Source organism: Amblyomma americanum, chromosome 10 (assembly GCF_052857255.1).
Source record: "Amblyomma americanum isolate KBUSLIRL-KWMA chromosome 10, ASM5285725v1, whole genome shotgun sequence".
Lineage (NCBI taxonomy): Eukaryota > Metazoa > Arthropoda > Arachnida > Ixodida > Ixodidae > Amblyomma > Amblyomma americanum.
The window spans coordinates 40,256,309-40,385,176 of NC_135506.1; the positions used below are offsets into that span (position 1 = coordinate 40,256,309).

A 128,868-nucleotide genomic window follows, 5' to 3' on the forward strand; every position below is an offset into this window, starting at 1 on the left:
AGCGGGCAGATTGCTAATAGACCGATAACTGATATGGAAGACATTGTGATCGGAACACGTGGGATTGAGGCGTTTTCGCAGCAACTGAGTTTGGTTTATGGGGGTTTAACGTCTCAAAGCGACTCAGGCTATGAGAGACGCCGTAGTGAACGGCTGCGGAAATTTCGACCACCTGGGGTTCGTTAACGTGCACTGACATCGCATAGTACACGGGCCTCTAGAATTTCGCCTCCATTGAAATTGAACCGCCGCGGCCGGAATCGAACCCGCGTCTTTCGGGCCGGCAGCCGAGCGCCGTAACCACTCAGCCGCCGCGGCGGCTGCAGCAACTGAGTACTTCAAAAAGGGGGGGGGGGGGGGGGGGATGCTGGTGTATTGACATTTAGTTTTCACAAGCAATGCGCGCGTTCGATTGCACGTTCTTAAAGATAATTTTGGATAAATCGCTACGAGAGGCGTCCCTGCCAAGTTAGTGGAGAAGTGCGATTGTTGTGCCAGTGCACAATGCAATTCCCAGAAACCACGTTCCAGTCTGCCGCCTTATATCGCGCTGCTTTGCTGTTGTTGTTAGGAAGAATGAAAAGGAAAGTGCACAGGCCTGCCCACTGTCTCAAGCTGAGCTTTAATCGCTACCACGTGCAGAAAGTATGAGAGTTCAAAGATAGGATAGGAGAGAAAAGATTGAAAGAAAAGACGCAAAAGATGAGAGTGCGCTATAATGTCCCAGGCCAATCCCGGGGGCAGTGCAATACCGGGCCAACCCATGGCGGAGGTGAAGCAAGCTTCAAGCACTCCGCCATATTTCCAAAAATAAGTTTAATATCTTGGGTCCAAATGGGACCCGTATCAGATATTAAATCGATGACATGTGTCGGGTGTAAAATATTAGAGCACATTTTGCACACCAGTGTTGTAGCGCATTTGAATGTGAGCTCAAGTAATACTTAACACTCATTAACATGACTTTCAGAAAGGGTGGTTTGGACCAACAGCTCTCAATAGATTGTATAGTATATTGTCGCCGACAAACATAGCGCGACTCAATAAGTTGGCCTGAGGCTTAGCTAAAGTGTTAAGCCTGGATATCTCGAAGCGAAAAGCTTCGTGGCGATGATCGTGGTTTAGCTCGAGGTTTCATACATAGGGTTACAATATGTCGTAGGTATACAAAGCTTGTACAATCGTTATACAAGGCGTTTCAGCCGCTTGTCTAGCCTTGCACTTTTCATATTTTCGCTGCTTTTGAGCCAACTCCCACGCTACCAGTTCTGGGTCTTCTCCTCCTTCCATGGCAAAAGGTTTGACGATGGAGGCAGCGCGCGGCGGCCACGACGGCTGCGGCAGCAGCGACCACCTGCGCTCCGCGTGATGTCACTCAGTTTCGCGCATGCGCAGCTGGGGCAAATCTGTAGTGTGGCTAACGCGAAGCCCGGTGTTGACGAGCCTAGTGAAGCTTTTCGCTTCAAAAGGGGCGTTTATTTGAACGGCCAAGCAGATCAGCAGAGCGCACACGAGTGGAAGCGTCGTCTTCTTTGCTCCGTCACGAGAAAAGTCCAGCCGCTCGGCCGCTTGACGGCGCCGGCATAATGCGAGCAGTGTGGCATTGCCCCCTCCTTCCAGGAGGCATCGCCTCAATGCCACAGTAGGTGGTGGCTGCAACACTTCCCTGACGACCATACTGCGCTCTGCGTTCCTGCAAGGAACGTTTCATACCCGGGGCTTCTTTGGCGAAGCCAGTCGGCAGCTGTTCTTTGAGTGTCACACCGTGAGGCCAGCGAAGAGCTGCTCCCTGACACTACGCATGAGGTGGCGTACCTTTGTTGCCTCGGGCATGGTAAAGTCAGCCCGATTGAAGAGGGCTCAAAGCTAATGGCGACGCTTTCGTTGAATGCTGTGTTCTGGAGCGAAAGGCGATTTTGGCATTTTATTGTCGTTCATTTGTGCTCAAGGTCGTGAGCCACTCACGGCGAATCTCTTCCCAGTTGGCAAAGGAAGCCTCATGTTTCTCGAGCCATGTCTTGGCCGAGTCTTGGACGCGAAATACACGTCTCGTCGCTTTCGCTCGTCGCCACACTGGTTGACAGTGGCCGCACGGTCAAAGCTGGTCAACCAGTCCTCGGCATCCTCGAAGCTATCCCTATGGAAGGATGGCGGCGAGCGAGGTGTAGGGAGTACAACCAGCGGGACAGTGCCCGATGGCTGACCTCTCTGACTTCCAGTACGCGCCGACGTAATGAGTGGCTGAAACTAAGTTTTCAGGCCTCGCGGACGTCGGATCAGCTTCTGGACGTGTGTTGTTTCCAAGCGTCGGAGATCAGCGTCAAAATCGTCTTCGTGCTGAGCGTGCATGGGGCGATACCCAGCGGCTCGACCGAAATATCGCCGGCAAACGTAGCGCGACTCAAAAAGGGGATTTGATTGAACGGCGAAGCAGACCGGTAGCACACACACGAGCGGAAGCGTCGTCTCCCTCACTCCGTCACGCCGCTCGGCCGCATGGCGGCGCCGGCATATTTTGAGCAATCTGGCAATATCTAGACTTTCAAAAAGCGTTGGACATCTACTTCATAATTTGTTTATTAAAAAATGTAAGCTTAAGATGGTAATCCTCAAGTAGTATGTTAAGTAAGAGAGTACTTGCGATTAAGTACCCAGTTTGCTGTGGTGAACGGCGCGAAATCTCATCCAGCGTCATGCAAGGGTCCCTTTCTGGACCACAACTAATTTTGCTTTATGTTAATGACATCACAGTCGGAATTGAATTCCAGGTGAGGCTGTTTGCAGATGATTGCCTGCTCTATTGGACCATCACATTCGAAATAGACACCTACAAGGTGGAACGGGACCTGGACAAAATATCATCATGGTGTGCCAAATGGCGTATGAAACTTAACCTCAACAAAACAGTATGTATGCTGTACGCAAAAAAAGGAACCCTCAATTTCGAGCTTGCAGCTCAAATAATTCTTTAAGCCCCGTATTTGAGTAGAAGTATCTAGGTGTGTATTTTACCCCAGACCTAGTTTGGAATCGCGATGTCGACTGCACAGTCGCCAAGGGGGGTCGTGCATTGTGCTTTCTTTGTCACAACACACGAAATTTCCTATCAGCCTGTGGGTATCTCCTATATAAGGCCACTGTAAGATCAATCAGAGAAAATGCCTGCATTGTTCGTATCCACAAACTCTACAAGATAAACAAAAATTGGAGTGTATACAGAACATGGGTGCACGCTTTCCCACTGGAAATTATGAACAGCAGTTCAGCGCTACAATAATAAAACAAGAGTTAGATTGGCAGCTGCTTGACCTTAAACGACAAAAATTACGACTTAAGGTATTTCATAGTGTATACCATCAATCGGTAAAGAAAGAAAGAGGCAAATATATTAAGTGCTCTTACTGAACGTGTGGACCATCATTTAAAAGTGCGCGAAATTTTTTGCTGTACAAACTTTTTCAAGACGTCATTTTTCGCCGCAAAATATTAGAGTGGAGACAGTTGCCTTACGAAGTTGTCAGCATTTGAGTATTTCACTACCGTGCGGCACGAGCTCACGTGTCTTTGGTCTGCTGTGTAGCCCTGTATCCCCCCCCCCCCCCCCACTGTAATTCCTGCGGGGCTGTGGGTGCTGAATAAATAAATTAACAAACAAGCATACAAGAATAAATGAGTAAAAAAATAAATAAATAAACATATCTGCAACTGCAATTCGAATCCGCGGCACCAAGAACACATGAGCTACGCTGGCCAATGCGGGACAGCACTAGACTATCAGCGCAGCGGCACACGCCTCATTTTAAACTGCAGTACACTATCATGTTGTGCATTGCACAACGTCATCTTCATCAACTAATACTGTTATCAAACTATTAATCGCGCTTTGAGCTATGTGGCGGTAGTGACAGAGAGATGTGCGCTGCATGCGTTAGCGTCAACAATGTTGTGGCAAAAACACAGTACTAGAGCAGTACACATTGACATTGATAGCATTGCTACACAAACGTGACATTGCAGCATTGGGTACTTGCGTACAATGAGCAAATTGGTATTGATGCTGCAAAAGTTGAAGGTGGGCATAACTGGCATCCCTGGTCAGTGGACACCTTAATCGCACCTTCTGGCACGTGGCGGCGGTGTCCACTTGAAAAACACTGTGCTTTTGCACAACAATTTGTGATTAGCAATGCTTAACTTCCAACCATTTTTACAGGCAGAGTTTCAAAATTCCGGTTTCCGAAAATTAACCCTTTATCGTTCGCGGGTAGAGAAGAGTGAAATCTAATTCGTGCGCTGGGCAGAAAGAGCGGGTGGAGAGGTAGAATCGGATTTCCAGTTTTTGGTGTCAGGCGCCCCAAAGCAAGGAAGCGGTCACCACTGCTATCTGAGCTCAAAGGTTGTGTCTGATGCCCGGCATTATCTATCATTACATGAAATCTGAGTGGCAAGAAAGATTTTACGAAGTGACGATCTATATTTTTGTGCCACTGGCAACGGAATGACGTAATCGCGTGGACTCTTAGTTGTGTGCTTTTGATGTTCGCATAAATTCTAGTAACCTCTGAGAACAATCTCCCGAGATTTTTGAAGTGCTGTGAAGTGAATAATCTGGCAATGCATTACACCCATCGAAGCCTCGATTGGCAGGTGGCAAAGTCGGGAGAGGGAATTCTCTCTTCACTTCACAGTAACACTGGGAAAGCTGGATCAGATTACGAGACTGGAGCCTTGGTAAAGCATGCCACACATTGATTGACAGACTGTATCACGGCACTGGATTGCGTGGTTTCAACCCGTCAGCATCTCGGGCTGCTCCGCTGTGGCTGAAGCACTAATGCTAATGCATACTCTGACGCATAAACTACATTGTTCTGTACAATTTTATTTACTTATTACGCTAGTGTGCCTTGAATTCACTCTTAGGATTTATTTCGTTGCCCGGGAACAAAGTTATTTCTCTACAATTACTAAACGTTAAGCGCGTTATGCACGAGATGGGGAGTGGTCTTTTGCAAAGTAGATGCAGACGCCGTCAAAATTATGTGGATGTGCCGCAGAAAAACCTGGATTATTTTTTTTTTGATGGAATGATATACGAACTTCGCCACTGTATTAATGCACTTGAAAACGACACTAAGTGCCCAAACACAAGTTACGCATGCCTTGTTCGAGCTCTCTGGGATTAAATTAAATTTAGATCGTATGAGGCCAGAATGCTAAATGGGTCTTCGCGGCATCAACTTTCTATAGGGCATGGAAATATTTATGCTGCACTGTGAGACCTCAAAATGTTCAATTTTATATTGCTCCATATGCACCCCTTTTTAACTGCGAGTCTCGCTATCGTGTTCCACATATAATTGATCACCATGCATAAACTTTTTCTTCACTGTAGGGAGGCCAAAACATTCCAGACGTACCATTTCTGTTGAAAGGTAACGGAAGTGTGGATATGGTATGGACATTTGTCTTTTATCGCCGCACCACTGTGTAAGTCGTAAACGTTTAATTTATTCTACAGATGTGATATTTGAGTCTTGTGTGAAGTGGTGAATGCTGTGCTGCATCTTAGGGAATGTAGCGGTCTCTCCCAAAGTCTAAGGACAGTAGCACTTACAGTCATAGACAACATTTTTTAGGCTTGTTCAGCTTTGTAGATAGGCTTTATAAAGCATACAACTACTCTAAATGCAGCTCTTGGTTGTGCTGACAGGTAACTGTTAAATTTAAATTTGGAAATAGAGCTTTATGCTGCACATGGCCCACCTAACTGAAAGGTAACGTAAAGTTTCCATCTTCCTCAGCGTGACAGCACCTATTGCCCGATAAAGGCCATTCCATATCTCTCCAATTAACTCAGTTCTTGCTGCAGCCACCTTACTCTCGCAAACTTCCTAATCTCAGCCGTCCACCTTACACGTTAACTGCTGCCGCCCCTTGCTACCCGTCCTGTCTTCACGTATAGTCCTTTACCCAGAACGACCACAGGTTATATACCCTGTGGGTTAAATGCGCTCTCCGACACTAATTTCGTTAACTCATATTTATTCGCTGGCGCACCCTGCTCTCTTCCTGTCTTTTAACGTTAGACCTATATACTTCGTTTACATAGCTCGCTACATTGACCTCAATTTAGGTTATCTCTTTTCGTTAGCCTTCAAGTTTCTTGCCCATGGGCGAGCACCGGTAAGATACATGTGGTATACGGTTTTCTCTTGGCTACGCACTATGGCGGGTGTGCAGATACCAGCATTTTTTACATTTGACTGTTCTACACACCGGTTCCACAATTCCTGCATCGCTACCAAGGTTTAGACTAAGAAAAATGCTTTCTCGTAATCGACGAAGGAAATGCGTAGGGTAATAAAAATTCGCCCATTATAGGGCGCAAGGAGATAACCAAAGTAATAATACTTGAAAAATAATTCAGTGAACCCAAAGTCACGTGTTTAAAGTATTTGCATTACTCTCCATCATTTTAGGAAAGCTCTAAGTGTGGGGCAGCTGATATCACACTTCAAGCGATAGAGTAAAAATCGAAGTGCGAAAAAATAGCATCCAAGCAAGAATGAGGCGCTATCACGTGGTGACAGGTTATGTGTGAAAATTGCTTATCTGCTTGAAAGAAATGGCGAGAAATGCTGAATACACACTGAAACATTGCGAGCTCCAAACAGCAGCTTCGTGTCGACTTCGCAGCGCTTTGTGGAGAACCACTGGCACCTCCTGCTTGTTCAAGGTTCTTTTAGGAAGCGGTCCTTTCTTTAAAACCTGGCCTCGTCTTGGACACTAGTCTTAAAGACGCCACTGTTTCGTTCATTGTCGGGATGAGAGAGAGAGAGAGAGAGAGATAAAACATTTATTATTTCATTGAAGTGTCTACGAGGCAGGTAGGCGGACTCCTCAGTTCAGGACTCCGGTGGCTTAGGCGGATGCCTGGACCAGTCTGATGATGCGACACTGGTCCTCCAGACCATTGCTGGTCAGGGCTGCCTCCCACTGCTGGTATGATGTCTGTAATGTTTTTAGATGAGGTGGTTTTTGGGTACAATTACAGGAAATGTGAAACAGCATAGGCTTGAAAATCTCCTCGCGAATTTCATCCAGCACCAAAGCATTCCCCCCGGATGAGCTGTCGCCCAGGAATAAAATGTCCTGTGGCCTTCACTATTTGGACCTCCATTCTACCAGAGAGGCACTCAGCTTTTATGCGGAGCCGTCAACAGTGCCCATCGAACAATTGTAGCCTATCCGAGCTCTGAGGCGGCTCGGTTGAAATTTTTTTTTGCCACAAGGCAGCGTTCTTTACAATAAGGTTGCTTCTTGGGGTCCTGATAGTTCGAAATACAGACTTCGGAAACACTTCGGTGCCCGCAAGCTCGCCATCCTCGGTCACGTCTTGTGTAAAGGTGTCGTTCTACCGGACCTTGATAAGCTGCGAGCCGTCTCTTCTTTCAAATAACTGCGCAGCTTTGTGCGCCTCTGGTTCCAATTTCAACGTTTTGTCTGGAATTTCGCTGCAGTCATAGCCCCCTTGAACAGCTCTTGAATGACCCGAGTAACATTTTCTTTCGGACACCGGGCCTGCGACGACGCTTTGCGACGCTACCCCACATTTTGACTTCAGCGCCCTTACTTCTTCATTACGATCCAGGGGCTCCGAGAGAAATTTACCCGCACACTAGCGGTGTCGGCCTCGTTGCGGTCCTCGCCCGGCGCAAGCCTCGCTTTTATGAATTCTTGGTCGCCTATGCCAGCCGTGCTCTTACTAAAGCGGAGTCCAACTATCCCGTTACTGAAAAAAACAGCTTGACACTCTTGTGGGCGTTACCGAAGTTTCATCCTTACTCTTATGGCCACACCTTTGACGTCTTTACAGACCACCATGCATTTGTTGGCTCGCTTCTCTCAAGGATCCCACGGGACGTCTCGGCCGTTGTGACCTCCGGATTCAAGAATATGACATCCGTGGAGTGTACTGCTCAGGCCGCAATAATTCTGACACAGACGCTCTCTCTCGGTCGCCGGTGCCGTCGCCTGCAATTATTGTTGTCGCGCCCGAACCTATACTAACCGCCCTCACCATCATGCCTGTCACGGATCTCTCCGGAGAACACTCGACCGAAAGAATGGACTAGGCGACGGGTGTACCCACACAAACGCTCATTTAATACACCCTACGTGACACACACACTAGAACACAAAACTAACAAAACTAACACACAACACAAAGTCTATAAATACACACTACACGGGCACACTGCTACCAGCGTCTACTTCTAGCGTTCTACTATTAGCGGTCGGCGTTCGTGCTCACGGTTGGTTCGGTGCAGCTGCGGCGTTGTATGGATCCCGTATCCGGCGACGAGGCGGCGTTCGGCGTGCTTGGGCTGGCGTTGCTGGCGGCGTCGCTGGCTGCGTCGTACAAACTCTCGGTCCAAGCGCATGTGGAGGTGATGCCGGTGTTGTTGGCGTCGGGGGCACCACCCGGATGGGTGGCAACAGCGCTGGAGACACCCCTGGCCGTAGCAGGAGGTAGCGTCCTTCGTTGACACCCCGGAACGGGCTCAGGCACGGCAGGGAGTCCACGATGCGATGCCGTAGAACGCGAGCTCACCGGAGCAGTAGCCGGCGTCGCTCTCTTCCCGCCAAAGTGACCCTGGCCCTGACCCGCCGGATCCTCTGCTTCTCTGCTGTGTCCCCCCCCCCCCCCCCCCCGTGCCTCGCTTTCACTCGCCCTTTTATAGCCTTGGTGTTAGTCCACGTAAGCCTTGTCGTCTTCTTCTTCTCTTCTCCACCAATCATTTCTCTCCACCTCAACGAATGCTTCTTCTTCCTCTTCTTTATTCTTCGGTTAATCCATGTCGTCTTCTTCACACCTCTTTCCTTTAAAATTTAATTTAGGCTTCTTAATATATGTGACAAGAGCCCCCTCTCTCAAGAGTTTTTCCATGAAAAACTGCTCACGTCATCCTCATCTTCAAGCCATCCAGCCAACCGGCTATCTTCTGTGGCGATTCTGGACCCATCCCACAACACACCGCAGATGTCCAGCACACACCAAACGCACACCACTAACACAGCACACCAAATTGCGTTTTCAGAACACTAACACACCACTGCCGTTTTTCGTACAGAGTCCTTAATAAACATGTTCGTGTCCACAACACACTCCCTTGTATGATCACATAGCACCAACAATAGCAACAAGATAAATCCCAGAGATGCATTAACACAACAACAACAAGATACATCCCAGAGATACATGGATCTGTTCAGTTAGCTCTATCTGTATACAAGTCTAATTTGCAACATATGACCTCCGTTTTGCCTGGCCCATCCGAAAACGTCTCCTCCTTGATTTGGAGTAGAGGTGTAATCATCTGTATGCATTCAAATTGGGCTTCTTCGGTACCTCATCCCCTCCTGCGTTTTTCTTCCCACAGAACGTGGGCCTCTCGGCAACATCGCCTGTTTCCTCGGCCACTACCGAACAAGCTGCCCTGGGGGCGTACCGTCGTACGGGACCTCGTTCTTCATATTTCTTCAACATATTAACATGGAAAACCCTCTTAGTGCCATCTATCAATACCTCATAATCCATGTCCTTTTTCTTCCGCGTTACAAGGTACGGGCCCTTCCACTGCATCAGTAACTTATTATGATCCGTGGGTAGCAGGATGAGAACCCTGTCGCCCGGATCCAGATTCCTGTGAATGGCTTTCTTTTTATAATATCCCTTATGGCGTTCACGCGCCTTTTCCAGGCCTTGATGTGCAAGCCTGCAAGTTTCTTTCAACCTGTCCTGCAACTCAAGCACGTATGTGTATGATGTCTTGAGATTTGTTATTAAAGAATTAAGTTGGGCTAGTTGGTGCTTTTGATTCACAGACGGCGACATATTACTAGCGTTAATAAACACAAAGGACAGAGAGCAGAAACACACAGGACTAGCGTCTGTCCTGTGTGTTTCTGCTCTCTGTCCTTTGTGTTTATTAACGCTAGTAATATGTCGCCGTCTGTTAATCTTGAGATCTGATGCCATCTCTTTATTAGCCCACAGCTCCTTGAGTATTGCAAGTGGACTTCTAACGGTTCTCCCATACAACATCTCGAAGGGCGAGAAACCAAGACTTGTTTGTGGTACTTCGCAGTAAGCGAACAAAAGAGCTGGGAGATATGTATCCCAATCAGTAGGTCTCTCCTGGCACATTTTCTTGATCATATTTTTGAGAGTGCCGTTGAACCGCTCTACAAGCCCATTACACATGGGATGGTAAGGTGTCGTCAATAACTGCCTTACTGACAAAAGGCGGTTATTCTCCTTCATTAGTTCCGATGTGAAGTTCAAGCCCTGGTCACTCAAAATTTCCCTCAGGAACCCATAACGCGAAAACATTTCCACGAGACCCTCCGCCACTTGGATACTGTCAATAGTTTTAAGGGAATAGCGTCAGGATAACGAGTGGCCACGTCAACCAGAGTAAGCACATATCTATTGCCTTTGGCGGACACTGGAGAGATTGGCCCCACAATGTCAATAGCCACTCGCTGAAATGGTAGGTCGATGACTGGCATCTTGCCCAGAGGTACGGGACCAACTCTCCCCTTCGGAACTGTGCGCTGGCACACGTCACATGAGCGGACAAAGCGCTTAACGCCACTCTGAACACCCGGCCAAAAGAACGCCTCGGTGATCCTAGACACCGTTTTTTCAACACCCTGGTGTCCGGCCATAATGATGTCATGTCCTAAGCGTAGCACGGTCTCTCGCATATCTGTCGGTAACACCAGCTGTTGGACCCGCCTTCCTGAACTAAATATGCATTCCCTGTGCAGAAGACCATTTACCACTTGAGATTCGAAGGACGTGCGACTCTTCTTTTTTTTCACTTTTTCCCCGACTCTTTCGAAGCAGGTCTTCAGGCTCGGGTCTTCTTTTTGGCTAATTGCAATTTCGCCCAGTGCTACGCTCAGGCACATCGTAACAGGAGTACAGAGTGGACGCTGCGTTGCTCGGGCTGTCGCTTGAGCTCTTGTCTCCACTGCCGACGAGAAACTGACTGCACCCGTCTGAGCTGTCGCGGGCCTTTCCTCCCTTGGATGTTCTTCAACGTCGAGCATCCTCCACTGGGGATCAGAGTCTTCGACACTTCTTGCACCCGTAATGTTTGCCAAGATGAGATCGTAGATGGGTTGGTCTACGCATTTTGCCACTACCTGCCCAGTATAATATGGCGTGGACCCTAGAATACTGGCTTCAGGAAGGTACCTTACTGTGCTATCTACAAGAGTGACGACCGACGCTTCCCCTGTAAGATCCTCGTCCTTCACCAGGCTTCTTCGAACCAAGACTGTGATGGCTCTGTTGTCCCTAAGCACCAAACTAGGACGGTCCCCTATTTGCTCAACAACCACTGGCATTGCTGCTTTCGACTTGGGTGTTCCACTCACTACCTTATTTTCCAGCGGCGTTGTTCTCCTTTCAGCTGTGGAACTTCGGGCGGCGTGACAAGTTCTACCCTAGAGTCGACAATGCATGCAGCGCGGTCCTGCGTTCTGTATCGGCACTGATCCAGAGTATAACCCCTCCTCTTACAACCTTGACACACAACCTGTGTTTTTTTGGGCAGCGCTACTAGTTCGACAGTCAGTGCACGGTGTCCCACCTTGCCGCAGAGAAAACACCTTACTTGCACCTTAGATGCACCGCCATATGCTATTGATTTTGCCGCATCTGTCTCTAGGGTCTTTTGGGTTTCCTCCTTTGCCTTACTCAAATTTCTTAACCCTTGAGCCTCGAGGAATTGGTCTGCAGTGTCGGCGAACTCTTCCAACGAACACAACTTTCTTTCTTTCACGAATAGCGCCAGCTTTGAGCTGCAACACGCTAAAAATTGCTCTGTGACCAGCTTATCACGCACACCTTCAAAACTCTTTTCTGTGTTTTACATATCAAGCCACCTATCAAAATAGTTGGTCAGCCCGCAGGAAAACTGCTTAGCGGTTTCCGAATCCTCAGGTTTTGCGGTGCGAAATCTCTCACGAAAACCCTGTGCCGTAAGCTTGAATCTTTGGAGGAGTGCCTTTTTGACTTTCTCCTAGTCCATGGAATCAGCAGCAGGCATTCTTCCAAACACATTCAGCGCCTCTCCGATTAAACACATGCTCAATGCCGTGGCCCATTCACTGCGCTCCCAGCCTTGCCCCAAAGCTATCCGCTCGAATCGTTGCAGATATGAGAGAGAGAGACTCTTTAATGAAGAAACAGAGAATTTAGCCGGCGTTTCAATATCGCTGGCATGCTACTCTGCGTAGGGAGGGGAATATGGGAGATAAAGACTGAAGGAGAGCAGCGTGGAAGAGGTGAAAAAAAACGAAGATAAAATGCAGCCATGAAATGGGTACTAAGGATGCAGTGGCGAGTATTGATGTAACCTATGGAATGATGGAGTGCATAGTCCGACGAATGGGCTGACGAAGTTCACTGCAAGAAGAATGCATGAAGGTAACCTGCAAGTGAATTTAGAGCTTATCGAGATGTCCAATGTCTTTTAAATATGTAAAAAGAAAGTTCATTGAGAGTCTCTGTTGCCTGAAGCAGGCTAAGGGGCCTAAAACTTTGTCCATTGTTAGGGGCACTGGGCAGAGCTTCTGCATGCAATGTTCATAGTACGCACGCTCGTTAGCATACGCAGGGCACTCATGCAGGATATGTTCCACAGTTTCTATCGAAGCACAGTTGTCACAATGCGGACTGTTCATTTGTCCAAAACGGTATCGCAGGCCATTTGTATATGCAGCATTCAGACGAAGTCGGTGATAAAGTGTTTCGAGTTGTCGAGGAATTCTGGGTGAGAGTCTTGATCTAAGATGTGGGTCGATTGAGTGAAGAAATTGGTACTGATGTGTCGGCAAACTCCAAAGCCGATACGTTTCTTCGTACGCAAAACTTTTAGCCATTTGGGACGCATCAGATTTCGTGAGAAAACTTCGAATGTATCTCTGATGTTGATGGCCCTTACGGGCCGCTTCATCTGCTTTTTCATTAGCCGTAATGCCACAGTGAGCAGGTACCCACTGAAATGTTATGCAGTGGCCTGCGGCAATAGCTAAATGATGGATATACCCAATGTCCATGGAAACTGGCTGGTGATTCTTTTTCTTCAGCAGGTTGGCCAGGATCTGCAGAGATGCTTTTGAATCGGTGAAGATAACCCAACGGCCGGCGGTTCGGCGCAGGATGTAAGAAACAGCTTCCTTAATTCCGTGAAGCTCAGCTGTTGTAGAGGAGGTCCTCCGCTGCAGCCGGTAAAATATTGTCCTTATTCACATCAGAAGACACCTTCCGCGAGGGGTCCGCATAACAATTTATGCTGATGATATCTGCATCTGGACCGCGTCACGTTCGCGCTATATTACCCAGCAACGTCTTCAGAGAGCACTATTGCACATTTCGATGTACTTGGCTTCCAGAGGTCTTCGTCTCTCGCCAGAAAAGAGTGTTGCAATGGCGTTTACAAGAAAAACGATGACCCGATATCCGCTGCTCCTAGGCGGACGATCGCTGCCATATGTACGATCTCAGCGATTCTTGGGTGTTGTAATCGACTATAATCTGTCATGGTCACCTCAGATAAAAAAACTCCGCGAGAGGATTACTGCAGCATCGCAAGTGTTCAGGTTCATGGCGGGAACAAGGTGGGGTAGCAACTGCCGATCAATGCTTCTGCTTGAAAAAGCCTACGTTAAGGGAACCTTGCGCTACTGTCTACCAGTGCTTCAAAGATTATCTACATCAAGCATTAAGACTCTCAATGCCGCACAGAACAACTGCCTGCGAATATGTCTTGGCCTCCCAAAGGGTTCCTCTGCATCAGGAACAGTAGCGGAGGCAGGATGTCTCCCACTAGAGGTAGTTGCAGATATGCATCCAAATCATCTATCTTGTCATCAAAAAGAGCTATCAGCTTTCTTGGACAAACTCTGGCCGGTATAGGAGTTTCTGTACCCGCTAAGGAACGCTGATCATTGTCCGTGATCTCCTCATATCCTCCCGCGACATGCGCCTGTTTCCACAAAATAAACTCCTCCCGTTCTATCCTTCTTTTCTCCTGTTCTTCTGCCTCGCAAGCTCTTTTCTCTTCTCGCTCTTCCGGCTCGCGAGCTCTTCTCTCTGCTTCACGAGCTCTTTTCTCTTCTCGCTCTTCTGCCTCGCGAGCTCTTTTCCCCTCGCGTTCTTCTGCTTCACGAGCGTCAGCGCGTGCTTGCGCCCTTTCCTCTCTCTGCCTATCTGCCTCCTCTTTCTGCCTCTTTCCCTCCTCGTCATATAGACGCATCGCCTCTTCTTTGCTTAACCCCAGCTTGAGCACCAGTTATAACGTTTTTGCCCAATCCATTCTGCCGTCGAGAGATCGGAAAAATCCGAGACAAAGCAAAAAAGAAAAAGGAAATGTATCCTGGCACAGGCTCGCCACTTATCCGGAGAACACTCGGACCGAAAGAATGGACTAGGCGACGGGTGTACCCACACAAACGCACATTTAATACACCCTACGTGACACACACACTAGAACAAAAAACTAACACACAACACAAAGGCTATAAATACACACGACCTGGGCACACTGCTACCAGCGTCTACTTCTAGCGTTCTACTACTAGCGTTTGGCGTTCGTGCTCACGTTTGGTTCGGTGTGGCTGCGGCTTTGTATGGATCCAGTAGGCGGCGTCGAGGCGGCGTTCGACGCGCTTGGGCTGGCGTCGCTGGCGGCGTTCGACGTGCTTGGGCTGGCGTCGCTGGCTGCGTCGTAGAAGCTCCCGGTCCAACCGCCCGTGGGGGTGATGCCGGTGTTGTTGGCGTCGGGGGCACCACCTGGATGGGTGGCAACAACGCTGGAGACACCCCTGGCCGTAGCAGGTGGTAGCGTCCTCCGTTGACACCCCGGAACGTGTTCAGGCACGGCAGTAAGTCCATGATGCGATGCTGTAGAACGCGAGCTCACCGGAGCAGTAGCCGGCGTCGCTCTTTTCCCGCCAAAGTGACCCTGACCCACCGGAGCCTCCGCTTCTCCCCTGTTCCCCTCCGTGCCTCGCTTTCACTCGCCCTTTTATACTCTCGGTGTTAGTCCACGTAAGCCTTGTCGTCGTCTTCTTCTCTTCTCCACCAATAATCTCTCTCCACCTAACCGAATGCTTCTTCTTCCTCTTCTTCATTCTTCGGTTAATCCACGTCGTCTTCTTCACACCTCTTTCCTTTAAAATTTAATTTAGGCTTCTTAATATATGTGACAATGCCCTCCAAGCAGCGATGCGATCCTTGTTTTTCTTCCCTGATCAGTATCCTGTGCACCATAAGCAGGCTCCACAATCTTAGAAGTCACATACTGAACGAGATTGGCGGCAGGGGTCAGATTAATTTTGTCATACTCAGCGCAGTCCAGAGTTTAAAGCCGCGACAATGTTTTTTTTCCCGGTGTCAAGACTTATGGCGGTGAAAGCGAATAACTAGAGCTGGTTGAGCAAATGTGGAGGCGGTTAGAGTCCATTCTTCGCGTGGTCCCCTCCGCTGTAAATAATAATAATAATAATAATAATAATAATAATAATAATAATAATAATAATAATAATAATAATAATAATAATAATAATAATAATAATAATAATAATAATAATAATAATAATAATAATAATAATAATCAGCCTTACTACACCCACTGCAGGGCAAAGACCTCTCCCATGTCTCTCCAATTAACCCTGTCCTTTGCCAGCTGCATCCACCCTTTGCCTGCAAACTTCTTAATCTCATCCGCCCACCTAAACTTCTGCCGCTCCCTGCTACGCTTACTTTCTCTTGGAATCCACTCTGTTACCCTTAAGGACCAGCGGTTATCTTGCCTTCGCATTACATGCCCTGCCCAAGCCCATTTCTTTCTCTTGATTTCGACTAGGATGTCATTAACCCGTCTTTGTTCCCTCACCCACTCTACCCGCTTCCGGTCTCTTAACGTTATACCTATCATTTTTCTTTCCATGGCTCGCTGCGTTGTCCTTAACTTAAGCTGAACTCTTTTCGTTAGCCTCCACGTTTCTGCACCGTAGGTGAGTACCGGTAAGATGAAGCTGTTGTACACTTTCCTCTTGAGGGAAATTGGTAAACTGCCACTCATGATCTGCGAGAATTTGCCATATGCGCTCCACTCCATTCTTATCCTTCTAGTTATCTCCCTCTCATGATCCGGATCAGCTGTCACTACTTGCCCTAAGTAGACGTATTCTGTCACAACTTCTAGACTCTCGCTACCAACTGTGAACTGTTGTTCCCTTGCTAGGCTGTTGAACATTACCTTGGTTTTCTGGATGTTAATTTTTAGACCCATCGACCTGCTCTGCCTGTCTAACTCATTGATCATGATTTGCAGTTCACCTCCTGAGTGACTCAGCAAGGCAATGTCATCAGCGAATCGCAGATTATTTAGGTATTCTACATTTATTCTTATTCCCAACTGTTCCCGATTCAGGTCTCACAATACCTCCTGTAAACATGCGGTGAACAGCATTGGCGAGATCGTGTCTCCTTGCCTGACGCCCTTCCTTATTGGAATTTTATTGCTGACTTTATGGAGGACTATAGTTGCTGTGCAGTTGCTATATATATCTTCCAGTATTTTGACATAAGGCTCTTCTACCCCCTGATTACGCAATGCCTGCATGACTGCTTATGTTTTCACTGAGTCGAATGCTTTCTCTTAATCAATGAAAGCTATATATAGAGAGGTTGGTTATATTCCGCGCATTTCTCTATCACCTGTCTGATAGTGTGAATATGATCTATTGTGGAATATCCTTCACGAAAGCCTGCCTGATCATTTGGTTGATTAAAGTCTAACGTTGCCCTGACTCTATTAGCGATTACCTTAGTAAATACTTTGTAGGCATCGGAAAGTAAGCTGATCAGCCTGTAATTTTTCAAGTCCTTGGCGTCTCTCTTCTTATGAATTAAGATAATGTTTGTATTCTTCCAAGCTCCTGGTACAGTCGAGGTCATAAGGCATTGCGTATACAGGTTGGCTAGTTTTTCCAACACGATGCCCTCTCCATCCTTCAACAGATCTGCTGTTACCTGATTCTCCCCAGCTGCTTTTCCCCTTTTCATTGCTTTTAAGGCTTTCTTTACTTGATATTTCGTTACTGGCAGGATGACGCATTGCTGTGCATTGCTGTCATTCTCATTAACGCTCTGATTACATTGCCTACCGTACAGGTCTGTGTAGAACTCTTCGGCTAAGTTAACTATCTTATCCATATTGCTAATGACATCGCCCTGCTTGTCTCTTAATGCATACACCTTGTTTTTACCTAAGCCTAGTTTCCTCTTCACTGCTTTTAGGCTACCTCCGTTCTTTAGAGCATGCTCGATTCTCTCCATATTAGACTTCCTTATGTCGGCTACCCTTGCGCTTATTTATTAACTTTGATAGCTCTGCTAGTTCTTTTCTGTCGGTAGGGTTAGACGCCCTCATGCTTTGGCGCTTCTTCATCAGATTTTTCGTCCCCTGAGATAGCTTCCCGGTATCCTGTCGAACGGTCCTACCACCTACTTCTACTGCGCACTCCGTAATTATTGATGTCAGATTATCGTGCATTGAATGAACATCAAGATCGTCTTCCTCAGTTAAAGCCGAATATCATGTTTGGCAGCGCGATCTAAACTCCTGTGGTTTCCCTTTTACGGCTAACTCGTTAATGGTCTTCTTCTTCACTAGCTTCTTCCGTTCCCTCTTCAAGTCTAAGCTAATTCTAGACCTTACCATTCTGTGGTCGCTACAACGCACCTTTCCGAGGACGGCCACATCCTGAACGATGCCAGGTTGAGCGCATATTATGTAGTTGATTTCATTTTTAGTCTCACCATTGGGGCCCTTCCAGGTCCACTTCCTGTTTTATCGTTTGCGGAAGAAGGTATTCATGATCCGTAACTTATTTCTATCCGCGAATTCGACTAATAACTCTCCCCTGCTATTTCTAGAGCCTATCTCATATTCACCTACCGCGTGGTCGTCAGCCTGCTTTTTGCCCACCTTCGCATTGAAGTCGCCCATCAGTACAGTGTACCGCGATTTTACTTTATTCATTGCTGAGTCTACGTCCTCATAGAAACTTTCAACGGTCTGGTCATCATGGCTGGATGTGGGTGCGTAGGCCTGCTCCACGTTCAGCTTGTACCTCCTATTGAGCCTAATTACAATAGCTGCTACCCTCTCGTTAATACTCTAGAGCTCCTCTACGTTGCCAGCTATATCCTTATTAATGAGGAATCCCACACCTAGTTTTCGTCTACCCTCTAATCCACGATAGCACAGTATGTGTCCGTCCTTTAGTACTGTATACGCCTCACCTGTCCTCCTAACTTCGCTAAGCCCTATCACATCCCATTTAATTCCTGCTAGTTCCTCGAACAGCACTGCTAGGCTAGCCTCACTAGATAAAGTACGTTACCAGGTACAGATTCCAATGGCGGCCTGTCCCCTGTAAATGCCAAGCAGTGAAGTTCTGCCTTATAAGACCAGCAGACCTCATACGCTTGTAGCGCACAGTGACGCTGGAAAGCGGAGGCGATAATTTCGGCATTTCTAGCCTGCGAAAAAAAGAAAGAATGGTGCGTGCTCGGTGCAAGCTGTGGGGTGCTAAAAGCCTGCTACGCTGGCCCTCTTGCTCTGGCGCTCCGCTGTGACCCCGCAAATTCCTTACAGTGGTAACTCCGGCTTCAGAGTTGACCGACCCTAGCACCCTCCCACCCTCAGGCAACCTTCCTCCTGACTCCACCTTACTCCCATGGCACGTCGCAAATATTCAGCTCCACCTGCCGACATTCTGGCCCAAGCATCCGCATATCTGGTTCGCCCAGGTAGAAGCCACCTAGATGGAAGCCACCTTACATCAGCTTCACGTCAGCTCGGAGGCCCCCCCCCCCCCCCCTCCCAAAACCCATCTCTAATTCATCAGTTACTTTCAAACCTGCCTCCTGAGGTGGCTCAAGAGGTGGCGGACGTCATCGCTGTACTCTTGGGTGATGCCTCGCTCAGCGACTTCAGCAGTGGTTTCTGGACCACACCGCGGCGTCCGAGAGTGCGCGCCTCCGGCAGCTGCTCAATTGCGAAGACCTTTGAGACCACCGCCACCCCTAGCTGCTCACTACCATGCGGCAATTCCTTGGTGAAAGCAACACCGACTCGAACGGCGCAATGTTGAGGGAGCTCATCCTGCAGCGCTTGCCGCAGTTAACCCGCCTTGTCTTGGCTGCTGCAGGGCACTTGACCTTTGACCGCCTTGTCCAGCTAGCTGATCGAGTCCACGGCGCGACTTCTTCCGTCGCCGCCCTATCTTCTTCATCAGATTCCTCCGTCATTTCACGGCCTTGTTCGACCAGCTCGCTGCTTCTCTCGATGTCCTTCAGACATCGTCTCATGGCCAGCACGGCTTCTCCTCTAGTCTTCGACACCATTCGCCTTCGCTGAGCGATCCGCGCTCGTCCAGTCGTAGCAGTCAGCGTATTTGCTGGTGTCCCCGAACTTTCCAGCACCACGCCCGTCACTGGTATCCACCATGCGACTGGTCGGGAAACGCGCTGCGAGATCACTGATGGCGGCATGTGACCTCGCCTTTCACCCTGGCCGCCTTTTCTTAGTCATGGACCTTATTTACGGCCTGCGCTTCCTCGTCGACACTGGTGCCGAAGTCACCGTACTGCCATCCTCCGAGTGTGAGCGTACTTCGAATATTTCCAAGTCACCTGGATCTACTTTCAGTGCGGCCAACTCAGCCTCCATCACCACGTAGAGCCTCCGGTCTCTCACTCTCGACCTTGGACTGCGGCGCACGTTTCGATGGGTCTTCATTGTCGCCGACGTCCATCAACCCATCCTCGGATCCGACTTCCTGAAGCATTTTGATCTGGACGTCAGCATGCGTCGCCATCGTCTCATCAACAGCAAGAAGCGCCTTTCCATCACTGGCGTTATATCGGCTGTCGCTGCTTCCACTGGCATCTGCACGCTGATCCCGTCCTTCTCGTAGGCCCAAGTCCTCACATACTTTCCAAAGTCCGTCAAAGTGACCCGACTTACAAAGACTCCACCCCAGTCTTTCCTGCCACCTGGTTGTCACTTTGGCCACGTTCATATTGACTTGGTTGGACCGCTGCCTCCCTCTCATAGCTGCCGGTACATTCTGATGATAATCGACCGCTTCACCCGTTGGCCCGAAGCAGTGCCTGCTCCGGACATTACTTCGGAAACAGTTGCCAAAGCCTTCGTTTCAGCACGGGTTTCCTGCTTCGGCTGCCCCGGCATGGTTACCGCTGATCACGGCCGCCAGTTCGAATGCACCGTCTTCACTTCCCTCACCCGTCTGCATGGCACTAAAAACTGCCGAACCACAGCACACCATCCCTGAGCGAACGGCTTGGTCGAGCGGCTTCATCGCCAGCTCAAATCTTCCCTCACTGCGCTCCGGAATTACGGGTCGACCACAAAAACATGCACCACGTTCCTATGGTGCCTCTTGGCCTACGCGCCGTCCTTCGTCATAACTTTGGCTGTTCGGTGGCCGAACTTGTCTGCGGTGCACCACTGCGCCTTCCCGGAGACGATCGTTCTTTCGGCTCCCTCGTCCCAGCCCATGCAGTACCTCCAACGCCTACAGGACTTCATCACCTGCGCCCATTCCCGCCTCTATCATCTGACCATCATGTTTTTGTGCACCCTGACCTTGCGTCCTAGACACATGTTATTCTAAGGCGAGACGCTGTAAAGGCGCCTCTTAACGCGTCATACGACAGCGCACCCCGCGTCCTCAACAGGACGACAAAGTCAGCAACTATCCTGCTGAATTATCCGATCACCTCAAAGCCGCGTACTTAGACACACCTCCCCAGGAGGTCCCCTCGGCGGTTGCCGGCTGGTCTGCCGACCTGCCTTCCGCCAAGGCAGCCCCATCTCTGCCCGTCGGCGAGTACATTTCACCGTTTCATCTGGGCGGGGGGCCCTGTAGCACATAGTGACGCTGCAAAGCTGAGTCACTTAGATCGGCGTTCCCAGACGGCCAAAGAAGAAAATAAAGATGAACTGTGCATGCTCGGTGCGCACGCACGGCACGGGCTGTTCGGTGCTAAAAGCGTGCTACGCTGGTCCTTGTTCCTCTGGAGCTCCGCTGTGACCCCAGAAATTTCTTACACGCAAACCAACGCGGCCGCTGGGAGCCACCTTGACCCGACACCTATCGGAGCGATAGTTCAGAGCGCCGAAAATTGGTGTTCTTGCATGTATGCAAATTTTTCATGGTGGAACCGAATAACAGGGTCGGAATAAAACAGAGCGGAGGGAAAATTCAGAATAAATTCTTTGGTTGGTCATTCCCCTGAGAAGTTGAGTGAAGTTCTTGCTTGTAGCTGCAGCAGGCAAAACAACCTAAGTGTCATGGCTGGCGGGGCTAAGTATTGTTGCGTCACGTGCAAGACCTCACTCGATATTTGACAGCGGCGAGAATGGCTATTTGCTGCATGTGTGCAAATTTCTGGCGCTAAAACCGAATAACATAGCCAGGATAAACATATGCGGAGCGTTTTTTTGAGGAAAAGAAATGGTGGAGTAACTGTCTCACTTTTCAGTGGATACCTGAACCGAGCCTTGAGATGAGGAAGAAAGGTGGGATTGAATGAAGGAGACGCAAAGGTACTGTAGTGGTTGGCTCAGGAATATTTTCGACCACTTTGGGATGTTTACTCCACTTTGACGTTGCAGAGCACACGGGCACGTTTTACAATTCGCCTCTATCGAAGCGCGGCCGCCGCGGTGGGGTTCGAACCCAGGTGCTGCAGCTCAGTAGCCGTGTATGCGAACTATTGAGCAGCCGCGGTGGTGTTGAAAATTTAGTTCTTTACAAGGTCCTCTCCCCTGATAATGTGGTGTGGTAAAGTTCTTCCTTATTGCTGTAGCAGCTCTTACACCCCAACGGATATGTCTGGTAAGGGTTTTCTGAGTGCTCGCGTGTCACCTTCACGGGAACAGGCGGTTGGGGATAGCAGCGACAATGGGTCTGCGCTGCAGGCGTTCAAATATGTAGCGAAAAAATCAAACCAGGTGGACAGGTCAAACAAATGTGGAGGCATGTTCAGCGTCAAATACTTGCAGGGCCCTTCTCCCATGATAATGCGACGGAAGTGGATATCTGTAGCAGAATGACACATTAATCGATATGACTAACAGGGATTAGCTCAGTATTGTCGTGCCACATTCAAGGACGGTTACGATAGTTGATTGCAGTGGAAATGGCTATTGCTCTATCTTTGCGAATTCTTAGCTGTAAAGGCGAATAACGGCTTTAATAGACAAGAGTGGAGACCTGTAAGGGTCAATTTCTTGCCGGGCCCCTGTACCGGGGGGATGCGAATCCGGCGAAGTTTTTCTCTTCAGCCGCAGCACAAATCCCACCGTAACCGCCGTGGCCACCACCACGACAGCTTATTCTGGACTGGTGATGTTCACTAGTGGCGGCGATAGTTTACAGCATCCTCAAAGTGATAAACCGCTTGTGTCCAGCATGATGCAGGTGAAACCGAAGAAAAGCACCTGCTTTTTCGTTTTACAGTCACCGAAATGAACTATCACCTCCACCATCGAACGTAAGGCACGAAAAGGTCTCAGCTGATCCTTGCCGGCGTTAGAGTGTGAGGTCTGCTGCAGCATTAACGAAAGACATCACTCTTCACCTTTACAGGGGACAAGGTTCACAGCCAAATATTTGTACGCATGCAGCAAAAACCCATTATCGCCGCTATGAACTATCGCCTCCACACTTGAGAAACACGCGGAATGACATCTACAGCTGACCCATGCCGGCCATGGAGTGATGTCTGCAGCGGTTAAGAGTAACAGGAACAACTTCACCCCTCCGCATTCTCTGGCGACAGTGGACCGGTTAAGAATCAACAGTGAACATATCTCCACCCTCCTTCACTGAGACGGAGTTAAACGGTTTCACCAACGCAAATTTTTACTCATATGTAGCAAAACCATTGGCGCCATTATATACCTCCGCGTGTGAGCGCCTCCGCGTACGTCAAGCGCCAAGACCTCAGCTGACTCCAGCCAGGCAAGTAGTTTATGGGTGTGTTCTCTGCAGCACTTCAAAGGGAAAAAAATTATCGACTTCGTATTACCAGAGGAGTGGTCCGCACAAGGAATTGAGCCCGAACTTTATTCAATCTTCTTTATCCATGGCCTGTGCTTATATTTCACAGGGATAAATTTGCACGCCTGCAGCAAAGTACCCATTGTGACTCTAATGAGCATTGCCTCCGCCATAGAACGTGAGGCACCAAGACTCACCTGACGCTTGGGGATCATGAGGTTTAGGGAGTGAGGCCTACTGGAGCAAAAGGGCAGAGCTTGAGCGGCCTTATTTCTTCGCCGACAGGGGAACGCGCAAGAAAATACCTTAATGATGTCTCCAGTTTTTATATCGAGGGTCTCCTTACCGCTTCACTCTCCAAAATTGGCACACATGCAGGAAATGCCCATTGTCGCCGTTATAAATTATCTCCAGCACTCGTGAATGTCATGCGCGAGGACTCTGCAGACCTCCGCCCGACATGTAGGTTAACGTGTGAGGTCAGCTGCAGTTACAGGGAAGAACGTCACTGCTACGCATTATCACGGCCTAAGGTATCGCTGAAGGGGTTAAACCTGAAAATCGCTCGAGTTTTCTAAATACAGGTGAAATTATTCGGTTTCACCGCAATGAATTCTGCACACGTGCTGCAAGTCAATTTCGCCGCCATTAGGAGTCGTCTATGCACTGAAAGTGGCGTGCCAACACTCAGCTAACCCGTGGCGGCCATATGAGTTACTCTCAGGTCTGCCGGAGCTATAAGGAACAACCTCACCGCTTCGCATTCTCTCGGGACCGTCTACCTCGTTAGCAATTGGTCCTGAGCGTGCCTCTACTCTTCTTTATTCAGGCCGTACTTTCGGTTTGCACAAGCAGCAAACACCGACTATGGCAGCTACGATCTAGAGCCTCCACCCCTGTAGGCGACGCGCCTAGACTCAGCTGACCCCTGTATGTCACGTCAATTATGGTGCTAGGTCTGACATGATATATGTTCTGTCGTGGCCGAGGAAAGACACAAACGCAGACAGCAAGAGCAGGAACGAAAGTAGGCTTTATTCACAGACGCCTCCGCTTATATAGCGCTTATCAAGACTACTCTACGTATTGGTCATGCGCCTGAACTGATATGAGATGTCACATTCTCCCCTTCGCAGTGAAACAAAAGTCATTCTAGTTCCTACTTTTGTTCTTCCTGTACTTTTCTGCAGTGTACCTTTCGGGAGAGTTTCGCACACGGGTGCTTCGTCGTTGTAATGAGACTGAATACTGGTTGCCTGCAGGGTTAGGCTCCTAATGGTCTGCGAGGCTGGAACTGGCCTTGTTAAGCTCACGATTTTCTCTACCTGCAACTGTCTGTGGGTCTTGCGGCGGTCTTGATGATAGGGCCTTTGATGTCTGCTCCTCATCGGATGTCCTTGGCCTTGGTGAGGTTACCCGAGATAGATCTCTTCTTGGAGAAGGTTGGCTTTCCACCTCGGGAATCTAGAAAAGAGAAATCTTGAAATAGGCCTTTTGGAATTTCTGAGCTTTCTAGACCCATCGCTGCTGTCGTCTTTGAATCCTAATGATGTATGTGACTGGGCTAACAACTTGTTCGACAGTACCTTCTTGCCATGACACAGGATCACCTCGTGCAGTCTTCACGTAGACTACCGCATACGGAAAAGCATTCTGCGGATCCGTTTGTTCATTACGTTGGTCCGTGTCTCGTCTCAGACGTTCCGCATTGTCCCCTGAAAAAATTGGTTTCAGAAGGGTCATTGGAATGCGAGGCAAACGATTGAGGAAAACTTCAGCAGGTGTCCTGGAAGTTATCGAGTGCGGGGTGTTTCTATAGAAAGAAAGAAATTTGTTCGAACTTTCTTGTATTGTACTCTTCAGTTCAGCATTTTCATCGCTGAGATCCTGTTTTTAGGAGAGCTTCCTTGGTCAATCTTGAAAGTTTTTCTGCGGCACCATTTGAAGCAACATGGTACAGAGTTGTTCTTGTGTGTTTGACATTTGACACCCCTGTTCCTCAGAACCCTCCAAAGTAAATTGTGGGTCATTGTCGGTAACAATTTCTTCGGGGAAGCCGTAGGCTGCGATTAATGTGTCCAGCTTTTTCAGAGTTATGGCGGTTGCCATTGATCTTATAGCGAACGCTTCTGTCCACTTAGAGTACGCGTCTACAAAAACTAGTAGGCTACACCATCTTTTACAGCATAGCCGGCGTGAACCCTTTACAAACTTTTGTTGGTTACCTCCAGGAGTGAAGGGCCGGGTTACCTCCAGGGCTGCAGAGGCTCGGCCGACTTCACTGGACGGGTACTTTGGCAAACTTCACAGTTCCGAAAAGGTTTCTCTAGGTCTTCGTCACGGGAAGTCCATCAGACCTAAGCCCTTGCCGGCATTTTCATACGAGTCATGCCTGGGTCCGCTTCATGCAGCAACGAGAGTACATGTGCTTGGAAGGTTCGCGGTACGATCACCCTATAGCTCCACGTTGAGCATTCTTGCTCTGCAGACAGTTTATCTCTGCGTAGAGAAAAAAACTGTTGCAATTCTTCAGGGCAATGCTCTGGCTATCCCGAAATAACGTAGCTGAAAACGCCTGTTAAAAGAGAGTCGCGTTTCGTTCCCCGAGCAACTTCTTTAGCTGTTAACTTGGTTGCGTCAAAAACAGCCAAACACTCCAGTTCATCGTTGCTTGAAGCTGTTGACAGCGGCAGTAGGGATAGTGCGTCAGCAACTTCCATTTTCTTGCCGTTCCGAAACTTGAGATCGTACTGATACGCTGTTAACGACAGCGCCCATCTCTGCATCCGTGGAGATGCTAAAGGTGGGAGTGGCTTATCACGTCCAAGAACACCGATAGGCGGTTGACGGTCGCTGTACAGGCTAAACTTGTGCCCATACAAGTAATGATGAAACTGTCGCGCTTCGAAAATCAGCGCAAGCGCTTTTTTTCGCCTTGAGCATAGTTTCGCTTGCTGCTTGCTAAAGTGAGTGAAGCAAATGCGACAGGCCCCTCAGTTACGTTGGTAATTTCATGAAAAATGACAGCTTCCAAGTCATAAGCGGAAGAATCGCAACTAACCCGAATTGGTTTTGTGACTTTCTTAGTTGCTTCGAAAGCCTTCCTGCACTGTTGCGTCAATTTCCGCTGGCCGTCTTTTTGAAGTTTCACAAAGAGGGTCGACTACGGTTGCCAAATTCCGCAATAAACATTCCATAAAAATTTAGAAGACACAAGGCAGCCCTCAGTTCTGTCATGTTACTAGGCTCCGGGGCATCCCGTACGGCTTTTATTTTTTCAGCGGTGGGCTAAATTTCCTCCTTCGAAACCTTGTGCCCTAGGTAGACAACTGAAGCACTGAAAAAACTTGCCCTTTTTTTCTTTTAGCGTTATGTTGTGATCGCCGAGTCGCTTGAGAAGTTTAATGCTAGTGCTGTAGCAGTCTTCTGTGCTGCTGCCTGTGATGATGACGTCGTCTAGTACCACCCGTCGTTAGCAATGCCTTCCAAAACTTCGTCCATCGTGGCCTGAAATAAAGCCGGTGCGCTCGCAATTCCAAATGGAAGCTTTTGAAAATCATACAAGCCTTGTGCATTTATCGTGAGAAGTGGCTTAGATTCTTCAGCGAGAGAAACTTATTGGTACGCCGAGGATAAGTCCAGCGCAGAAAATACCTTCCCATCGTCTAGCATTGAGTATAAATCCTGAGGAAGCGGTAGCGAGTAACAATGGGTCCTGAGTATTTGATTAATTGATAACTTATATGCTCCGAAAATCCCGATTCCACCCCCGCGCTTCGGAACAGGTACGATGGGCGTATGCTACTTGCTCGTTGCCACCTTCCTGAAAATGCCTTCACTTTCCAGCTCCAGGTTTCGAAGTTCTTCGCTTACTGCGTCTTTACTAGAAAAAGCTATTGATCTGGCTTTGCACAATATAGGCGTGCAGTTAGGATCTATGACTATTTTGGCTTCGAAATTGCGAACCACTGCCGGTGTTGCACGAAGAACGTCCAGAAATGTTTCTCGCAGAGAGTTTACGTCAGCGTTTTCCGTGACAATACTGACGATTTTTCCAGAGACAAGCCACAGTTTTTCAAGCCAATACTGGCCTAGAAGGATACGCACAGATTTTATCTCGGCCTCTACTATATGCAGTGGAAGCTCAATTCTGCAGCCGTTATGTTCCACTTTCACGGTCGCCTTTTTTCTCAGCTTTACAGGCTCTACTGTGTGTGCTTTCAAAACTGTTATAGTCGGCTTGTATTTAATCTGCAAAAATGATGGCTTGAACGAACTTTCCGGCATTAATGTGACAGCTGCACCTGTATCCGAAAGGATAGAGATGGGTTTACCTTCAATCTGCACAGAAACATTGTAGCCACGCTTTCCGGACCCCGTGGACAGCACGACTTAATAGATGTGCGAATCATGAGATTCTTCGTCTGTCGCTTCCGTGTTGTTCACCGGACGGGATTTTTTCCCTAGCACATCGATTGTAAATGCCCAGTCGTTGCACATGGGTGGCACTTTTCATTGCGATACCAACACATGCCTGCATCGTGCCCTTTTCCAAAGAGATAACAAGTGGTTTTCTTGTGCGCTTTTTTCTTCCAGTGGTGTGCGCTTTGTTGAACTTGCAACGCTTAGCGATTACTGAATACTCAGGACTGAAGTGCTGTTCTAGTGCCTTCTGTATGTCTGGAAAGGTTTTTTCAGTAGGACTGTCAGGAAATAAAATTTTCTTGAGCTCCTCGTACACTGTACTGCCTACTACCTTCAAGAAAAACCTCCAGTTCTTTGTCTCCGGGATCTCGTTAAAGGTGCGCTAAACTGGAATCTGAACTCGTCTTTTCACCGCGGGAACTCAATTTACACGTTCTGGGCATTCTTAGAAACTTCGAATTATTGTTCTGTGTGGCCGATTTCCCTAGTTAAAACGGATTAAACGACCCGGCTCCCCCCCCCCCCCCCCCCCCCCCCCCCCCTCTTTTTTTTTTTTGAACTCAGCGCGGTAGGTAGGAGGAGTGAACCAACTCGTGGGCAAGTCCCGTGGCGGCTTGCTGCTCTACCATCGGCGGAGTGATACGAAAATCAAAGAGTCCACGCGTATTTCTATTTCCGTGGGCCTAATTTTTTGCAGCTATGTTGTCTGCGACTGAAACCATTTATTCACAACCTCCCTCCCCCCCCCCCCCCCCCGAAAAAAACAAGATAAAAGCAAAAGCGAAAACACTGGACTGACTGAAAGGCATTCCACGCGTTGGTTGACTCCGCCTACCTACCGCGTTGAGTTCAAAAAAAGGCGGGAGCCGGGACGTTTATTCCGGTTTAATTAGGGAAAACGGCCGCACAGGAAAATAATCCGCAGCTTCTAAGAATGTCTGGAACGTGTAGATAGAGTTTCCGTGGTTAAACGACGGGTTCAGATTCCTCTTTAGTGCACCTTTAAGTGTCACAAAATTCTTAAACCTCACGAAGTACGGCTTAAAATTTTCACTCCATGCGTTTAACTGCAGCATGCTTCCGAAACCTTTCGAAGCTCATAGTATTTCCATACTGAAATGCTTGCCTTGTGCTCGTGTTCCGATCGTCCGTCCCGCTTCGGTTGCTGTGCCGGTCCTGGCTTCGGAATCGTAGCATAATCCCGTGCTCGTCGTCACTTGTTCTATCGTGGCCGAGGAAAGACACGAACTCAAGTAGCCAGGCGAGGAACGAAAGTGGGCTTTAACCACACACGCCTCTGCTTATATAACACATATGAAGACTGCTCTACGTCGTGGTCATGCGCCTGAACTGATACAGTTATCACAATACAAGAAATAATCTAATCTCACCACTTCGCATAAACAGAGGATAGTCGACCACATACAAGTCTGCATCTTTTTTTTTTATCCAGTCGCAGGCATTTGGTATCACGTGAATCCATAAATTTTCACACCTAGAGCAAAGTCTATTCTCATAACTATGCCCTATCGCCACCGCAAATGAATGTCACGCGGGAAGACTTAACTGTCCCCTCCTGGCCGTGTCGGTTATGGTGGGAGATGTGCTGTAGCTATATGGAGAATTTTGTAAACATATCATTTTGATGGGAGGGGGACCCCGCAAGGATTTCACCTTGAGCGCACCACAACTTTTGTTTACTTGCGCCAGTTATTCAGTTTCGCTACCATTAATTTGCAAACAAGATACAAAAATTCATAGTCTCACTATGAACTATCATTTCTGCATGTAAACGTAACGCGCCAAGGCACTGCTTACCTATTCTAGCCGCCACGGTGACGGAGTGGTTATGGCGCTTGGCTGCTGGCCTGAAAGACGCGGGTTCGATCCCGGCCGCTGCGGTGGAATTTCGATGAAGGCGAAATTCTAGAGGCCCATGTACTGTGCGATGTCAGTGCATGTTAAAGAACCCCAGGTGGTCGATATTTCCGGAGCCCTTCACTACGGCGTCTCTCACAGCCTGAGTCGCTTTGGGCCGTTAAACCCCCATAAACTAAACTAAACTAAACTTACTTATTCTTTCCAAGTCGATTAGGCTGTGCGGTCTGCTGGAGCCGCAAGTAAAATTTCGTCGCTTATAGCATTATCGCGCTTGGGGGACTGCGCAAGGAATTGACTATGAACATGGATGCGCTCTCTTTTATCGAGACCATTTTTTTTCAATTTCTCATTCTTAAATCTTCACACCTGCAGCAAAGCACCCATTGTCGCCGCAATGAACTATCGCCTGCTGCTTTGAACGTGACGCACCAAGACTAAGATGACGCTCACCGGTCGCTCAGGGTGGAAGGCCGGCCGCAGCTATCAGGAAGAACTTCACTGATTCACATTTCCATGGCACAGGGCACCACGCGCGGAATTGACTCTGTACATACCTCTACTCTTGCTTATGCAGCAGCTGTTATTCGGTTTCACCTTGAAAAAGTCGCATATTCAGGAAACGCATTGTCGCCGCAATGATCTGTAGCGCCCACAACTGCACTTCTCCACTTCGCATTATCCAGGAACAGTGGTACGCGCGGAAAGTGTTGGATGACCATTGCCGGCTATCTCTGCCATGGTATGATGCCCGCAGCAGTATTGAGGAAGACCTTCAAAACGTCGCATTCTCATGGAACAGTGGACCACGTACGAAATTAAGCCCGGACATGCATCCACTGTTGTCTATGCAGGCGCTATTATTTGGTTTCACTGCCACAATTAACCACACATGCAGCATACACCCACTGTCGCAGCAACGAAATTTAACCTACAAGCCTTAACGTGACGTGCGAAGACGCAGCTGGCCCCTCCAAGCCTTGTCGATTAGGATGTGAGGCATGCTGGAGCAATAATAACTTCACCACTTCGTATTATCCAGGAACAGTGGTACGCAAAAGGTATTGACAGTGGAGATACCTATTTTCTTGTTTATCCATGTCTGCTGATTTGGTTTCAACAAAGTAAACTTTCGCACACGCAGAAAATACCTGTTGTCAACGTTATATATTATCGTCTCCTCACGTCTGAGGGTCTGGGGTCTGCTGCAGCTATAAATAATTTCACTGCTTCCCATTTTCAGAGACCAGCTGTTCGCGCAAACGAATAACCGTGAACATGCGTGCACTCTATATACTGTATATCGCGGTTGTTATTCGATTACACCACCATAAATCTGCACACGCTCAGCAAAAACCCATTGTCCCCGCTATGAACTCTAGCGAGATTTTCATTTGAGCTAGTTGATTGTAGCATGACAAGGTTTACCGCAAAAACCGTACTGGCGCTAAAAGATGGAGACAACATACACACAGCACAGGATTAGGGTAAAACTTAGCCTTTCGCCCCGATCGTCGCGAAGCACGACTCAGGAATATTTAACTGCCTTATTAAACCATCAGCTATTCGTTTTTGCATGCCTTATTGTCTCAGTTTAAGAACAGCGCTTTATTTACTACTTTCTTACTTTTTATTGAAGTAAAATAGCCGGCATACTGCGAAATTGTGCCCTATGGCTAACATTCGGTGACCCTTTCTAACGTTTTAGCGTGTTATTGAGATATTGATATTACCACGACTGAAATTGTTACAGAAGTTAATTCCATGCCAACGAAGCCCAGGGCTCGACATGATGACTTTTCCTGTAGTACGAAAGGAATGTATTGATAATTTGGCTTCTGGGATGAATAGTATCTAATCAGTAGTTTTATCAAGAACGCATTGTGTCGCCTTTTAATTAGTTAAAGCACTTCATATTATAAAAATGTTGATTACAATCTTCTTGAAAACTACTGTCTCCGTTTATTTTCTTAGGTGCATTAGTACACAGTTTCAAGAGGTTGTAGCGATCGACGGATTGCTTTTGTGGAACGTGAGACTAGACTGCCTACAATAATATCATGGCTTAATCAACTATTACTAGCACTCATTCTAATAAATCAGCCAATAAACAAGAACGAATTTATATTGGGAGATTTCATAGCGATTAAAAAGGCACATATTTGGTAGAGAAACACAACGGAGTGCCCAAATTATGATGTCATGGTTTTCGCTCAACGACACACAAATTTTTCGAATATATTTAAGCAGCAGCAAATAGTGTGTTGCACTGCTACATGCCGAATCAGAACACAGAGTAATTGGTGCTAGCGTGCCCAGTCCTTGTGCATATTCGATTTCTTGTAACGGTAAGTACTTCCATGCAAAAAACAGAACCGCGTAATTAGGGAGTGCCACCGACAAGGCCTTTTTCTGTGCTCATAAATCATACGAAATCGTTAACTTTTCTTATCTGAGATTACCATCTGTGTTATCGCTTAGTAATAAGCTTAATTGGCTGCAATTTCTCTAAGACGAGATATATTTATGCAGCTGACCCTAACAAATTACCTCTCTTGACTTCCTTTGACCTGTTATGGTTTCCTTTCAAAGTCACTAATGTAACTTTATTGAATCCTCGGGCCATCAGCATTGAAGTTATTTAGAATGAATAGGGATGTCTAAAAAGAGTAACTATGTGTACCTCATCTGTTAGTTGCAGCCGCTTCCCCTAAACCTCATCTGACTTTGTTTCTTCGCAATACAAGTTATGAACTATAGCAAGAATCTAGCTAACGAGTCTAATTTGAGAAAAACTTTACAGCTACAGAATAAATCAGTGTGTTAGAACTCTAATTCGGCAAAAAGTCCTAATTCATTCAAGCGAAATACCAAAATATCTGTACTATTAAATAATAGAAATTTCAATCTTTGTGTTACATTTCTTGCAACGTTAAACTGTCACATGATCGCTCAGTCTCCATACTACAACACCTCACCAATATAAGCGCAGATCCCACGTGCGATGTGAGCTAACGATCTATATACTTGGTTTAGTTTGCTTTAAGGGGGTTTAACGTCCCAAAGCGACTCAGGATATGAGGCGCCGTAGTAAAGGGCTCCGAAACTTTCGACCACCTAGAGTTCTTTAATGTGCACTGACATCGCACAGTACACGGGCCTCTAGAATTTCGCCTCCATCGAAATTCGACCGCCGCGGCCGGGATCTAACCCGCGTTTTCGGGCCAGTATCCGAGAGCCATAAGCACTCAGGCACAGCGGCGGCTAAGATCCATATACATGTAAAAGTGGTGCTTAATGATCATTTTGGCTTTGTCTGTGTAAATAAAATAAAAATTAATTCTGCACAAATAAGAGCAAAGGCAAGAAAATTGCTTCTTCTTTTTTGGTGCCTTCGTATGCCGAGTACTGCAAGATATCTTCCAGCTCGTCCCGAAAACTGCCCTCAAAAGGTCGCAGCTCCCCACGCTGTATTCAGACTGCCCGCAATCTGTGTTTTAACAACAGAGCAGGCAGAGAAGTAGCTAAGGTGACTGTTGCGCGACGTCAGCACCATCGGTCACATGTGCCAGTTTCTCGGTGGTGCGACAGGGACGTAGACCGGGCTTGTGGCTCAAGAGGACTGCTAAAACTGTGGTGAAAAGCTAGAGTCCCTTACCGGGGGCACAAAGGCGAATGAACCGTCGAGGGGATTGGGTCTGTTAAGCGTTGTTAAGTTCTGATAAGCTAATATCTTTCTGATAGGCGACTTTAATCACCCCAAACATTGACTGGTATAACGTCACCTCTAGCTCTCGCTGTTTCAAAGAATTCATCGACTTAACATTGGATTTTCGCTTGCGCAGTTAATAAACCAACCTACACGTGGAAGTAATATTCATGACGTCGTTTTAACGTAATTCCCCGAGAACTCAAGAGCCATTTCTACTAGTGAGGAATTCAGTAACCACCAGATTCTTACTTTTACAGTTAACATCCCATCACATATACCGCTGTTCACGTCTAAGCTCATCTTCAATTATAAAGAAGCGGACTGCAATGCCATTAACACTGGTCTGCAGGAGGTTTCTGACGTGCCATCCATAAAACGAAGCATAAATTTATTCCCATGAGCTTCAATCTATTATGCACAGCAACACGAAAAAATTCTGGCGTATTATCTCCCCAGCTAACACGCGGGCCGACATTGCTCTACAGGACGATGCCGGAAATTTCGTTACTGCCTAAAAAATTGCGACCACCTTTAACAATTTTTTCACATCAGTGTTCCCACGAGAAGATCATTCTAACATTCCCGCCACCACGGAAGTACAATACAGATATATGACCCCGATAGAAGTGACCGTCGACGGCGTCAAGTCATTAATCAAAAACCTTAAAATGTCCACTAGCTCTGGTGCAGGTGGAATTAACGCCAAGATCCTTGAACTACACTAATTTTAGTCAAGTATGAATCCTGTATCACAGTTTTCAGCAGTCTCTATCTACAGGCGAACCTCCATTTGGTTGGAAAATTGTCAATGTCATCCCTGTGTTCAAATCCGGTGACAAAAGTTATATCAGTATCTACCAATTCATATCTTTAACAAGTATTGCATGTAAGCTACAAGAACATATCACTGCTTCAAACGTTGCGCACATTTTTGAACAAAACAACTTTTTTACCCTCATCAACATCGTTTTAGAAAAGCACTATCGTGCGATTCACAACTAATTGAATTCAGTCACGATGTTCTGTCTAGCATAAACAATAACCAACAGACTGTTTGTATATTCATTGATTTTCTAAGGGGTTCGATCGTGCAGCACATTGTCGTTTAATTGCCAAACTCTCCGGGTTAAGTACCGAGTCATTAACACTATCATAGATTGCAATTTTTCTCTCATTTCGCAAAGAATTCATTTGTATAAATAATTGCTCATCCTTCCTCTCTGGAGTATGGCCCGGTGTGCCCCAGGGCAGCGTTGTCGGTCGTTACTACTTCTAATATGGCCACCGCAGTGACTCAGTGGTCATGGCGCTCGGCTGCTGACCCGAAAGACGCGGGCTTAATCCTGGCCTCGGAGGTAGATTTTCCATGGAAGAGAAATACTAGAGTCCCAAGTACTGTGTGATATCAGCGCACGTTAAAGAACCTCAGGTGGTCGAAATCTTTGGAGTCGATCACTACGGCGTCGCTCATAGCCTCAGTCGCTTTTGGACGTTAAACGCCCATAAACCATCTAAAGCATCGAGACTATTTCTAATATATTGTTACATGAAGGCAAGGCGATGAATGAGATGAGATGAGAGATTGCTACAGAATGATTTTAATGGCGGACGGCCTGGCGCGAGCACTCCTGCATGCCCGATCCATTGCACAGTTCGTCTTCTACTTCGTCACACTGCCCGGGGCAGCCGGGGGATCTTCCCGATCGCGAACGAGAAGACCGCCAGTGAAGATGAAAGGCTGTAGATGGGGATGGCTTGAAAATTGTTGAGTACAGAAGAAGGAGGTGAATGGCTTGCCGCCAAGGTGGATGAGACGATCGGCGGTTGAGTGCCGGTCCACGCAGCATGCGGGCCGCAGGTTGCCAGGATCCGACGGCTGAGGTCCTTGGAAGCACCGAACGGCAGGGGCAAGCGGGCGGTGTCCTCACGTGTGGGCAGCGTCTTGGGTCGGTCAGGTCATTCTGGTCGCGGCGACGTCATCGATTCGTCGTGTCTTGTAGTCCGGCAGGGGGACGGTGCTGGGGTGAGCGGCGAGGTGGTTCAGATCTGGCGGGCTGGGACAGAGCCGGACGATGCCCGCGGCCGAGGACCACGGAAGGCGCAGGATGCCTAAGCTCCGGGACAAGGATGGCGATGAAGGGTCCCCAGCACCTCCACCAAATATTACGTGACGGAAAGCCGATCAATGAGATGACATGTGAGATGGCTATAGAATTATTTTATAGGCGGACGGCCTGGCGCGACCAATCCTGCCCGCACCACTGCGCAGTTAGTCTTTTTTACTTTCTCAGAGTGTTAACGACCTACCAACCGACATTACCTCTAGCATCGGTCTTTTTGCCGACGACAGTATTATATACAGCAAAATTTGTAATCCAGCCGATCATTTTGCTGTACTCAACGGTCTAGGCTGTATAACAAAATTGTGCTCTCAGTGGCTAATGCCGGTTAACACTTTTAAGTGGAAAATAATGAGTTTCAGCAGTAAACAATTAAATTCCTTCTTCACCTACTCGATCGACAGACATGAAGTCAAGAAAGAGTCTTCATACAATAACTCGGCATTCACCTTCCTACAAGCCTTTCCTGGTCTACACACATCAATAAAATCACAGCTAAGGCTTCACAAACTATCAGATACTTAAAATGCAATCTTTATGGTGCACCATCTGACACTCGAAGACTAGCTTACCACACATTTGTTCGTCCGCAACATGAATTTGCACCGCCCATCTGGTCACCTCACCAAGTACATCCAACACGTAGCCTCGAATCCATACAGAACCGTGCCGCACGCTTCATCGCTCGCGATTTTAACCATAGTTCCAGCGTAACTAGCATCAAGTTATCGTTATCACCTGAGTCTTTAGAATCACGTTGTACTCCTTTGCTTATTTCATGAAATGGTTTTCAGTCTTCACAGTCACAGTATGCCTTTGTTACGGCCATGTCGCACATCACATCGCCTCCACAATCAAAACAGTCTTAGGCGTATTTTTGGTCGTACTAAAGCGTTTAACATGTCTGCCCCACCACATGTATTAAGCATTTAGAACAGCCTTCCTGAAGAAGTTACTAACACCCGAAATCCTGCCATGTTTCAAGAGGTGATAACCACCAAAATCGCCTTAAATCCTGCTTTTATGTTCTTCTACCGAAAACAATTTTACTCCTGCATAATATGAATGATATTGTGCTTTTGCTGAGTTCAGTGAAAACTCATGATCCACTTCCATCTTGCCACATTTTGAAACTTGTATAACGCTTCTTGTAATTTCACTTGTATTCTGATGAATATCTCTTGCTAAATATTGCATAACGTTTCTATTAAATTGTTGTTTTGATCTGATGCTTTCCGAATTCATATGTATGCTGCTCCACTCATATAATGCAGTTAAATGAGCCTGTGAGTAACTTGAATAAATAAATGAATAAACACGTCAATGATCGCGTGTAAGAGCTGTAAATGTCGCCAACTAGTACGAAATCTCGAAATGCCAATGGCTCTGCACTTTGAGCAAGCCGGCGAGACTGAAATAAAGTACGAGGCTGCAGAGTCTCGCACTTGCAGGAGGAGATGTGTTTTGTTAAATGTGCTCGTAATCTTTGCGGGGACGTAAACCGACTTCGCAGATGTTGAAGTGCGCTATCGCGTTGATACTAGTGATGTTGATGGTAAGGATGCAACAGCCAAGATGCTGGTGGTTCAAAATCTAAACTGAGAGTGCCTGTTAAAGAACTGAAGTGCCCATATTGAATAGAATAGTATAGAACTTTATTTACATCACTATACATGATGCATTGTATGTCATCTTGCTGCGTGTTTTCAGACCATTGATCCAAGATCCTTATTTTCAGCATAGTGAACGTGACCTACTGCGATTATAGCAAATAAATGCGCAAAATTTGCTTGGTTTTCAGTGCGTCAAACGTCCCGCATATATTATTAACGACAGATGGCGAGTTTAAGGTACTCCTGACAGCAAGTAAAAGATAAACAATTTTGCACTCGACTTAGACTTTACCAACCTAATCTTCTTCACACACACGCTTGATAACAATGCTGAAGATTGTGCAAGTTTCTTCAGTCATTTCAGCTTGTCAAGCATTATGTTGTTTACGTTTTTTTACAACTAAGGTAGCCTAAGCGCTTCAATTTATCCACAAACTACTCCGCGTTGAACGCGCATCTTTGCGGACTTGGAATATAACCGCTGCGCCTGGCAGATCGAAGATAATATCGACTCAATTTGCTTATGCTAAAAATACTTCATCCGTACTTCCACTTCATCGCAGAAAGCACCAGAAAACTTTCTGTTCTCAGGCTTATCGCCCAGGCGTTGGCTGGTTAGGGGAGTTCCCGACCTGCGTTGTAGCTGAGACTTTCTTGGCACGTTATGTCACTCGGTTCGAGTGGTACAGCGGCCAAGAGCGTGATGTGCCAATGGGTTGGGCGACCATAATGATTACCCCGCACTTCACACATTTGAGATGGCAGCGAAAATGAATTGTTTAATATTTATTTAAACACTGTTGCTAGCCTGAATGGGAGGATGTAAGATGGAGTAGGAGGTAATAAATACAGACACAAGTAATGTACGCGAAAAACAAACCTAGCCACAACAAGACTGCCTCCACAAATCGGCACAAAAAATCGAGGAAATGCGCGTTCAGATTTACACGGTGAAAGGGACCTTTCAGGAGCGAAATGAACAGTGGGCGTCTTCCTAAATTTAGCTAAGTACTCACGTGCTCTGACTTTTCTCTTCTTCCAGCAAAGGGCGGCGCACTAAAATCATACGCCATTCCCATCATCCTCAGTCGTCTCCTGGCATACCTGGCTGAATTCTTCTTGTGAGGAGGGCCAGCTCGACCTGATGTGTCGACTGAACCCTATTTTCGAGCCGCCGCGGTGGCTGAGTGGTTATGGCGCTCGGCTGCTGACCCGAAAGATGCGGGTTCGATCCCGGCCGCTGCGGTCGAATTTCGATGGAGGCGAAATTCTAGAGGCCCGTGTACTGTACGATGTGAGTGCACGTTAATGAACCCCAGGTGGTCGAGAATTCCGGAGCCCTTCACTACGGCGTCTCTCATAGCCTGAGTCGCTTTGGGACGTTAAACCCCCATAAACAAAACCAAACCAACCCTATTTTCAGCCCATTTATTCATTATTGTGAAGTGAACTGTTGCGCCACTGTTACTACCACTGCTCCTAAGCTGGAAATGCTTGACACAAATTTGTAACAGCTGTTCGCCGCTTGGCTTAATGTCAACTACTCCAGTGTCGCTTCTGTTTTCGTTGCTTTGAAATAATTATGCTCGCGTGACGTGTACCGCATTCAGACCTTATAGGAAAGTTTATGAAGAAATTTTGACGCGAGAGACGTTCTGTCAAGCGTCTTGATTATTCTAAAATGCGCGATGCCTTTCTGATTCCCTGTGGTTACTGTCATTGAATGTTATTGTTTTCTCTTTCTGTAGGCCCTTTCACTTTTGCCATCGGTGCGCATGAGTCAAGTAATAATATCATAGAAGTTGAGTTCGGACCGGTCATAAAGCACAAAGGTTCCGGATTTAATTTTGGTGATAGCCGCGAAATAAAGGGCGGGATCTAAGAATATTGTACTGGAGTACGATCTCACCAATGGATATCCAAAGGTACGAAAAATGACGACTTGTGTTTACACACGATAAGTATTCATACATTAAGTACAGTGACCTTCAGTTTTGCTGTGCGTTAGCGTCCAAAATATTTCTTAATTGAGATATATGCTGACGAGATTTTAAAATGCGTGGTGCTGGCTTACAGGTTGCGCATCACGAATATTACGGTTTCGCCTGCGAAGCTGCCTCAGAAACTGTCGCAGAGATTAATCAGCAATCCCCACTTCAAGCTTGAATACGAAGCAACAATTTGGAGTTTTGTATACTAATACAGACCTGTATCAGAAAAAAAAAATCCATGAAATATTTGTATCATGCACCTACGGGTCCTTTCACAGATCTATCGTTAAGCTAGCTTGGAGTTTTACACGACCTATTTGCACCTCGGATACGCTTGGAAGGAGCAATAAGTTGATCATTTCCTCAAGCGGGCCTACTTTGCCCAAGTATGGCAGCTTAGAGCTATTTTACCTTGTCTTTATTGATCATTCAATTTGGGGAAATTACTTCGAGGATGTGACATATTCAAAAACGAAGGATTCTGACCAAATTGCTGCACCGCCAACTTCTTCAGTAAGGGTACATGCTCCACTGATGCTCATGAACTCTTCTTCGCGCGGAAAGGAGTCCTTGCAGCATACTTGAGAGATGTTCTTCCACAATGCGAGATTATTCTCTCCAAGTGCGTGTGCTCTCTGCGCGCTGCCTCCTCCTCGGATTTCAGATGGTCGAGAACGACAGTTCTGAAACTAGGTTTAAAATTTACATTGACAATTAAGTACGAATTTGTGATTCTCCGAAACACAGCATGCCGTTTATCGTCTTCAAAGCAACACTGCGCAGTATTGAAGCGGAGAGGCAGAAAGGCAACTTCAAATGTGTTTTTCACGCCTTTCAGGATCTTCACTTGAAGTCTGAGTCATGTGAGCGCACTGCTGAACACCTTTTTTTGCTTCTAATGGTATGCGGTTACCTCATTTAGTCTGAGTGCGTGTCCGGGGCATTCTGCATACCTTCTTATGCATTAAAGATAGAGATCGCTCTACAGGCCTGAACCGACTGAACGGAAGATTCCAAATAGTGTATGAAACATCAAGCTTATGCAGTCCCAACGTGCGCCCTGCCCACAAGGAGCCTTGCCCGGCTCTGCTTCCATAAAATATCAGGTACTTCCTTTGGGTACCACAGATAAGGTAAACATATCATCTAAATTCCCGACCTTATTGCGTTCGAACATGCTTCACTAGCACATGTTGAGAAAATCTAATTGGTCCGGCTGGGAGACGCCGTGAGCAGGGAACGCTTCGACTCCCAATGCTACGCATAAGCAAGCCCCCTGTCAACGGTGCAATGGCTTAAGGATAGGAACAACACACTTGTGTCCAACCACAGAATCCTGCGGGCAGGCTGCTTACCACACGTTGCCGAAGGGTGGGCGTCGCTAATGCGAGCTGCTCGCGTAGTGCTTCTTAAGATTAATGGCGAATGAATGAGGGCAAACAGGAAACTTGCCTGCGTCTGCGCCACATTGGCTCCGTGCAGTTCAGGGCTTACAGTGGCAAAATGTGGGTTGCACAAGGTCAGCCACTTCAGCGATGCTAGTGTCCATCCTAAGATCACAAGGACACGGCTAAAGGGTTTCGTTGCTAAATGCAGCCCGCCTCTATTCAGGTTTGTACGTACACAAGCGGACGCAGCTGCGTGTTTCGCAACTGCAAGCGTGCTGTTTCAATTGCCAGTGCAAGACCGTCCGAGGTCCTACATCGTTATTATTGGGCCAAACGCTGCAGTTACTACGCCCGACAGACTGGTCCAAACGAGGAACTGGACTGAATTCCTGGAATTCCATTGTGAGGCAAAAGAATAGGGGTGCACGATTTTGGCTGGCCCAGTGTCACCTTCCCGCGCACTCAACGTGCACTCCCAGACACCTTTATAGCATGCGAGATAGTGGTCTCGGTCTCAAAGGAGATGCCCTCGACTAAGCGTGGCAATTTCAGCCAGAAACCAGGTACCAAGTGACAAGGGGAGTGGTCGTTTGGTGCCCAGCTTTCGCAGGCCGCAAGCCAGAGAATGGGTTGGAGCCACAGGTTCACAAACAAAACAAACTTTGTGCAGCAAGAGACGATACAGATGATTTCAGAATCACTCGTACGAGAACATGCAAAATGTTTTACATTACAGTGCAACTCGCTCAAAGTATAACTCGAGAGAGAGAGAGAGTACAATACAACAAAAGTTTTATACTACAGAGCACTAACACAGGAGAGAGACAAACAAAACACAATTTGTTCACCGGGCACTGCGACAGTCCGATGACCTGAGGAACACAACGGAGTCGTCCCGCAGGCTGGCGCACGGCGCCTCGCTGGTCCGTGTCTGTGCGAGTGGTGTCCCGGTGGTGGAGCGGGCGCGCTTCTCTGAAGCTTGAACGGCCGCTCGGGCTGACTGATAGCGGTCAACGCCCTTCATGTATAGACGCGCTCCGCGCCTGTTCGTTCTTCGCGCCAAGGCAGGCGCGCACATACACACAGTATGAACTGTACAATTTCCTTCGCCTTCTCGCGCCGGGGGCGCGTTCCTATTGGTCAGGCGCGGAGACACATTTCGAGAACTTCCGCTCTCGGCGTGCAAGCGAATGGGAGAGGGTCTCACTCAGCGCGCTCAAGGCTACACCCTCTCCATCGACAATGAGTAGATTTTACTGGCACTTCTCGAATTATCGACGGCGAGCGCCGAGATGTTTCCTTTTCCGCTGCGCCGGCGAGCAAAGTGGAAAGGGTAGCATCACAAACAAGGTTAGGCGCTCTCTGGTGGTTTCTTTCTCCACTGTTCTAGATTTTTCTACGGCGCGTGCTAGCGAGATTGCTTCCGCGCTGCGCCGGTTTTCGGAATAAGCGCAGAGTTTTGTGACACTCAGCATAACATTTTCCTGCCTACATCGCGCTTCAATCTGTGCTCTAATATGCGAAGAAAGACAAAGTGAGCAGCCACAATTAGCAGCTTAGCACAGCATAAAACTTCTCTATCATTTTGGAAGAGAGTGGCTTTGACAGATTTGGTTAATAGACAATTCCAATATAACATTTCCGCGCGTACGTTTTCCTTCACCGGCCAGTCAGGCGGCAGGTGCGAGTACGCGGCAGTTAATGTAATCGATTTCTATTGTGCAGAGTTGGCCCATGAAAGGGAAGGCTTCCGCGAGGAGTACACATAATGATGACACTCAAATCCAAAGCGACGAAAAATCGCGACATTCGTAGGGCGCCGGTCTCTTCGCATCCCTCGCCGGAGAACAGGCTTTTCTTGGTAAATTTCAGGCTTACTGCCAGCACTCCAAGCTTAACGCGATAATGTTAAGGAGCTCGCGTGGCAGAAAACCTGGCGTCATCGTCGTCGGCGTCTTTGACTGTGAGCAGAAACCTATAATATTCCCCAGACAAGCAACCTACGAGGCAGGTGAGCCACCAAGGTGACGTAATCTTAGGCTTTCATCAGAACCTGCACAGCGGATTGTGAGCGATCTGCGCACTGCTGAATGTGGCAGCTGAAAACAAAGTTCCTCTCAAAACAAGCACCAGCGCAGGGCCATTGTGCAGAAGGAAAGACTTGACCTTAATCTCTCTTCCTGGTCCTGTTCGTCATGACTTAATTGTTGACGAGATAAGAATAGAGCTGATAAGACAGACTTATTCGCTCTGCTTGGCGCTTAGAATAGCGTGGTGTAGTGCTTGAACACAGGTGAGCACATTGTAGCTGTGTGCCCTCAATACCCATGCACGCAGAAACTTGCTAATTGCTCCAAGGCGCGAGTGTTACATCGGTGAAAATTCTCACGCGCAGATCCAACAAGACGCTTGCGCCGTGACGTTCATTAGCGCAAGGCATGCTCATTCGCATCCGAGTCTGTGTGGACTGCGCAAGTCGAAAATATTGCAAACGCCGTATATTGCCGCGTTTAAGTCCAGGGCAAATACAAGCCTTCTTCCAAATAATAGCCCTCGCTCTATAAAGGTAGTTATTTCTATATAGAGGCCAACGCGTGCATCACGTTCCACCGCAGTCTTCCAAACCTCTGTGCGGTGGTATCGTATTGCGCGCAGCTTAATGCAAAAAGTGTGTAACGATGCTGTCACGAGGCCAAAATTTGCAGGCTAGTGAAGCTCAAAGATGATTAACTGGTGCTCGTTCCTGACGACTGCTATCATTGCCTTCGATCGGCTGACTACCTGCAAACCGAACTGCCAAGGGTTCGAGTGTTTAGGATTTTCTCTGGCGGGCGCACTCTTACTTTTGACAATGTTACAGCATTTGATGATGCGCGTGCTCTCGATGAGTCGTCAGGCGAAACTCCCACCACACTGAGCGAGCCGGTAGAGACATACGGTCAAAAACTGCATAGCAGAGCGCCTTTTTTTTTCATATGGAGTTCCATGCATTTTGCTGAGAACGGGCACCTTAACGAGGCGCGGTCTAAGCACGGCTCGAGCGATCCTCCTTATATCCGGAGAATATAGGACGACTCGGTGTGTTGGTCAAGCACGCAATATCGCAAGGCCACACTTGGAAGAAATGCCGACTTACACTTACATACACAGCAGCGCACAAAAGACGGGGACAGAGTAGACAGACAAGGACGAGCGCTGAAACGCCACTCGCCTTGGAACACAACTCGAGACACAACTGGAAAAAGAACTTGCCTATTTTCGCACGCGTATACGGGGACCACGGCTCTATCGGCGTGCATATAAGTGTATCAATGATAGCAATAAACAATTGTTGGTCAACGCTCGTCCTGTCTGTCTACCTGTACCCGTCTTTTGTGCGATGTTGTGCCTGTAATTATGTACCAACACGCCCAGTTCGCCCCATTAACCGACTTATATGGCCGGTAAACGGTACAAGTGTGCAGTGCACTACGCAAATTTCTTCTTTCTGGGTGAAATAATAGCAGCTAGCGTATCGTTCTATGCAGACCCACTGAGAAAAAGAAGGCGCAGGAGAAAAAGTTGCACAGTAGCAGCTTGACCAGGCTCCGGCCACCTGGGCAACTCTGAGAGCATTGTAAGGGTTCCAAGTTGCATTTTACTTACTCAAGGCACAGTGAAATCATATGTATGCGTTGCTTCGTGAAATGAATAGAAGAGCTGGGGAGCGTGTAATCAGCGCGATGGCGACCACAGCTGGTACGTGTGACTGGAGTTTGCGATGGTATTGATGGCGATAAATGTAGTCATACCCTTGTCTGCAATGATTGTAGACGTACTCTGGCAGATTAGCGAGTGAATAGAATGAATCTAGCTTTCACTGTATCATCCCAGTGTAACTGGATGGAAATTTCACGAAATACCGACCGCTTTGTAGATTCGGAAACACTTTTTGAATCTAAGCAGCGAAACAGGGTCATTCCATTAGCGCGCCTGTACACTTCGTTGAAAATGGAATAAGCGCTCTCACGCAACCATATATGAACAAAAAATTAAGGGGCGCTTAAGTTTCGTTTAGAGAGCAATGTGACAGCGGTGTTTTCTGTGTCCATTAAATACAGAGGCTGGAGTTCCTCGATGCGCATTCATACTCAGCAATGGCCAGCAGCCAAGCAACGCGTTGACTACAGCGCTTTCATTTCCCGTTCGGTGTCATGACGCCTAAAGCTTCCGCGGGTACAAATTTGGGCTTGCTGGTTCCGCTTTTGCAGTCGCTTGGTTTGTACTGACTTCGGTGCGGAAGGAAGTTAGTGAAGACGACGACATCCAATACACAACGCGAAAGACTGGCAGGTAAACAAGCGGGGATGCTCAGCCTCAGCGGTGACACGCTGTCTAATCCTCCTCCCCACTCACGCAGAAAAACATGGACACATCGCCGCGAAGGTCTTCGCGTAAACGGGGCACCGAATTATGTGGTCCGAGCTCTCACAAACAAAGCGGATGCCAATATAAACCCTACCAAACTTCGAGGAACGTAAGGGGACAAATTCGAACACCTTAGGCTAGAAAGAAGAAATTTTTCACCACCGCACAAACAACTATACGCCTCGGATGCCTTGTACTGGAGGAGAAAGCAAAGCTAAGACATCTCCTAATCGACTCAATTAAAAAAAAAATTGGCGCCACAGGACACACAGGTTACTGTGCTTAGGAGGAGCAATCCCCACGCATCGTCATACTACTTGGAAATGCAGAGAGAAACAAGAGAATACCTTAAGAGTGTCATACCCGACACACGAGCAGTAGGAGTGTCGAGAAATGGTAACGCGTCCCCGACTACCGAAGGAAAACGCTATCGCGTGTAGGTTCGAACAAGACAATAAACAGATCAGACAAAACAAAACGAAGCCGTATTTACAACTCAACGAGAGAGAGAGAAGACAACAAACAGATCAGACAAAACATAACGAAGCCGTATTTATCAGTTAAAAAGAGAGAGCCAACAAGAAACGAAAACACCAAGAAAAACACACGCTCGACACGCGTACAACACTACAGATTAAAGGAAAGCGTTCATCAGATACTGAGCGTCCCAGGTGAAGCGGGGATGCCTTGCAGCCACGTGGTATTAGGAGCAGAGAGGGAAACAGGTAGACGCCGAGGGACCCCGTCAGCCGCCCCATGAACTTGGCAGAAACAGGAGAAGCGTTGCTAGGACACGTCGTAGGCGCCCCGAAATGCTGCAAGCTATCCAAGGGAACCTCTCGGCAGCACACACCCTCAATCCATGGGCTTCCACCTTCAAACTTCGAAGGAACGCAGTAGGCGTGCGTCGGTGATCCAAGGGAGGTCACGGCAGCACGGTCCCAACGTCCGACGGCTGCCACCTCCACGCTTGAATAACACGACCTCCGCTGCGCTATCTGCCTACACACCTCGTTTTTCCACAACGTACTCATCTCTCGCACACTTGCTCCCACGCTCTTCCGTCGTGCACAAGTCGCAACGCCGGGCTGGCACGCGCAGCGCGCCCTGCTGTCGACGAACCGCTGTCGACGCACGCAGCCTGCATCATCTCAAGATCTCCACGAATTTGGTATGCACCAGCTCTGACGATCGGCAAACTGCACTACAAAGTCTGGATCACTGAGCTAGTCCGCAAGTCAACTGCCGTCAGCGGAGCCCTGGACTTGAGGCACCGAACTCGCAGATCTTGCAAATTCTCCTTTTCTCTACATATTATTTTTCGCTCCACCTCTCTTGCTGGGGTCTCCTCTGTTTTCGTAAGTGCAAGAAGATTCCGGCCCCTTTCATATTTATCAGGATGTCTTGTTGCAAGCTGTTGGAAACGACATGATGCGTTTTTGGGGGCGATTTTCTTCTTCAAGACGGAGCTATTTTGCAAATAGGTAAAACACAAACAACGCTCGAACGTTGCTGGCTACTGAGGGCAACAAAGCTTAACCTTCGAGATACTGGACGAGGTGCCGTAGGTTGAAGTCTGAGCTGTGGGGCTGCGACAAGTCGCAGGTGCTTATCGGTCCCCAAAAAAGCGTCCTCATCCCCTCCTTCTGGCAGTTTGTCAACAAGGGCTAGAGATAGGTAGTCCGCATCGGTGTTCTTGGATCCAGATTTGTAGAGGAGAGAGAGTCGAACCCCAGGAGCTGCAGGCTCTATCTGGAGAGGCGGCCGTAGGGGTGGTTCAAACTGGAAAACCTGTACAGCACGTGTTAATCTCTGAAAACCTTGAATGATCGTCCTTACAGGCAGCGGAGGAATTTCGACGCCACCCATATGCTGGCGAGGCGCTCCTTCAAGGCCGTAGTAGTGTATGAAATCATAATTCCCAGTCTGTAGTTTTTGAATGGGGACGACGCTGAGGCCTTTGCTGCTTGCGCCGGTATTACTTTCATTCTCGGTGTTTACATCGAAGTCTCCGATAGCCGGAAGGAACTGTTAACGATGCTGAAGCTGCTGAAAGGCTCTTGCATGCGGTGCTTCCCAATTAGACGAAACGTCAGGCTTTCTCAGTTGGGTCGTTGGTTGGGGTATGAAAGAAAATTCTTCACAAATCGCTGGTAATACGCCGCCCAGTTGGAGAAATTTGACACAGCTTTCTTTTAAACCGTCGGCAGCAACATTGCGATAACAGCTGCTCTCTTCTGGAATGGGCATACTCCATCCTTGCTTGCGGTGTGGCCTTTAAAAAGCAACTGCTGATAGGTGAAGTGGCACTTCTTCACTTTGAAGATGAGCCCATCCTTTTCAGGTCGTCATGCATAAGATTTAGTGTGACTTTATAAATAACAAAAAAATATGCGGGCTTTGAAAACGAAAGCACAACACGTGAGGGAAGCCTCTATGAGGATTTCTCTCCACACGCAGAGGTTAACCTCCATGGTCGTATCGATATGAGTACCACCAGAGTTGGGTAAAATCTGTACTTAAAAATCCCCTGTGACATTACCGAAACTTCAGCAAAAAGATTTCAAAGGAAGGGGACTGGGCGACAGAAAAGCAAGAACTTTTTTACATTTTAGTTTGATATCAAGAACGATACGCCGCAAAAAAACAAGGAGTATTTGAAAATAGGTATATATGGCAGGAATACTGCTTCACAAAATTAACGGAACCGCCACGAATTGGCGCGATAGGTATTTATTCGGCCAACTTTTTAAAATATTTGTTTGCTTTGAGCTGATATGTACTCCAGAGTTAATATAATTGATGGACGGAAAGTTGTAAAATATGCAGTTGGGAGGACTTCTAATTGTTGTTAAGTACCTGTATAGATAGATAGATAAAGAGGAGGAGGAAAAGGCAGGGATGTTAAACAGAAAGGTGCTCCGGTTGGCTACCCTGCACTGGGGAAGAGGGATTAGGGTACTAAAAGAAGGAAGAGAGAAGAAAAAAAAGGCATAACACACACACCCGCACAACGCTGTCACAATTTGTCACTCAATCCAGTCGCTCTCAAGTAGGCAAAGAGTGCCTTGTATGCCTTGAGGGCACTCCACTGCTGTGGCCGCGGACCGATGATCTTTTGCTCTGTTAATGGGCGAGGAGTACGTGTATAACACGTACTTGGGGCCTATGGTCTGAATGCTGAGAAGGAGGGCGCAAAACTGTAGAGTGTCATATTATCTTGTATCGAATTATGAATACTGTCAGCTCAGTAGTGAGTGTAAACATGATTCCACTCATTTTACTAATATTTTCATTTAGGCTTTAATAGACGGGCAGCTTTTATTCCAATCTTCAACGTTTGGTACACAACTCCAAACATTTTTTTGCTCACAATCTAATGTACCGACGGGTTCAGCCACTCTTTGGGAAGTACACCTGAGGGAGCTGAATAATAATACGAGCGCTCAGGTAAAACCCTAAAATAAAACGCACAACACCTGTGACCAGCCTCGTTTCACACGGTCTTGGAAATTGAACGGGATATTCTACCTGAGCCTCATTCCTTGATACGTTTGTTAAAAAAAAAATACACCATGCGCTACTCTTAATCTCGGTTGCATATATACTGCCGTTGTTCCACTTAGGCTCCGGTTAAAGGCTCTGCACCATTTATTTTATCTGGAACGAGGCTCGTTTCGGCTTTTTCTAAGTGCGACACACTTTTGTAGCCCCTTTTTCTCCTTTATAATTGAAAGTTATGTGGAACGCGTTCACATTAGTGGAACAGCAAGCTCACCGTTTCCCAGTTGCTTCAATCGGTTCCAGTTACTTCATGACGCGTTCCAGATAGAACTAGGTCACTGCTCACGAGATACAAAGGTCGCGAGTTCCGCGATGGCAGACTTCTTTTTTGTTCCGCCGCTGGGCACGTGACCGGAAGGCACGTGATAAGTGGGAGCCAATGGCCTGAAAGTTCCCGCAAAGAGCGGGGCTGCCGCTCTCTTCGCCTCAGCTGGCGGCGGCGGCCCTGCGTACATTCGCTCTGTATATTCGCAATTCGTTCTCCATGGTTCTCATAAAGGGCTGTTTCCTAGCATAGCAACACGCATACTGCCTTCAACTTGGAGTTTATAGCTGTTCTGCAGATAGATACCCCAGAGCTGTTAGCCGCAAGCATGGTTTCGACAGCGGTTTTCATCACGGCCTCGCCAGCTTCCCCGCTGACCAGTGGCCATCATGATATTCCTCTTTACGCCGCCGCTTCTTCGGAGGCCCGCAGAAAACCTTTCGCCACCCGTGCGTTTGTCCCTTCGTGCGGCGCGGCCACTTCTACTTCTTCGACTCGCTCTGCTGTGCCATTTGTCGACCCGCTCTCAGTCAGTTCGACATTTAAACATTACAGGCATAGCATACTATTATGCACATTAAGCCATTGTCCCGTCCTCGATCTCCAAGTTAACAGGATCCCTGTCCTTCCGTCTTCCAATCTATCAGGCTACATCCTATTACCACTCCTTTTCCCGTCAAAACTTTCCTGTATCCAGCAGTTAACCGCCTGTGTCTTGGCCACTCCTCCGTAGTGGGTGTGTGCCAGCAACGCCTGAGGCCTTCCTTGTCCACCCTCAACTTAACCAGGGTGGGCCTAGAAGGGCACTTCCCTTCGTCGAACCGGTTCGCTGTGCCGCAGTGAACACAAGTGGAGACTGGATTGAAACGAATGCATTGCCCCCTCCAAGTGACGACGGTACGACGGTAGTGTGCGAAGATGTAGTTTTGGTAGCCTTTTCTTCTCTGTCGACCACCAGTGCTACATGTTCTGAGCCTTCGATCAACTACAGGAGCGTATGGAATGTCATTGCGTTAAATACGGTTTCTGCATGGTAATCGCTTTCTCTGTAACGAATCGCTGCATGGTTCCGATAAATGTGCATCGTTTGTGTGACTGTCAGGTAAAAAAACCACGTTTTTTCTAGTGCAGAAGCAGTTATAGTGCATTTTCGGCGAAAGCCGTGGGATGAGTGAGGCCTCGTGGCGGTTCACGTGATTCAATAGGCAGCGGTTGTTAAAACCATCAATTTTTTTCAGAGCAAAGGAAATGGCGCAGTAATTGTCTGACATCACGCGGGAAACCCTAACGGTGCCGTAAGGAAAAAGGACGAAGGTGGGAGTGAAAGAAGTACGAGGTGTCGCAGTGGAGGACTCCGGAATAACTTCGACAACCTGGGGATCTTTAACGTGCACTGACATCGCATAGCACAGGACGCTTACGCGCTTCGCCTCCATCGAAACGCGGCCGCCGCGGCCGGATTCGAACCAAGGCCTAGCGCCATAACCACTGAGCCACTGCGGTGGGTCTGTAAAAACAGCTGTGAAGAGATTTGTCAACGGCCCTGAAGGTTGGGTTTGGGATTACGGCATAGCCTGACATGGGTCGTGCTAAAATATCGCATGGACTACTCGAAGCTTGACCTTGAAGTCACCTCGGCCAAAAGCGACAAACATTGATGGGTGGTTTTCTGACAGGCAGTAGCCACGCCCCCAATGTGGCCTATGCCCAAATATGGCACGTACGATCGAAATTAGACCCTGCAGTGAATGAATTAAATAGGCGAAAATGGATTGATAGGTTGCTAAGATATAGCATGGCGCGACCTCAACGTGGCCCATGGCGAAATAGGCATGCGCCAACCAAAATTTTTTTCTTGGAACGACCTTGGCCGAATTTTCCAGCCGGTGAATGTGGTTGTGCTCTGATGAAAGAAAGGCTTGACCTAATCTCAAAATAGAATTACCCTACCTCCAAAAATAGTTTTGGTCCATCCGAATATTTGTGTGGCCCACCCCGAAAAATTTGAAATTTGTGTTGACCCACCACTTGGGACACCACCAAAATAGGCTTGCCCTAATACAGAAAATTCAGAAGTTGTGCTTACCCATGCTCGGAACCGACTCTGGACACCCCCCGATTTGGTTTGGCCCACCCCAAAAATTTGCGTGGCCCTAGAAATTTCATCGTGCCTTCGCACAATATTCCGTGCTTGGCAATGCTAAACAGCTAGCTGTTTTTTGATTTCTCTACATGGTAGGCTGCTCATAACTGCATACTATGAAAAACGAAACTATTTTGTCCTGATCTATATCTGAACGCAAAGCGCAGTTGAACTGTACTCCATCTAAAAATGGTCGACTTTCTCTTTGAACGATGCGCTTTGCCACAACGGTTGTTTTTGAGTTTGGTCATTCATTATAGTGAGGTTTTGTTAGGTTCTCAATTGAGAGGCTTCTCTCTAACAAGAAAATTTCCTTCGAGGTCTGACTTCGGTTAATATATTTTTTCGCTACATAGGCAATGCTTTACGGAACAAATAAATGCGAAAATTATCTATGATCCCCCTTTTCTGGAGAATGTTGCTACCGGACAATAATAAACTTGCTCCATATTTGTGTATATATGTTCTGGGCATTCTTGGGATGCAACTCGTAGTGGTTATTTGCTTTCTGTACATGTATGTTTGTCGGAATTTCAAAGTGAAGCATTTGTTGCTCGCAATGTTTTAAACATATTATCGGGCTTTTTTCGCTGTATTGATGCATGGCCTCGTGGAAGCATCTCTTTTCACTGTATAAAAAGAATCACACTTTTCTGTGTAAAACTGCTTGAATCTTCATTCTTAAGGAACACCCTAATTATATCCGGCTGTTGATAAGACGGTTTGATTGCAGTATTCACCGCACATATCTCAGCTCTGTTCTTTACATTCATTTACAATTACTTTTGACCTGAAAAAGTGATATGCCGGCAAAATAAATACTTATGGTCATACTGTACGACGAAAGTTACACAAAATTTTCGAAAATATGTTTCTTTAAGTAGTAAGGCGGCTTTTGCGGCACAATATCTGCGTTGGGGGACATGAGAAAATTGTGAATGATGTTAACTTGTTGGACAGCTAACTATTTCTGATAGTTAACCTTTTTAACTATAACAGGAAGGCACATATTGGCAAGTGGACATTTTAAGGCGGTCTTTAGTAACACCCATTTAATAATAATAATAATTGGTTTTGGGGGAAAGGAAATGGCGCAGTATCTGTCTCATATATCGTTGGACACCTGAACCGCGCCGTAAGGGAAGAGATAAGGGAGGGAGTGAAAGACGAAAGGAAGAAGAGGTGCCGTAGTGAAGGGCTCCGGAATAATTTCGACCACCTGGGGATCTTTAACGTGCACTGACATCGCACAGCACACGGGCGCCTTAGCGTTTTTCCTCCATAAAAACGCAGCCGCCGCGGCCGGGTTAACACCCATTTAAGTTTTTATGATTTACAAAACGCGATTGCTGTCGCCGCTGTGGCCCAACAAATTTTGGGTACATAGTGCCATATACATGCACCTTCGAAAAGCATGCAGGCAAAGCAACCTAGGGACCGGAACTACTAGGGACCGGATACACCTCTCTGATGGCAGGCAGGTGTATAAGTACTACAGATGGAAAGTTAATTGTCACAAATTTCTTAAGCGCCTTACTCGTTAACATAATTCGCCTTTTTTACATCGGCCAACGCACGTACTGTCGTGTCATAGTGGCCGCGGCCTTTACACCTGAAAAAGCCTATTTTTAAAAACGCTGGTTCACGTTTGCTGAAGCACCTGGTAAAATTTAAAATGTTCTATACGCACTTCAACGTTTCCAGTCAGCACTGTAAACCGCGCGAGAAAAAATTAAAATGCAAATTCGGAATGTCCATTGCGAATTTTACTTAGCTGCCTCTTCGCGTTCAACCAAGACTGACGCGTACTCTCACGTCCTGGAGTCTAGATAAAAAAAAAAGAGAATGCGAGTACAGCAGCCCTTCGATGTTTTCGCGAGTGCCGTTTTGATTTTTCTGACGAATTTGTGGCATGCTGATCGAACACATGTTTTCTTCGCTCTATGCTAGAAGACGAGCACCATCACACGTACCAGGTACTGCACTAGATAGTGCCGGAAATTTTACACAGCTGAGTGTTGATAAACGGCGAGTCAGAGGTGCATTTCTGCGAGGAATTGAACCCATATGGCGGACAGAGTTCCTTTGCTTCATGCATTTGTGCACACTTCTCAGACGGAGGATACTATACTCAGTCCAATGCTTCGCTGCCGAGCAATGATGTTAGGCGCGCGGAATTCAGGAAGTGGTGCAGTGTCAGACACGATTTACGTGAATGCAATGCACACACACACAACACACAATCTGACACGCCAATGGTTTCTGTTTCTTCGTGGCCCTTTGCGACTATAAACTATTGCCCGAACAGGTGGCATTTACGTAGAGCATCCGCCTCGCATTCGGGAGGTGCTGGATTCGATCTCCAGTGACGCCACTTACCCACCAGTTTTCGAATGGGCACAAAATTTCCCCAAGCCAGGTGCTTGGCTCTTCCGGGGTGGAATGCTTGCAAAAGGGCGTTTGGTCACCTCGCCCCTCCATCGATTGAAAATCTATCCGCGAGAGACCGTAATCCACCCTGTGGTGCAAAGACTATTGTGGCCATGTTTGGTGACTGCTGCTGATGTTGCTGTGTACGAAGGGTTCAAGGTTTGTCGAGAATTGTGCCGTTCTGTCGAAAGAACTGCAAGCAATGGTGTCAGCTTCTCGCGAGAGGGAGAGGCTTCATCGCTGAGACGCCATGGCACTGAGGGGCCTTGACGCTGCTGTCGCCACCTTCCCTGCAGGTTCGGAAGGGCTGCTTTGTTCTCACGAAGGATTATTATTGATACTATTTGTTAAGTTAAATTTGCCACGTGGAAATAAGGTCCTGCAGTAGGGCTCCGTGAAAATTGTCTATTGCGCACTGGAGGCGTTCGCACCCTAATGGTAAAACGGTAGGTGCAGCGGTGGGACCAGTGGCGATTTCGACGTCTCACTTGTGCGACACAAAGGTGCACAGCCAGCAACTGGTGCTCGCGGAGGAGGAAAGGACGTTCCCCCAGAGCATGCGCGCTCTCAGTGGCAACACACCCAGGCTTTGCTCGCCTTCGAAACGTGTTAGTCGAAGAGTACCCCCTTAAGAAGGCTGCGAGGTCGTTCGAAACTCGGCTTGGCCCAGGAGGGGCTGGAGCCCCTCGCGGGTCAGTGAACGTTTTTTGTGCTCTTTTTTGTTTTCATGGTCAAAAGGTGGAAGTCACTATAGTTTATATTTCATGATGGTCCGAGTGAGCTGTTCCTGAACATGCCACTGAACATTGTGTGCCTTTACTTGGCCAAGAGAAATCGACACTAGTGAGCATGTTGCTGTTGTTGTATGCACTTGAACCTTATAAACGATGTCCATTCACTTACTTGCATTGAAATCACGAAAGGGGCATGATATTAAAGGAAGCTGCATGATGTAGCACAAATAGGCCATGGATGGTAGTGAACGATTATATTTTTTTACATATTATGCGAACACAAACACTTTAGTGCTAAAAACAACCATGTAGGTTGTTTATTCTTATCGCCACCTTTTTGCTTTTGATCCCCCTTTTGCAGCTCATGCGGCTCATGAACATTTTTTGCGATCTTATGTGTGGAGTTGTTTGCATATATTTTGCAGTTAGAATGAAAGAATTTGCACTGTTACGATATAAGAGCTTGCATCTGCTTATATGTCATTCTCATAAGGACATTCCCTTCTGCTCGGCGCGCGATATAAAGCGAGGCGCATGATGCAGCGCAAATAGACCATGAATGGCAGTGAACGACACTCGAAAAAGGCTGGTCATCCAGCCGAAACGTCGTGAATTAAATTCTGTTATGTTTCTTCAATTTTTGGTGATTTTATATTATATTGACCAAATCAGCTGCCAGAAATCACGTTTGGTATATATATATATATATATATATATATATATATATATATATATATATATATATATATATATATATATATATATATATATATGTGTGTGTGTGTGTGTGTGTGTTATGCGAACAGGGTTTAGTGCAAATAAAAAAATCGAAATCACTGCGGTAACCCGCATCCATCATTGGAGTAATGCGAAAGCATTGACGCCTCCTCATCACTCGTCGCCTCTATTTACTCTTCTTTGCTCTATTGCCCCTATTTGCCTGAGAATTGGTGCAATTCGTCAAATTACCACCACGCTTCGTCCCAAACGTTTAAATGGCTCCACCCACACTTCTGGTCATGTGGTACTGATTTTCAGGCGTTTCAAATTTGGCGCCACTCTTGTTCCGGACAAGGCCACTTTTTGCACATTTTTGGCTCAAATTGATTAACTATTCATCCGATCGTGTCAAAATCTTTTGCGCGTATCCTCACATTATCCTCCTTCAGTTATAACCACTTTTTAGACGTTCTTTTTTTTCTGGTTCCCCACAATGACTGCGGACACGTTTTGATGACGTGAAACCGCCGACATAGCCTAGTAAAGCTTTCGCTTGAAAACAACCGTGTGGGAGTTTTTTTGTTGAGGCCACCTGCTTAATTATTAGTATCCCTTCAGCAACCCACGCGCTTATGAACACTTTTGTTATCTGATTTGTGCAGTTTTTGACATAATTGTTGTAATTAGCATGCAAAGAATTCTGCTTTGTTTGTTTCGCTTTTTGACCCTTCACTAGGCGTAATAACTATGGGTGCGAACAGCGGCGTGTGTAATAGTTTTTTTCGAAACAGAAATGCGAAAATTTAAAAGTCATGATGACTGTGAATTTGATTTCGTCCAGAAGTGCCTTTTTGCTTTCCAGCAACCATAAATTTGGGACAAGCAGCCATGTTTTCAGAGAGGTGCTACCTGCAGAATAAATCGATGGAAGCATGCTTTTTTTCAATTTTAGCTCGTGTTTTCTTTATGTGAATTATACAGAACACTGCTAAACAATACAGTGCTAACTGATTCAAAACAGTGATTCACCTAACCCCTGTAGTTGTTCTCTCTTGTGGTTTCCGTGGTGCTTCAGCAGCTGACGGTGAAATTCAGCGCGTCTATTTCCTCCCAACGTAAATTACATCTGACACTTTATGCAAACAAAGCAGATGTACGGTCATGTAAAGACTGCAGCTCCGTGTTATAAAATGGCATCACCTTTGAAAACTGAGGTTGCTCAGAGCATGTATGGCCAGGTAATGCCATTGACGGAAGTGTACGCTTCGTGCAAGGGGTTCTTTTGATTCAGTTCAATTATGCTTCAACATTCCCTTTGTGTAACTGCTCACAGTGTCCAAAACACGAACTGTGACGGTGCTGAACAACCAGTGGAGTAGGACGTCCCAGTCAATTATCGAAGCCGAGCAGTGAAGCCGTCAATTAAGTCGGTACTCGCAAGCTTTCTGTATGTGGATCATGCGTTTCAGATAGATATGAATGTCGGGCATTGTGTTCCACTTAAAACATTCCCTATTTAAGTAGAACGTTTCTCCACTCATTTTTTTAGTTTTCTATCTGGACTGTCGATTCCACTTTAAGTAGAACTTTTTAAAATGTTCCAATTAGGTTCCAGTTACCAGCTGGAATTTATGTGGAGTCAGGTTAAGAGTAGCATCCCAAGGCTCTTGCAAATCATCCACCTTCACCGTTATATTACTTTTCATGTGTCGCTAACGGTAATACAGGACATACTTCGTCTGCCACAATGCACTCTTAATCTGGTTCCATACAAGTTCTAGTTAGTCACTGAACTTAAGTGGAACTTCTTTAAAAAACTTCCACTTAAGTGGAACCGAGGTTCTAGATCAAAAACTAAGGTAATAACTGCAGCAACGTCCCAGCTAAATGGGGAAGGCTTTAAGTGGAACGCAAAGCGCCACATACTTGTATGTGGAACACATGTTCCATATAAAGACAGTTCGCAGGTACCTACTAACTGACGGCTTCTTTGCTCGGTAACGCTGTACGACAGGGACGCCCAACTCCGCTGGATGTTCACTGTCCTCACTTTGCGCGTTTTGGACACTGTGGACACTTACCCGAAGGCACGTTAAACTGGATCAAAAGAAGCGTTTGCCCGAAGCGTACATTTCCGTTAATGAGATTGCTTGGCCATACATATTCTGAATGGTCAAAGATGACACAGGGGTGTGATAACATCACCATACATTTGCTCGCATCTTCATAGAGTGTTATCTGTGATTTATGTTGGGAGGGAATAGTTGTGCAGAATTTTAGTCAGCTGCTAAAGCACAACGAAAACCACAAGATATAACTACAGGGGTTAGATAAATGAACTAATGAAGTAAAGTCGCATTGCTTTATTTAGAAGTGTTATGGAAAATTTAGATCGCAAAAATTGATTTAAAATGGGGAAAAGCATGCTTTAAAGTATTAATTCTTCTGGCAACACCTCTCTAAATATATGGGTGCGTTTGCGAAAATTATGGTGGCTGAAAAGTAAAAATACACTTCTCTGCGAAATCAAATTTCCAGATGTCATGAGTTTTCAATTTTTTCGCATTTTTATTTCAAAAAATCCCTTACACACGCAGCTGTTCGGACCCACAGGTATGTATTTTGAAGCGCCGAAATTCAAAATAAAGAAATCAGAAGCAGCAGACCTTATGAGAATAATATAAACACAGATGCGAGCCCATATATCGCAACAGTGCAAATTATTTGATTGCTAATTGCAACAACTATGCCAACAACTGCACAGACAAGATCGAAAAATTGTTCATGAGCCGCATGAGTTGCAAAAGAACGACTGAAAGCAAACAGGTGGCGTCAAGAATAAACCGCCTGCCTGGTTGTTTTTTGCGCTAAGTTGTTTCTGTTGAAAAAATATGTAAAAAAAATAATTGAATCGTTCATAACCATCCATGCTCTTTTTGTGCTGCATTACGCAGCTTCCTTTTATATCACGTGTCTTTCGTGATGTCAAAGTAAGTATATGAATGGATATCGTTTATGAGGTTCAAGAGCACGCAATAACAGCAGCATGCTCACTAGTGTCGATTTCTCTTGGCCAAGTAAAGGCAAAAAAAAAAGTTCAGCGGCATGTTCAGGAACAGCTCGCTCGGACCACCATCAAGTGTTAGAAATAGTGACCTCCACCTTTCGACCAAGAAAGCAAGAAACCGCGCGAAAACCATTCACTTAAAGTCGCTTCGGAACACGGGCTCAGAAATCATACCGGCAATCTAAAGTGATTCGAAACATCCGATATCTTGCTTAAATTATGAAGTGGCGCGTTTTCTCGCCACTATAATTATGCTCAAGCAATACCAACCGGCGGACATCCATCAGTAAATATGCGTACATGCGTCCCCTACCCTGGCGTACGAGTTTCGAATGCGCATCTCCCATCCGGCCACCTCATAAGGCTTATTTAATTCTCTTGAATTGGTTCAGAATTGGGCCGCGCATTTTTTCCCCAGAAACTACAACGGTCACTCGAGCATAACAAACATCAAATCATCGATCTCACTTTCTACATTGCAATCACGGAGATTAAACGCCCTAATCTGCCTACTTCACACAATAGTCTACAGTGGCTACTCTTTAACGCTGCCTCTTATACAACCAAACCGCACTTCACGTCGTTTAAACAATCCTATAAGCTTCCAACACATTTTTGATAGGCGCTTGCCCTTTCTCAAAAGAGATCGGAGATTGACGTGGCAGAGGATTTCTGCGCAGATTATCCGGCCAACTCACAGCTACCAACATTCCATCGCCTTCGAGCAGCTACCCGCCACCACGTGATTTCCGGTTGGATCTACCATTCTCGATCCACGAACTTAAGGCAGCATTAGCTTTGTGTAGCCGCACATCAGCGCCAGGACCTGACGGCATTTCCTACCGAGCTCTGTGTCACCTGGGGCAGCGAGCGAGAGGAGTTCTTGAGGTGTACAAGGAATCTTGGAGAAATGGCATGCTACCAACAACCTGGAAGACAAGTCGCCTTGTTCCACTGCTGAAGCCTGTCAAGTCACTGTTGGAGCTCTCATCATATCGCCCGATCGCTTTGGCGAGCTGTGTGGGCAAAGTAATAGAGAGGATGGTCCTAGGACGCCTGGAGTGGTACTTGGAGTACCACAACACCTACCCAGATGCCATGGCGGGCTTCCGACGCGGTCGATCATCGATCGATAACGTCGTCGACCTGGTGACCTACATTCAACATGAGAAATGCCGTAAGCGTCTCTGCGCATCCTTATTCCTCGACGTTAAAGGGGCGTATGACAACGTTACGCATGAAGCCATCCTCTCTGCTCTCGCAGAGTTAGGAGTGGGTGGTCGGATGTTTCAATGGATACGGAGCTATCTATCGATGCGATCTTTCTTTGTAAGCACTGAGGAAGGCCATACTTCTGTTCACTATAGCTACCGCGGCGTCCCCCAGGGCGGTGTACTTAGCCCCGTGTTATTTAATCTAACACTAATTGCTCTCCTTGAGCACGAGCCAACCACAGTCAGGCTATCAATGTACGCGGATGACATCTGCATATGGACATCTGCAGTAACACGCCTACAGTTGCAAGCGAGAATTAAGAGAGCCGCCACACAAACTGTTATCTACCTCCGTAATCGAGGCCTGAAAATTTCCTCCGCGAAATGCGCACTAGTGCCATTTACGCGCAAACCCATGGTAAACTACAGTGTAATGATAAATGGCCAAATAATACGACGGGTTCGATCGTACAAGTTTCTAGGTGTCATAATCGACAGGGTCTTGTCATGGAGGCCACACATATCATACGTGAAAAACGGTTGACAGGCATCTGCCACCTGTTCAAGTTTCTCGCTGGCAAGACCTGGGGAATGTCGCCTAGTTCCATGTTACAACTGTACAGGGTGCTTTTTCTAGGATTTCTGCGATACAGCTTGCCAGCAATAAACAACACAGGCAAAACGAATCTACGCACAATACAAAGTCTCCAGGGTCAAGTGCTCCGGATCTGTCTAGGCCTGCCTCAGAGTGCTTCAACAGTGGCTACGATAGCAATCGCTAGAGACCACCTTGTCAAGACCCACATTGAAATTGAAGTACTCAGGACCCATATAAGGCATCTAGCCAGGAATCCTCGTCACCATTTAGCCTCTCTACCAGCGGACAGGCCACACACATCTTTCAGCCAAACGATAACTGCATATGATGAATCATTACCAGCTTGTTTCACTCCGGCTGCGAGACTTTCGATCCCTCCATGGTGCCTCGCTCAGCCAAAAATCAACCTCGCAATACCTGGTATCTCGAAAAAAGCTGATCTGTCATCACCAGCCCTTAGACAGCTCACGCTACTACATTTGTACGAGAACTACCGTGACTCAACGCATATTAACACTGATGGATCTGTCCTTCCAAGCAGCTCCGCGGCGGCAATCGTCATTCCAGCGAAAGCTACAACAATAAAATTTAAGACGACCCACGCGACAACATCGACGGCAGCAGAACTCGCAGCGCTATTAACTGCCCTTCATAACATTGGTGATGAACCGCCACACAAATGGACAATATTCTGCGATTCGAAGGCCCCACTGCAGTCTCTACTGTCGCCTCTACGACGCGGCCCGCACGAGCAACTAATCTTCCATATTACAGAGACGTTACACCATATAAGTGATGCCGGCCATGAAATAACGTTCCAGTGGCTTCCAAGTCACTGCGGGATTATCGGCAATGAACGGGCGGATCACGCTGCCCGCTCAGCCCATACTGAGGAGCGCCACGTCCCATTTCCTCTTTCTAGAACTGACGCGGCACGGAAGCTCCGCCTACTTGCTCGGCAGTGCACAGAGTCGCAATGGAATGAGCCACATTTAAGAAATACGCGACTGTACTCACTTGATCCAACATTAAGTCTTCGAGCGCCATCACAGCTTCGCCGTAAAGACGCCACGTTTTTATATCGACTTTGGTTGGGTGTTGCCTTTACTAAAGCCTATGCCTTCCGCATAGGGATGGCCGACACCCCAACCTGTGACCACTGCGGCCATGAAGAATCAATTGGCCATATATTGTGCTCCTGCCCGCAGTACAGTCCACAGAGGGCATGCCTTAGCCACGAACTTGACCAACTGGACGACCAACCGCTATCCGAAAAAAGAATTCTACAACATCGAAAGGACCTACCGTCGCAGAAGAAGGCCGTGAAAGCGCTTTTGCGCTTCTTACAATCTACCGGCCTGTGTGAAAGACTAACTGGAACGCCTTGTGTGTGTGTGTCTCCATGTGTGCACGTTCCTTTTTTTTTTCGTTTTCCTCTCTGTCATCTTTCTAACCTCTATCCCCCATCCCCAGTGTAGGGTAGCAAACCGGAGACTCACATCTGGTTAACCTCCCTGCGTTTCCTTTTCATTCTCTCTCTCTTTGATAGAACCTTCGCCGTAGAGACGCCACGCTTTTATATCGACTTTGGTTGGGTGTTGCCTTTACTAAAGCCTATGCCTTCCGCATAGGGATGGCCGACACCCCAACCAGTGACCACTGCGGCCATGAAGAATCAATTGGCCATATATTGTGGTCCTGCCCGCAGTACAGTCCACAGAGGGCATGCCTTAGCCACGAACTTGACCAACTGGACGACCAACCGCTATTCGAAAAAAGAATTCTACAACATCGAACGGACCTACCGTCGCAGAAGAAGGCCGTGCAAGCGCTTTTGCGCTTCTTACAATCTACCGGCCTGTGTGAAAGACTTTAACTGGAACGCCTTGTGTGTGTGTGTCTCCATGTGTGCACGTTCGTTTTTTTTTGCGTTTTCCTCTCTGTCATCTTTCTAACCCCTATCCCCCATCCCCAGTGTAGGGTAGAAAACAGGAGACTCACATCTGGTTAACCTCCCTGCGTTTCCTTTTCATTCTCTCTTTCTCTTGATAGAACCGTTGCATTTAATTCATCTGCCCTGCCGCAGGCTCTCATTCACTGGAATGGTATTCCGGAACACGACATGAATATTCATGACCTAGCTCGTTTTAGGGCCGAAATAATGGCGAATTTTCTAAGTTACTAACGTTCTTACATTACAGTGACCGGTACAAACAGTCAGTAAGTTTGGGATAAACGTGTTGCTCATGCTCCTGTCATTAACCCTATCTATTTAATCCCCCCTCACAGAATACTCCATTCTTGGAGCCTGTGAGGTGATATGAATAATTAATTGCCACCTGTAGTAGTTTGAAAAGTTGACTGTCAGAAATTAGTTAGCTGGACAACTAGTTAACAATATTCACTTTTTTGATGTCCCCCAGCGGAGTTAATAATATGCCCCAAAAGCCGGCTTCATACATAAAAAACTATTTAAAAAAATTTTTGATAACTTTCGATGAGCACCCGGTATATCCAGTCGCACAGCTTGACCGTAATTTTTTTGCCGGCAAGCCGCTTTTTCAGGACAAAACTATTTGCAAATGAAAGTGAAGAACACAAACGAGTTATGAGCGGTGAATATTGCAATCAAACTGTCTGATGGGTAGCCTGATATAATTAGAGTGTTCCTTAAAAAAAAACGATTTGCCGAGCAATTTACACAGAAAAGCGATATTATTTTTAGACAGCGAAAAAGGGCGCTTCGACAAAGACATGCGTCCCTGCCGCGAAAAAAGCCCGGTTATATTGTTGGGGGAAAGAATATATTTTCAGTTATTTACACAAGCGAAGGAATAGGTGCGAGCGGCACTGAGAACTTCTTCTTCTTCTTCTTCTTCTTCTCCTCAAGTAATATGGCACTGAGAACACGGCCAGAACTTCGTTGTCGTATTCGTCTCCGTCCACTCGTTCCATCGCTCAGTGTCGTCGTCGTCTACCCGCTTCAGGATCCCCGGCTTATGAAACGCCGTCTCGGCGTTAGGGCGGCGACGTATGAGCGTCGTGATAAGGTTTAAGGTGGTATACGTGGACAACGTCGGTGGTGGGGCCAGAGGACGATTGCGAGGACGCAAGGGGAGCAATTTCATAGTTCACGTCGGTGACACAGCGTACCACACGATAAGGGTCACGGTAGTGAGAAAGGAGACCGACGCGGCGTGACGGCGTCCGGAGGACGAGTGATCTGCGGTTATATTCGACGGCCCTGTGACGGCGGTCGTAGGCGGACTTCTGGGAAGCTTGAGAGGCACGGAGCCGACTACGGGCTATTTGGCGCGCCAGAGCGGCCTGGGGGATGGTGTCCCGAGCGTAAGCAGTGGTGGGGACTGAAGAAGGTGGCATGAGTGTATCCAAAGGCAAAGTTGGGTGCCTACGAAACAAAAAAGGTAGAACGGGGAAAAGTCTGTTGTGTCACGCCGTGAAGAGTTAAACGCAAACGTCACATAAGCCAAGGCTGCGTCCCAATCTCGGTGGTCTGGTGAGACGTACATTGCTAACATGTCGATGAGCATGCAGTTGAACCGTTCCGTAAGCCAGTTGGTTTGTGGATGGTAAGCTGTCGCGAGCTAATGCTGAGTGGCACACGAACGAAGAATGTCATTAACCACACGGGACAGAAAATAACGACGGCAATGAGTGAGCAGCCGACGAGGGGCGCCATGGTGAAGAATGACGCCTTGGAGAAGAAAATGGGCGACATAGGTAGCGCAGCTGGTAGGCAAAGCACGCGTGATGGCGTACCGAGTCGTATAATCAGTTGCGACAGCGATCCACTTGTTGCCGGAGGGGGACATGGGAAAAGGGCTAAGAAGGTCCAGGCCAACACGGTAAAAAGGTTCCAGAGGTACGTCGATGGGTTGTAGAAGACAAGCAGGCAAAGTGAAGGGCCTTTTCCGACGTTGACACATGTCGCAAGCGGCAATATAACGCTTGACGGAACGATACAGACCAGGCCAAAAGAAGCGGTGCCGCACTTCAGCGTACGTGCGGCACACGCCAATGTGGCCGGTTGCTGGCAGATCGTGCAATTCTTGAAGGACAGAAGAGCGTAAATGTTGGGGTATGACGAGCAGCAGCGGAGGACCACCGGAGCGTAGGTTGCGGCGATACAAGATGCTATTCTGGAGCACAAAGTTTCAGAGAGGGTGATCGGTTTGCAGAGCAGAGATCATCAAAGATAGGTCGTAAAGATGAATCGTGGCGCTGTTCGTTGGCGACATCGGTGAGATTAGTGATAGCTAAGAGGCAGGCAAGGGTTTCAGCGTCTTCTAGGTCAGGTGGCTCAACATGATATCGGGCTAAACAGTCAGCGTCCTGGTGGTAACGACCTGACTTGTACACGACAGAGTATGAATATTCTTGGAGGCGCAAAGCCAAGCGACCAAGGCGACCGGTGAGATCTTTTAGCGAAGACAGCCAACCGAGAGCATGGCGATTAGTGACAACAGCGAATGAGTGGCGAGAACACGTAGGGTCGGAATTTAGCTAGAGCCCAGATAAGGGCGAGACACTCGCGCTCAGTAATGGAGTAATTTTGCTCTGTAGCGGAGTGTAGGCGGCTGGCGTAAGCGATGACGCCATCTTGATCTTGATCGTGTTGACGTTGGACAGGCACGGCGCCGATCACATATCCGGAGGCGTCGGGGCGAACCTCTGTGAGAGACGACGGGTCAAATTAGGCTAAGATCGATGGAGACGTCAGCACATGAACGAGGGAAGAAATTGAGTTATCTTGAGCAGGGCATCAGATAAAGGGGGTGTCGTTCTTCAGAAGGTCAGTGAGAGGGCGAGCGATGCCGGCGAAATCTTATATAAAGCGACTAAATACGAGCACAAGCCGACAAGATGCGCACATCGTTCGACGGACTAGGAAGAGGAATGTCCTGCACGGCTTGAATTTTGACTGGATATGGGCGGGCACCAGAAGTGTCAACAAGGTGTCCGAAAATAGTGAGTTGGCGGTGACCCAATTTGCATTTCGAAGAGTTCAGCTGGAGTCCGGCGTTAAGGAACACTGTCAGAATACTGGAGAGGCATTCGAGGTGCGTGGCAAAAGTAGGCGAGAAAACCACAACATCGTCTAGGTAGCAGAGGCTTGTAGACTACTTAAAGCCGCGAAGAAGAGAGTCCGCCATTCGTTCAAAAGTAGCCGGCGCGTTACAGAGTCCGAACGGCATGACATTAAATTTGTATAAGCCATCAGGTGTAACGAAGGCGGTCTTTTCGCGGTCCTTTTCGTCAACGGCACTTTGCCAGTACCCCGATCGAAGATCAATTGAAGAGAAATATTTGGCGCCGTGGAGGTAATCTAATGCATCATCGATCCCCGGGAGAGCATATACGTCCTTTTTTGCGATGTAGTTTAGGTACCGTTAATCAACGCAGAAGCGCCAACTGTCGTCCTTCTTTTTTACCAGGACAACTGGTGAAACCCAAGGGCTTGATGAGGGCTCGATGATGTCTTTTGCGAGCATCTTGTCCACTTCTTGATTTATGGTGGTGCGTTCTGCGCTGGACACGCGGTAAGGACGTCTGTGTGGAGGAGCGGGATCACGGGTGTTTATGCGATGCGTCACCACAGAGGTACGAGCCAAACCACGGGCATCAAAGTAGAAGATGTCGCGAAAAGATGATAAGAGGCACCTAAGATCGTGAGCTTGCATCGGCGCTAGGTCAGAAGAGATCATGTCCGCGTAGTTGTCCGTTGGTTTCTCTGTTAATGTGGCCGCAGGCAACAGGCATTGATGAGTGGAAGGTAAGCAGCAGTCCGCCACTGATATGACACATTCGGTAGCAGGGCACAGCGTGGCGAGTGAGATGCCTTGCGGGAGCGGTTGGATATACGAGCGAAAGTTCAGAACCGGAAGGTACGCTCGGTTGGCCGACATTGTACAGACAGTGTGCGCAAGCGCAATAATTGGCGAGAGGGCGACGTCAAGGTCCGGAGTGACTACGTAGGGACCATCAGGGACAGGGGTTAACGAGAACAGAAAACTGGGCGAGTTGAAATGTATTCATTTTTAAGCAACGCGAAATGCAGGACAAGAGGAAGAAACACGAGACGACACGAGCGCTATTCTAACAACTGAGTTTTTAGAATAGCGCTCGTGTCGTCTCGTGTTTCTTCCTCTTGTCCTGTGTTTCGCGCTGCTTAAAGATGAGGGACAGGGGAACAGATGAGAAAGAAATGGAAGTTGAGGCTTGAGGCGGTAGACGGACAAAGTCGACAGCGCAAAGACGAGGTACAGCTGGGGACGGCGACACAGCAGAAAGGGGAAGGCCAAGCTGGACAACACTGGTGGCGCAGTTGATGAGGGATGAATGCCCAGATAGGAAGTCGAGGCCAAGAATGACGTCACGAGGGCACTGGTCCAGAGCAGAGAATAGAACGGATGCATGGCGGCTGGATATGGTCACGCGGGCTGTGCTTAGTCTAGCCACAGGAGGCGTTCCGCCGTCGGCAACGCGGAGAACTGTGGTGGGTGCAGGGGTCAGTACTTCTCTGAGACGGCGTCGTATAGGGTTGAACTCATGACGAGCACGTGCGCGCCCGTATCGATAAGGACTCTCACTGGGACTCCATCGACATGAATAGCGAGGAAATTCTGGTGTGAACGGAGGGCTAAGCGAGATTTTGGGACTGCGGCTGTACAGCAGCATCACCTCCAGACACTGCAGCGTAAAGTTTTCCGCTTGCGAGAATCTGCAGGGGCCAGGAGAGGAGCGACGGCGTAGGGGCGAAAGAGACTGCCGACGCAAAGGGGACGGGGAGCAGCGGGAGCGAGAAATCTGGCCGTCGTCGACAGTATCACTGTGCTGGGCTGGAGGGGACGTGAAGTGCCTGGGCTGTTCGTCGTTGCGGTGAGAGCTTAGAGGACTGTATGTGCGACGACGGGACAAATAATTGCGACAGTGACGGTAGCTGTAGCCAATGCGGTGGCAGAGGAAACAAATAGGCCTGTCGTACGGTGTTCGCCAGTCGTTAGGGTGACGTCAACGTGGAGCGAAGTGCGCAGGGCGTTCAGGAGAAATCGCAGTGATTTCGGCTGGTGATGAAGGACGTACGGGGCTGACGGGCTGGATACCAAGGTTCGCAAGCTCTTGACGGACTACGGCTTGTACCATAGAGATGGTGGACAATTGGTTGTCGCAATCATGTAGATGCAGGGAGGCATGGGACATAGCTTGGAGTTCGGGTCGAATGATGCGGGTAACATTTTCTGAAGGCGCTGAAGTTTGTCGGTGCAGCAGGTCTTCAATGAGCAAGTCGCCGCTGTGTTGGGAGGTGTGTGTACAGCTAGCTTATATGCCTGATTTTATCTTCCTCGAAGCGGCGACATTCCTTTATAATGCCGTCGACTGTAGTGCAATTCTTGTAGAGGAGAAAGTTGAAGGCATCGTCGGCGATCCCCTTCCACAAGTGACCCACTTTGTCAGATTCGGGCTTGGTATTGTTAACTTTGTGGCAGAGGGCCAACACGTCCTGAATGTAGGAAACATGGGATTCCGTAGAAGTTTGAGCTCGGGATGCAAAGTCCCTCTTAGCGGCGAGTGTTTGGCCGAGCGGCCGTCCAAACAGGTCGCGCAGTTTTTGCTTGCAGACGTCCCAGCTGGTCAAGTCATCTTCGTGAGTTTCGTACCAGACTCGGGCGGTGTCTTTTAAATAGAAGATGACAGTTGCAGCGATTGTATGTACTCACGCGTTCGTACATGTAGATCTAGTCCTCGACGTCAACGTTGTCGGTGCCAGAAAATGTCCCAGGGTCACGAGGGGAAGAAAGAACGAGCGATGTCATGGCCGGTGGTGATGTTTGCTGAGAGGCGTCTTGGGTCATGATTAGTGAAGACAGCTGGCGGCCGCTGCGGAGCCCTGCTGTTTTTAGGCGTAGGGGAAAGACGCACCTCCACCAAGTGTGTTGCGGGAAAGAATATATTTACAGCTATTTACACAAGCGAAGGAACTGCTGTGAGCGTCACTGAGGACACAGCCAGAATTAATCCCACCAGTATCATACAACAACCAAACTCAACTAACAGCCAGAACTTGTTGTTGTTGCCTTCGTGACATGGCACATACCCATGACGGGGGATAGGCCAGGGTTCAGTGGGGAGACCCCATAGAATAGGGTAAACTGGTGTCAAGCTAATGATTGCCTTGGGTGAAATTTCAGAGTAAGTTAAAAGAAAATGAAGAAACAAAATACCGGGAGAGAATATCTGAGAATTAAATAATTAAATATATGAAAATACCCAAACGCTCTTCTGAATGCGGAAATTTTGGAAACAATTAGCAAGGGAATCTGCCGGTAGCTGTTATATAATTGTGGAGGTACTCGGTGTTGCAAGGCAAAACCCCTGGAGCTCGCGCCGAAAGAGAGGAGGAGGGGAACCGACAAAGTGAGTCCCAACTTTGTAATGGAAATTTATAGGTGTGCTCTCCTCTATGTGCAAACCTTCGGCAAGAGAGTATGAAATGCTCCAATGTTTCGAATTCGCCACAAGCCGCACAAATGTTTATGGGACGGAAGCCGGATCTACTTAAGTAACGATATAAACGGAGAATCCTGCACCGCATGAGTGTCATCACTACCTCACGCTGCTGGGTTTTACATGCACGAACCGTCCATGGGTACATGAGATGTTGGTAGCTAACAGTACACAGTAAGGGATCGTTGTACATGGCGGTTATAAACTGAAAACACTGAAATCGAGTCATTCCGAACAGAACAAGATTAGGGACGCTACAGGCAACAGGTGCATTTAGAGCTGATTTTGCCAAAAAGTCTGCTGCATCATTTTGTAAAATACTGCAGAATTTTGTTGTCGCCTTCGTCTCCGTCACTCCTTCACTCGCACAATGTCGTCGTCGTCTACCCGCTTCAATATGTTTCAAACATTGCGCGCAACAAATGCTTCTCTTTGAAATCCTGACAAACAGACGTTTACAGAAAGCGAATAACCACTACGAGTTGCATCCCAAGAATGGCAAGAACTTATATACACAAATATGGAGCTAGTTTATTGTTGTCCGTTAGCAACATTCTCCAGAAAATGGTGATCGTAGATAATTTCCGAATTTATTTGTTTCGTAAGGTATTGCCTATGTAGCGAAAATATATTGACCGAGGTCGGACCTCGAAGGAAATTTTCGTGTTAGACAGACGCCTCTCAATTCAGAACCATTTAAAACGTTACAATGATGAATGATCCAACTCGAAAACAACATAAAACGGAACCGGTGTGGCAAAGCACGTCATTCAAAGCGAATGTCGATCATATTTCGATGCAGTACAGTCCAGCTGCGCTGAGCGTTCAGAATACGCTCGTAGATCGTGACAAAAATACCCTTGTTTTTCAAAGTATGCAGTTATGAACAGCCTCCGATGTAGAGAAATAAAAAAATGACTAACGGTTTAGCATTGCCAAGCACGAAATATTGTGCGACGGCACGATGAGACACCCAAATTTTGGGGGTCACGCAAATTTTTGGAGTGGCCCAGACCAATTCTGGAGGTGTCCCGACGGTACCGATCGTGGGTGAACTGAATTTTAAAATATTCTGGTGGGGGCCAAGCCTATCTTTCTGGTGTCCTAAGTCGGTTCTGAATGTGGGACAACACAATTTTCGAATTTTTCTGGGTGGGCCACACAAATTTAGGGGAACGGCGAAAACCATATTAGGAGGCAGGCCAATCCTATTTTGAGATTAGGTCAGGCTTGTATTTCACCCAAGAACCCCCACATTCACCGGGTCGCAAACGCGGCCAAGGTCATTCGAAGAAAAAACATTCCATTTGCGCCTGCCTATTTCGCCATGGGCTACGTAGAGGTCGCGCCATGCTTTATCTTAGCAACCCAACATTCAATTTTCGCCGATTTAATCCAGTCACTGCAACGTCAAATTTCGGTGCTCCGTGCCATATTTGGGCGCAGGCCACATTGCGGACGTGCCTACTACCTGTCAGGAAACAACTGTTTAACTTTCGTCAATTTTGGCTAAAGTGATATCAAGGTCAAGCTTCGAGTAGTCCATCACATATTTGAGCATGGAATACCCATAGTCACAACTCCAACCTTCAGGGCCATTGCAAAATCTCTTCGCAGCTGTCTTTGCAGACCCGCCACGATTGCTCAGAGGTCAGGGCGCTACTAGGCTACTAAGCCTGAACTGCTTGGTTCGAACCTGGCCAGAGCGGCCGCGTTTCGATGGAAGCGAAGCGCATAGGCGCCCGTGTGCTGTGCGATGTCAGTGCACGTTAAAGATCCCCAGGCTGTCGAAATTATTCCGGAGCCCTCCACTATGGCACCACTTTCTTCGTTCACTTCCACATTCCTCCCTTACCTTACGGAGTGGTTAGGGTTCCCCCCTGGTGTCAGACAAATACTGCGCCATTTCCTTTCCTCAAAAACCGAAACCAATGGTTTTAACAGCTGCTGCAAATTGAGTAACCTGACCCGCCACGAGGCTTGACTCATTAGGACTGATGCTTGGGCGAGTTGGTATGCCATGTTCAAGAAGAACAGCGCGAAAAGACAAGGACCACAGGAAGATACGCGCTTGTCTTTGTGTATCTTCCTGTGGTCCTTGTCTTTTCGCGCTAGACTCACTCCACGTATTTCGCCGAGAATGCAACTAGAACTACTTCCGCACCTAAAAAAATGTGCTTGCTTGCCTGACAGTCACACAAAAGATGCATATTTATCGAAACCAGCTATTCTTTCCAGAGACAGATCTAAGATAAGCTCTACGAAGCGCTTACCATGCCGAAACAGTATTCCAACGCAACGACACTCCATACGCTAGTGTAGTTGATCGATGGCTCAGAACATGTAGCACTGGTGGTCGACAGAGAAGAAAAGGCTACTAAACCTGCATCTACGCACACTACCGTCGTCACTTGGAGGGGGCAATGCTTTCGTTTCAATCCAGTCTCCACTTGTGTTCACTGCGGCACAGCGAACCGGTTCGACGAAGGGAAGTGCCCTTCTAGGCCCACCCTGGTTAAGTTGAGGGTGGACAAGGAAGGCCTCAGGCGTTGCTGGCACACACCCACTACGGAGGAGTGGCCAAGACACAGGCGGTTAACTGCTGGATACAGGAAAGTTTTGACGGGAAAAGGAGTGGTAATAGGATGTAGCCTGATAGATTGGAAGACGGAAGGACAGGGATCCTGTTAACTTGGAGATCGAGGACGGGACAATGGCTTAATGTGCATAATAGTATACTATGCCTGTAATGTTTAAATGTCGAACTGACAGAGAGCGGGTCGACAAATGGCACAGCAGAGCGAGTCGAAGAAGTAGAAGTGGCCGCGCCGCACGAAGGGACAAACGCACGGGTGGCGAAAGGTTTTCTGCGGGCCTCCGAAGAAGCGGCGGCGTAAAGAGGAATATTATGATGGCCACTGGTCAGCGGGGAAGCTGGCGAGGCCGTGATGAAAACCGCTGTCGAAACCATGCTTGCGGCTAACAGCTCTGGGGTATCGATCTGCAGAACAGCTATAAACTCCAAGTTGAAGGCAGTATGCGTGTTGCTATGCTAGGAAACAGCCCTTTATGAGAACTATGGAGAACGAATTGCGAAAATACAGAGCGAACGTACGCAGGGCCGCCGCCGCCAGGTGAGGCGAAGAGAGCGGCAGCCCCGCTCCTGGCGGGAACTTTCAGGCCATTGGCTCCCACTTATCACGTGCCTTCCGGTCACGTGCCCAGCGGCGAAAGAAAAAAGAAGTCTGCCTTCGTGGCGCTCGCCACCTTTTTATCTCGTTAGCAGTGGCCTAGTTCTATCTGGAACGCGCCATTAAGTAACTAGAACCTATGTTCCGCATAGCCGTTTCGAGAAAAAACGACGATCTGGCTGTTCCACTATTAACACCGTGTTCCACATAAGTTCCACTTATAAATTTTTATTTTCGTTCGCGCTCTGGCTCCACGAAATTTGAATTTTTCGACTGGTTACGTGCAGTGGAGGGGTTGCATTGCCTGCATGCTTTGGAAAGCGCACGTATTTTCGCACCATGTAGCCAAATTTTGTCGAGCCATAGCGTGAAGGGTAATCGCGTTTTCGAAAGTCTGAAAACTGTTTTGCGTGTTACTAACGACCGGCTACAAATCTCTATGTGGAACGAGGCACATAACTCCTAATAATTAAAAAGTTATCTAATAATATTCGGTTAACGAGCTTAGTAGGTAAGACTATTCGCCGGTTTTCTGGTGTTCGCGAACTCTGGTAATGCTAAGGCGCAAAAGCAATAATTTTAACGCAGAAAGCCTATTTTGGAAAATTTTTAAAAGTGTTCGCTGAAACAGCCTGTATATATATATATATATATATATATATATATATATATATATATATATATATATATATATATATATATATATATATATATATATATATATATATATATGTATGTATGTATGTATGTAGCATAGAAAGATAAACGTATTTGGTTGCTAGAGGTAAAATGCGAGGTTGAGAATCTTCATTTTGAGTGGATGTTTCAGACGTATCCAATGCTTTCTCCGGAAAGGACACGCTCTGCGCGACACGTCGACTTAAAATAACTCTCTACTTAAAGAAAGGGCTTGTCAACCCGTCCGCCCCCCCCCCCCCCCCCCCCACGCACGCACGCACGCACGCACCATTTTACCAGCTATTGCTGCTATTGCTGGTGAAATCATCACATTATCACATTTTATACAGTGGCTGTGTTCACTTCTGTTCAGTTGCTGCAACCTGGAGAATGGGAGGGACTCAGCTGCATAATTGAAGGCGCATATAATGATTGCATTTCGAAGTCAGCGCTGCTCAAGTGGTAATTTTCGTGCTTGCTGGCTGTGTAGGCCCATTAAGAGTAGATTAAGAACGATCATCCAACCCACCTTAGTACAAAAGCTGAAAACGAAAATAAAGGAGACCGCCCTGCACTTTACTCGCCCGGTCAGCGTGTAGTGCTATGCTTTACGATGGCGACGAGCTGTAGGCTCCCTTATAAGGCACAGTTACAGTAAACATAGTAGCCGATTGAAGAGAACAGCAGCATCTTTTGCCGGTACCACAACGACTTGGCCCGCGCTGCGATGTCACCCAAATCCCGCCGCCCTCGTAGTGTTAGTGCCACAGGTGTCACGGATAAGCAACGTAACGTGCGCAGCTCCCTTCGAAGAGTACGGCGACACCGGCACCTGTAGTGTTTGTTTTACGGTAGCACTAGGCGAGGTATTTGAAGCGGCGCACTGAGCGTCATAATGAGTTGCCAATTGGCGAATTCAGCGGGTGCGATACAGCGGTGTCCGCAGGATCTCTCTGTACTATCTGCAGAAGCGAGCCTTTGTGGAGATAAATTTATTCGTACTAGCCGCGGGGACCGCAGCCTTGCGCTTTCAGCAAAATAATCATAGAGTATAACTTTTCCGGCATTTCTTTATGCACAACTAGGAATTTACACCAGGAGATTTACTGCGGGTGACTAACTAATATGTACTTTTCATTCTTTTTAACGACCAAAGGGTATACTTTGGGATGATGAACGAAAATTCCTGTCTCCAGGGTCCATTTTGCACTTTCAAGGATTTACTACGGCAAATGGCACGTAAGTATAACATCAAATTGGGAAAAAATAGAACCTTTAAAAGAGCTATTTGAGAAATATGAAACTAATGATAGAAGATAAATCGAAGCAGTTAGTCTGATACCGGGTTAGCCTTCGGCAAGGTGCATCTAATAAATAAGAATGTTTAATGGGGAGCTTTGCCAGATTCAATCGTAAGAGATCATTTAGGGGGGACCGTTTCGTAAAAATAAAAAAAAATATTGCCGAAAAAGTACATTTTTATGAATTTCTGTTTGTGCTTCTCTACGTTTTTTTTTTTACGGTGCTCCTAAGTTTTATCACTCAAGTCGACCGCGAAGTGCTCTAAAAATTGTTTCCTGAACCGCGCTGGCTATGCATAGCGGAGTAACACACGAAACAGTCGAAGAATGGGAGTTTTTCGTAATATTTATTTTCTGAATAGCGCCTCAAACACCGACAGAAGGAAGATTTAGATAAGAGAGGCGCCGACTGCAATTGAATCTCATTGCAGGAAAGGAAGAACATATATGGCGCCAATCTTGCAAAAAAACACGAAATCTGGCAAACAAGGCGCAATCTAGCTGCGCACGTGTGCAACAACAAATTAAACGCTCTAGGTTGAGGAAGATAACCATGGACGCATTCTTATTTGTGCTGTTAACCGAGATATGCACTGATTAAGAAATCTAGTTCATTCTGTGGAACCATGCTTGATGGGCGACTAACGCAAGTATCCCCAGAAAGGTGCACGTAAAATGCATCGATTATTTCTGTTGCCAATTGGTTCTCATACCATACAAGGATGGCTGCATTCGAAAAAAATCGGGATGTAACCACACGAGCGACTGTGTAGGGCAAGATCAACGGATGATTTTGATGAGTTATTTTTATAGTAACTGTAGTGCTCCTGCAGTCTTTTAATAACAATCTGGACCTCTGTTGGCTCATTATTATATATCACATTTATTAGCAGCGTGGCTGGCAGTCTGGTGCACGAACCGTGAAAGCTTTACGAGGTTATAATTAAGGCCACTGCAAGGTAGTAAAAGATGGTTTTGTGCTTTCTTTTATTCTTTCAGCCGTTTACAAGTCCTGTGCCCACCTGAAAAATGACAGCTTGTCAGTGCGAAAGGCTAGGATAAAAAATTTCTGATCCGGATCATCCTCTAACCAGATGGTGCGCGAAAGTAATGAATTTTGCGAAAAGGGGCCCATACAGCAACACATTCCCAAGATCAAATGGCGGTGGCTGCTGTGGCGTCTGTCTGCAGGTTTTCTCAAGGGTTAAAGAAAAAAAATGGGTAAATGCGTAGAAGGTTATTTTTTCGCCACCTAGAAAGTTTAGTGACATTTTTTCGCAACAGCCGATGAGATCCGCCATAAGCTTCTGTAGTAAGATTAGTGCCTATCAGGACGTGCACCGCCCCAAGTTAATTCCTTTTGTTCAGTGTTGGATTTGTTCCAATTCTTGCGGTAATTAGTCTTCAGAATCATTCATTGATCTTGCCTTTCACCGGTGGAGCTAGTGCATCGTGCCAGCGGCGTTCTGTTGAGTGGTGATGCTGAGACGAATCCAGGCCTAGAAAGAACGCTCGAACCAACTCGGTTATAGGTACACGATCCGGGTCTTCCTCTGCCGACGACAGATGGCCAGTTGCGGCTACTAGCTTGCACAATGCCGACCACTCTAAACGCAATGACATGTTTGCTGATCTCGTTGTTGACCAGAACCGAATTACGCACGATATTGGCGATCCTAAGACGTCTGTTGACTTCCGATTTGAGGCGTTTGAAACCCATCTAGCTTCTCTAGAATCTTCACTTCTCTTCTCTAGCTCTTTGTCTGACGAAGTACAAAATGAAATAAAAGCATTAACAGCCACTGCTAACAAGCTTGTCACGCGAAATGGTGAATTGGATGGTTCTACCAGTCACTATAAATTGAAGCCTGGATGACACAGAAAAACGCGTAATCGCAGTAGATAACGCCCCTGTAGTGACCAACGCGTGCTACAAACTATACGCAGAGCTGACATCACTTTCGACAAATGTGACGCGGCTCCTTTCAAAGAATGACGAAATAGCAAACAGGCCCCGTCGAAACAGTAAATGTTTGCACAGTTTTCATGAACCGTCTAGCAAAACTAAAGCGAAGACATTAGCTAATGTTTCGCGGCTTTTTCCTTAGAAACTGATGATGCATTACCCGACAATCGACCGTTGTCACAGGCTTGGTCGACATCGGAGAACGCCACCTGCGCTGTCATAATGAAGATTTAATTTTTTTATGATTTCCTTGCCACTCGTTGGGCTTACTACACCAATATTCAATAAACATTTTCTGACAAGTGCTGTCAAAGTGCTGTCACCGATTGTGGCGGGGAATTCTTGGAACGCAGGTTATTTGTTGGTAAAGTCATCGAGGCTTCAGTGGACGCGTTTTTTGGGACGCTTGTCTCTTGAGAATCTCCCCTATCTACACGTGGCAGTGATTATGGCGCAGCCGGAACCAAAAGAAAGCACCGTGCACGTTTTTCTGTCTTCTTTCAGTTGCGGCAAAAACTTCTTTAGAAAGAGGGCGAGAAAGATGAACGGAAAGGGTAGTGTGCTTAATTAGGTGACGCCCAGTATGCTACTCTATATGTGAAAAGGGGAACGGGGGGATAGACAGAAGGGGAGAGGGGAAAGAGGAATCGCTCATCCACGTGTCTAACGCGGTACGCAGGGCATTCACACGGAAAGTTTCCAACCTGGAACTCATTCGTTAGTTCTTCAGGAACTTGAGAAGCGCCTTCACAGCTGACCCCTGCGATGAAGGTTTAGTCCAAGGGCCCAGAATCGTGGTTTCATTAAGGGGCCGCGGATCGAAGCGGCGGAGCGTTGCAGCCAGGAAGCTCTCACGTTCAAACCAGGGCACTCACGAAGCTGGTGCTCAATTGTGTCGTAGCATCTGTAGTTCTCACTTGCAGCAGAGTCTGCCATTGCGATTAAATGGGATTAGGCATTTGTAAACACCACTCCCAGCCACAGGCGACACAACAAAGTAGCATAGCAGCGGGCGAGGCTGGAAGCAGGATCGAGTTGAAGTAAAGGATCGAGGCGGTGCAAACGGCATGCCATGACGCTAAAATGTCATTTCGTCCAAGCACTCGCTATGTCTCGCCGGTCGACTCTTTTCAGTGGTACCTGGAAAATATTGGTACTGCCGTGGGCCAATCGCGCTCCGGCGTCAGCTGGGTAGTTTTCGACGATGCCACTGTGTCCTGGTAGCCACTGGAAGATGATGTCATAACCCTCTTTCAGCGCCTGGTTTTCAAGATGTCTTATCTCCGCAGTGATCTCCTCATGATTGCCATGGCGTAAAGCAGAATTGATACATTGTAGGGCAAATTTTGAATCACACAACACAGCCTATTTGTGAAAATTTCATTAGTATGCAAAATACAAACATGGCCTGTTCGCGCTGTGCCTTGCGCGTGTCATCATTAAAATAATCGTTTTTTAGCCAACGTTACCGAGGCAATCAATATATATGGGCTCTAAGACGCAAAATCCGTAATGTGATTCTTGATTTAAGAACACTCACTTATAAAACCCTCGCAAAACCTGCAATTGAATATGGCAAAATTGTTTGGGATCCGTATACCGCGTCTAACAAAATAAAAATTGAGAAAGTTCAGAAACTCGCTTTTCGTTTATTTTCAATAAATATCGCGAACTGATTCAGCAACCGAATTATGTAAATTAGCAAACCTTAAAACTCTCGAATACTACACAGAGGTTTATAGGCTGAAGTTAATTTACCTCTTAATTCATGGCCACTTTAATATCACCACTTCACCTTATTTTGCAATACAGCCTAATGAGACATCATGGCATCGCCATAGCATGTACATTAATGTGACGCGTTCTTATAATGATTGTTTTAAGTATAGCTTTTTTCCTCGTGTTATTAATGAATGGAACATGCTGCCTGATTCCATTGTAAATATTAATTCTCTCGATGTCTTTCTAGAATGCCTGAAATCATACCTTGACAGTAATGAAACAATATAATTTTTCTGCCTCAGCACATGCGTCTTCTTATCTACTGTTTCATTTTTCCTTTACGTCTTTTATGTCTATGTCGTAGTTGTGAAATTAACCTTGTTTTGAATGTGTATTTACTATATTTTCCACTCCTGTAATAGCCTGAGAAGGGCTGGCAGTATCAATAAATAAAGGAATGAATGAATGAATGAGTGAATGAACGAATAAATGAATGAATGAATGAATGAATGAATGAATGAATGAATGAATGAATGAATGAATGAATGAATGAATGAATGAGTACCAATGTCAGCCCCCCATATGGAGTATGTGGGTAAGCCCAATGTTGGTTTGCCCTTGCAGAACCTGCTTCGGTCCCATTCGGTGATGTGAGCGGATTGTGAGCAGCCGCACAGGACATACGAATAGGTCTGAAGTGGGGCACACCGGATGATTTTCGAGCAGCCCATAAGGACCCATGTAGTTCGAAGACGCAGAACATGAGCTGCCCACAGGGGCCCCAGTTCCGACCCGCATAGGCCTCCACCTCATAGCGACTTTGTGCTACACGGGCAATTTCAATTTTGCTAGCAGGGCCCATTTCCTTGGCCCTACCCGTCACATTCTTCCCACCATCTAACAGGGGTACGTCCATGAATTTCACATTTTAGAGCGCTCATATCGCGGCGGGATAGCACATTTTCACCAATAATTTTATTTCTTATCTCGCACTCTTTCTTTTCAATGCCGACAAAGCGTATCTCTATTAAACATCAAAGTAAAAAGCTTTGATTTACACATGTTTTGGGGCGGTGTACAATTTCGGATTTAACTTTTACCTGAAATGCATAGACAAGATATGGTGTTTTGAATTAATTTATTTATTTATTTGAAACAAAATACAAAAATGTTTTGACATGCCTTGCAATGGTAAACAACGCAGTTGAAGTTGCCTCTATTTGTTGTGCCTTGATACATGTTGAATCATTGCCTAACTTTACGTGGAGCATGTGGTGTATGAAAGGAGACTATACTATACAATCTTTATTCTAATCGCAAGATCATTGTGTAAGTTTCAAATACGTATTAGAAGATAAATATTGTAGGTAGTGCACGATAAGCTCCAGGATGACTCCAGTCATTGAGTAAAGGCTATGAAGAGGTAAATGTTATTGGTATCGCGCAACATGCGCCTAAATGTAGGCGATGAAAAGGTTCTTAAAGCTTTGGAAGGTTGTCTGAGCTGCCATAGAGGCTGTAAACTACTTGACAGAATATCGATGGAGAACTTTAACATTTAATTAAGTAAGCAGCAATCATCAGAACAAGGCGAAGAAAATTGTGGGACTTGTTTAAGAAATTTCACGCTAAAGTGCCAAAAAAGAAAACAGCAGAGATCAAAGGAGCTTGAGTAACGCGATCGTAGCTCCCCCTTTCGTGACTTCGATGAGTTCTGAAAAGGCAGCGAAGTCGGCAGGTTAGCGCTAGAGAGCACGTAGCATTCTGCGTGTTAGGCGATTCCTTATCCACATCGCCCGGCAGTCGCAGCGTCAGGCCAGCATTAAAATGGTTCGTAAGTTCTCAAAAACATTTTCTCTCACTTTCTGTTTGGAATATTTTGCTTGTTTGTGCGCAGCCCTTTGGCTGTTGCAAAAGAATAGCTGCAGTGTTATTTATTTGTTCTCAAAGAACCACAAGGGACATTACGTGAGGGGTGGGCTGCAAAGACAATTATCATGAATACAGATTATCTTCGCTGGCGGTTTTGAATTTGCTGAAGTCGATGATGGTTGCCACTTCACATGGAAGGTCATTACAGTCTCGGGCTGTTTTCAGGAAAAAAAGAGTGTTGATATGTTTCGGTGCGGGCTTTCACAGGGTAGACGGTGTTAGGGTGATAATTACGGAAAATAGGAGGAGCGCGAGCGATAGGAATAACTTCTTGATTAAAAGTATGAAAAATTTATAATATAAGGAAAGGCGGGCGATCTTGCGACGACACGCCAATGTGGGCAGCTTAAGCTGAAACTTTAGTGCGGAAACGCTAGTGTGGCATGAAAAATTAGCACGAATTAATCTTGAAGCGCGATTCTAGACGGGTTAGAGCTTGTCAATGAGGTCAGCATAGTTAGGATCATAGGCGACGCATTTAAACTCCAATTTCGACCGTACAAGTGTTAAGTAAGCAAGGACGCAATTTTATGGAACGCGGTGCTAAGACAAGGTTACGGCGCACGCACCCTAAAACTTGATTAGCTGAATTAGTTACATAGTGCACGTGTTGCGACCAGGTTAGATTTTTACTTAATAGAATGCCGAGATAATAATAGGAATATACTGAATTAATGGGAAGGTTGTTATTAGTATAAATTGCATCCTGGTGATTGCGCCGGCGGTTGAATGAAATAAAGGAAGTTTTAGCAGAATTTAATGACATTAGCCAAGTTTTACACCACCCTTGGACGCGTAGCAGGTTTTCTTGGAGGATGGTAATGTCGGACTGGTTGACTACTGGGCGACAGATGACACAATTGTCAACAAATAGCCGTATGTTAGAAGTGATGTTAGAGGGCAAATCATTCATATAAATAAGAAATAGAAGGGGGCGTAAGACGATCTTTGCGGAACGCCAGACAGAACAGGGAAAAGTGATGACGAATGAGAATTAGCATGAACGAATTGATAACGGTCCATTAAGAAAACACGGATTCGATCCGGAACCAAAGGTTGAAGGTTTAGGCGTCAAAGTTTAAAAATGAGGCGTGCATGAGGGACTTTATCAAACGATTTTTCAAAATCTATGAATATGGCATCCGTAGGAACGTTATGATCTAGAGATACATGTATGTCATTAAGGAAGAGAGCAAGTTGTGTATCACAGGAACGACCTTTGCGGAAGCCATGTTGATTAGGATGAAAAAAATTATGCGATGATAGAAACTTGGCAGTATGGGAATATATTACATGTTCCATGATTTTACACAAACACTTGTTAATGAGATTGGTCTGTAATTTACTGGTGATGATCTGTAACCTTTTTTGTAGACTGAAATGACCTTCCCTAAACGCCAATCGCGTGGTAGTGAGGACGTATAAAGCGACTGCTGAAAAATTAGAGATAATAAGGCACTACAGAGAACTTTAGTACATTTGAGGATTTTCGGGTTGATGCCGTGATCATTGGCAGATGATGAACTTGGTAACGATTCTATGATTTTTAATATTCCACTCGGCTCACAGATAACGTTTTTCATGGGAGAATCATTAGGACAATGGACTTCAGGGAGGTTATCGAGAGTTTCATCAGTGAATACAGAGCATAACTGATCATTTAGGACCATTTTGTACAGAAAACATAATCTACGCAAACGCAGTGGATGGTGGCAGACCCCGGTCGCGGCCAAGAATATCAGCGGTGACCCTGTCTTCTGCGCCCAATGTTCCACATTTAGTGGTGTTGTAACATTGTCTAAATTTAAGGACTCCATTTGATAGCTAACGTTGCGCACGCGGGAGCATGTCGGAGAGCATTAAGAGCTTCTCCGAAACGGAAAGCTACCTTCTTGATTGAGCGGCTGGAGGTTGTGGGTGAACTGTTATGCATGAAAACACGCATCCGCAGTGGCGCGTTATAAAGGTATCAGCGTTGAAATATCCTTTCATTTTATTGCTGCCCAGATGATAATGCCTCTTGTCTGGCTTGAATGACATCAGTAGTCCAGCAGATCCCGGACTACGCATCAATAAGGGAAATGTATAGAAGTATGCCGATCGCTTCTGTGAATCATGACGTTATCACAAACACGATTAAAAAACACTTTAGATTGGCTGTGAAAACCACATAGCATAATCTGCTAAGAATCACGTTGTTATGAATAACTTGACCAATCAAACACTTCAGGTTAGCTGTTAAAACTCAGAACCTGTCATCCACGTGACCTCTCCTGTGCCACAAATTGGTCACGAGCGTTTGTGGCGTAATCACCAAGGAAATCCAAGGCGTTCGCCAGCAAATTTAACTTCTTTCATGTAGTGAAGCCTGAACTTGTAATAAGTATACCCACGCACAGTTTCAATAACTCCACTTTGACGATATGGGACCACAGTGCGAGAACACAATCGTTCATTTGAGAGACCGCCAGATGGCATTCGTCCCTACGAAGATTAGTCAAAAAGAAGAGGTACTTTAAACGCTGAAAAACAGCATGACAAAATAAAAAAAAAATTTGAAGGTGAAAGTACGTGTAATATCTGCGCAAAACAAATTTTCCACATTATTTCCATCAAAAAGCCATACTGAACCACTCGAAGCAATCAGCAACAGCAGTTTCGGGGCAACAAGCCAAGCGTGAGTATTACTGTCGTCCTGTGAATAACCGCTACCATTCATTGCTTTAAAATCACTTGGCCTATCATAAAGAGTAGCCGTCCCTATACAGAAACTTTCTCATAGGCACATATAGGCACATTTCTGAGGCGCATGCTCTTCCGAAGTGCTTTTTTTTGTTTTTTTCAAGCCGCAGTTTTACGCACAGCACCAACCATAGCGTTCGTTCGTCAGCCCTGAACTAAAGCACTTCGTCGCCCCTTGTGCTCTAAATATGTATTAGTTATGCTGGAGCCTTTTCCTTCCTTTCTTGCACGTTTCAGTATAGATATGTGCGCTATGGGCTCCACTAAGTGCATTAGAAGCGTAATTGCTTATTTGCTTTTTTCTCATAAAGATGCATTCCAAAAAATGCATTCCAATCACAGTATTGTTTGTAATTTTCAAAAATATATTCTAGAAAGTACAGAGCTTTCCGTCGCGAAAGACGCCTTCATAAGCGCGCGGCAAGATAATAAAGAATGTTTATCTTGCATTTACACGTTCCGGACAGCCGTACTTCCAGGAATTAAGCCGCATTCATTGGAAGCAGTGGCGCCACAACTTCCTTATGCCACCGATGGGTACTGACCTAAAAATAACAACGCTTAGGACTACTTTTCCGAGGCGTATAAACACTGTTTTGAAGAAAGCGTTGCAGCACGACTACCAGTTCATGCCCACTGTACCCCAGAGTGGCGAAGTGGGAATGGACGCGAGGTGTAATTTGACAGGAGAATCACGTCAGCATCCACGGATCGAAAGACTGCCTTTGTACCCAGTGAGGCATTCGTGTTTTTTTTTCGTAGCTATCTTTTGATAATGCTTCGTTGCCGCAACTTTTTGTATATTGTAGTATCTGTTACCTGCAATTCTGAAAGTGCACTTACCTGCTATCTGTCACCTTTATGTTCGCCATACGTTAGCTGCTCCTTGAACCGATCGCTCTGATTTCCTCGCTTACTTTCTAGCCCGTGAAAGCTGATAACGAACAACGACCAACTTCACTTTACAACTTAGTACGACTGTCCTGGCTGAGTTGGTCTCACCAGAAGGAGGACACCTTGCGCGTTATAGCATAACAGATGTCTTAAAGCACACTTTAAGGATGTGCGGGCTCACTAGGACGTGCTAGTTATGTTTGCACCTAAATGCCAAACGTCGGTTAACTATCAACTTGCTTCGCAGATTAAAAGAAAGATATTTGACTTCGGATAACTCGAATGGTTCGAAAAAAAGAAATACGGCTCCTTTTGCGCACCGAAAATGAACGTTTGAGTTCAGGATTAAGGATAGATAGAAATAGGAAGGTGTAAAAATCACGCAACAGGGAGGTTAGCAGTGAGGAGAAAGGTGTAGGGATTAAAAATCTCCTTCAAACAAATGTTCCTATTACACAAGGGCGTGAGAGCTGCACCGAAGCAATGATAACATGAGCCATAATATCATGCAGTGTGCAGTTCATTTAAACATTGGTGTAACATCGCCGCGGTAATAGAAATGAATACCGCCTACTGAACTGAGCAAGCACCATTGTACAAATAAACTCAGAAAGATACGAATAGAATGTTATGATTGGGAGGGATCCAGATATTGCCGAAAAGAGTAAAAAGTTGTTATTACTCTTGGGGAGATGAGTAAAAGGCCTGAAGGCTTCTCAAACTTCGAATGAATGTAACAAAATATTGGGGTGAATGTTGAAGACGAAATTCTGGACTTAAGAAAATGCAGTTTTAGGTATTGTGAAAATTCTTGCTAAAGAGAGAGAGCGAGAGGAAAGGGGTGCAAAGGCGGTGAAGCTGAGATGGCAATGCTTGGTTACGTAACGTACACGTGGCGAAAGGTGTCGAGAGATCGCAAGAAAGAGACAGCAGAATGGCAGAGAAAAACAGCGTGGGGTGCATTTCTCCGCGAGAACGCAGGAAGCATAAAGAGCGTGTACAGTTTCTGACACCAACCTGTGCCCTTTATTGTTTAAACAGTGCTGTAATGGCTTTGACTAGCTCGTATTAAAGCTAAGGCCAAAGTCCCGGGATTTTGGCCATAGGGCTGGATAACGAGTACGCGTTCACGATAAAACCAAGGGCAGTAAATGTCTAGGTGCACGATTCTCCCATCATCGCCAAAATGCTCAAGTGGTGGAGGCTCTCTATTCCAGCTGGGTGGAAGTAAGCATTCGTAAACGCTACTGCGGACCACAGGCGACAAAGCAGCCTAGCGTGACCGCGCAAGAGGTCATATGGCAGATTCAGGTGCAGTAAAACATACGGCTACGAGCCTCCGAGGACATTCCTTGCAGCGTTAGTCATGTTGCACGCAAGCACTACAAATGTGGTGCATCGCCTCTGGCGCGTAGACTTGGAAATTATGTGAGGGCCTTCATAGGCATGGGGAGAGGAAATTATGCGAGGCTGGGATCAATTACTCCGGCAAGGTTGCTTGAGTACCTATGCCAACTGTTTGCGAACGGGTCTCCATTTTGCAGAAAAGTTCCTGGGAATCGTGGCTTATGAATTAGCGGCTCGAAGAAAAATTGGGTCGAATAGGTCTCGTAGGGGCTGTAAACATTCTGAAAATGTAGAACAAGATGTCTCCGAGTGCTGTTAAGGGGAACATGGAAGAATTTCTTTTGTAAGGAAAGTACCACATTAGCTATCATTGATGCTTTAAGTTTCATCGCGTTGAAAGGTTTAGTTCCCGTTTGGAAAAGAGTGCGAAGCGCTGCATGCAGAGCGGGATGCTGCATGTTCACCTTCGTAGCCAGACCATGCTTCCTTCCGAGTAGGGGAACGCAAGCGGCACACTTTTCTTCACGAACTGCGCTTACGGTGGGCTTTAGTGCCTAGGTGGCGCTGCTGTTTTATTCTTCCTGAACACGTGAAAATTTTTTCCCTCTCTGAATGTGTGCAGACTGATTAACTGGCGACACAGCAGCAAGGAACATCACACATAAGTTGTCTGCTGATACGCTCCAAATTACGTGCAAGCCTTTTGTAACTCTAGTGGCGACGTGTAGCGTTGACTACGTTTGTAAAACGTTAGATCATTGCTTTCAAAAAGCGGTTCTGTAGGCGCGTGGGCTAAACTTTGGGCATACTAAAATCGGTAGAGAGTTTCTTAAACTACTCGAAATATTGCTGTTATGAGGTGACACCTCTAGAATGTGAAAAAAAAGAACACCTTTCTTTCCATTCATAATGTTGCGGAACCGCACAAACTGTATCAAAATTCGTCCTGTCTTGTATGCAAGCACTGCATTTTAAGTCATAAAATGGCTTAAATTTGACTTTTCGCTCTACAGAGAGCAACACAATGTGAACTGAAATTCTACTGTCCTCGCTAGGGTCTCGAGGAAATGCACTTAATTCAATTCATCAAGCAAAACAATTCAAAGTTGTTTAATTATTAGTCTCGTGGATGTACACGGGTGAAGAAAATGTAGTACGAAAGTGTGTAGTAAGCTTCGGTAAAGAACTGGACAACTGAAGTTCATTTCTGGTTTCAGTGGGACCATAAAAATCCAGAACACTGAAATGGCAAAATTTTCGAAAGATTCGCCTACAGATTTTACTGCGAGATTTATGTTACAGCGCCTTGCGCTTGTCGATAACACAAAAAAGACAACAACTTATCACGCCCTTGTAAACGTAGCAGTAAATGAACTGACTTGCCCCGATATAATGATCAATATTTCTGATCTCACAATGGTAATTATTGGTTGGCTTCATTTTCTTTGTACTCTTAATATTCGGACTGCGGTTCTGAATACGTGGTTCTGAATACAGTTGCAACATTTCACCACTTCACACAATAAGAAAGAAAAAAATGACAACCTGTAATGCCTATGTATCTATTATAGCGTAAGGGAAACACGGCAACGTACGCCGATCTGCTACTTCAACGAATGCATGCTATTTTAATCATGTTTCGATTTATTGTGTCGCGTTTGTGTATCACAAGTGTCACACGACATTTTTCAGCTCCGAATACAGCGCGGTATATGCGAGCAGGCGGTATCGCGGGACACGCAACGATATACCTTACAGGTCGTTAAATAAACGACGCTGCCATCCTATGACGTGGTATTGTATTACGGTGGCCTTCAAATCTAAAAGCACAGTCCTATATTATATAGGACTGTGACCGTGAAACAAATAGGTGCCCTTTTGAGCTGTAAAGAAATTTTACTTGCATCTTGCTCCATTACTACGCATTCTTGAAGATACAAAACTTTCGGAGGTGCGTCGCGCAGGCTACGATAGGCTGGCTAAAAGCGTTACCTCTCGCGCCGCACGCGCGACGCTCCTCCAAGCATACCCGAGCTCAGCCACGTTACAACCTGAGCCTCGTGTAAGCTGTGCTCTTAGGCAACGGCACAATGTCGTACGTAGGTACGTACTTGTGCCGTGATCGTACGTATGATGGCAAGATTGTTGATCGGCGAGCGCATAGTGTTTTTGCAGTGAAATAACATTTTTCTCTGCTTTTTTCATATTAGTTCTGAGCAGCGCCAAGCAACACGAAGACGGTTCTCATGTGCCTGACTACGCCCACTGCGATGCAAAGGCCTCTCCAATCATCCCTATCCTGTGTCAGCTGCGCTCAAGAAGACAGTACTCGACGGGAAATGAGGGCTGGCCGAAAACTCCTCTTCGTCGCTAGGGGACATAATGATTGATGGAAAATGTCTCCATGATCGCCTTCAGGGTGACTGGTCGCGTCCTTAGTCCAGGAATCCGCTGTATCCAGATTCCGTCCTCGTCCTGCACACCAGACGTATCTGGACCCCAGAGCTGGAGCTGACAGCACCGCCTGCCAGTATAGTTCTTTTATAGTTCTCGAGTTTTTTGGCAGGACCATATACTATGGTAAAGGGAAGCCGCCCTTCAGCTGAACACATGGCTTGGGTTTAAGACTAGCGTTGATAAAGTGGAACCTAGTTGGGCTCAGGTATATGTTTGATTGTCGGCGCCCTAACGTTTTAAGCCTTGCACTACGAGGCAGTACTTCAAGAAGAAAAATTACCATTTAGAATTAACATCTGCTTTCTGAACTAAACGTTAAAAAAATTGGAGGGTACATTTAATCTCATTTGTTCTTAGAAATTCAGATCGCAGTTCCTGCGCGTATACAGGGGCTGGCATTCTTGTACGCGTTTGACGTTGTTTTGGGTCATTTGTATGTGCCAACATCCGAGTGCGGGCCTGTCTTGGTAATTTGTTTCAATTCTGAGCTAGTGGTTTCGTCGAAGTCGATTCGGCGGTCTGAGTCTTCCGAACGTTCGGGTACAGGATTGTGCTGTCTTGCGAAGTTGAAGACGTCTTTTTGTGTTGCCGAATTTTTCCTTTTAGATTTTTGTTTCTGGAAATGTAGCTTGCATAGCAAGTAATTTTGTAGACCATGCCTTGGGCTCTTTCTCTCTATGTCCGATCTCTGGAAATAGGTTGGAAACGCACAGAAGTTCGCATGAGGAGCCCTTCCCAATATTATCCTATTAATTTCCTCTCTTCCACCTCGCCCAGAGCAAAACACCGAGCATCACCCAGTCAGAGATGCCCGCTCCGCATCCCTCTTTCCCCAATCGTCACAAAGAACGTCATACTCTTCTCTGGACCTTGCGGCTTTTCACGCCGTTTCAAGCTGTATCTCACGGCTTGCCGCGCCCCCGCTGCGACCTCTACTTCGGACGTGGTTTTTCTCTTCTGCAGTAAATATTTTTTATAGGTATCGCCAAGCATTTAAGGCCATCCGCTGGGTACGTGAGTGTATATTTTGTAGATTTATTTTTATTTTTGTGGTAATTGCTTCGCACGTACATATAACTGGCTACCTACAATCTGCAGAATTCATGCCTTTATAAGTTTGCCTTTGTCGGTACTTAATTTCAGTGCGGCAAGGTCCGCCAGATTATGTCGAACGATACGAATGAAGTAGACGCGCAGCGGTAATTAAAAATGTGTTATACAGGGTGCTCCACGTAACACGTTCAGAAATTTTCAACATAGGCTTTTGGATCACAAGAGCGCTTATTCGGCATAGCACTGTAATTGATGTAGTACATCAGAACACAGCTAAGATGTGCTAGCTAGGAGGCTAGTTAACAAATATCGATAACTTCATCGAAGCATCGAAACATGCAGTATTTGCTTCCTGCTAAATGCATACTTTCCAGCATGGTTGGTCTAGCGTGGCTTTGTGAACCCTGCTCTTGCCTATTATGCGATTCATTGTAGCTCAAATTAAGTGTGGCAATAGAGGTAACTCATTTGAAGTTTTTATTGGTCCACTTGTGCTAAAATATTAGCATCACAGGAAATATAAGGATATTATAACGTGCATGGTTCCCAGTAGTGCACAGGCTTGGGCCTTACACTTATTTAAGAATGTATTTGCATTTTAATACATGTAAAAGAGGAATTCAATGAACTGGGTAAAACCGAGCAGTGGATTTCAGTTCAGATTGATAGCTGCATATACATGCTTTTTGTGTCATTACCATTGCTATCAACTTCCAAGCTGAGAATGCATGAAGCAATTTTAGTAGCTTTCTAATAATGAATTCATTGTGCCCATTATGAGGTCTGATACTGACTGTGGCAACTAAATTTCAATGAAGACAAAATGCCGACACGTCCGTGTGCTGTGGAATTTCATTAGTACTAAAAAATCTCAGGTCGTCTAAATTAATCTAGAGCTCCCTCCCCCATAGTGTCAGTCATAGTCCAAGTGTTGCTTTGGGACATTATACTCCCCAAACCATACCACACGCTTGAACCATTAATAAAACAAAGGCAAGCCGCTGGCACTGCTGCGTTGCTTGTGTCATGTGAAAATCGGCAGTGATGGCAACAGAATGGCAGAAAATTGCAAAATATACGGCGTGGAAATCTTAACAGCAAGTCGAAAGTTTGTTTCTCAAAACGATTCGCTAAGCAGTCAGAACGCTTGAAGGGGTAGTAAAATGGGAGACTGAATCAAGCCGCATTGAAAGGTTATCGGCACATCATTAAGGAACATCGGTTCTCTAATTTCAGCCTGACTAATGTGCTTGAACCTTGAGGTAGGAGCCTGCGCGCAGAAAGGCAGCACAGGCCCTTTGAAGATTTGTTTGGGGCGTAGGGTTTATTGTGCACACTTTGTCAAAAATATGCAGGGTTGGCGTCGTAGCCATGTAGTAAAGCTCCGTAATAAAGACGTCCTAAGTTAATTAGGGACGAGAAAGAGAGCTCGTCTCACCTTTGAGACGTTAAGAACAATGAGGCTACAGAATAGTTCCTACAGTAAGACTAGGAAATGAGCACGTTGGACATGATATTTATGACAAAGACTGTACATATGAAATATGCACCCTATAAAAACTCTGTACACTTGTCCGTGCGCCCTGTGCGTGCTTTTTCGTTCTTACGCGGATTAGCCTGCCAGGTAAAGAGCCAGGCCAACATTTTGTTTTCCAATGCCTCCTTCACAAAGAGTGCACCTCAGGAGGGCCCGGTATAGCCTTTGTGCTCTGAGACCTCCTGTATATTCATTGACGTACAGATTATATCATTGAAATATATGTCTGAATTCGGATGATGATGATGAATCAACATTTATTAAGTCGAAATAAATCGGTGGTCCACGCAGGCACCAGACGGGGTGGTTTCCTATTTACGGGACCCATATGCTTCCAGAAGCTCCTGGCTCCTGTCCGTCAGTGCGAGCTGGATCGGTAGGGCGGGGCTGGATAACAAGGTCTCCCATCGCTCAACGGGTTGGCAAGCAAAAGCTGCTAAATGCAGGTAAAGATATTATGAACGGTTTAATTACAGACCTGCTACACTTCATTGAGTGTAATTTGCACTTGAAATTGAATGATTTTAACCTGACTTTGTTCTAGACACGTGCGAGAGAGCCAGGCCAAAGCACAGGACACAGATGACCTGGCAACATCATCTAATCAAGGTATCACTGTATAGCTTTTTCAGTGAAGTTAGTATATATGCATAGCGTGTCAGCTGCAACAATATGCTGTCTACTGACTTATGTCTTCTTTTAGCCTTGTAGAGAGGAAGTACAACACGTTTGTTCTGTGAAGAAAGAATGCAGAACAAATCTGTGTCAGTTTATCAGTTTAATGCTGTGTCATTACTGGCAGAAGTTGCCTTTCTGTGCAAGACTGCACCAAGTAAAGAGCTGATGATTGGAGCCTGTTTAGGCTGTATGCTCCATTCTTTAACTGTGGTCATCAATTTTGTTTCATCAAAATTTTAGTATTATTTTTGACTTATAGTTGATGAAGTTAAGGCCAGCTGTGTGCTTCAGTCACAAAAAAGAACAGACGGAAGGAAGTGCCATTAACAGTGCACTTTGAATTCTTTAGTTCCCTCATTTATAACGCTTTGATGCATGAGGGTGCTGACTTGGATACTAAAAGTGGACTAGCATAAATTGAGCTCAGCGACCACAATAAAAGTTAGTGAGGCGTATGCATTGTGCTATTGAGAAATATTGTGTTCTTCACGTAAATAAATCACCAAGGTTGTGCATTGTGAAACTACGAACATTTTGGCTCTTAGACAAAGTTAATGGGAAGCGGAAGAGTCGGGTCCTTGGCTGCAGTTCATCAGGCTGGGACTAAAGGCGGAATCAAGGATTTGCCATAAACACCCTTTGACCAACAAAGGTAAGCAGTGCCTTGTTATAATAGCAACAATAAAGTACCAGTTCTGTGAAAGTAATATACTAGAAATTTTGATGTTTTTTGGTGATGCGGTTAGTTACAATTGGGAGAACAAAAATCCACTGTACTGATGGGAATATTAGTTGGCAATAAAATGGCAGTGGATGCGTTACATTGCTCACTGTTTCTGAAATATCTGACGCGCTCAGAAATTGGTATGAACAAGACCCGATTCTCTAAATGAAGGATGCTGAATTTGCCTGTAGTTGACTCGCCAGTTTGAAATGTGCGAAATTTTAAATAGAATTGCCTTAAATTTCAAAGAATGGGGCAAGTTTTCTGTCTAATAATGAAACTTAATTTTGGTGCTTTAAGTATTGTATTCGGTCAGGACGAAGTGGTAGGCCAGTTGGTTACATGTCGATTGGGTCATAGTGTCCAGAAGTGACACCAGAATGACACCGCGAAACACTGTTCTTCATAGTGTTATTTACCCTCTCGTTACTTCTGTGCCCTGTTATGAAATTAGACATGTTTTGCATTCAGATTGGTAATACGAAAAAAATGTTTGGGTGACAGTAATCAAAACTTTTCATTCGTTTCATGAGACCCCTTCTGGCCCTGGTCAAGGAACGCGGTGCTGTAGTCGCCACTCAGTCTTCAAGTCATTAAGGTCATTCAGCTTAGAATTTGAGTTGCTTGCTTGCATGCTCTTAACGAGTGGTTAAAGTTTTGTGTCTTCACCAGGTAAATGAAAACTATTTCAAGTGCCTGGCAGAACACAAGGTGAAAGGACAAAGCCCAGACAGGAGGGTAGCTTGCTTTTACAGGTTAAATTTTAAGGAGGCATAATATACCAGATTAACCAAGACATCAGCTTTGTCAAAAAAGTGCAGTGCAGCTTTCTTCCAGGATTTTTGACAAAGAAATATCAGACTGCAAAAAACACACCCAAAACAATGCTCTGCAGCTTATAGCAGGTTTATAAATAAAAGCTAAATGTAATGTAGAGCATCAGAATCACAAAGGTAAAAAGTCTGAGCGCTACCACATGCTGCCTACCACTGGCAAACATCAACATCAGAAGGCGTTCATCAGTTTTCTTTGCGTAAGAAACTTTTTGAGAACGTTTCTGACTAAATACAGATTTTTGTTTGTTGTAAATATTAGTTTCTGTGCAGTCTCCTGTGGAGTCACCTCCTGACAGTGGCCAAGATGTTTCAGTGCCTTGCTCGGCATAAAGTATGTATAACAATGTAACAAAGCTACTATCAAATTTACTTTTATGGTCTTGCATTACTATGCTTTTATCGGTTCGCGTGCCAAGGGTGAATCGGCAGGGGCATTTCGTAGACTAACATATGAGCTCTCTAATTTCCTAGCTTCATTGAAGACCAATGGCTTTCAAGAGGTGTTAGTAGCTACAAGTGACCTCGATTTGTAACCTTTCTGCATAAGATCGAGGCGGAAAACAGCATGCAGATGCGTAGCCTGTCAACGAATGGGCAGCATCAATTACTAGCAGCTGGCTGCGTATTAAAACAGTCTTCGGTTTGCAGTTACAGTATTATTAATATTCTTCAAAACAAGAGAATAAAAACTAGAATGGGAGACACGTACGCATTCAGGCGGTCCAGAGCATCTAAAAGTTAACGAACTTGAAATAGAGAATCCCGTAAGCGAGGACAGTTGGTTTGTGGAGGTGGTCTTGTGCGCCCATTTTTAGTACTTCACTTTTGCCTTCCCAGAACCAATCAGTTTCTCCTGCGAGAGTTGTGTATTTTGAAGACGGAAGTGAGGGCAATAAAAAATGTTTTCTCTGAATTAAGTGCATCAAGGCTGCTCACACGACATCATTGCCATGGTGCCACTGAGGACTGAAGAGGGTATCGCCGAGATTGAAAAAAAGCTCGAGTGAAGTCAGGCACTGTGCACTCACATGGTAAGATTATATTCAGTTGCTTGAACATTTTTTTGCTTGCAGGCAACATCACTTAATTGAGCTGAGCAGGAGTTTAATTTATTATTTATAGTTCAAAATGTGCGCATAGTATTAAACCTCATATAGCAAATTGTGTGCGGTGGAGTGGAAACGAGCTCGAGGTAGCAGATTTCTTAAGAGGGTCTTGATTTGGCTGGTGAGCAGATGAAAAAGAATGCTTGTGAAAGCTGCCACCTCCTGCTTTTGCCTTATAGTTTGCTGCAGTTTGAGCCGAATATAATTGAGTTGTAATGTGTGGCAGTAAGAACCATACCTAACTTCATTTACATATAAATGTGAAATTAATACTTCGTGCTTCGTTGAAAATAATGCAAGCAGTGCGGTCCTGTTTAATAATTCATTTTTTCATCTGTTTTTTGTTGTTGTTCAGGCATCAGCCAGCCAATCAGCTAGCCAGTACTGGACGAGACAACCGACATTCGGCGAAAGCACACATATTGGCGCGGCTTCTGTGAGATGAGCTTGGACAAAAATTCAGCCTCTACAGTCAAAAGGGGAAAACGCATTTGCTGACCTGCACCTTTTCATTGTCCTTCAAAGTGAGTCCTTAGCCTTTTTCTTCAGTGAAATGAAAATACTAAGCTGTATTTTTAGTATATCATATGGCAAACAAGGTAACATGACACTCTTCTAAAGTGATCCTTAAGAGGGATGAATTGTTCTGTAAATTGGCATCTTCTAGGTTTGATTTTTTTTTCAACACTGGCGATGGCTGTGTTGGGTTGATGATGACCGGTATGCGATTAATTCTCAACTGAATGAAATGTTTTAATTGATTTTTTATTGCAAAATAAATTGATTCAGGGTTATGGTGGACAAATTTGACAGTGCTAGTTGTTAAAGAATCAGAATACTCAAATTAGAAAAATTAACTCGAATCTATTGTCAGTAATGGTGGATATCAAAACTGAAGTCAGCCATTTCGACTAGTAAGTTTATGAACTAAAATATAATAGCTTTTAAACTAGCGCATACAGTCACCACAGTCTAGGAGAAGTTAGTACAGTTGTTCACACATGTCTCGAGCACTTGAGCGCCCACTCAAGAGTGCAGTGCTGTCAGTTAGAAGTGGTGTTGAGACCATAATTTTTTTACAACGATAGTAACTAGCTTCTCCGTCTCTCAAAAAATAGTAAACTAAGATAGCGATGAATAATGCTCTATAGTTCTGGTGATTCAGCACTCTAGACATGTAAATGGGTGACTAAACTTTGGTGTATCTAATTTTTTATGTAATAGGTGTATTTGATTCTTGGGTTTCCAAGACTACCTTGTCAACATTGCAGCACAGTAAACGTGGGCTCCCCAGGCAGAAATATAGCATCTCAAGAGAATGCATGTCATTCAGCAGCATACTGATACACTCCCACGCTGCTTACCACAGTACTGGTTGTGTGGTGGGACTGCAGCAGAGCCGTTCCATGGTCATTAGTAGAGATGAGCTTCAGAACAGGCTGCGTGATATGCTCCCATGTGACGTGGCTGTGCCTTTGTGCGTCCATGTTTCTGTGCTTAAGAGTGGCACACGTGCAGAGCCAGATTTCGTTTCTTGCAACGATACAAATAGTATTAGAATTGATTAAATTCCATGGAGCTGTATAGCCAGCCATGGCTGTATTAAGGTTCGGAACCATTGAACAAAAGTAATGAAAAATTGTTTAACTATACATTTATTACCGTGAAAGTACGTGGAGGGACCTGTAATATGAACTGTAGTTTAATAACAAGGTTTTCTTAATTGAGCATAATTTGATTTTCAGTACACATCTAGTTCAAAATATTGAATCGATTGCAGTTTTACTCATTGATGCAGGTATTTGCTGACAAGTCGGGAGAAATGATTATTAAACCAAGATTTAACTTGACAAAAGCCTCGTTTACCAGAAGTAGGCAATACAATGCACAAAGTGCTTGAGAGGAGCGTGGGGCCTTGTGTCTATTTCACTGTACTTTTCTCCTTATTTGGAGCAAATTAGTTTCGCGCTTTCTTTTTAGGTACGAGATGTACTGTGCATTTATTGGTTACAAATGTCTACCATTTATATTTATCTCCAGGAGGAGTAACCCAGATGCAAGCCATAACCCAAGCAACCTTAAAAGAAATACAATATGGTGTCATGTCGTGGCTGAAAAATTGTTCAACCCGTATCAAGAATGCAACCAAAAGGTACGAAAACTCTCTACTTTTGAATTAATATTTTCTGGTGTATCTGTTTTTCATGTTGTCGCTTAAAGCTGCTCTTTTTTATTGCGTATACCCTTCCTGCTTTTGTTCAGGCCTCCAGTATTCACTGGAGAAATAAGAAATTCAGCAGCTTCCCTAACAAACTTCGATCAATTCCACAGGGAACATACTATGCTGTCTTGCCAGTGTTCATAATGGGTATTAAGAGAAGGCCTCTAATGTTTCCTGCTCGTGTCCGTCCGTCCGTTCATTATGCTCTTCAACTCGATAAGGAAGAAATCTTTGTGAACGATGGGATTCAAACCAACTTTGTTTCATTCCGCAGCCGAGCATGCTGACTACTACGCTACTTCCTGCCAACGCATATGTAGTTCTCTTTGTTTAGGACGCTGGAGAGTGTTTGCAGAAAGGCGGCGAATCTGACGGATGCCTCCCAAACGCCTTCCAGTGTCTCTAGCATTAATGAATCACAAACAATTGATTACTTAATTAGGATCTTAACCACACATCAGTGACACAAGGAGTAACACCGCGCTAAAGGCTTTCACCTCACCGCACTAAAAGTCAACAAAGTGCCCCCTGAATTTTTTTCTCGCCTCCCCTGCTTGGAAAATTATCGAAGTGCCACCCCCCCCCCCCCCCCCCCGAAAAAAACATCATTTCTGGCTACATGCTTTAGAAAGGACGGATGCGGTGGAAGTATTTTCTGCGCCCATAACTTTTATGCCCATTTAGGTGCCACTGTTTTTCTTCAGTGGCAGGAGGTGGCAAGTCAGCACAGAATATTGTGCTCAGTCATACGAAAATGTGGCCCAGTGCTTGCTACAGTGTTCAGAAATATTCTTGTCCTTGATCTCAGTGACTTTAGTTATGCAGATCATGAATTGCATTATCAATGGTCGGAACACGAATGTAGCACTGCAATTCTCAACACCCTTATAGGACTACATCTTCAGGAGGTTCCTCCCCTATATATAGCCCCTGCTCTGGATGCGGCACGTGTGGACTCATCTCCTGAAAGCTGAAGATTCTGTTTAGTATGTGGCATGGGGGAATGGCTTCCTGACCACATATGTGATGCTGATGTCGAACAGGTCTAGGCATAGCTGTATTTTTGTTTGATTTTAGGAAGCCTGATCAGCAGGTGCCTCATCTGCATCGAGCCCCTATCCTTACAGGGGCCGTTTTTTTCCAAACTGTTCTAGTGGTGCTCAGCGTAAAAAAAATGCTCTTTCGCTTCCTGTTTATGGCTGGTGTCCTCAGTGCCGGAATGGCTTCCTGGCCACATATGTTATACTGATGTAAAACAGCTCTAGACGTAGCTGTATTTTTGTCCTGGTTCTATGATCATCATCAGCAGGTGCCTTTTCTACATCGAGCCCCTGTCCTGACAGGTGCCGTTTTTTTTCAACAGTTCTAGTGGTGGTCAGGATAAAAAAATGCTGTTCTGCGTTTTTTTTTATTAGGTTCCCTGAGCGCCGGACTGGCTTCTTGGCCACATATGTGATAACTGATTTAGAACAGCTATAGACATAGCTGTATTTATTGTTCTGGTTTTATGAACATCATCAGCAGGTGCCTCCTCCATATCGAGCCCGTCATGAAAGGTGTTTATTTTTTTGCAAACTGTTCGGGTCGGCTAAGGTTTAACAAATGCTGTTACGCTGTTTTTTTAGTCTGTAGCCGTAGTGCTGGACAGGATTACTGGCCACACATTTGAGACATGTAATACAGCTCAACGCATAGCTCTGGTTTTTGTTCTCGTTTTATGCAACCTAATCAGCAGGTGCATCATCTACATCGAGCCCCGGTCCCGAAAGTTAAGATCTTTTTTTTCAAAGTATTTTAGTCGTGATAAGGTATAAGAAATGCTGTCTTTGTCCTCTTTCTGCATGTAGCCTTAGTGTTAAAAAGGCTTTCAGGGCATATATGTAAGACTGATGTAAAACAGCTCTAGGCGTAGCTGTGTTGTTTTTGGTCTGGTTTTATGCAACCTCATCAGCAGGTGCCTCCTGTATATCGTGTTATGAGGTATGGGGGCTTAACGTCCCAAAGCGACTCAGGCTATGAGGAATGCCGTAGTGAAGGGCTTCGGAAATCTCGACCACCTGGTGTTCTTTAACGTGCACTGACATCGCACAGTACATGGGCCACCAGAATTTCACCTTCATTTAAATTCAACCGCCACGACCGGGATCTAACCCGCGTCTTTCGGGTCAGCAGCCGAGCGCCATAACCACTGAGCCATCGCGGCGTCCCTGTCCAGAAAGGTGCAGTGTTTTTTAAAAATTTGTTCTAGTGGTGCTATAGATTAACAAATGCTGTCTTTACAAAGATTACACCTCAGGAGAGCCCGGTATAGCCTTTGTGCTCTGAGACCTCCTGTATATTCATTGACGTACAGATTATATCATTGAAATATATGTCTGAATTCGGATGATGATGATGAATCAACATTTATTAAGCCCGAAATAAATCGGTGGTACACGCAGGGACCAGACGGGGTGGTTCCCTATTTACGGGACCCATATGCTTCCAGCAGCTCCTGGCTCCTGTCCGTCAGTGCGAGCTGGATCGGTAGAGTGGGGCTGGATAACAAGGTCTCCCATCGCTCAAGGGGTTGGGAAGCAAAATGTGCTAAATGCAGGTAAAGATATTATGCACGGTTTAATTATAGACCTGCTACACTTCCTTGACTGTAATTTGCACTTGAAATTGAATGATTTTAACCTGACTTTGTTCTAGACACGTACGAGAGAACCAGGCAAAAGCACAGGACACCGATGACCTGGCAACATCATCTAATCAAGGTATCACTCTTTATATAGCTTGTTCAGTGAAGTTAGCCTATATGCATAGCGTGTCAGCTGCACCAAAATGCTGTCTACAGACGTATGTCTTCTTTGAGCCTTGTAGAGAGGAAGTACAACACGTTTGTTCTGTGAAGAAAGAATGCAGAACAAATCTGTGTCAGTTTATCAGTTCAATGTGGTGTCATTTCTGGCAGAAGTTGCCTTTCTGTGCAAGACTGCACCAAGTAAAGAGCTGATGGTTGGAGCCTGTTAAGGCTGTATGCTCCATTTTTAACTGTGGTCATCAATTTTATTTCATCAAAATTAGAGTATTATTTTTGACTTATAGTTGATGAAGCTAAGGCCAGCTGTGTGCTTCAGTCACCAAAAAGAACAGATGGAAGGAAGTGCCATTAACAGTGCACTTTGAATTCTTTAGTTCCCTCATTTATAACACTTTAATGCATGAGGGTGCTGACTTGGAGACTAAAAGTGGACTAGCATAAATTGAGCTCAGCGACCACAATAAAAGTTAGTGAGGCGTATGCATTGTGCTATTGAGAAATATTGTGTTCTTCACGTAAATAAATCACCAAGGTTGTGCATTGTGAAACTACGAACATTTTGGCTCTTAGACAAAGTTAATGGGAAGCGGAGGAGTCGGGTCCTTGGCTGCAGTTCATCAGGCTGGGACTAAAGGCGGAATCAAGGATTTGCCATAAACACCCTTTGACCAACAAAGGTAAGCAGTGCCTTGTTATAATAGCAACAATAAAGTACCAGTTCTGTGAAAGTAATATACTAGAAATTTTGAAGTTTTTTGGTGATGCGGTTAGTTACAATTGGGAGAACAAAAATCCACTGTACTGATGGGAATATTAGTTGGCAATAAAATGGCAGTGGATGCGTTACATTGCTCACTGTTTCTGAAATATCTGACGCGCTCAGAAATTGGTATGAACAAGACCCGATTCTCTAAATGAAGGATGCTGAATTTGCCTGTAGTTGACTCGCCAGTTTGAAATGTGCGAAATTTTAAATAGAATTGCCTTAAAGTTCAAAAAAAGGGGCATGTTTCCCAGTTTAATAATGAAACTTAATTTTAGTGCTTTAAGTATTGTATTCTGTCAGGACGAAGTGGTGGGCCAGTTGGTTACATGTCGATTGGGTCATAGTGTCGAGAAGTGACACCAAAATGACACCGCGAAACACTGTTCTTCATAGTGTTATTTTCCCTCTCGTCACTTCGGTGCCCTGTGATGAAATTAGACATGTTTTGCATTCAGATTGGTAATACGAAAAAATGTTTGGGTGAGAGTAATCAAAACTTTTCATTCGTTTCATGAGTCCCCTTCGGGCCCTGGTCGAGGAACGCGGTGCTGAAGTTGCCACTCAGTCCATGTCATTAAGGCCATTGAGCTTAGAATTGGAGTTGCTTGCTTGCAAGCTCTTAACCAGTGGTTAAAGTTTTGTGTCTTCTCTAGGTAAATGAAAACTATTTCAAGTGCCTGGCAGAACACAAGGTGAAAGGACTAAGCCCAGACAGGAGGGTAGTTTGCTTTTACAGCTTAAATTTTAAGGAGGCATAATATACCAGATTAGCCAAGACTTCAGCTTTGTCAAGAAAGTGCAGTGCAGCTTTCTTCCATGATTTGTGACAAAGAAATATCAGACTGCAAAAAACACATCTAAAACAATGCTCTGCAGCTTGTAGCAGGTTTATAAATAAAAGCTAAATGTAATGTAGAGCATCAGAATAACAAAGGTAAAGAGTCTGAGCGCTACCACATGCTGCCTACCAATGGCAAACATAAACATCAGAAGGCGTTCATCAGTTTTCTTTGCGTAAGGAACTTTTTGACAACGTTTCAGACTAAATACAGATTTTTGTTTGTTTTAAATATTAGTTTCTGTGCAGTCTCCTGTGGAGTCACCTCCTGACAGTGGCCAAGATGTTTCAGTGCCTTGCTCGGCATAAAGTATGTATAACAATGTAACAAAGCTACTATCAAATTTACTTTTATGGTCTTGCATTACTATGCTTTTATCGGTTCGCGTGCCAAGGGTGAATCGGCAGGGGCATTTCGTAGACTAACATATGGGCTCTCGGATTTCCTAGCTTCATTGAAGACAAATTGCTTTCAAGAGGTGTTAGTAACTACAAGTGACCTCGGTTTGTGCCCTTTCTGCATAAGATGGAGGCGGAAAACAGCATGCAGATGCGTAGCCAATCATCGAATGGGCAGCATCAATTACTAGCAGCTGGCTGCGTATTAAAACAGTCTTCGGTTTGCAGTTACAGTATTATTAATATTCTTCAAGACAAGTGGATAAAGACTAGAATGGGAGGCATGTATGCATTCAGCGGTGGAGTGGAAACGAGCTCGATGTGGCAGCTTTCTTAAGGGCTCTTGATTTGGCTGGTGAGCAGATGAAAAAGAATGCTTGTGAAAGCTGCCACCTCCTTCATTTGTCTTCTAGTTTGCTGCAGTTCGAGACGAATATAATTGAGTTGTAATGTGTGGCAGTAAGAACCATACCTAACTTCATTTACCTAAAAATGTGAAATCAATACTTCGTGCTTCGTTGAAAATAATGCAAGCAGTGCTGTCTTGTTTAATCATTCATTTTTTAATTTGTTCAGGCATCAGCCGACCAATGAGGTAGCCAGTACTGGAGGAGACAACCGACATTCGGCGACAGCACAAATATTGGCGGGGATTCTGCGAAATGAGCTTGGACAAAAATTCAGCCTCTACAGTGAAAACGGGAAAACGCATTTGCTGACCTGCACCTTTTCATTGTCCTTCAAAGTGAGTCCTTAGCCTTTTTCTTCAGTGAAATGACAATGCTAAGCTGTACTTTTAGTATGTCATATGGCAAACAAGGTAACATGACACTCTTCTAAAGGGATCCTTAAGAGGGATGAATTGTTCTGTAAATTGGCATCTTCTAGGTTTGATTTTTTTTTCAACACTGGTGATGGCTGCGTTGGGTTGGTGATGACCGGTATGCGATTAATTCTGAACTGACTGAAATGTTTTAATTTATTTTTTGACTGCAAACTAAATTGATTCAGGTTTATGGTGGACAAATTTGACAGTGCAAGTGGTTAAAAAATCAAAATACTCAAATTAGAAAAATTAACTCGAAGCTATTGTCAGTAATGGTGAATATCGAAACTGAAATCAGCCATTTCGACTAGTAAGTTTATGAACTAAAATAGAATCACTTTTAAACTAGCGCATACAGTCACCACTGTCTAGAAGAAGATAGTACAGATGTCCACACACGTCTCGAGCACTTGAGCGCCCACTCAAGAGTGCAGTGCTGTCAGTTAGAAGTGGTGTTGAGACCCGAATTTTTTTACAACGATAGTAACTAGCTTCTCCGTCTCTCAAGAAATAGTAAACTAAGATAGCGATGAATAATGCTCTATAGCTCTGGTTGATTCAGCACTCTAGACATGTATATGGGTGACAAAACTTTGGTGTATCTAATTTTTGATGTAATAGGTGTATTTGATTCTTGCGTTTCCAAGACTACCTTGTCAACATTGCAGCACAGTAAACATGGGCTCTCCAGGCAGAAATATAGGAATCTAAAGAGAATGCATGTCGTTCAGCAGCTTACTGACACACTCCCACGCTGCTTACCACAGTACTGGCTGTGTGGTGGGACTGCAGCAGAGCCGGTCCATGGTCATTAGTAGAGATGAGCTTCAGAACAGGCTGCATGATATGCTTCCATGTGACGTGGCTGTGCCTTTGTGCGTCCATGTTTCTGTGCTTAAGGGTGGCACACGTGCAGAGCCAGATTTAGTTTCTTGCAACGATACCGATAGTATTAGAATTGATTAAATTCCATGGAGCTGTATAGCCAGCCATGGCTGTAGTAAGGTTCAGAAACATTGAACAAAAGTAATGAAAAAATGTTTAACTATACATTTATTACCGCGAAAGTGCGTGGAGGGACCTGTAATATGAACTGTAGTTTAATAACAAGGTTCTCTTAATTGAGCATAATTTGATTTTCAGTACACATCTAGTTCAGAATATTAAATCGATAGCAGTTTTACTCATTGATGCACGTATTTGCTTACAAGCCGGGAGAAATGATTAAACCAAGATGTAATTTGAGAAAAGCCTCGTTTACCAGAAGTGAGCAAAACAATGCACAAAGTGCTTGAGAGGAGCGTGGGGCCTTGTGTTTATTTCACTGTACTTTTCTCCTTATTTGGAGCAAATTAGTTTCGCGCTTTCCTTTTAGGTACGAGATGTACTGTGCATTTATTGGTTACAAATGTCTACCATTTACTATTTATCTCCAGGAGGAGTAACCCAGATGCAAGCCATAACCCAAGCAACCTTAAAAAAAATACAATATGGTGTCATGTCGTGGCTGAAAAATTGTTCAACCCGTATCAAGAGTGCAACCAAAAGGTACGAAAACTCTCTACTTTTGAATTATTTTTTTCTGGTGTATCTGTTTTTCATGTTTTTGCTTAAAGCTGCTCTTTTTTATTGTGTATGCCCTTCCTGCTTTTGTTCAGGCCTCCAGTATTCACTGGAGAAATACTGCAGCTTCCCTAACAGACTTCGATCAATTCCACAGGGGACATGCTATGCTGTCTTGCCAGTGTGCATAATGGGTATTAAGAGAAAGCCTGTAATGTGTCCTGCTCGTGTCCGTCCGTCCGGACCTTATGCTCTTCAACTCGATAAGGAAGAAATCTTTGTGAACGATGGGATTCGAAAAACATCCTTTCGTTCCGCAGCCGAGCATGCTAACTACTACGCTACTTCCTGCCAACGCATATGTAGTTCTCTTTCTTTAGGACGCTGGAGAGTGTTTTCAGAAAGGCGTCGAATCCGACGGATGCCTCCCAAACGCCTTCCAGTCTCTAGCATTAAAGAATCACAAACAATTGATTACTTAATTAGGATCTTAATCACACATTAGTGACGCAAGGAGCAACACCGCGCTAAAGACTCCCGCCTCACCGCACTTAAGGTCAACAAAGTGCCCCCTGAATTTTTCTCTCGCCTCCCCTGCTTGGAAAATTTTCAGTTTAAGTGCCACCCCCCCCCCCCCCCGGCCCTCTAAAAAAAAACATTTCTGGCTACATGCCTTAGAAAGAACGGATGCGGTGGAAGTATTTTCTGCGCCCATAACTTTTGTGCCCATTTAGGTGCCACTTTTTTTGTTCAGTGGCAGGAGGTGGCAAATCCAGCACAGAATATTGTGCTCAGTCATACGAAAATGTGGCTCAGTGCATGCTACAGTGTTCAGAAATATTCTTGTCCTTGATCTCAGTGACTTCAGTTATGCTGATCATGAACTGCATTTTCAATGGTCGGAACACTGATGTAGCACTGCAACTCTCAAGACCCTTATAGGACTACATCTTCAGGAGGTTCCTCCCCTATGTAGAGCCCCTGCTCTGGATGCGGCACGCGTGGACCCGTCTCCTGAAAACTGAAGATTCTGTTTAGTATGTGGCATGGGGGAATGGCTTCCTGACCACTTATGTCATGCTGATGTCGAACAGGTCTAGGCATAGCTGTATTTTTGTTCTGATTTTAGGAAGCCTGATCAGCAGGTGCCTCACCTGCATCGAGCCCCTATCCTGACAGGGGCCATTTTTTTCCAAACTGGTCTAGTGGTGCTCAGGGTAAAAAAAATGCTCTTTCGCTTCCTTTTTATGGCTGGTGTCCTCAGTGCCGGAATGGCTTCCTGGCCACATATGTTATACTGATGTAAAACAGCTCTAGGCGTAGCTGTATTTTTGTCCTGGTTCTATGATCATCATCAGCAGGTGCCCTTTCTACATCGAGCCCCTGTCCTGACAGGTGCCGTTTTTTTCAACTGTTCTAGTGGTGGTCAGGATAAAAAAATGCTGTTCTGCGTTTTTTTTATTAGGTTCGCTGAGCGCCGGACTGGCTTCCTGGCGACATATGTGATACTGATTTAGAACAGCTATAGACATAGCTGTATTTATTGTTCTGGTTTTATGAACATCATCAGCAGGTGCCTCCTCCTCATCAAGCCCGTCATGAAAGGTGTTTATTTTTTTGCAAACTGTTCTGGTCGGCTAAGGGTTAACAAATGCTGTTTCGCTGTTTTTTTAGTTTGTAGCCGTAGTGCTGGACAGGATTACTGGCCACACATTTGATACATGTAATACAGCTCTACGCATAGCTCTATTTTTTGTTCTGGTTTTATGCAACCTAATCAGCAGGTGCATCATCTCCATCGAGCCCCTGTCCCGAAAGTTAAGATCTTTTTTTGCAAAGTATTTTAGTCGTGATAAGGTATAAGAAATGCTGTCTTTGTCCTCTTTCTGCATGTAGCCTTAGTGTTAAAAAGGCTTTCAGGCCATATATGTAAGACTGATGTAAAACAACTCTAGGCATAGCTGTGTTGTTTTTGTTCTGGTTTTATGCAACCTAATCAGCAGGTGCCTCCTGTATATCGTGTTATGAGGTATGGGGGCTTAACGTCCCAAAGCGACTCAGGCTATTAGGAATGCCGTAGTGAAGGGCTTCGGAAATTTCGACCACCTGGGCTTCTTTAACGTGCACTGACATCGCAAAGTACATGGGCCTCTAGATATTCGCCTTCATTTAAATCCAGCCGCCCCGACCGTGATCTAACCCGCTTCTTTCGGGTCAGCAGCCGAGCGCCATAACCACTGAGCCATCGCGGCGTTTTAAAATTCCCCTACATCGACCCCTGTCCTGAAAGGTGGAGTTTTTTTTAATATTTGTTCTAGTAGTGCTATAGATTAACAAATGCTGTCTTTACAAAGATTACACCTCAGGAGAGCCCGGTATAGCCTTTGTGCTCTGAGACCTCCTGTATATTCATTGACATACAGATTATATCATTGAAATATATGTCTGAATTCGGATGATGATGATGAATCAACATTTATTAAGCCCGAAATAAATCGGTGGTACACGCAGGGACCAGACGGGGTGGTTCCCTATTTACGGGACCCATATGCTGCCAGCAGCTCCTGGCTCCTGTCCGTCAGTGCGAGCTGGATCGGTAGAGTGGGGCTGGATAACAAGGTCTCCCATCGCTCAAGGGGTTGGGAAGCAAAAGGTGCTAAATGCAGGTAAAGATATTATGAACGGTTTAATTACAGACCTGCTACACTTCCTTGACTGTAATTTGCACTTGAAATTGAATGATTCTAACCTGACTTTGTTCTAGACACGTACGAGAGAGCCAGGCAAAAGCACAGGACACCGATGACCTGGCAACATCATCTAATCAAGGTATCACTCTTTATATAGCTTGTTCAGTGAAGTTAGCCTATATGCATAGCGTGTCAGCTGCACCAACATGCTGTCTACAGACTTATGTCTTCTTTGAGCCTTGTAGAGAGGAAGTACAACACGTTTGTTCTGTGAAGAAAGAATGCAGAACAAATCTGTGTCAGTTTATCAGTTCAATGTGGTGTCATTTCTGGCAGAAGTTGCCTTTCTGTGCATGACTGCACCAAGTAAAGAGCTGATGGGTGGAGCCTGTTAAGGCTGTACGCTCCATTTTTGACTGTGGTCATCAATTTTATTTCATCAAAATTTGAGTATTATTTTTGACTTATAGTTGATGAAGTTAAGGCCAGCTGTGTGCTTCAGTCACCAAAAAGAACAGACGGAAGGAAGTGCCATTAACAGTGCACTTTGAATTCTTTAGTTCCCTCATTTATAACACTTTAATGCATGAGGGTGCTGACTTGGAGACTAAAAGTGGACTTGCATAAATTGAGCTCAGCGACCACAATAAAGGTTAATGAGGCGTATGCATTGTGCTATTGAGATATGTTGTGTTCTTCACGTAAATAAATCACCAAGGTTGTGCATTGTGAAACTACGAACATTTTGGCTCTTAGACAAAGTTCATGGGAAGCGGAGGAATCGGGTCCTTGGCTGCAGTTCATCAGGCTGGGACTGAAGGCGGAATCAAGGATTTGCCATAAAGACCCTTTGACCAACAAAGGTAAGCAGTGCCTTGTTATAATCATAACATTAAAGTACCAGTTCTGTGAAAGTAACATACTAGGAATTATGAAGTTTTTTGGCGATGCGCTTAGTTACAATTGGGAGAACAAAAATCCACTGATCTGATGGCAATATTTTTGGCAATAATGTGGCAGTGGATGCGTTACATTGCTCACTGTTTCTGAAATATCAGACGCGCTCAGAAATTGGTATGAACAAGACCCTATTCTCTAAATGAAGGATGCTGAATTTGCCTGTAGTTGATTCGCCAGTTTGAAATGTGCGAAATTTTAAATAGAATTGCCTTAAATTTCAAAGAATGGGGCAAGTTTTCTAGTCTAATAATGAAACTTAATTTTGGTGCTTTAAGTATTGTATTCGGTCAGGACGAAGTGGTGGGCCAGTTGGTTACATGTCGATTGGGTCATAGTGTCGAGAAGTGACACCAAAATGACAACGCGGAACACTGTTCTTCATAGTGTTATTTTCCCTCTCGTCACTTCTGTGCCCTGTGATGAAATTAGACATGTTTTGAATTCAGATTGGTAATACGAAAAAAATGTTTGGGTGACAGTAATCAAAACTTTTCATTCGTTTCATGGGTTAAAGTTTTGTGTCTTCACTAGGTAAATGAAAACTATTTCAAGTGCCTGGCAGAACACAAGGTGAAAGGACTAAGCCCAGACAGGAGGATAGTTTGCTTTTACAGGTTAAATTTTAAGGAGGCATAATATACCAGATTAGCCAAGACTTCATCTTTGTCAAGAAAGTGCAGTGCCGCTTTCTTCCATGGTTTGTGACAAAGAAATATCAGAGTGCAAAAACACATCTAAAACAATGCTCGGCAGCTTGTAGCAGGTTTATAAATAAAAGCTAAATGTAATGTAGAGCATCAGAATAACAAAGGTAAAGAGTCTGAGCGCGACCACATGCTGCCTACCAATGGCAAACATAAACATCAGAAGGCGTTCATCAGTGTTCTTTGCGTAAGGAACTTTTTGACGTTTCAGACTAAATACAAATTTTTGTTTGTTTTAAATATTAGTTTCTGTGCAGTCTCCCGTGGAGTCACCTCCTGACAGTGGCCAAGATGTTTCAGTGCCTTGCTCGTCATAAAGTATGTATAACAATGTAACAAAGCTACTATCAAATTTAATTTTATGGTCTTGCATTACTATGCTTTTTTCGGTTCGCGTGCCAAGGGTGAATCGGCAGGGGCATTTCGTAGACTAACATATGGGCTCTCGGATTTCCTAGCTTCATTGAAGACAAATGGCTTTCAAGAGGTGTTAGTAACTACAAGTGACCTCGGTTTGTGCTTTTTCTGCATAAGATGGAGGCCGAAAACAGCATGCAGATGCGTAGCCAATCATCGAATGGGCAGCATCAATTACTAGCAGCTGGCTGCGTATTAAAACAGTCTTCGGTTTGCAGTTACAGTATTATTAATATTCTTCAAGACAAGTGGATAAAGACTGGAACGGGAGGCATGTATGCATTCAGCGGTGGAGTGGAAACGAGCTCGATGTGGCAGCTTTCCTAAGAGGCTCTTGATTTGGCTGGTGAGCAGATGAAAAAGAATGCTTGTGAAAGCTGCCACCTCCTGCTTTTGCCTTCTAGTTTGCTGCAGTTCGAGACGAATATATTTGAGTTGTAATGTGTGGCAGTAAGAACCATACCTAACTTCATTTACCTAAAAATGTGAAATCAATACTTCCTGCTTAGTTGAAAATAATGCAAGCAGTGCTGTCTTGTTTAATCATTCATTTTTTCTGTTGTTCAGGCATCAGCCAGCCAATGAGCTATCGAGCACTGGAGGAGACAACCGACATTCGGCGACAGCACAAATATTGGCGCGGCTTCTGTGAAATGAGCTTGGACAAAAATTCAGCCTCTACAGTGAAAACGGGAAAAAGCGTTTGCTGACCTGCACCTTTTCATTGTCCTTCAAAGTGAGTCCTTATCCTTTTTCTTCAGTGAAATGACAATGCTAAGCTGTACTTTTAGTATGTCATATGGCAAACAAGGTAACCTGACACTCTTCTAATGGGATCCTTAAGAGGGATGAACTGTTCTGTAAATTGGCATCTTCTAGGTTTGATTTTTGTTCAACACTGGTGATGGCTGCGTTGGGTTGGTGATGACCGGTATGCGATTAATTCTGAACTGACTGAAATGTTTTAATTTATTTTTTTACTGCAAAATAAAATGATTCAGGTTTATGGTCTACAAATTTGACAGTGCTAGTGGTTAAGGAATCAGAATACTCAAATTAGAAAAATGAACTAGAAGCTATTGTCAGTAATGGTGAATATCGAAACTGAAATCAGCCATTTCGACTAGTAAGTTTATGAACTAAAATAGAATCGCTTTTAAACTAGCGCATACAGTCACCACAGTCTAGAAGAAGTTAGTACAGATGTCCACACATGTCTCGAGCACTTGAGCGCCCACTCAAGACAGCAGTGCTGTCAGTTAGAAGTGGTGTTGAGACCACAATTCTTTTACAACGATAGTAACTAGCTTCTCCGTCTCTCAAAAAATAGTAAACAAAGATGGCGATGAATAATGCTCTACAGTTTCGGTTGATTCAACATTCTAGACATGTATATGGGTGACTAAACTTTGGTGTATCTAATTTTTGATGTAATAAGTGTATTTGATTCTTGCGTTTCCAAGACTACCTTGTCAACATTGCAGCACAGTAAACATGGGCTCTCCAGGCAGAAATATAGGAATCTAAAGAGAATGCATGTCGTTCAGCAGCTTACTGACACACTCCCACGCTGCTTACCACAGTACTGGCTGTGTGGTGGGACTGCAGCAGAGCCGGGCAATGGTCATTTGAAGAGATGAGCTACAGAACAGGCTGCATGATATGCTCCCATGTGACGTGGCTGTGCCTTTGTGCGTCAATGTTTCTTTGCTTAAGAGTGGCACACGTGCAGAGCGATATTTCGTTTCTTGCAACGATACCGATAGCATTAGAATTGATTAAATTCCATGGAGCTGTATAGCCAGCCATGGCTGTGGTAAGGTTCGGAACCATTGAACAAAAGTAATGAAAAATTGTTTAACTATACATTTATTACCGTGAAAGTGCGTGGAGGGACCTGTAATATGAACTGTAGTTTAATAACGAGGTTCTCTTAATTGAGCATAATTTGATTTTGAGTACACATCTAGCTCAGAAAATTAAATCGATTGCAGTTTTATTCATTGATGGAGGTATTTGCTGACAAGCCGGGAGAAATGATTAAACCAAGATTTAACTTGAGAAAAGCCTCTTTTACCAGAAGTGGGCAAAACAATGCACAAAGTGCTTGAGAGGAGCGTGGCGCCTTGTATCTGTTTCACTGTACTTTTCTCCTTATTAGGAGCAAATTAGTTTCGCGCTTTCTTTTAAGGTACGAGATGTACTGTGCATTTATTGGTTACAAATGTCTACCATTTACTATTTATCTCCAGGAGGAGTAACCCAGATGCAAGCCATAACCCAAGCAACCTTAAAAAAAAATACAATATGGTGTCATGTCGTGGCTGAAAAATTGTTTAACCCGTATCAAGAATGCAACCAAAAGGTACGAAAACTCTCTACTTATGAATTAATTTTTTTCTGGTGTATCTGTTTTTCATGGTTTTGCTTAAAGCTGCTCTTTTTTATTGTGTATGCCTTTCCTGCTTTTGCTCAGGCCTCCAGTATTCACTGGAGAAATAAGAAATACTGCAGCTTCCCTAACAAACTTCGATCAATTCCACAGGGGACATGCTATGCTATCTTGCCAGTGTTCATAATGGGTATTAAGAGAAAGCCTGTATTGTTTCCTGCTCGTGTCCGTCCGTCCGGACTTTACGCTCTTCAACTCGATAAGAAGGAAATCTTTACGAACGATGGGATTCGAACCACTTCCTTTCGTTCCGCAGCCGAGCATGCTAACTACTACGCTACTTCCTGCCAACGCATATGTAGTTCTCTTTGTTTAGGACGCTGGAGAGTGTTTTCAGAAAGGCGTCGAATCCGACCGATGCCTCCCAAACGCCTTCCAGTCTCTAGCATTAAAGAATCACAAACAATTGATTACTTAATTAGGATCTTAATCACACATCAGTGACGCAAGGAGCAACACCGCGCTAAAGGCTTTCACCTCACCGCACTAAAGGTCAACAAAGTGCCCCCTGAATTTTTTTCTCGCCTCCCCTGCTTGGAAAATTATCAAAGTGCCACCCCCCCCCCCCCCCCTAAAAAAAACATTTCTGGCTACATGCCTTAGAAAGAACGGATGCGGTGGAAGTATTTTCGGCGCCCATAAGTTTTGTGCCCATTTAGGTGCCACTTTTTTTGTTCAGTGGCAGGAGGTGGCAAATCCAGCACAGAATATTGTGCTCAGTCATACGAAAATGTGGCTCAGTGCATGCTACAGTGTTCAGAAATATTCTTGTCCTTGATCTCAGTGACTTCAGTTATGCTGATCATGAACTGCATTATCAATGGTCGGAACACTAATGTAGCGCTGCAACTCTCAAGACCCTTATAGGACTACATCTTCAGGAGGTTCCTCCCCTATGTAGAGCCCCTGCTCTGGATGCAGCACGCGTGGACCCATCTCCTGAAAACTGAATATTCTGTTTAGTATGTGGCATGGGGGAATGGCTTCCTGACCACATATGTGATGCTGATGTCGAACAGGTCTAGGCATAGCTGTATTTTTGTTCTGATTTTAGGAAGCCTGATCAGCAGGTGCCTCATCTGCATCGAGCCCCTATCCTGACAGGGTCCGTTTTTTTCCAAACTGTTCTAGTGGTGCTCAGGGTAAAAAAAATGCTCTTTCGCTTCCTGTTTATGGCTGGTGTCCTCAGTGCCGGAATGGCTTCCTGGCCACATATGTTATACTGATGTAAAACAGCTCTAGGCGTAGCTGTATTTTTGTCCTGGTTCTATGATCATCATCAGCAGGTGCCTTTTCTACATCGAGCCCCTGTCCTGACAGGTGCCGTTTTTTTTCAACTGTTCTAGTGGTGGTCAGGATAAAAAAATGCTGTTCTGCGTTTTTTTTATTAGGTTCCCTGAGCACCGGACTGGCTTCCTGGCCACATAGGTGATACTGATTTAGAACAGCTATAGACATAGCTGTATTTATTGTTCTGGTTTTATGAACATCATCAGCAGGTGCCTCCACCACATCGAGCCCGTCATGAAAGGTGTTTATTTTTTTGCAAACTGTTCGGGTCGGCTAAGGGTTAACAAATGCTGTTCCGCCGTTTTTTCAGTTTGTAGCCGTAGTGCTGGACAGGATTACTGGCCACACATTTGAGACATGTAATACAGCTCTACGCATAGCTCTATTTTTTGTTCTGGTTTTATGCAACCTAATCAGCAGGTGCATCATCTACATCGAGCCCCTGTCCCGAAAGTTAAGATCTTTTTTTGCAAAGTATTTTAGTCGTGATAAGGTATAAGAAATGCTGCCTTTGTCCTCTTTCTGCATGTAGCCTTAGTGTTAAAAAGGCTTTCAGGCCATATATGTAAGACTGATGTAAAGCAGCTCTAGGCATAGCTGTGTTGTTTTTGTTCTGGTTTTATGCAACCTCATCAGCAGGTGCCTCCTGTACATCATGTTATGAGGAATGGGGGCTTAACGTCCCAAAGCGACTCAGGCTATAAGAAATGTTGTAGCGAAGGGCTTCGGAAATTTCGACCACCTGGGGTTCTTTAACGTGTACTGACATCGCACAGTACATGGGCCTCTAGAATTTCGCCTTCATTTAAATTCAGCCGCCACGACCGGGATCTAACCCGCGTATTTCGGGTCAGCAGCCGAGCGCCATAACTACTGAGCCATCGTGGCGTGTTAAAACTCCCCTACATCGAGCCCCTGTCCTGAAAGGTGCAGTTTTTTTTTAATTTGTTCTAGTAGTGTAATAGATTAACAAATGCTGTCTTTACAAAGAACACACCTGAGGACAGCCAGGTATAGCCTTTGTGCTCTGAGACCTCCTGTATATTCATTGACAAAAAGATTATATCATTGAAATATATGTCTGAATTCGGATGATGTTGATGAATCAACATTTATTAAGCCCGAAATAAATCGGTGGTACACGCAGGGACCAGACGGGGTGGTTCCCTATTTACGGGACCCATATGCTTCCAGCAGCTCCTGGCTCCTGTCCGTCAGTGCGAGCTGGATCGGTAAGGTGGGGCTGGATAACAAGGTCTCCCATCGCTCAAGGGGTTGGGAAGCAAAATGTGCTAAATGCAGGTAAAGATATTATGAATGGTATAATTACAGACCTGCTACACTTCCTTGACTGAAATTTGCACTTGAAATTGAATGATTATAACCCGTCTTTGTTCTAGACACGTACGAGAGAGCCAGGCAAAAGCACAGGACACCGATGACCTGGCAACATCATCTAATCAAGGTATCACTCTTGATATAGCTTGTTCAGTGAAGTTACCATATATGAATAACGTGTCAGCTGCACCAACATGCTGTCTATAGACTTATGTCTTCTTTGAGCCTTGTAGAGAGGAAGTACAACACGTTTGTTCTGTGAAGAATGAATGCAGAACAAATCTGTGTCAGTTTATCAGTTCAATGTGGTGTCATTTCTGGCAGAAGTTGCCTTTCTGTGCAAGACTGCACCAGGTAAAGAGCTGATGGTTGGAGCCTGTTAAGGCTGTATGCTCCATTTTTGACTGTGGTCATCAATTTTATTTCATCAAAATTTGAGTATTATTTTTGACTTATAGTTGATGAAGTTAAGGCCAGCTGTGTGCTTTAGTCACCAAAAAGAACAGACGGAAGGAAGTGCCTTTAACAGTGCACTTTGAATTCTTTAGTTCCCTCATTTATAACACTTTAATGCATGAGGGTGCTGACTTGGAGACTAAAAGTGGACTTGCATAAATTGAGCTCAGCGACCACAATAAAGGTTAATGAGGCGTATGCATTGTGCTATTGAGAAATGTTGTGTTCTTCACGTAAATAAATCACCAAGGTTGTGCATTGTGAAACTACGAACATTTTGGCTCTTAGACAAAGTTCATGGGAAGCGGAGGAATCGGGTCCTTGGCTGCAGTTCATCAGGCTGGGACTAAAGGCGGAATCAAGGATTTGCCATAAACGCCCTTTGACCAACAAAGGTAAGCAGTGCCTTGTTATAATCACAACATTAAAGTACCAGTTCTGTGAAAGTAACATACTAGGAATTATGAAGCTTTTTGTGATGTGCTTAGTTACAATTGAGAGAACAAAAATCCACTGTACTGATGGCAATATTTTTGGCAATAAAATGGCAGTGGATGCGTTACATTGGTCACTGTTTCTGAAAAATCTGACGCGCTCAGAAATTGGTAGAAACAAGACCCTATTCTCTAAATGAAGGATGCTGATTTTGCCTGAAGTTAATTGGCCAGTTTGAAACGTGCGAAATTTTAAATAGAATTGCCTTAAAGTTCAAAGAATGGGGCAAGTTTCCCAGTTTAATAATGAAACTTAATTTTAGTGCTTTAAGTATTGTATTCGGTCAGGACGAAGTGGTGGGCCAGTTGGTTACATGTTGATTGTGTCATAGTGTCGAGAAGTGACACCAAAATGACACCGCGAAACACTGTTCTTCATAGTGTTATTTTCCCTCTCGTCACTTCTGTGCCCTGTGATGAAATTAGACATGTTTTGCATTCAGATTGGTAATACGAAAAAAATGTTTGGGTGAGAGTAATCAAAACTTTTCATTCGTATCATGAGTCCCCTTCGGGCCCTGGTCGAGGAACGCGGTGCTGAAGTTGCCACTCAGTCCAAGTCATTAAGGCCATTCAGCTTAGAATTTGAGTTGCTTGCTTGCAAGCTCTTAACGAGTGGTTAAAGTTTTGTGTCTTCTCTAGGTAAATGAAAACTATTTCAAGTGCCTGGCAGAGCACAAGGTGAAAGGACTAAGCCCAGACAGGGGGGTATTTTGCTGTTACAGGTGAAAATTTAAAGAGGCATAATATACCAGATTAGCCAAGACTTCAGCTTTGTCACGAAAGTGCAGTGCAGCTTTCTTCCATGATTTGTGACAAAGAAATATCAGACTGCAAAAAACACATCTAAAACAATGCTCTGCATCTTGTAGCAGGTTTATAAATAAAAGCTAAATGTAATGTAGAGCATCAGAATAACAAAGGTAAAGAGTCTGAGCGCTACCACATGCTGCCTACCAATGACAAACATAAACATCAGAAGGCGTTCATCAGTTTTCTTTGCGTAAGGAACCTTTTGACAACGTTTCAGACTAAATACAGATTTTTGTTTGTTTTAAATATTAGTTTCTGTGCAGTCTCCTGTGGAGTCACCTCCTGACAGGGGCCAAGATGTTTCAGTGCCTTGCTCGGCATAAAGTATGTATAACAATGTAACAAAGCTACTATCAAATTTAATTTTATGGTCTTGCATTACTATGCTTTTTTCGGTTCGCGTGCCAAGGGTGAATCGGCAGGGGCATTTCGGAGACTAACATATGGGCTCTCGGATTTCCTAGCTTCATTGAAGACCAATGGCTTTCAAGAGGTGTTAGTAACTACAAGTGCCCTCGGTTTGTGCCCTTTCTGCATAAGATGGAGGCGGAAAACAGCATGCAGATGCGTAGCCAATCATCGAATGGGCAGCATCAATTACTAGCAGCTGGCTGCGTATTAAAACAGTCTTCGGTTTGCAGTTACAGTATTATTAATATTCTTCAAGACAAGTGGATAAAGACTGGAGTGGGAGGCATGTATGCATTCAGCGGTGGAGTGGAAACGAGCTCGATGCGGCAGCTTTCTTAAGATGCTCTTTATTTGGCTGGTGAGCAGATGAAAAAGAATGCCTGTGAAAGGTGCCACCTCCTGCTTTTGCCTTCTAGTTTGCTGCAGTTCGAGACGAATATAATTGAGTTGTAATGTGTGGCAGTAAGAACCATACCTAACTTCATTTACCTAAAAATGTGAAATCAATACTTCGTGCTTCGTTGAAAATAATGCAAGCAGTGCTGTCTTGTTTAATCATTCATTTTTTCATTTGTTCAGGCATCAGCCAGCCAATGAGCTAGGCGGTACTGGAGGAGACAACCGACATTCGGCGACAGCACAAATATTGGCGGGGATTCTGTGAAATGAGCTTGGACAAAAATTCAGCCTCTACAGTCAAAAGGGGAAAAAGCATTTGCTGACCTGCACCTTTTCATTGTCCTTCAAAGTGAGTCCTTAGCCTTTTTCTTCAGTGAAATGACAATGCTAAGCTGTACTTTTAGTATGTCATATGGCAAACAAGGTAACATGACACTCTTCTAAAGTGATCCTTAAGAGGGATGAATTGTTCTGTAAATTGGCATCTTCTAGGTTTGATTTGTTTTCAACACTGGTGATGGCTGCGTTGGGTTGGTGATGACCGGTATGCGTATAATTCTGATCTGACAGAAAAGTTTTAATTTCTTTTTTTACTGCAAAATAAATTGATTCAGGTTTATGGTGGACAAATTTGACAGTGCTAGTGGTTAAGAAATCAGAATACTCAAATTAAGAAGAAGAAGAAGACTTTATTTCCACATGTGCAGTACACAGATGGAGGACGACGGAAAAAAGCCGTCAATAGGCGGCTTGACGAGTCCGTCGCCCCACTTAATGAGCAGCGTTTGGTCAACAGCAATCAATTCATACAGTCAAACAAAAGAAAATGAAAACACTTGATCAGTGCAGAACAGAAGCAAAACAGAGTGGTCCGAAAACTGAAATCCCAGGATAAGTAAAATCAGTTATTCATCCTCAGTAAACATAGAGCGAAGCTTAGCAGCGGAGCAAATAAATAAATCAAAGTTAGTAGACAGATAATGGTTTAACAGTGATGGTAAAGAATAACATAGGCGTTCCATGCCAGAGTTCAAACGGGGTGCAACGATTTTCCAACATTCTCCATGTCTTGTAGCATAATATTGTTCATTCTTTTCTAAATATGCCAGAGTACCAAGGTTATGTATGTTATATCTTACTTCATATTTAAATCTAGTACTCAGACGGTAGAGATATAGTTTATGAGCCGCAATGACATGCGCTCTATGAAAAAAACCTGCAGTTGTTGCATTATAATCGGCGTTGTACGCATGACATAATTTTTTTGTAGGTTAGAGAATGTAGTTGTACCCCTGACAAGTTGACAATAGTTAACATGTGAATAAAAGAGTGAATTATAAACCAATAGTTTAAGTTTTGTAGAAAGAATGTATCTGAGACGACCAACTGCTCCAGTTATCCAAGCTAAATTTGTCACTAGTAAGTTCACATGAGTTTCCCAGGACATGTGAGCAGTAAATGTCACACCAAGGCTTTTGAAATGGTCAACAATATCATCAGGACGAGAGTTAAAAATAATATCGGCATGAGCTTATTCTTTGCCCGAAAGATAACGGCTTTTGTTTTATTTGTGTTAATTTCATAAATTATAGGACGACCATTGTTGTAGTTGAACTATTGTGTCATTGCAACTAGAGATAAGTTGATCGATATTATTACCAGAGAAAAATATACTAGTATCGTCTGCGTATATGATAAATTTGGCATCCTGGTTAATATTAACAATGTCATTTATATAAAGGTTAAAGAGCAAAGGCCCCAATATGCTACCTTGTGGGACACCACAAGCCAGTGGTAGGACTTGTGATCGAGAGTTATTAATTTGGACTACTTGTCGCCGGTGGGACAAATATGACCGTAGTAAATGTAACGCACATCCACGTACACCATAAATATCCAACTTGTTCAATAAAACTTCATGATTGACCAAGTCAAAAGCCTTGGAGAAGTCAACAAATAAGCCAACCACGATTTTCTTGTTCTCAAATTGTGTTAAAATATATTCTTTTTGGTGAAGCAAGGCTAATTCAGTTGACATATTCTTCCGGAAACCAAATTGGTAAGGTGTTAATACATTGGAGGTTTCGATGAAATTCAAAACCCTGCAATGAATTATTTTCTCGAAAACCTTTGAAAAAATCGGCAATATAGATACAGGCCGATAATTGCCCAATTCGTTTCGATTCCCCTTTTTAAAGAGCACTACTACTTTGGCAACCTGCAAATTTACTGGGAATATAGACGTAGTAAACACATATTAAAAATATTCGTAAGAACTGGTGCAATTACATCTGCGACGTATTTGACGGGTTTTATTTGAATTTCATCGATATCCCTACTGCTGCTGTTGTTTAAACTTCTAATTGTTGAAATCACTTCCTGCACTGTGACTGGCTGTAAATATAAAGTTCTATCATTCCTCCTGTTCATATATTGACATGCGTTGTGGGAACTACCTGGTGTACTCATATTTGCGAAAAAAGTGTTGAAAGCATCAGCCAGTTCCGCCCCTTGCAAGTCCTTGCCCTTAATAGTAAGTTTGGATATGCAGCTCCTGCTATTACCACGGCGTAGTAACATATTTAGTTTGTCCCAAAGCAGTGCGCTCGGTGCATTTTTGACATCCACAAAAGATGAGAAGTAATCTTTTCGCGCAATGCATAATTTCTTGGTTAGTTTGTTTCGATATTGTTTGAAAATCGTCAAGTCATTAAGATTACGCGTGCGAAGAAATTTTCTGAACAGTCTGTCTTTTGTTCTCATTTGTTGGTAGAGTTCGTATGTTACCCATGGTTTCCGAATTTTCCTATTTATTTGGCGCTTTTTTACAGGAAAGTGAACTTGGTAAAAACCTTTATATATATCTAAAAATGCATCATAAGCATTGCCAGCATCGACCAAAGTCAGGACCTTTCGCCAGTCTACTTGAATCAATTCTTTTCTGAATGCATCGAGAGCCGCGTCAGTTACTGGCTGGTAAAGGTTTTCAGCAGGCGGATGTTTAGGAATGCTGGCAACATCTAGGCAAAAAAACACCGGAAGATGATCACTAATAGAACATGCTAATGCACCAGCTTTTACATCCGATAATACAAAATTTGTTATGAAGACACCCAATACTGACTGGCAATTAGTTGTTATTTTTGTTGGATTATTTATAACATTGTTAAACCCATTTGACAGCAAAATATTGGTAAAATTGGCACAAACAGGAGTATCAATACCCATATCAATGTTGTAATCACCTGCAGCTACCAACATGCACCTGCTTTCCACAACAAACGAAAGAAAGCTTTCATAAAATTCAAGAAATGTTGGAACATGCCCACTTGGCGGCCGATAACAAACCGAATACAGTACTTTATCCGCAAATAAAGATAAAACTTCGTAATCGGGAGTTACAATACTGAAAGCGTCTACTAGTTCGCAGTCCATTTGTTCTAAAGTTAGAACTGCAACACCACCACTGCGACCACAAGGTCGGTTGAGATAATGTGTATTATAGCCTTCCATTCTAAAAACATCTCTCATTTTTGCTCCATGTTTCACTGAACATGACAACTGAAAAATTGAAAGAAAATTGGCTAAAGAATTCATCTAACAGAAGTGCTTTGTTTCGGACAGATCTGGCGTTTAAATGCACAGATTTTAACGCATGACATCTCAAATGAGATACCACATTGTTCAAGTCATCTGGTGAATAGAAATCGTGTTCATCCATCTCTAGCTTCTCTGTTCAAGAATGATACTGGCTGGGCTCATCATTTGGGCAGAAGGCGGTCGAGGTCATCACGGCTTCTAACGTGAATTGCGTTTGCACCATCAGACATTCTCAAACGAACCTTTCCATGCGTATGCCACACGTATTTAAAACCAGCTTCTTTGGCCCAGTTCTTTGTAGCTTGTAGCAGGTCTCTGTTGTGACGGGTCAAGTTTTCCTGGATGAAGATGCGTGGATGGCTATCATTTAGCTTGCTCTTTTTACTTAACCAAGATTCCCTTGTCGACTGCCTTGTGAAACGGACGATTATTCCGGGAATTTTGTCTTTCTGTGCGGGTAGCCTGTGTACCGAGGCAACGTCATGCTCGACCAAATGTGGCGTTTCCAGCTGGTCTGCAACTCTGTTTAGCACATTATGCAAGTTTTCACCTTGCACGAGAGGCACCCCATGGATTTCTAAATTAAGCTGCCTATTTCGGAATTCAAGTTCGTTCACTTCCCGCCGAAGCTGAGCCTGAGCAGATTGGTTCTCATCCTCCTTCATCTCCAGTTCCTGTACCTGCTTCCTAAGTACCTTAATTTCATTTTCCTGCACGAAAATAGTTTTTTTCAGTTCCTCAAAAATGGCAGACATGTGCGTAACAGACTCCTCCATAGTTTCTACTCGAGCGGCGAGGGAAGGTAGGCATTCTAGCTTTAGATTAATAGATCCAAGGATAGCAAATCCATGTCAATCTTGTTTTCATCAGTGTTGCTACCACCTTGTACCGAGCTCCGGCAATTTTGGCATCGCCATGTTTTCTTTGCAGCTTCGGATTTTCCTTTGAATGACTTTTCAGCTATTCCCGCGCATTTTCCAAAATGGTATTCGTGCACACACTCAGAACAAGCTACACGCCCCTCATTTTCATGGAATGCTTCATCACAAGTGAAGCAGACATGGGACATTGTTTACACTACAGCAGGAAACCACAATAGGCCCGGTAATACAGCAAAATATACAAGTCCTTGGCAGCGACAGCAGCACAAGCACCACTACGCGTACATTAAATAGGGTAACAAACTAACCTGCACAGTTGAAATAGCAGATCAAGAGATGTTCGCTGGATGTTGCCGTCGCTGCCAAATGACTGCCTCCCCGTGTGCTCTTGATTTATCCGTCAGGCGCGCAAGCGCAGTAGGGGCGTGCGGCGGTGATTGCTCCGGTGATCACGGCGGTGACGGTGTACGCGGCAGGGGCCTGGGCGTCACACAGCTCTCGGGAGCACTGTGCAGTTCGAGCGGTAGAAAAAGCCAGGCAAATCCGCAATGTCCGATGGATCCTTCACCGGGCAGCGCTTGACAATCCGGGAAATGCCAGTCGTATCTGCACAGTTGAAATAGCAGATCAAGAGATGTTCGCTGGATGCTGCCGTCGCTCGAAGCTATTGTCAGTAATGATGAATATCAAAACTGAAGTCAGCCATTTCGGCTAGTAAGTTAATGAACTAAAATAGAATCGCTTTTAAACTAGCGCATACAGTCACCACAGTCTAGAATAAGTTAGTACAGTTGTCCACACATGTCTCGAGCACTTGAGTGCCCACTCAAGATTGCAGTGCTGTCAGTTAGAAGTGGTGTTGAGACCCGAATTTTTTTACAACGATAGTAACTAGCTTCTCCGTCTCTCAAAAAAATAGTAAACTAAGATAGCCATGAATAATGCTCTATAGTTCTGGTTGATTCAGCACTCTAGACATGTATATGGGTGAAAAACTTTGGTGTATCTAATTTTTGAATTAATAGGTGTATTTGATTCTTGCGTTTCCAAGACTACCTTGTCAACATTGCAGCACAGTAAACACGGGCTCTCCAGGCAGAAATATACGCATCTAAAGAGAATGCATGTCATTCAGCAGCATACTGATACACTCCCACGCTGCTTACCACAGTACTGGTTGTGTGGTGGGACTGCAGCAAATCCGGTCCATGGTCATTAGTAGAGATGAGCTTCAGAACAGGCTTCATGATATGCTCCCATGCGACGTGGCTGTGCCTTTGTGCGTCCATGTTTCTGTGCTTAAGAGTGGCACACGTGCACAGCCAGATTTCGTTTGTTGCAACGATACTGATAGTATTAGAATTGATTAAATTCCATGGAGCTGTATAGCCAGCCATGGCTGTGGTAAGGTTCGGAACCATTGAACAAAAGTAATGAAAAATTGTTTAACTATACATTTATTACCATGAAAGTGCGTGGAGGGACCTGTAATATGAACTGTAGTTTAATAACAAGGTTTTCTTAATTGAGCATAATTTGATTTTCAGTACACATCTAGTTCAGAATTTTGAATCGATTGCAGTTTTACTCATTGATGCAGGTATTTGCTGACAAGTCGGGAGAAAGGATTAAACCAAGATTTAACTTGAGAAAAGCCTCGTTTACCAGAAGTAGGCAATACAATGCACAAAGTGCTTGAGAGGAGCGTGGCGCCTTGTCTCTGTTTCACTTTACTTTTCTCCTTATTTGGAGCAAATTAGTTTCGCGCTTTCCTTTTAGGTGCGAGATGTACTGTGCATTTATTGGTTACAAATGTCTACCATTTACTATTTATCTGCAGGAGGAGTAACCCAGATGCAAGCCATAACCCAAGCAACCTTAAAAGAAATACAATATGGTGTCATGTCGTGGCTGAAAAATTGTTCAACCTGTATCAAGAATGCAACCAAAAGGTACAAAAACTCTCTACTTTTGAATTAATTTTTTCTGGTGTATCTGTTTATTATGTTCTCGCTTAAAGCTGCTCTTTTTTATTGCGTATACGCTTCCTGCTTTTGTTCAGGCCTCCATTATTCACTGGAGAAATAAGAAATTCAGCAGCTTCCCTAACAAACTTCGATCAATTCCACAGGGAACATACTATGCTGTCTTGCCAGTGTTCATAATGGGTATTAAGAGAAGGCCTCTAATGTTTCCTGCTCGTGTCCGCCCGTCCGGACCTTACGCTCTTCAACTCGATAAGAAGGAAATCTTTGTGAACGATGGGATTCGAACCAACATCCTTTCGTTCTGCAGCCGAGCATGCTAACTACTACGCTACTTCCTGCCAACGCATATGTAGTTCTCTTTGTTTAGGACGCTGGAGAGTGTTTGCAGAAAGGCGTCGAATCTGACGGATGCCTCCCAAACGCCTTCCAGTGTCTCTAGCATTTAAGAATCACAAACAATTGATTACTTAATTAGGATCTTAACCACACATCAGTGACACAAGGAGCAACACCGTGCTAAAGGCTTTCGCCTCACAGCACTTAAGGTCAACAAAGTGCCCCCTGAATTTTTTTCTCGCCTCCCGTGCTTGGAAAATTATCTGTACAAGTGCCACCCACCCCAAAAAAAAAAAACATTTCTGGCTACATGCCTTAGGAAGGACGGATGCGGTGGAAGTATTTTCTGCGCCCATAGCTTTTATGCCCATTGAGGTGCCACTGTTTTTGTTCAGTGGCAGGAGGTGGAAAATCCAGCACAGAATATTGTGCTCAGTCATACGAAAATGTGACTCAGTGCATGCTACAGTGTTCAGAAATATTCTTGTCCTTGATCTCAGTTACTTCAGTTTTGCAGATCATGAACTGCATTATCAATGGTCGGAACACTAATGAAGCACTGCAATTCTCAACACCCTTATAGGACTACATCTTCAGGAGGTTCCTCCCCTATATAGAGCCCCTGCTCTGGATGCGGCACGCGTGGACCCATCTCCTGAAAGCTGAAGATTCTGTTTAGTATGTGGCATGGGGGAATGGCTTCCTGACCACATATGTCATGCTGATGGCGAACAGGTCTAGGCATAGCTGTATTTTTGTTCTGATTTTAGGAAGCCTGATCAGCAGGTGCCTCATCTGCATCGAGCCCCTATCCTGACAGGGGCCGTTTTTTTCCAAACTGTTCTAGTGGTGCTCAGGGTAAAAAAATGCTGTTTTGCTTCTTTTTTTTATTTGGTTGCCTCAGTGCCGGAATGGCTTCCTGGCCACATATGTTATACTGATGTAGAACAGCTCTAGGCGTAGCTGTATTTTTGTCCTGGTTCTATGATCATCATTAGCAGGTGCCTTTTCTACATCGAGCCCCTGTCCTGACAGGTGCCGTTTTTTTTCAACTGTTCTAGTGGTGCTCAGGATAAAAAAATGCGGTTCTGCGTTTTTTTTATTAGGTTCCCTGAGTGCCGGAATGGCTTCCTGGCCACATATGTGATACTGATTTAGAACAGCTATAGACATAGCTGTATTTATTGTTCTGGTTTTATGAACATAATCAGCAGGTGCCTCCTCCACATCGAGCCCGTCATAAAAAATGTTTATTTTTTTGCAAGCTGTTCTGGTCGGCTAAGGGTTAACAAATGCTGTATCGCTGTTTTTTTAGTTTGTAGCCTTAGTGCAGGACAGGATTCTTGGCCACACATTTGAGACATGTAATACAGCTCTACGCATAACTCTGTTTTTGTTCTGGTTTTATGCAACATAATCAGCAGGTGCATCATCTACATCGAGCCCCTGTTCCGAAAGTTAAGATCTTTTTCTGCAAAGAATTTTAGTCGTGATAAGGGTTAACAAATGCTGTTGCGGTCCTTTTTCTGTATGTAGCCTTAGTGTTGAAAATGCTTTCTTGCCATATATGTAAGACTGATGTAAAACAGCTCTAGGCATAGCTGTGTTGTTTTTGTTCAGGTTTTATGCAACCTCATCAGCAGGTGCCTCCAGTACATCAGGTTATGGGGTATGGGGGCTTAACGTCCCAAAGCGACTCAGGCTATGAGGAATGCCGTAGTGAAGGGCTTCGGATATTTCGACCACCTGGGGTTCTTTAACGTACTGACATCGCACAGTACACGGGCCTCTAGACTTTCGCCTCCATTTAAATTCAGCTGCCACGACCGGGATCGAACCCGCGTCTTTCGGGTCAGCAGCCGAGCGCCATAACCACTGAGCTACCGCGGCGTGTTAGAACTCGCCTACATCGAGCCCCTGTCCTGAAAGGTGCAGATTTTTTAAAAAATTTGTTCTAGTAGTGCTATAGATTAACAAATGTTGTTTTGCTCTTTTTTTAGAATGTTTCCTCAGTGCTTTAACAGCTTCCTGACCACCTAGCGGATACTGATGTAGAATAGCTCCAGGCATAGCTGCATTATTTTTGGCAGGTTCCTCTTTTACCTGAGCCCCTGTGCTGAAAGGTGCAGTTTTTTTTGCAAACTGTTCTATTCGTGCTATAGATAGAAAACGCTGTTTTGCTCCTTTTTTAGTATATTGCCTTAGAGCTGGAAAGACTACGTGGCCACATATGTGAGACAGATCTAAAGCAGCTATAGGCATAGCGGTATTAGTTTTGTTCTGGTTTTATAGAACCTCATCAGCAGGTGCCTCCTCTATATTGAACCCCTGCGCTGAAAGGCGCAGTTTTTTTAAACTGTTCTAGTGGTGGTAAGGCTAACATATCCTGTTTTGCTCTTTTTTGCATGTTTCCTTAGTTCAAGCAGGCTTTCTGGTCACAATATGAGATAATGATGTAGAACAGGTGTAGGCAAACCTCTATTTTTTGTTCTAATTTTAGGCAACCTGTTTAGCAGGTGCCTCCTCTACATGAAGTCCCTGCATTAAAAAGTGGAGAATTTTTTTGCAAACTGTTCTAGTCATTTGCAGGGTTTTTTACCCTGTTTTTGTTTTTTGTTTGCATTTTTTTTACCCTGTTGCCTCAGCGCGGAATGGCTTTCTGCCCACATTTGATGATAATGATTTGAAAGATCTCCTCTGAGCATATGTGTATTTTTGTCATGCCATCCATTTTAGTGAAAATGAGTTTTTCCAAGTCATTGACACACACACACACACACACGCACACACGCACACACACACACACACACACACACACACGCACGCACGCACGCACGCACACACACACACACACACACACACACACACACACACACACACACACACACACACACACACACGCACGCACGCACGCACGCGCACACACACACACACACACACACACGCACGCACGCACGCACGCGCACACACACACACACACACACACACACACACACACACACACACACACACACACACACACACACACACACACACACACACACACACACACACACACACACACACACACGCGCGCGCGCACGCACGCACACGCACGCACGCACACACACGTGATGGAATAGCTTTATGATCTGTGCAACTGAATCTGTCCGTAAGACGATATATGGTATTCTTCTGCAAGAATACCTTCAGGTGTATCTTATATTTTGCCTTCTTTTCTTGATGGAAGTGTTTGTCAAGTCATTTCTAGTGCTATGAAGCCTTTTTCAAATTTGATATATACTTTGTTCTTGTTTTTGCTCTAAGCCTCTGTTAACAAATGTTGTTTGCAGTGTCTTTTTAGTGTGCAGACAGTTTCTTAAGCCCTAGCAGGGTATTGGCCAATTAATCTGTTCCTTGTAAGTGTGTTGTGAGTGAAACGTTATGTCCTAAAACAGTCTAGTTTTTAAACTAGTCGCGAGTTACCTTATGGATATGTAATTTTGTAAGTTCCATGTGCATTATAGTTATCTTCGTGATTGGAGAAGGTAGTTATGGCGAAGTGGCACCAAAGAATTTTGAGTTTTTTTTGTATTGTTTGTTGGTCATGATGGCTTCACCTTTGTGCCAATGCTACTGCGCATTGAAATATGCGCGATTTACTTTTGTATCACTGTTGGCTTACAGTAGTCTGTAATCTGAGTAATGGCCCTCGTGCTATTGATACTCTGCATAGCAGTTTGTGCTGTATAGTTGAAAGCTGAAGTGTGGCTTTCCAGCTCTGCTTGGTCTGGTTGCTACTTATGTACAGAGACCATATTTTACTCATGAAATGAGCCTTTTTTAATGTTGCCCAATCATTGTCAGAAAATTATTATAGCGGATTACTCTCGTTTTATTAAAAATTACTTACATGTATTTGGCCTGCAAGAAGATTTGAGTGTTTCTGAATTGTGCAAGTGCATAACTCTGCTTGGTTTGGCCTTAAATGATATATATACGAACACGTATGGTCTTTTTGTTTCCTTAAAGTAGCAAGATAAAAGTATATTCCACTGAAATAATTAGAACTCATTTTCATGTTAGGTACATTATTTTCTTTTTTTTGTGGGGGGGGGGGGGTCTCTTTTACCATGTCAGAGCAGGTCTTACACAATGCTTTAAATTTTTAATTGGTGCAGAAGTATCTGTTTAGAAAAGAATAAACGTTGTGAAACATCTTGTTGAGATCTCGTGCAAAGTTTTGTGTTCTAAAATTTGCAGTGTGTTTGCTGTGCTTAGGAGAGATAGAAAATGTTATTGGAAGTCATGTTTAGACCATGAATGTCTTGCGGAATGCCTTGTGTATCTAAACCTTGCTGTTCAAAGAAGAATAGAAACGTCATAAGACATCTTGTGGACGGCTTGCACAGCGTCATATATCCCAAAGTTTGCGGTGTATTAGCCCTCTTACATGAAAACTGCAAGATGTTTCAACATGTCCTTGCTAGAAATATATAAGATGTTCCTATGATTTTCCCGACGATGTTTTCAAGACTTCTGTAAAGTTTTTTTTTTCTGCCAGCGAGACATCTCGCTTCTCTTGCGAAGACGTATATGAGATCTCAAAAAGTCGTTCTTGTGTTGAGTGGGTTGGTGGCAGCAGCTGGCGCAAGACAGAGTTAGTTGGAGAGGGATAGGTGAGCCATTGGTCCTGCAGTGGACGTAGTCAGGCTGATGGAGATGATGATCACTCTAGGCGGGGAGGTTAGCGGGTGGCATAACGTTCTGAGCGCCCGTCAAAGGCAGACAGAGGTGCGATGATATAATCAAAATAGCGAATAAAGCTCCGCCAGTAGCAGCATCGGTTGATAAAACTGTGAAGTTTCATAATCGTGGAGGCCTTTGGGAACTAAGCGCCAGCATGAAGCTTTGCTAGGCCTGTAATCACGCTGCTCTTAAATACTCGGTAGCTAAAATTGTAACGTGCAGGTGGTGACGCCATATTGCTTAAAATTGAGTTTATTTATTTATTTAAATACCCTCAGGGCCCGAAGGCATTAAAGAGGGGATTGGGAAGGACATACATTGGGTCCGATACAGTGCAGCAGAAAAGCAAAATAGAAGAAACGAAAACGCGGCGTAAAATGAACAAAACATAACACAAAATAAGGCAAGATAAAGCAAAGAGGAAAAAATAGCAATTCCCAAAAAAAGAGAACATTTCCGGCAGGCAGCAAAAAGACAACGAAAACGAACGCAAAATAAAACTGACTAAAAACTAAAAATAAAGATTACATAGGGCAGTCTTAAAACCACTTGGATTAGAAATATCGACAATGTGCCTGGGAAGGTGGTTCCAACTGTCAGAAGTTTCGGGGATAAAAGAAGAAAAAGCGTGATTAGTATGGCATGAAGGAACACCTACTTTGCGAAGATGATCAATGCGGCCTGAAACATATGTAGGGGTAGTTAGTAGCCGGCTCCTAAGGACGGGATTGTAGTAATACATCTTATGAAATAGGCATAAGCGCAAAATTTTTCGGCGGAGTGAAAGAGGTGGCAGTGATAAAGTAGTTTTCATAGCAGTAACACTGGAGATACGGTGATAATTGGAAAGTATGAGACGTGACGCACGGTTTTGAACAGATTCGATTTCAGTAGCTAATGATCACAGGTCAGGGTCCCAGATAGGTGCTGCATATTGCAATTTAGGCCGAACAAGTGTTTTATAAAGGAGCAATTTTATTGAAGTAGAAGAAAGGGAGAAGTTTCTGCGCAGGTATCCTAACATGCGGTTAGCACTGTTAGTAATAAATTCCACGTGCAGATTCCAAGAAAGATTAGAAGTTATGTGCACACCAATGTACTTAAAAGAAGACACAGTTTCAAGAAGGATATTATTAAGGTCGTAAGTGGCTATTCCAGTGTTACGTCGAGAAACACGCAAATGTTTACACTTATTAATGTTAAGTTCCATGTGCCATAATTTGCACCCTTTTGAAACTTGGTTAATATCAGATTGAAGGACAGAAGTGTCAGAGTCACTGTGAGAGAGAGAGAGAGAGAGACTCTTTAATGAAAAAACAGAGAATTTAGCCGGCGTTTTAATATCGCTGGCATGCTACTCTGCGTAGGCAAGTCATTAATATAAATGAGAAAAAGTAGGGGCCCTAGGACAGAACCCTGGGAAACGCCTGAGCACACTGAAGAGGAACGAGAGTTGGATTTATTAGCAGTCACGTAGTGAGAAAGATTAGTGAGGAAAGACTGAAGCCACGAGATGATGCTAGGGTCGAGATTGAGATTATTTAATTTGAAAAGTAGTGATTGGTGAGAGACTTTGTCAAAGGCTTTGGAGAAATCGAAGAATATACAGTCAGCTATGGAACCCCGGTCAAGAATGAAATGAAGATCCTGTGTAAACCATAGAAGTTGCGTCTCGCATGAGAATAATTTACGAAACCCGTGTTGGCAATGACTGAAAAAGGAATTTGACTCAAGAACATTGGCAAGGTGAGAGCAGATGACACGTTCCATGATCTTACAAGGAATGCTGAGAAGTGAAATGGGCCGATAATTATTAAGAGAATGTTTGACACCAGCCTTGTGCAGCGGAACCACCTTGCCCACCTTCGAGTCGCTAGGAATACAGCTGCAGGAGCCCAGCTGCCGTTAGACATCTTAACGCATGCTCTAAGCAAGTGAGGTGCCCCTGGAAATCCGGGTAGGAAAGAAGAATGTTGTCTCTTCAGCGCTATCAGGTTTCGCACTTTAAGCTGAAAAATATATTGTCTATCATGCGCTTTTAAGGTGTGTACACGAGCCAGGTGTCACATTACCATTTGTGTGTTCACCGTTTACACTCGCGACTTGCCAATAACCGGAGTGTAGTTCTACAGCAATGCAGCGATGGCGTAGAGTGAGGGCATCCACATCGCGCGCAAGAAGATCATATTTGGAATCGCGGTTCGAATCGAATTCGAATTCTCCACCAGCTTAAAAAAAGTCTGCGTGTCGATGGATTTGCATAACCAGGCCTGGGGTGCTGCCTGATCTCAGTTACCAGATCAAACAACGCACTCCCTCAGCAGAGCAGGTTTTGGCCACCCTAGTGTAGTACTTGACCTCCACATTCTATGAACAGAACAATTAATCCTCGTCCCTCAGTTCCCTTCGGCTCCGGAGCAGCTGAAAAAGTCGGTGGTCAGACCTGTTACGCAACGGAAGTTGCCAAGAATCTGTAACACCGGACAGGCCGCCATTGCAAACTGAACCTGGAAAAGTTTAAGGCTAGAACATTATCCAGTGTGGATAGCCTAGCAGTGATGTTCGAGGAAGTAGCGGGTATTAAATGGGATGTCAGAGGGCTTAGTGTGGTTAGGAGGACTAATGAGGCGTACGCCATACTAAGGAGCGGGCATATACCGTGCTATCGTGGATTAGCGGACATACAAAAACTAGGTGTGGGATTCACCAACCAAGATATAGCTGGCAACATAGGAGAGTTCTATAAAAATAACGATAAGGTGGCAGCTATACTAATTAGGTTTAATAAGAGGTGCAACTGAAGGTGGTGCAGGTTTACGTGCCTACATCCATCCATGATCACCAGATGACTTTCTCTCTAACCCCACGGCTGCTTCTTCCCCACCGCCGCCATTCTTCCCACTTCGTGATTCGCGATAACGTTCTCTATCGCCGTAACTACGGCACCGACGGTCGTAAGTGGTTACTTGTTACTCCTCGCCGCTACCGCACGAAAATATGCGCCTAATCCCACGCTGACAAACAATGCGGTCACGGGGCAGTTTTCCAGACATACACCCGCATTCAGCTGCGCAAATACTGGCGCGGCAATTACACCTCGTACTAAAATACGTACGCTCCTGCCTTGCTTGTCAACGTCGCAAGACGTCTCCTCAACATTCTGCTGGAGAGTTGCAGCTGCTCCTTTGCCTCCCACGTCCTTTCGACCGCATCCGGATTGATTTCTACTGCACGCTTTCAGACACTGCGGTCAGCAAACGATGGTTTTTTTTTTGTTGATACTCTGGCGAGGTGTGCCGAAAGAGCCGCCATTCCGTCTGCCACAGCGACAGACGTCGCCTCT

General features: G+C 45.2%; 1 protein-coding gene, 4 long non-coding RNA genes and 1 pseudogene across 7 annotated transcripts; 5 read left to right on the plus strand and 1 right to left on the minus strand.

The window, feature by feature from the left end:
- Window positions 1–718: 718 nt before the first annotated feature.
- On the minus strand, window positions 719–886 carry LOC144108960 (U2 spliceosomal RNA; annotated as a pseudogene).
- A 37,817-nt stretch (window positions 887–38,703) lies between these two features.
- Window positions 38,704–86,280, plus strand: LOC144107150 (uncharacterized). The gene is made up of 5 exons (XR_013309234.1): window positions 38,704–38,863; window positions 48,025–48,174; window positions 73,011–73,093; window positions 84,976–85,177; window positions 85,969–86,280. It is a non-coding gene; the product is annotated as an uncharacterized LOC144107150 (long non-coding RNA).
- A 1,589-nt stretch (window positions 86,281–87,869) lies between these two features.
- Window positions 87,870–91,378, plus strand: LOC144107131 (uncharacterized). Its single transcript, XR_013309225.1, has 4 exons — window positions 87,870–89,251; window positions 89,350–89,414; window positions 90,029–90,135; window positions 91,303–91,378. It is a non-coding gene; the product is annotated as an uncharacterized LOC144107131 (long non-coding RNA).
- A 1,160-nt stretch (window positions 91,379–92,538) lies between these two features.
- Window positions 92,539–96,942, plus strand: LOC144106199 (uncharacterized). The gene is made up of 3 exons (XR_013308930.1): window positions 92,539–92,673; window positions 94,190–94,301; window positions 96,812–96,942. It is a non-coding gene; the product is annotated as an uncharacterized LOC144106199 (long non-coding RNA).
- A 120-nt stretch (window positions 96,943–97,062) lies between these two features.
- On the plus strand, window positions 97,063–105,101 carry LOC144108216 (uncharacterized). Its single transcript, XM_077641494.1, has 9 exons — window positions 97,063–97,129; window positions 97,747–97,853; window positions 98,596–98,661; window positions 99,019–99,090; window positions 99,756–99,924; window positions 101,442–101,553; window positions 104,080–104,234; window positions 104,333–104,397; window positions 105,015–105,101. Exons 6-9 carry the CDS (start codon window positions 101,456–101,458, stop codon window positions 105,099–105,101), a joined length of 405 nt encoding a protein of 134 aa, XP_077497620.1. The 5' UTR covers window positions 97,063–97,129; window positions 97,747–97,853; window positions 98,596–98,661; window positions 99,019–99,090; window positions 99,756–99,924; window positions 101,442–101,455.
- Window positions 105,102–108,685: 3,584 nt separating this feature from the next.
- On the plus strand, window positions 108,686–121,481 carry LOC144107654 (uncharacterized). Of its 3 annotated transcripts, XR_013309347.1 has the most exons (6): window positions 108,686–108,704; window positions 111,229–111,313; window positions 111,482–111,546; window positions 114,173–114,341; window positions 120,314–120,425; window positions 121,381–121,481. It is a non-coding gene; the product is annotated as an uncharacterized LOC144107654 (long non-coding RNA). The 3 variants fall into 3 exon arrangements; XR_013309346.1 differs by lacking the exons at window positions 114,173–114,341; window positions 120,314–120,425; window positions 121,381–121,481 and adding an exon at window positions 112,164–112,240; XR_013309348.1 differs by lacking the exons at window positions 108,686–108,704; window positions 111,229–111,313; window positions 111,482–111,546 and adding an exon at window positions 113,432–113,506.
- Window positions 121,482–128,868: the final 7,387 nt, after the last annotated feature.

Bases quoted from the DNA above. Each gene is read 5' to 3' on its own strand.
- LOC144108216 (XM_077641494.1), top strand. From the start codon at position 101,456: ATGCAAGCCATAACCCAAGCAACCTTAAAAAAAATACAATATGGTGTC. The intron at 104,235-104,332 runs GTAAAGATATTA...ACTTTGTTCTAG, and splicing joins GCAAAAGGTGCTAAATGCAG to ACACGTACGAGAGAGCCAGG. The intron at 104,398-105,014 runs GTATCACTCTTT...TTTGGCTCTTAG, and splicing joins GGCAACATCATCTAATCAAG to ACAAAGTTCATGGGAAGCGG.